The sequence below is a fragment of the Budorcas taxicolor genome, chromosome 23 (genome assembly GCF_023091745.1).
Source record: "Budorcas taxicolor isolate Tak-1 chromosome 23, Takin1.1, whole genome shotgun sequence".
NCBI lineage: Eukaryota > Metazoa > Chordata > Mammalia > Artiodactyla > Bovidae > Budorcas > Budorcas taxicolor.
In genome coordinates this window covers 13,883,414-14,025,585 of record NC_068932.1, presented here as the reverse complement: position 1 = coordinate 14,025,585, position 142,172 = coordinate 13,883,414, and the positions used below count along the sequence as shown (strand labels likewise).

The window sequence follows — 142,172 nt, the reverse complement described above, 5'->3', positions numbered from 1 at the left end:
CAATTTGAAAAAGGAGCCGACTGGCCGGGCCAATGGCAGCGCTGGCGCGCAAAGCACCATGGGACGCGGTGTCGTCACCAGACCCCCGCCCCCGGGCCGTGGCCCGCGGGAAGTAAATAGCTGGTCTCGTGGTGGCACGCTGGAACGCGTTCTCTTGTGGGAGACTCCCCGTGAGTCGTGTCACACTTCGACGTGGTCTTGCTCAAATTACAGAACGTCTCTAGGCCAGAGTTTCCTCACCTGCAGAATGGGACTGATAGCAACTGTCTCACTGGTGAGGGTAAATAGACTAGAACGACTATGTACGCGCTCGGGAAACCTAGCCGTTATGGTAAATGATATTAGAGAATTGTAACATAGTGCTGTGGAAGCACAGAAAAGAGAGTTCCGAAGCAAGCCTCTTTCTCGGAGGAAGCGTCCAAAATCGTCTTGAAGAATAGTTAGGAAATAATTAGCCCAAAAAGAGCTTCCCTGGTAGCTCAGATGGTAAAGCGTCTGCCTACAATGCAGGAGACCCGCGTTGGAAAAAAGACACTGAATGCTACTTTAGGACTATTAATTTATTCTCTGATTGATGAGAACTCGTCCTCGCCGAATGATTCCAAGCAAGAAAGCAAGGTCAGATTTGCGTTTTCCAACCACGGTCCTGCAGTAGCTGTTGCCGATTCAATCTACGTGGCGCAGAATCCCGCAGGCATCTCAAGGAGGTTGCGCAAACGCCCGCGGCCGTCAGCCTACAACTCCCGGCAGGCAACGCTACCCAGCTCGTCTGGCGCTCAGTGACCGCCGGCTTCCGCAGAAGTACTTTGGGCGTTTTGGCAGTGTTTCCGGTTACTCGACCAGATTAGATGTGGGTCGCAGATCCAGGAAATAAAGAATCATGGGGCTGTGCTATACTCGGCTCTGGGAACTTCGCTTTGGGACCATCCTTAGCCCACAGGAACCTAAATATTTTTGTAGTTTATGATGTGATGATGGCCAGATGGGGTGGAAATTTTGCAGGCCTCCTAAAGTGTTCCTCTGCTTATTAACCTGCCTTCTTCCCCCAAGGAGTCAACACATCTGCAGCTTAGATGAATGGTCATCTTATCCTGCATAGCCAGTTGTCTGATATCTCCTCTTAGATGGCTCACCAGCATCTAAATGAACCTATCCAAAATGAAACTCTTCACCCTAACCCTCCTTACGTCCACCCTGATCTTTCTGGTTTAGACACCAGATTTTTGATTCCTTTGTTCTCCTGGTCCAATGCAGACCTGTTGGTTTTATCACTTCTGCCTGCCACTCTAATCCAAGTCTCTTTTATCTCCACCCTGAATAACTGTCCTTAATAAACCTCCTTAAGGAGGTTAATTAATAAGCAGGTTTCCCTACTTAATGTTCTTTTCCATTCCCATCTCTTGCTTAGCAAAAGGAAGGCACTTTTAAAGAACAGAACAGATCATGCTCTTCGTGTACTTTTTAACCTTATATTAGCTTTTCACTGTACTTGGGATAAAACCCAAACTTCTTACCATGTCCTGTACGGCCCTTGTCAAGAAGGGGGAAATTTTTAGGTAAACTATTTTGAGTTCTTATTGTTGGACTAATGATGAAATTGACACAATACAGGTTAACAGGAGAAAAAAGACAACCTAAATTTTAATTGAAAGAAAGGGAGGTCTCATAGAAATGAGACCTAGGAAGTGGCAAAGCAGGCAGCTTATAATTTTGGACAAAGAAGCAATACATTTGTGAAAAATTGACAAGACAAAGAAACTTAGTTTTGAGTGCTCAATTAGTGAAGAATCTAAACAGTTTAGGTTTGGGGTAGCAAATTAAAGTAACAAGATTTGTTTAACTAGGCTTCTTGCCTGAATTCCCTCTCTCTGGCCAGAGGGTATCCTTTTACCTCCAGATACACGGAGTGCACCTTTCCTGTGAGGGATTATTTCCTGCTTCTAGGGATACAGAGAGTCAAAGAGTCCCTCTAGCATTGGCCATTTCTTCAGTTCAGTTCAGTTCAGTCACTCAGTCATGTCCAACTCTTTGCGACCTGCTTTGCGAATCGCAGCGCGCCAAGCCTCCCTGTCCATCACCAACTCCCGGAGTGTACCCAAACTCATGTCCATCGAGTCGGTGATGCCATCCAGCCATCTCATCCTCTGTCATCCCCTTCTCCTCCTGCCCCCAATCCCTCCCAGCATCAGGGTCTTTTCCAATGAGTCAACTCTTCTCATGAGGTGGCCAAAGTATTGGAGTTTCAGCTTCAATATCAGTCCTTCTAATGAACACCCAGGACTGATCTTTAGGATGGACTGGTTGGATCTCCTTGCAGTCCAAGGGACTCTCAAGGGTCTTTTCCAACACCACAGTTCAAAAGGTAGACATCTAAACAATATTTAGGGAATTCTTTGGTGGTCCAATAGTTGAGACTGGGCATTTCTACTGCTGAGGCCTGGTTAGATACCTGGTCCCGGAACTAAGTTCCCACAAGCTGCCCTGCATGGCCAAAAACAAAACCAGTGTTTACATTAGCAGTCGTTTGAGTTGACACAAGAAGTTAAAGAGTCTCCATTTGCTAATAGTTATAGCTGACATTTATGTAGGGTTCTCATGCGTCAGACCATGAAATACTTTGTGTGCACCATCTTATTTAATCTTCAGGACAACTTTTTGAAGCAGAAACTAGTATTTCTCGCTATTTTATGAAAAAGAAGCCAAGTTAGCATATTTTCTATAGTCTACATCTAATAAGTAACAGAGGACTTCAGAATTCATTCTGAGCCCTCCCAGATTGTTAACTGCTATCTGCCTCACCTAATTCACCTCGGTTATTCATGTGGTCCGTGTGGTTAGTGTTCCTGCACCCCATTTTCACCATACGCTTATTGAGTTGCTTGTTATGAGCCAGGCATTGTAGAAACAGGTTGAATTGTAGTTCCTGCCCTCAAGACTAAACCTAATGGAGATGGCTGGGGTCTTACAGACATTTGTGAGAGTTTTGTTACACTAGGCAGGTTATTTTACACTGTAGAGCTCAACCTACTCAAATCAACGCCTCTCTCTTGAAAATTTGCCCATGTTTAGAAATTATTTTTAATACTGTTAAGAATAATTAACGTAAATTCTACCAATGTAATATCATTGGCCTTGTGCTTGTTCTGATATTTTCTCTTTCAAGAGCCTGTATATATCCTGTAAAAATTATTTTTAATTGAATTTTATATTTCTGAAAGTAAAACATGGACATTATTTTAAAAGTTAAATACTTTCTAAAAGGCTTATAACAACAACAACAAAAAAGCTATTTTCCTGCCTTATCTCAGCCCAGTCTCTCCAGACCTCCATGTCAGAAATAACTACTTTCAACTTAACTACTTTTGTATCATTTACACATGTTTCATTTCTGTAAAGAATTTGTATATACTATTACCTTTTGATTAATCAATTTTCAACATTATTTATTGACTACCTCTTAACAAAAGATAGAATCTTACCATCCCCTTTGCTTTCCCTTTGCCATACATTCAATATTACAGTTTTTCTTAAATCAAAGACCTGTATTTAGCTCGTATGCCTATTCATAGCTGAGCATTTCAATCTAGTGAGATTGTTTCTTTTGCTTTTTGCCTATCCTAAAGTTAATCATTGCCCAATTTTGTTTGATTAGCTTTCCTTGCTTTCTTAATTCTTCCTATATCCTCTCAGTAAAACTTTCCACGAGTTCAGTCACATTAGAAATCTATCAGTTTCACAGTGTGGAGATTCCTTAAAAAATTGCAAATAGAACTGCCGTATGACCCAGCAATCCCAGTGCTGGGCATACACACCAAGGAAACCAGAATTGAAAGAGACACATGTACCCCAATGTTCATCACAGCACTGTTTATAATAGCCAGGATATGGAAACAACCTAGATGTCCATCAGCAGATGAATGGATAAGAAAGCTGTGGTACATATACACAATGGAGTATTACTCAGCCGTTAAAAAGAATTCATTTGAATCAGTTCTGATGAGATGGATGAAACTGGAGCCGATTATACAGAGTGAAGTAAGCCAGAAAGAAAAACACCAATACAGTATACTAACACATATATATGGAATTTAGAAAGATGGCAATGATGACCCTGTATGCAAGACAGCAAAAAAGACACAGATGTGTATAGCAGACTTTTGGACTCAGAGGGAGAGGGAGAGGGTGGGATGATTTGGGAGAATGGCATTGAAACATGTATACTATCATGTAAGAATCGAATCACCAGTCTATGTCCGATGCAGGATACAGCATGCTTGGGGCTGGTGCACGGGGATGACCCGGAGGGTTGTTGTGGGGAGGGAGGAGGGAGGGGGGGTTCATGTTTGGGATCGCATGTACACCCGTGGTGGATTCATGTCAATGTATGGCAAAACCAATACAGTATTATAAAGTAAAATAAAGTAAAAATAAAAAGTTAAAAAAAGAAAAATCTATCAGTTTCAAACTGAACTGATTACTCTCTCTGCCTGTACTGGCTGCCATCCAAGGGTTTCCCTTGGTTGTTTTTGTTGTTGCTGTTGTTTTGGCCATGCTGAGCAGCATATTGGAGATCATGTTTCTGGATCTGATCTGTGTACACTTTCTTGGTTTACTCTCTTATTTACTCCCGTAACTTCCCGAGAAACAGTACAGAGGAGATAAATTTTTTGAGAACTTGCTTGTCTGAAATGTTTTTATTCTACTCTGACTTGTGATTTCTAGGTAAATTATACATAGAATTCCAGATTCTAAGTACTTTTATGTCAAGTTTTTTTGTTTTTTGAGGGAGTGTATTAGCTTCCTACAGCTGCTGTAACAATTCACAGCAAACTTGTTAGTTTTAGAACAGAAACATTCTTTCACAGTTCTAGAGGCCAGAAGTCTGAACAGAGTTTCACTGGGTCAAAATCAAGCTGTCAGTAGGGCCAGACTCTTGCTGGAGGCTTTCCAGGGAGAATCTGTTTCTTGTGCCTTCCAGCCTTCTGGCGGCTGCCAGCTTTCTGTTGCTTGTGGTACCTCACTCCAGTACTTCCATGCTTTCTCCTCTATGTCAAATCTCCTTCTGTCTCTCTGTTATAAGGATACATGTGATTACGTTTAGGGACTACTTGGGTAATAGTCCAAGATCCCCTCTCAAGTTCCTGAATTTAATCACATCTGCAAAGTCCTTTTTTGTTTCACAAGGTGACATTCAAAAGAATTAAGATGTGAATATCTTTGGGGGTATAGTCATTCAACCTACCACAGGAAGGATATCATAAAAGTCCCTCATTTATTCTGATGTTGTTCTGTTAAATGTCTTAGTGCCGATGAGGAATCTGAATTTATATTCTAATGGATTTTTTAAAGAGCTTTGGTTAGCCAATACAAAGATCCCAGATAAGATTAAATGTAGCTATAGTCTGTTTTCTATCAAAAGTAGATTTCTCTTTCTGTGAGCTGCCATATGGGACTCTCTAGCTGTCAGTGGTTTTATTGTATAACCCATTTATATTCATCACAAACATAATCATCTAATATTTGTGTAATTGTCTGGGTTGTATAACTTGAGTTAGATACTTGTGAGAAGTAATAAAACATGGCTAGAGTAGGAGATAATGATTATTCATTAATTACATTCTCACTAATCACTTCAGAAATAACAATGTTGGGCTTTGAAAAGCTCTTTCACTGATTAAAATAATCAATATTTGTTCTACAATCAGTATATTGTCCACAATTAGTAATTGTTCCATAAATACATTTAAAATCTCAGTGTGGAGCTATTACCTCACATATACTAGGATGGCTATATTTTTTTAGAAATGAATAATAACAAGTGTAAGAATGCAGAGAAATTGGAATCCTCATACATTGCTGGCAGAAATGAAAAATGGTCTGGCCACTTTGCAAAACAGTCTTGCAGTTCCTCAAAAGTTTACACATAGAGTTACTGCATGACCCAGGAATTCCACTTCCAGGTATACACTCAGTAGATTTGAAAACAAATGTCCATATAAAACTGTACACAAATGTTCAATTGTAGTGTTATTCAAAATAGTAAAAAAAAAAAAGGGGAAACAACCCACATGTCCATCCATTGATGAGTGGATTTTTTTAAAATGTGGTACATCTAAACAATGGAATATTTACTATTCTACAATAAACGGGAATAAAGTACTGATAGATGTTTCAATACAGATAAACCTTGAAAAGATTATGATAAGTGAAAGAAGCTGGACACAAAAGACCACATTTTGTATGATTCCATTTATACAAAATGTTCAGAATAAGAAAATCCATAAAGACAGAAGGTATATTAGTGGTTACCAGGGTCTCAGGGAGGAGGATATAGTGTACTGATGATTGCTGATTGGGTTTCTTTTGAGGGTGATTAAAATATTATGGAGTTAGACAGTGGTGATGTTTGCACAACCTTGTTAATATACTTGAAACCACTAAGTTATACACTTTTAAATGGCAAATGGTATGATATGTAAATTATATCTCAGTAAAAACATTCTTCAGCATGATTTTTGGTATTTGAAACAGAAGTACTTCTACATCTTCTCTGCAGTGATTAATTTTTGAACACAAAATGTGCTTCTGGCAAAAATATGACTCTAGACATAGACTTTCATCCTTCACAAAAAAAGAATTTGTTGTGGATCACAGATGTAGATCAATTTTTGTTTGGTGTTTTTTTTTTTTTTTTTTTTTTTGTCTTTTTGGCTGCACTACACAGCTTGTGGGATTCTAGTTCCCCAACCAGGATTGAACCTGACCCCCTGACAGTGAAAGGGTGGAGTCCTAACCACTGGACCACCAGGGAATTCCTTATAGATTGATTTTTGATCCGTGGTTTGTTGAATCCAAGGATGTGAAACCCATTGATATGGAGGACCACCTATATCATACCACTTTGTATAAGGAATGTGAACATCTACAGATTTTTCTATCCATGAGAGTCCTGGGACCAACACCTATGAGAACTGATGGATGACTGTATATACCCGAAAACATTGAAAACTTACATCTGCACAGAAACCTGCAAGTGGATGTTTATACCAGCTTTATTCAAAATTGTCAGAACTTAAAAGCTGGCAAGATGTCCTTTTCATAACTGCTATATCCAAAGAAGTTAATACTGTTCAGTGGTAAAAAGAAATGAGCTATCAAGCCATGAGAAGACATGGAGGAAATTTTAAAATGTGTTTCTAAAAGGAACAAACCAATTTGAAAAAGCTTCACACTAAATAATTCCAACTATATGACATTCTGGAAAGGCAAAACTATAGAGCCAGTGAAAAGTTCAGTGTTGCCCAGGTTTGGGGGAGGAAATGCAAAAAAGCAAAATGGCTGTCTGGGGAGGCCTTACAAATAGCTGCGAAAAGAAGAGAAGTGAAAAGCAAAGGAGAAAAGGAAAGATACAAGCATCTGAATGCAGAGTTCCAAAGAATAGCAAGGAGAGAGAAGAAAGCCTTCCTCAGCGATCCATGCAAAGAAATAGAGGAAAAGAACAGAATGGGAAAGACTAGAGATCTCTTCTAGAAAATCAGAGATACCAAGGGAACATTTCATGCAAAGATGGGCTCAATAAAGGACAGAAATGGTATGGACCTAACAAGCAGAAGATATTAAGAAGAGGTGGCAAGAATACACAGAAGAACTGTACAAAAAAGATCTTCAAGACCACGATAATCACAATGGTGTGATCACTCACCTAGAGCCAGACATCCTGGAATGTGAAGTGAGGTGGGCCTTAGAAAGCATCACTACAAACAAAGCTAGTGGAGGTGATGGAATTCCAGTGGAGCTATTTCAAATCCTGAAAGATGATACTGTGAAAGTGCTGCACTCAATATGCCAGCAAATTTGGAAAACTCAGCAGTGGTCACAGGACTGGAAAAGGTCAGTTTTCATTCCAATCCCAAAGAAAGGCAATGCCAAAGAATGCTCAAACTACCACACAATTGCACTCATCTCACACACTAATAAAGTAATGCTCCAAATTCTCCAAGCCAGGCTTCAGCAATAGGTGAACCGTGAACTTCCAGATGTTCAAGCTGGTTTTAGAAAAGGCAGAGGAACCAGAGATCAAATTGGCAACATGCACTGGATCATGGAAAAAGCAAGAGAGTTCCAGAAAAACATCTATTTCTGCTTTATTGACTATGCCAAAGCCTTTGACTGTGTGGATCACAAGAAACTGTGGACAATTCTGAAAGAGATGGGACTACCAAACCACCTGACCTGCCTCTTGAGAAACCTATATGCAGGTCAGGAAGCAACAGTTAGAACTGGACATGGAACAACAGACTGGTTCCAGACAGGAAAAGGAGTACATCAAGACCGTATATTGTCACCCTGCTTATTTAACTTCTATGCAGAGTACATCATGAGAAACGCTGGGCTGGAAGAAGCACAAGCTGGAATCAAGATTGCCGGGAGAAATATCAATAACCTCAAATATGCAGATGACACCACTCTTACGGCATAAAGTGAAGAGGAACTAAAAAGTTCACTTGATGAAAGTGAAAGAGGAGAGTGAAAAAGTTGGCTTAAAGCTCAACATTCAGAAAACAAAGATCATGGCATCTGGTCCCATCACTTCATGGGAAATAGATGGGGAAACAGGAGAAATAGTGTCAAGACTTTATTTTGGGGCGCTCCAAAATCACTGCAGATGGTGACTGCAACCATGAAATTAAAAGACACTGACTCCTTGGAAGGAAAGTTATGACCAACCTCGATAGTATATTCAAAAGCAGAGACGTTACTTTGCTGACTAAGATCTGTCTAGTCAAGGCTATGGTTTTTCCAGTAATCATGTATGGATGTGAGAATTGGACTGTGAAGAAAGTTGAGTGCCGAAGAATTGGTGCTTTTGAACTGTGCTGTTGGAGAAGATTCTTGAGAGTCCCTTGGACTGCAAGGAGATCCAACCAGTCCATTCTAAAGGAGATCAGTCCTGGGTGTTCTTTGGAAGGAATGATGCTAAAGCTGAAACTCCAGTACTTTGGCCACCTCATGTGACGAGTTGACTCATTGGAAAAGACCCTGATGCTGGGAGGGATTAGGGGCAGGAGGAGAAGGGGACGACTGAGGACGAGATGGCTGGATGGCATCACTGACTCGATGGACGTGAGTTTGAGTGAACTCCAGGAGTTGGTGATGGACAGGGAGGCCTGGCATGCTGCAATTCATGGGGTTGCAAAGAGTTGGACACGACTGAGCGACTGAACTGAACTGAACTGAGGGATGAATAGGCAGAGCACAGAGGGTTTTTAGGGCCATGAAACTACTTTGTATTATTCTATAATGATGGATACACGTTATTATATTTGTCCAAATCCATAGGATGTCTAACACCAAAAGTGAATTCTAATGTAAACTATGGACTTTGGGTAGTAGGGATGTTTCAATGTGGGTTTATCAATTGTAATAAATGTACTTCTCTTGTGGGGGATGTTGATAATAGGGCAGACCAGGTACATGTACGGGTGGGGTGTGTTTGGGATATCTTGGAACCTTTCTCTCAATTTTCTTGTGAACCTAAAACTGCTCTCAAAGAATAGTTTTCCAAACCTTTTTAAAAAAGTATCTTTGGTCATTTCACAGAACTTTACTTTTATCGTCAAAATAAAGAAAAGCATATTAAATAGGCATCCTATTGTCCTAGTGTAGAATTATATTTTATTGAAATGTAAATCTGTGTTTTGTTCTCACTGTATTTTCTTCCAAGCAGGGAGCTAGGCCTTTTTGAAGAACAATTTAAGGATGGTAAGTGTTGGCTACTATCTTGGACTTTCTATGTGAAACCTGTCGGAAGTTATTAGTAATCTGGAGAACTTATAGAGTTTTATATAAACCACCAGCTCATGAACATCTGATTTTCCATAGTAATTAGTTTATACCTATGATTATTACTATAATTTTTATGTCCTTAAATTTTACTCTAATAACTGTGATAGCAGATATGATTTTACAACCATGATTTGGAGTGGTATAAGAAATATCACATTATTTTATTTAAATGACATTAAATGTGAGTTCTGCTTCCACCTGGAAACTTCAGCGTTGATTACTCTTGCAAGCTCCCCCACACAACTCACACTCTGGGATGTGCAAAGGCCCAGGGGTTCACACAGAGAAAAACACATGGGGAGAGCCCTCCAAGTTTTGATTTGATTTATGAGTTACTTCTGATATGTCTATTGTGCAACTTGCCTCTTAAGACTGAGAACTTTGCTGCTTTGGGGCCACCATGAGGACAAGGGCACTGTTGCTCCAGAACTTTGAAGACAGTGTTTTCTAGGTTCTGCTACTGCTGAGAAGTCCAAAGTCATTCCAACTCCCGAACATTTGTGGGTGGCTTCTTTTTTCTCTCTTTCTCTGGAACCTTAATAATCAGCTCTCTCCCTTCAACGTGCTGAAATTCTGCAATAATCTGACTTGGTATGTGTCTGTTTTCACCCACCGAACTGAGAATTTGGTGGATCCTTTCAGTCTGGCAACTCATTTCCTTCAGTTCTGGAAAATAATTTTGACGTATTCATTGAACATTTCTACTATTTTATTTTCCTGTTCTTTCTTAAATTCCTATATGCGTATAATAGATTCTCATTACCTAGTGATAACTATTAGTATTTTTTAATGACGATTTTCTTTCCTTTTTAATACTTATTTATTTACTTCTGGCTGTGCTGTGCTGGGTATTCGTTGCCGCCAGGGCTTTCCTCTAGTTGCAGTGAGAGGGTGCGCCTCTCTAGCTGTGGGGCTCGGGCTTCTCAGTGCGGTGGCTTCTCTTGCTGCGGAGCACAGGCTCTAGAGTGCGAGCCCTGCAGTAGTTGTGGAGCATGCCCTTAGTTGCCCCGAGGCATGTGGGATCTTCCTGGACCAGGGATCAGACCTCTGTCTCTTCCACTGGTAGGCAGATTCCTTACCACTGAGCCACCAGGTAAGTCTTACTAATATTTTTTCCAATATCTATACTTATATTTTTAATAATCAAAATCATAGTTAAGTATGTAATTTCACTTCCTGAATTTTTATTTAACTTATTGTTCCAAGCTCTAAAAATGTCTTCATAAATATTTTTATTTGTATGACCTTTTAAGGCTCTTGAGCAACATCTGTGCTCTTCTTTAGTGAATAATTTTGGGAGTAATTGACTTCAGCTATCATTTTCAGTGGCTGCCAGAATCATGTTAGGTGTTTATTTTTTTTGGTAGCAGACTAGATCTTACTTGCAGCGCCTGGAGTGGAAGTATGGAGTCTTAACCACTGGACCACCAGAAAAGTCCCCATGTTAGGTTTAATTATTGTATGTCTATGGGGTATGAATGCCAAAGAGAACAACAGAAAAGTCCTGAAATGCTTAAGTACTGAGTGTCTCCAAACCCAAATTTTGGTTACTATTTATAGTGCATTCTGATAGTAGCATCTCAATAGCAAAGATTAGTTGGAAGAGAAAGGGAAAGAAATTTCCAGTACTCTTTCTGTCAAATTCCAGAACATTTCAGACTCCCTCTTGTCCTGAACCTTTGTGACTGATGTTTACACTGTCTAGAGTCTTTCCCCTCATCTGTTCCTATAACTGGCTCCCTCTTACCTTTCAAGTCTTAACTTGAATACCACTTCCTCAGAGAGTCTTTCCCCAAACTGTTCTGTCTAAAGGAGACCCTTAAGCTCTCTAACGAAACCCCATTTCTTTCTTTCTCCACATAGCAAAAGGAGATGTTGAAATTTTACGCTTCATGTTTCCCTTTATCAGCTGTTACCTCAGGACTTTTTTCCTGGAGATAGAGGGTGTCCCAGAGAATTAGGGAATGCAAAGAGAAAGAACAGTATTCAGTGTGTGTAATTTTCAAGCTAGGCTCTTAAGGGGAGGCCCTGAGAAGAACGGGAAGCAAGGCAGGAACAGAGGGAGAAACAGGTGACTGCCCCTCCACAACTTTCAGCTCCTGAGTGGTACATTGGATGGACAGAAAGGGATGTAGAAAGAAGCAGCTAATGGAGGTCAGGAACTGTTAAAACTCACGCATGTGCACACACACAAATCCCAGGAGAAAATCTGGTGGTGAGTTAGCCCAAGAAAAGGGCCACAGAAGCTGGCTCTCCAATGGCACCTGCCTATGTAGTCCAAACCCTGAACCCCATGCTCTGAGCTTTTGTGGAGCATCCACCTAAACTGTCCCATGTGCACACTCAACAGCCCAGGACATGCATAAACCCCCTTAATATGAACGGTGAGATCTTTGTTACCTTCCTCCACCCAGAGAGGCAGTAGTGATGATGGAGGGAAAGTCCCAGAACTGTTATTTGGGTGGTACTGACACCATGAAGATCCATCATAGTTACTCTAATATTATTTTAATCACATTATATAGTTATATAAAATATTCATTGACTTGTTTATCTCTCTTAGTATACTATCAACCCCGAAAGAATAGAAACCTGGCTGATCTTTTCTCTGAGGTATCCTCAACATCTAGAGCAAAGCCTGGGTCTATATTTGTTAAATGGATAAATCAAGAGCACTCTTAACTATAGAAAATATGACTTATAGATTTTTACATTACTATTTTGAGTACTGCACATAAAGTAACTCAAACTTACCATTAAGGACTAGCAAGTAGGAGTCATTTAGGAAAACTTTTAACAAATTTTTAATTAATAAATCACTGATCTATAAACATTTTTTAAAATTCATACTGCACTTAGGTATTTTATTACCATACTACTGCACTTAAGACTAATATACATTACGGAACTCTTTATGATGGAAAATTTTAAACATACAAAAATAGAGAATAGCATTAGTATATCCTCCATACATCTATTGAGAGAGTCATTTCCTAGGCAGGTTGATAAGAAGTCTAGGGGTCCCCAAGGAGAGAGGGGTCTAGAATTCTCAAGGAGGAAGAAAGGACAAATCTTTGTTTCACTCTACATGCCTTCAGTCAGTTCAGTCACTCAGTCGCGTCTGACTCTTTGTGATCCCATGAATCGCAGCACGCCAGGCCTCCCTGTCCATCACCAACTTCCGGAGATCACTCAAACTCATGTCCATCGAGTTCGTGATGCCATCCAGCCATCTCATCCTATGTCATCCCCGTCTCCTCCTGCCCCCAATCCCTCCCAGCATCAGAGTCTTTTCCAATGAGTCAACTCTTTGCATGAGGTGGCCAAAATACTGGAGTTTCAGCTTTAGCATCAGTCCTTCCAATGAACACCCAGGACTGATCTCCTTTAGGATGTACTGGTTGGATCTCCTTGCAGTCCAAGGGACTCTCAAGAGTCTTCTCCAACACCACAGTTCAAAAGCATCAATTATTCGGCACTCAGCCTTCTTCACAGTCCAACTCTCACATCCATACATGACCACAGGAAAAACCATAGCCTTGACTAGACGGACCTTAGTCGGCAAAGTAATGTCTCTGCTTTTGAATATGCTATCTAGGTTGGTCATAACTTCTCTTCCAAGGAGTAAGCGTCTTTTAATTTCATGGCTGCAATCACCATCTGCGGTGATTTTGGAGCCCAAATTAATAAAGTCTGACACTGTATCCACTGTTTCTCTATCTATTGCCCATGAAATGATGGGACCAGATGCCATGATCTTCGTTTTCTGAATGTTGAGCTTTAGGACAACTTTTTCACTCTCCACTTTCACTTTCATCAAGAGGCTTTTGAGTCCCTCTTCACTTTCTGTCATAAGGGTGGTGTCATCTGCATATCTGAAGTTATTGATATCCCGGCAATCTTGATTCCAGCTTGTGCTTCTTCCAGCCCAGCATTTCTCATGATGTACTCTGCATTTAAGTTAAATAAGCAGGGTGACAATATACAGCCTTGATGCACTCCTTTTCCTATTTGGAACCAGTCTGTTGTTCCATGTCCAGTTCTAACTGCTGCTTCCTGACCTGCATACAGATTTCTCAAGAGGCAGGTCAGGTGGTCTGGTAGTCCCATCCCTTTCAGAATTGTCCACAGTTTCTTGTGATCCACACAGTCAAAGGCTTTGGCATAGTCAACAAAGCAGAAATAGATGTTTTTCTGGAACTCTCTTGCTTTTTCCATGATCCAGTGCATGTTGCCAATTTGATCTCTGGTTCCTCTGCCATTTCTAAAGCCAGCTTGAACATCTGGAAGTTCACGGTTCACCTATTGCTGAAGCCTGGCTTGGAGAATTTGGAGCATTACTTTACTAGCGTGTGAGATGAGTGCAATTGTGCGGTAGTTTGAGCATTCTTTGGCATTGCCTTTCTTTGGGATTGGAATGAAAACTGACCTTTTCCAGTCCTGTGGCCACTGCTGAGTTTTCCAAATTTGCTGGCATATTGAGTGCAGCACTTTGGCAGCATCATCTTTCAGGATTTGAAACAGCTCAACTGGAATTCCATCATCTCCTCTAGCTTTGTTTGTAGTGATGCTTTCTAAGGCCCACCTCACTTCACATTCCAGGATGTCTGGCTCTAGATTAGTGATCACACCATCATGATTATCTTGGTCGTGAAGATCTTTTTTGTACAGTTCTTCTGTGTATTCTTGCCACCTCTTCTTAATATCTTCTGCTTCTGTTAGGTCCACACCATTTCCATCCTTTATCAAGCCCACCCTTGCATGAAATATTCCCTTGGTATCTCTAATTTTCTAGAAGAGATCTCTAGTCTTTCCCATTCTGTTCTTTTCCTCTATTTCTTTGCATTGATCGCTGAAGAAGGCTTTCTCATCTCTTCTTGTTATTCTCTGGAATTCTGCATTCAGATGCTGATATCTTTCCTTTTCTCCTTTGCTTTTCACTTCTCTTCTTTTCGCAGCTATCTGTAAGGCCTCCGGAGACAGCCATTTTGCTTTTTTGCATTTCTTTTCCATGGGGATGGTCTTGATCACTGTCTCCTGTATAATGTCATGAACGTCATTCCATAGTTCATCAGGCACTCTATCTATCAGATCTAGGCCCTCAAATCTATTTCTCACTTCCACTGTATAATCATAAGGGATTTGATTAAAGTCATACCTGAATGATCTAGCGGTTTTCCCTACTTTCTTCAATTTGAGTCTGAATTTGGTAATAAGGAGTTCATGATCTGAGCCACAGTCAGCTCCTGGTCTTGTTTTTGCTGACTGTATAGAGCTTCTCCATCTTTGGCTGCAAAGAATATAATCAATCTGACTTTGGTGTTGACCATCTGGTGATGTCCATGTGTAGAGTCTTCTCTTGTGTTGTTGGAAGAGGGTGTTTGCTATGACCAGTGCATTTTCTTGGCAAAACTCTATTAGCATTTGCCCTGCTTCATTCTGCATTCCAAGGCCAAATTTGCCTGTTACTCCAGGTGTTTCTTGACTTCTTACTTTTGCATTCCAGTCCCCTATAAATGAAAAGGACATCTTTTTTGGGGTGTTAGTTCTAGAAGGTCTTGTAGGGTTCATAGAACCGTTCAACTTCAGCTTCTTCAGCGTTACTGGTTGGGGCATAGACTTGGATTACTGTGATATTGAATGGTTTGCCTTGGAAACGAACAGAGATCATTCTGTCATTTTTGAGATCGCATCCAAGTACTGCATTTTGGACTCTTTTGTTGACCATGATGGCTACTCCATTTCTTCTGAGGGATTCCTGCCTGCAGTAGTAGATATAATGGTCATCTGAGTTATATTCACCCATTCCAGTCCATTTTAGTTCGCTGATTCCTAGAATGTCAATGTTCACCCTTGCCATCTCCTGTTTGACCACTTCCAATTTGCCTTGATTCATGGACCTGACATTCCAGGTTCCTATGCAATATTGCTTTTTACAGCATCGGACCTTTCTTCTATCACCAGTCACATCCACAGCTGGGTATTGTTTTTGCTTTGGCTCCATCCCTTCATTCTTTCTGGAGTTATTTCTCCACTGATCTCCAGTAGCATATTGGGCACCTACTGACCTGGGGAGTTCCTCTTTCAGTATCCTATCATTTTGCCTTTTCATACTGTTCATGGAGTTCTCAAGGCAAGAATACTGAAGTGGTTTGCCATTCCCTTCTCCAGTGGACCACATTCTGTCAGACCTCTCCACCATGACCCGCCCATCTTGGGTTGCCCTGCCAGCATGGCTTGGTTTCATTGAGTTAGACAAAGCTGTGGTCCTAGTGTGATTAGATTGACTAGTTTTCTGTGAGTATGGTTTCAGTGTGTCTGCCCTCTGATGCCCTCTTGCAACACCTACCATCTTACTTGGGTTTCTCTTACCTTGGGCATGGGGTATCTCTAGCAAAGCACAGCCGCTGCTCCTTACCTTGGAGGAGGGGTATCTCCTTACCGCTGCCCTTCCTGACCTTCAACGTGGGATAGCCCCTCTAGGCCCTCCTATGCCCGTGCAGCAACTGCTCCTCGGGTTGCTCCTCCAGGCCACCGCCCCTGGCCTCGGGCACCACCCCTGGCCTCCAGCTGGGAGTGGCTCCTCCCAGCCATCACCCCTGGCCTCGGGCGAGGGGTGGCTCCTCAGGGCCACTGCCCCTGGCCTCGGGCAGATTATATAACAATAATGTATCCTGCCTGAGGACAGTCTCTGGATTAAACCTTCTGGCTAATCGTTATCTTAAAATGTAAATTATGGGAATAGGTCTGGTGAGGTCTTTACAACCTCCAGATACTCTTTGGATTCATTGGAGAGTATATAACTCCATTGCTAACACTAGCAAGGGGGTATTCTTTCTGCCCCCTTCTAATGCCTATGTCAGAAGCTTTCTCCATCTCCTTTATACTTTAACAGAACTTTATTACACAAATGCTCTGAGCGATCAAGCCTTGTCTCTGGCCCTGGATTGAATTCCTCTCCTCTGGAGGCCAAGAATCCCGGTGTCTTTGCGTGGTTCAGCAACAACCTTTCATCTTGGGGGCTTGTCTGGGATTCTTCAGGACAAGGTAAGGATTCTTGGAGCTCTAGTTCTTCGTTCTCCTAGTGAACACGTTTTCTGCTGTACTTTACCAACTCTACAGTGTGCTTGCATGACTGAATGAAACGCCATACTTGAAGCAAGTGAGGAGCTCTGCTCTGCGGTTCTGTGGTGACCTCATACAGCTTATGGCAGAAACCTGTCAGGGGTTTATACCAACCTGCCAATGCCAAGAGGCATCCAATGTCTCCTTTGGGGACTGACCAGAAATGGGCAAAGCATGTGGACCGAACTCTCCTTGGTCAAACTTTTCGGTCTCGTTAAGCATTTCATAAATCTTTGGAAATTAGAAGTATGAACCTAATCTGTTGCATCATAGACTTTCAAGGGACTTGTGATCTGTGCTGTTACTGTGTACTGTGATTTAGGTCCCAAACTTGGATTGGTAATCAGGAGGCACCTAGCCTCACTAAAAATCAAAAGTTCAGAAGTTAGATGGAGCTTTAGCTACAAGAGCATCTTTGAGGTTAAAGGTTACTCAGATTGGAACTACAATGGGTTTTTTTCCTTTGGTAACACTGGCTCTTAGTGGACCAGAAGAGGTTCTTATACTGGTGTGGTGATGCTTGGAAGGAACATCTGTTTTATGTTAGTATCGGTCTTATTGTTGTCAGGGATATACTCAGGGTCGTGCACAGGCACTCAGGTGACAAATGTTTTCCCCAGAGGTCTTAGCGTGGGAGGCATTCCGGAAGATTACTCTGATCGCACCCTGGGTGGCATCAGAGGCAAGCAAAGTTTTAATGGTGAGGGGCTGGACGGCAGAAAGGGATGCCATCAGGTCTACCCCTGGTGCATCTCCACCCTGTCTTGGTGGTAGAACCGGGAGGAACGAGTAGATTGCCTGCGTCAGTAAGGGACAGACCAAGTCCAACCAGGGAAGGAAAGCTTTGGTGTAAAGTCTGTCTACACCCCCATCTAGAGCAGGGAGGGACACCTCCAGGAGAAAGATGGTGCTGGTAGCTTTTTTTTCTCTCTTACAGATGGGAGCTAACAATTTGAGCCTCACTCCTTTGAATTGTATCCTGAAAAATTGGGATAGATTTGATCCCCAGGGCTTAAAGAAGACACACCTGGTTTTCCTATGTGATATTGCATGGCCACGGTATCCATTGGAGGATGGCGTCGGTGGCTGGTTGGAGGGTCTCTTAAGTATAATACTGTTTTACAATTAGACCGGTTCTGTAGAAATGGGAAGAAGAAAGTAGGGAAAACGACTAGACCATTCAGGTATGATCTAAATCAAATCCCTTATGATTATACAGTAGAAGTGAGAAATAGATTTAAGGGACTCTATAGATCTGATAGAGTGCCTGATGAACTATGGAATGAGGTTTGTGACATTGTACAGGAGACAGGGATCAAGACCATCCCCATGGAAAAGAAATGCAAAAAGCAAAATGGCTGTCTCCGGAGGCCTTACAAATAGCTGTGAAAAGAAGAGAAGTGAAAAGCAAAGGAGAAAAGGAAAGATATCAGCATCTGAATGCAGAGTTCCAAAGAATAGCAAGGAGAGAGAAGAAAGCCTTCCTCAGCGATCAATGCAAAGAAATAGAGGAAAAGAACAGAATGGGAAAGACTAGAGATCTCTTCTAGAAAATTAGAGATACCAAGGGAACATTTCATGCAAAGATGGGCTCAATAAAGGACAGAAATGGTGTGAACCTAACAGAAGCAGAAGATATTAAGAAGAGGTGGCAAGAATACACAGAAGAACTGTACAAAAAAGATCACGACCAAGATAATCATGATAGTGTGATCACCAATCTAGAGCCAGACATCCTGGAATGTGAAGTGAGGTGGGCCTTAGAAAGCATCACTACAAACAAAGCTAGTGGAGGTGATGGAATTCCAGTGGAGCTATTTCAAATCCTGAAAGATGATGCTGCCAAAGTGCTGCACTCAATATGCCAGCAAATTTGGAAAACTCAGCAGTGGCCACAGGACCGGGAAAGGTCAGTTTTCATTCCAATCCCAAAGAAAGGCAATGCCAAAGAATGCTCAAACTACCGCACAATTGCACTCATCTCACATGCTAGTAAAGTAATGCTCCAAATTCTCCAAGCCAGGCTTCAGCAATAGGTGAACCGTGAACTTCCAGATGTTCAAGCTGGTTTTAGAAATGGCAGAGGAACCAGAGATCAAATTGGCAACATGCACTGGATCATGGAAAAAGCAAGAGAGTTCCAGAAAAACATCTATTTCTGCTTTATTGACTATGCCAAAGCCTTTGACTGTGTGGATCACAAGAAACTGTGGACAATTCTGAAAGGGATGGGACTACCAGACCACCTGACCTGCCTCTTGAGAAACCTATATGCAGGTCAGGAAGCAGCAGTTAGAACTGGACATGGAACAACAGACTGGTTCCAAATAGGAAAAGGAGTACGTCAAAGCTGTATATTGTCACCCTGCTTATTTAACTTCTATGCAGAGTACATCATGAGAAATGCTGGGCTGGAAGAAGCTCAAGCTGGAATCAAGATTGCTGGGAGAAATATCAATAACCTCAGATATGCAGATGACACCACCCTTATGGCAGAATGTGAAGAGGAACTCAAAAGCCTCTTGATGAAAGTGAAAGTGGAGAGTGAAAAAGTTGGCTTAAAGCTCAACATTCAGAAAATGAAGATCATGGCATCTGGTCTCATCACTTCATGGGAAATAGATGGGGAAACAGTGGCTCACTTTATTTTTTGGGGCTCCAAAATCACTGCAGATGGTGACTGCAACCATGAAATTAAAAGATGCTTACTCCTTGGAAGAAAAGTTATGACCAACCTAGATAGCATATTAAAAAGCAGAGACATTACTTTGCCAAGAAAGGTCTGTCTAGTCAAGGCTATAGTTTTTCCAGTGGTCATGTATGGATGGGATTGCTTTGGAGGGAATGATGCTGAAGCTGAAACTCCAGTACTTTGGCCACCTCATGCGAAGAGTTGACTCATTCGAAAAGACTCTGATGCTGGGAGGGATTGGGGGCAGGACGAGAAGGGGACGACCGAGGATGAGATGGCTGGATGGCATCACCGACTCAATGGACATGAGTTTGGATGGACTCCGGGAGTTGGTGATGGACAGGGAGGCCTGGCGTGCTGCGATTCATAGGGTCACAAAGAGTCAGACACGACTGAGCAACTGACCTGAACTTAGCATATGTGTTGCCCTTTTTCTCTCTGCGAAGTATGCCAGACTTGTGTCCTAAGGGTATAGATCTGGGTGTGAGTCCTTCAGCTTCCTCCTGTCCTCCTACTTTGCTATTGAGATGAGATGGAGGACAGGAGACAAAGAGATAAAGAAAAGCAGGTTTCTCCAATCTATCCCTGGGATCATATGTGCAGAGCAGCCAGAGAGACAGAGGAACAGCCACACAAGCTGTTGCCTCTTCATGAAGCACCCACTGGGTGCTACGAGAGTCTATGAGAGTTAATAAGCCTTTTTCTTATCAAGAAATACAAAAAACCAAGGAGGATCTGGGAGACTATTTAAAGGACCCAGAAAAATATATTAGAGCTTTTAAAGGAGTTACTCTGCTTTATGACCTTACTTGGAAGGATGTGATGTATATATTGGGACAAATGCTGACTCCTGACTCAAAAACTCGAGATTTGGGAAAAGTGGTTGCTTATGGAGATGAATGGTTTGGTAATGAATCAGTAGGGAAGAGGGAGGATGAGAAAACTGCCCTCCCCACTAGGAATCAGGCGGTGCCAACTATAGAACCAGATTGGGACTACAACACAGCTAAAGGAAGATGGGATCAGAGTCATTTCGTCCTTTATGGCAAATTTGCAAACACAGAACAGGAGGAGAAGGAAGCTCCTGGTAATTTCCTAGATACACTGAGAGAAGCCCTTCGCAGATTCACTGAGATTGCTCCCGAAAGTGAAGAGGGAAAAGTGATCTTAAAGGATAGATTTCTCACTCAGTCGGCTCCAGATATCCACCATAAGCTATTAAAATGGGTGTATGGATCAAATCAGTCTTTAGATTATCTGTTACCTAGCTCAGACAGTCTATTATGGTAGGGAATATGAGGAAAAGAAAGAAAGGCAGAAAAAGACAGGCAGAAGCCCTCTCATTGGCTATGAGAACCATTCTTAGACAGCCTGAGAAAAATGCCCAGAGGGACCCAGGTGAAAAGGGATGGGCTTGCTATTACTGTGGAAAGGAGGGGCACCTCAAGCGGGATTGCCCTCAGGCATCTAAGCCGCCCGGGCTCCATGTCTGCAAAGGACCACACTGGAAGAGAGACTGCCCCCAGAGGCGAAGGTTTCAGGGATTAGACTCTCAAGACAAACAGGACTGGAGGTTCCCGGGGTCCCCACACAAGCTCCAGTCCTAATTACACCTGAGGAACCCCAGGTATTAATAACTGTGGGGGGCCAATCCGTCGATTTCCTTTTAGATCCTGGGGCAACTTACTCTGTGCTTACTGAAGCCCCTGGCCCACTTTCTTCCTGATCCGCTTCCATAATGGTACTATCTGGACGAGCCAAAAGATGGGCCTGATGATCTTTGTGAGCCTACTTCTGCTGACTCCAAAAATCCGAAGTCTGCCCTTTGACCCTCAAGACAATGTCCTCCTGTCCTGGGCTCACTCCTACGCTGAATTCCACAATCAGTCTAACTGCTGGGTCTGCAGAGCACTCCCCTCTTCATCAGTGGGCTTCCCATGGTGGACATCTCCACTTCAAGGAAAAGACTTTCTCCAAGTCTGCGAATGTCTTCAACAATCATGTGATGCCTCTTCTTAAACTGATGACATCTAACAACCTTAAGATGGATTGATGTAACTATGGACATAGTGTGACTTTTCATTTTGATTTTAACTTGGTTTAATGACTATTTCGGGCTTCCCTGGTGGCTCAGAGGTTAAAGCGTCTGCCTGCAATGTGGGAGACCTGGGTTCGATCCCTGGGTCAGGAAGATTCCCCTGGAGAAGGAAATGGCAACCCACTCCAGTATTCTTGCCTGGAGAATCCCATGGATGGAGGAAATTGGTGGGCTACAGTCCACAGGGTCTTTTTTTGCCTTATGTCTGTAACTGTATAATGGGGTTATCTAACTGTCTAAAAGCTTTTAAGTTACAAATGGTTGTCCAAGCTCCTACGCATACCATAGCCTCCTCCAACTATTACTTGGGGCCCCTGGATCAGAAACCCTCAATATGAGGGTTAGGAGAATATGTTGCCTCAACAATTTAGGGACTATGCCCCTAAACAGCAGGAAGTAGTTATGGAATGAAAACGATGCCCCTTTCCCTTGGCAACATAATTCTCCTAAAATAAAAGGGAGGGGGGGCAGGGATGAGATAGTCATTTCCTAGGCAGGTTGATAAGAAGTCTAGGCATCCCCAAGAAGAGAGGGGTCTGGAATTCTCAAGGAGGAAGAAAGGACAAACCTTTTTTTTTCCCTCTACATTCCTTAGGATTATATAACAATAATGTATCCTGCCTGAGGACAGTCTCTGGATTAAACCTTCTGGCTAACTGTTATCTTAAAATGTAAATTTTAAATAAATATCAATAACCTCAGATATTGAGATGATACCACCGTTATGGCAGAAAGTGAAGAGGAACTAAAAAGCCTCTTGATGAAAGTGAAAGAGGAGAGTGAAATAGTTGGCTTAAAGCTCAGCATTCAGACAACGAAGATCATGGCATCCGGTCCCATCACTTCATGGGAAATAGATGGGGAAACAGTGGAAACAGTGTCAGACTTTATTTTTGGGGGCTCCAAAATCACTGCAGATGGTGACTGCAGCCATGAAATTAAAAGACGCTTGCTCCTTGAAAAAAAAGTTATGACCAACTCAGATAGCATATTGAAAGGCAGAGACCTTACTTTGCCAACAAAGGTCTGTCTAGTCAAGGTTATGGTTTTTCCAGTGGTTATGTGTGGATGCGAGAGTTGGACTGTGAAGAAGGCTGAACACCGAAGAATTAATGCTTTTGAACTGTGGTGTTGGAGAAGACTCTTGAGAGTCCCTTGGACTGCAAGGAGATCCAACCAGTCCATCCTAAAGGAGATCAGTCCTGGGGTTTCTTTGGAAGGAATGATGCTAAAGCTGAAACTCCAGTACTTTGGCCACCTCATGTGAAGAGTTGACTCATTGGAAAAGACTCTGATGCTGGGAGGGATTGGGGGCAGGAGGAGACGGGGACGACCGAGGATGAGATGGCTGGATGGCATCACCGACTCAATGGACGTGAGTTTGAGTGAACTCTGGGAGATAGTGATGGACAGGGAGGCCTGGCGTGCTGCGGTTCATGGGGTCGCAATGAGTCGGACATGACTGAGTGACTGAACTGAACTGAACTGAACATGTAAATTATGGAGTAGGTCTAGTGAGGTCTTTACAACCTCCAAACATTCTTTGGATTCATTGGAAAGTATATAACTCCATTGCTAACACTAGCAAGGGGGTACTCTTTCTGCCCCCTTCTGATGCCTATGTCAAAAGCCTTCTCTATGTCCTTTATACTTTAATAGAACTTTATTATAGAAAAGCTCTGAGCGAACAAGCCTTGTCTCTGGCCCTGGATTGAATTCTTCTTCTCCAGAGGCCAAGAATCCCAAAGTCTTTGCATGGTTCAAGCAACAACCTTTCACTATTATCTTGTTTCAATAATTATCAGTTCCTGACCAATATTTCCCCACTTCCCTCATCTTTCACTGAAGACGGAATTATTCTGAACCAAATCCTTAGTTCAGTTCAGTTCAGTTCAGTCACTCAGTCGACTGAACTGAACAGTTCAGTTCAGTTCAGTCGCTCAGTCGTGTCCGACTCGTTGCGACCCCATGAACCGCAGCACACCAGGCCTCCCTGTCTATCACCATCTCCCGGAGTTTACTCAGACTCACGTCCATCGAGTCAGTTATGCCATCCAGCCATCTCATCCTCGGTCGTCCCCGTCTCCTCCTGCCCCCAATCCCTCCCAGCATCAGGGTCTTTTCCAATGAGTCAACTCTTCGCATGAGGTGGCCAAAGTACTGGAGTTCCAGCTTCAGCATCATTCCTTCTAAAGAAATCCCAGGGCTGATCTCCTTCAGGACGGACTGGTTGGATCTCCTTGCAGTCCAAGGGACTCTCAAGAGTCTTCTCCAACACCACAGTTCAAAAGCATTAATTCTTCAGTGTTCAGCCTTCTTCACAGTCCAACTCTCACATCCATATATGATTACTGGAAAAACCATAGCCTTGACTAGACGGACCTTAGTCGGCAAAGTAATGTCTCTGCTTTTGAATATGCTATCTAGGTTGGTCATAACTTTTCTTCCAAGGAGTAAGCGTCTTTTAATTTCATGGCTGCAGTCACCATCTGCAGTGATTTTGGAGCCCCAGAAAATAAAGTCTGACACTGTTTCCACTGTTTCCCCATCTATTTCCCATGAAGTGATGGGACCAGATGCCATGATCTTCGTTTTCTGAATGTTGAGCTTTAGGGCAACTTTTTCACTCTCTTCTTTCATCAAGAGGCTTTTTAGTTCCTCTTTACTTTCTGCCATAAGGGTGGTGTCATCTGCATATCTGAGGTGATTGATATTTCTCCCAGCAATCTTGATTCCAGCTTGTGTTTCTTCCAGTCCAGCGTTTCTCATGATGTACTCTGCATAGACGTTAAATAAGCAGGGTGACAATATACAGCTTTGACGTACTCCTTTTCCTATTTGGAACCAGTCTGTTTTTCCATGTCCAGTTCTAACTGTTGCTTCCTGACCTGCATACAGATTTCTCAAGAGGCAGGTCAGGTGGTCTGGTAGTCCCATCTCTTTCAGAATTGTCCACAGTTTCTTGTGATCCAGACAGTCAAAGGCTTTGGCATAGTCAATAAAGCAGAAATAGATGTTTTCCTGGAACTCTCTTCCTTTTTCCATGATCCAGCGGATGTTGGCAATTTGATCTCTGGTTCCTCTGCCTTTCCTAAAACCAGTTCCCAGTTGGGGACTGTATAATACTTATACTACTATGAATATTCTAGTACATGCATCTTCATGGATGTGAACATATGTTCACATTTCTGATGAGTATACAGCCAAAGCTGGAATTGCTGGGTCATAACATACACATATGTGTAGCTTTTGTAGATACTAGTAAATGATTTTCCATGCCTATTTGTCTGCCCTCATACCATTAACATATTGTCTCAATTACTAAAGCTTAATAGTAACTTTTAATATTTGGTAGTGGGAATTTCCTGACAGTCCAGACTTTAGGACTCTGTACTCTCACTGCAAGGGCCTGAGTTCAATCTCTGGTCAAAGAACTAAGATTCCACAAGCCTGCAGTACAGCAAAAACCAGAAAATACAAGAAGAAGAAAAGAAAAATTTGGTAGTGTAAATGTTCCAGATTCTGTTTCAAGATTGGCTTGGGTCTTCCTGGCCCTTTGCATTTTCACTTAAATTTTATAACAGCTTGTCATAGCTCACCAATTCCAACTCTCTTTTAATTCACAGGCTTTTCCTTCCTCTCTTTATTTTGCAATTTATTTGTAGAAGAAATAAATCATTTGTTGTGTGATATTACAAACATTCCAAACTTTGCCAATTGTATCTTTATAGTGTGATTTAACAGATTTGTCCCCTGTATTTCCTATAAATTGTAGTTACACCTAGAGGCTTAATGAGATTCAGCAAACATGCATTTGACAAACATTGTGTAAGCATGTGCTTGCTGCCAGGTGAGATACAAAAGTGACTAAGAAATCATTCCCAATCTATTGCTTCTTACACATACGGAAGATTAAGGTTCAAGTAAGTGCCCTTAGAGAGAGGTTATTTCCAGCAGGGTATGTGAAGAATGGAACCGAAGGAAAGCTTTGTAAAGGCAATGCCTTTTCAACAGGGGCTGAAAGAGCACTGACAAGTTCATATTGTTGTAAGCATCAGTTGGGGGTTTCCCAGGTGACTCAGTGGTAAAGAATCTGCCTGCCAATGCAGGAGATGGGAGTTCGATCCTTGGGTTGGTAAGATCCCCTGGAGAAGGAAATGGCAACAACCCACTCCAGCATTTTTGCCTGGGAAATCCCATGGACAGAGGAGCCTGCTGGGCTACAGTCCATGCGGCTGCAAAACAGTCGGACACAACTGAGCAACTAAACAACAAAGCATCAATTACCTGTGACAGTTGTGTGATTTGGAGTTGGTGAACAGGCAGGGGTAGAGGCTAGAACGATGGGGGTGAATAATGGCCCCCCCAAAAGACATGTCCTAAACCCAGTAGCCTGTAAATGTTACCATTATTTGGAAAAGTGTCTTTGCAGATGTAATTAAGTTAAGGATGAGATAAGATCATCCTGGATTACCTTGCTGTGCCCTAAGTCCAATGGCAAATGTCCTATTAAGAGACAAAGAAAAGACACAGAGAAGGCGATGTAAAGATGCTTATTGGAGTAACAGGGCCTGAAGCCAAGGAGGTTGAAAGAGGCAAAGAACAGATTCTCCCCTAAGACTGTCTGTAGGGAGTGCCACCCTGCCAACATCTTAATTTTGGCCTTCTGGCCTCCAGACTGTGAGAAAATAAATTTCTGTTGTTTTAAGCCACTAAATTGGTGGTAATTTGTTAGGCCAGCCACCAGAAACTAAAACAGATGGGCTGGAACGAGAGTGTAACATTGTGAAACTGTACCTTACAGCGCTAGGAGGGCTGCCTCCTTTCTGCTACCTCAGTTTTCATCCCTCCCGGGTTTACCTTTAGCTCAAAGTACATGGGAAAAAAAAAAGATCCCCAAGAACCTCACTGATGAATTATCCACTTAAGGGATCCTTCTCCTGATTCCCCTTAGAAGCAATAATAGGATTCAGAACACTGGTTTTGGCTGCAGTCTCGGATCTGCCACATCAGGAACCTAAAAGCACTTAAGTTAGCGAAGAGTCTGTGTTTGTGTTTTCAGCCTCTCAGTTGCTTCCAACTCTGTGATCCCAAGGACTATAAGCCACTAGGCTCCTCTGTCCATGGAATTTTTCCAGGCAAGAATTCTGAAGCATAATTCTGAAGATAATTCTATCCTTACCTCCTCCAGGGATCTTCCCCACCCAGGGGAAGATCTTCCCCACCCAGGGGAAGATCTTCCCCACCTCTCCTACATCTCCTGCAATGACAGGATTCTTTTTTCTGGAGGCGGGGGCGGGCGGCAGGGCTTTGTGCTGGGTCTTCACAGCTGAGCCAGCTTTTCTTTGGGTGGGGTGGGGGGTGCTGCTACTCTCTAGCTGCAGTCTGCAGGGATCGAACCTATTTCTCCTGCATTCGCAGGCGATTCTTTGCCACTGGGTCACCTGGGAAGCCCCAAGTTAGGGAATTGCTAACCCTAATTGCGCTTTTCTTAAAAAAAAAAAAAAAAAAACCCTGTAAAATAACATAAAGGAAAGTTAAATTCATAACAATTACCTTGTTCTTGGATGCAAAACATCATAAAGCCATCGAGAAAAAAGTCTTACAAATAGTGCCTGAAGTACACTGAATACTAGTAGTACTACCCATACTTTTTTTTTTTTTTTTTTTTTAATGTAGTAGTAGCAGCAGCAGCAGCAGTACAGAGTGGTAGTTTTTATTTTGGATTTGTAAATCCAGGAAGGCCTTGTTTTGCGATGGCCGGTCCCACGTCCACCTAAGTCTTTGAAGGGCTGCTAGTTTCCCAGGGTGGAAACTGCCCCCAGGTCCCGGCCTCTGTCTGGGGGACTCTCGCGTTTAACTCCTCCCCAGTCCCCTACCCCACCGTCCACGTCCCCCTCGCGCTCTAGAGGGAGCCCGCGGGCCGCACGCCAGTCGCCGATTCATTTTGTGGGAGGTCGCCTCGCCGGCGGACCTTGTTTCAGCACCTGCACCGCCGGGACCGACAGCCAATGGGGGCGCCTCCGCAAACATGGCCCCTTGTGCCCTCACAGTATTCGTGAGTCCCCTGCGCCCGGCTAACACAGACCAGAGACACACAGCCGCCCTCACGCGTGCATCCGGCGTGACCCAGCAGGGTCCCTCTTCGCCCGGGGAAGCCTGGTGGCCCGGCTCCTGCAGCTCCCGGGCTACGTTCCGTCCCTCCCGCCAGCCGGTGTCTCGGCCGCCCGCCGTCCACGCCTTGTCGGGCTCCAGGGAAAACCCGGAGCGGCGGCCGCTCGGAGGCTCCCGGGAGGCGGCGCGGCGCGGCAGACTGAGCATGCGCAGTGAGCGAGGCCGGCTCGGCGCAAGAAGGAAGCGGTCGCGGTGATCCCGGCGGCTTCGCTGGGGTATGCGGTACCGGCTAGCGTGGCTGCTGCACCCCGCGCTGCCCAGCACCTTCCGCTCGGTCCTCGGCGCCCGCCTGCCGCCCTCGGAGCGCCTCTGTGGGTAAGCCGAGCGGAGCGTCCGGGCCCTCGGGGCCCGCAGGTCACGGTGGTTTGGAGCTCGGGTTGCAAAGTGGTGATTCAGCACTTAAAGCTGCCGCCGCCGCCTCCCCTCACGCCGCCGGTCCCGGCGGCCTGGGGCTCGGGCGGCCGCACCGAGGCCGCCGGGGCCCGGAAGGGCGGCTCGCCGGGCGGCAGCGAGGAGCCTTGCGCGGGAGAGAAGGGCGTCCCTCAGGCGGTGAGGACGGACGGAGGCTGTGACCCGGGTCACCCGGCGTGTGTCACAAGTGCTGGGGGCGCGGGGCACGGGCGCGGACAGTCACCTCTGCCCGCTCCCGGGAGCCGCAGCGGGCCGGGCCACTCTCGGGGGAAGTCTGCCTGTGAGCGGCCAGGAACCCGAGGCGGACTGTTCCTGGCCACGGGGTAAAGGATCCGAGTCCGGGGACACTGCTGCTCACCTTCCTCTCAGCCCCGCTTGTTCCTGTGCGGACTGAGTTTCCACTCCCGTTTGGAAATGCCAGCCCTGGGAAGTGTAAAAGTTTGCCTGCTTCCGCCTTAGCGAGCAGCCGAGTGTTGGCTTTCCTATGAGGGGACTGTGGGAGCCGAGAGACACCCTGGAAGCCCTTACTGTGGCTCTCCCGCTTTACACCTGAGACCACCGAGGCCCAGAGAGATGGTGCGATTTCCCCACAGATGCAGAGCTTGTGGCCAAACGCAGGATTGGGACGCAGGTTTCTGCCATCCGGTGGCGTGCTCTCTCCACATGACTGTTCTGTGTATACTAGAAATTTTCAACGCTGTAGCGAACGCTGAATAATACCCTTTACTGTGAATAAAGGGGAATCGGCAAAGATGGGCAGTATTGTCTTGCCCTACTTAGATACAGTGTTTGAACTCCTCCCCTGGTTTAAAAAATACCCTGAATCTACTAAGTGCAGGGCACAGTGATGATCCTCTGTGTAATGAACGTGGCCTGCCTTCAAAGTGGTTGGAATGGATTGAGATGCCACGAGAGTATAGCCAGTAAAAAGAGGTGTACTTGAGAGGGTCAGAAGACTGGGCAGTGTGTTTGAGGAGCACGGTTGCGGGGCAAAGATGGGGCTGTCTGGGCTGGCCTTTGAAGGAAAGGTGCGTGGGGATGGGTGTAATCTTTCCTGGGCGTGCAGGTTTGTCTGTGTTGGGAGCACAACGAGCAGATTAGTCACAGCCTTAAAGAATTTCCTTCGGGGAATTAGGAGCAAACAACTGTGCTATAAAAGTAGAATGATGTTAGCCTGGCTTTCGGATTTGAGTTGGTCTCTTTCTAGTGAATAAAAGGTAGGGAGCCCTTAAGAGTTTTTGAGGTGGGAAGGGATGTTCATGAAGACTGCTAGTTTAGCATTTAATTTGGTGGCTGTGTGCAGGATCGTAAGGGAGTTGAAACTGGTTGGGACTTAGTCTTTCCTGCCTGAACTAGGAGAGCAGTAATGGTTCCAAAGGAGGCCAAATGCAAATGAAGAATCTGTGGAACTTTTCCCTCTCTGTTTCCCACTACACCACAGATTCCACTACAACATACAGAAAGATCCCTGAGTTGAGAGAGGGAAGTGGGGGTGCTGAGCATAGGCAGGGTACCTCCCTGGGCCTCCTACGTGTAAGAACACTTTTTAAAATTATTGCTAATAGGTTCTACAGAATTTGTGATTTTTAAAGAAAGCATCAATTTTAAATTTACACAACTACAACGTTTGTAAGTTCTACTTATAATTCGATTTTCTTTGTTTTTTCTCCTGTTCTTCACTTTCACTGATGAAGCCCAGAGCATGGGTTGAAGAACCAGAACTTCAAAGTAAAGTGGTTCTCAGAGAGGGAAATTGGAGATTCAAAGCACAATAATTGAGATCATCCATCTAGAAAGCTCTTCACTAAAAATTACTGGCTGAGGCTAGTAAGGAAATGCAGGTCCAATCAAAGGGGTCATGGTGTAGTTTTCGGAAGGAACATACTAACATCTGAAGTTACATATATTTAAATCTTGAGGAAGGTGATCAGTCTTACTTTCCATAGTAGGAATGGGTTAAAAGATATCGTTATGTAGCTGTTTACTGGAAGAACTGAGATTTAACCCAGGTCTGTATGGTGCCAGAGCAGGAGCTCTGAACTGTTATTCTTCCTCTGAACTGTAGTATTGGAGGAGACTCTTGAGAGTCCCTTGGACAGCAGGCAGATCAAACCAGTCAATCCTAAAGGAAATCAACCCTGAATATTCCTTGGAAGGATTGATGCTGAAGCTGAAGCTCCAATACTTTGGCCGCCTGATGCAAAGAACTGACTCATTGGAAAAGACCCTGATGCTGGGAAAGATTGAAGGCAGGTGGAGAAGGGGGTGACAGGATGAGATGGTTGGATGGCAGCACTGACTCAATGGAGTTTGACCAAACTCCAGGAGATAGTGAATGACAGGGAAGCCTGGTGTGCTGCAGTCCTTGGAGTCTCAAAGAGTCGGGCACTACTTAGCCACTGAACAACAATTGCCAGTGTTTGGCCATTTCTTTCCTGTTCTAATCTGTTGAGAAAGAGCTGGTCTTAAGGCATTTGTATAAGATCAATTCATTTAGAAAGCAGCCTCATTGTTCCCTTTGTAGTCATATTGGATAAGTTGGGACTCTGCCAAATTATCTTAACCTGGGGGAACCTGCAGGTTGCCCAGTCACTGGCAACCGCTTGAAACACCTGAGCGTCAATCATCTCACTTTACCAGTAGCTCTATTTGCATTTCTTTGTTCTGCTGGCTTAAGCAATAGTGGTATGAGATTCAGACTTTTAAACCACTTTCAACCAAAACAATGACTTTTTAACAGTTTAAAAGGACAGGATGCCCTTGAATATCTTTAGCCACACACTTAAAAAGTTACATTCTACTGTCTGCCTTAAAGGTTAGAGTTGGGGACGGTCTCATTAGGTAGTAATGTAGGGAGCAGAAACTCAGTATATGTTTCCTTGAGAATTGGCATCCTTTCCTTTTTTTGTTTGGTATTTTAGCTCTTAAACTAGTACCACAGGCTCAGCCTACCTTTCAGCCAGGATGATAAGGCTAAAGCACTCTCCTTCCATAGCGTTAGCTCCTTTAAGGTATGCTGGGCTCTGGAGGCTTGGGTGGGGTGTTCCTAATTGGCTTGTTTTTGCCCTCACTCTTTTCTGTCTGTTCCTTCAGCCTCACTTAAGTATCAATATTCTGTAGTGATCATTCACTGTGCTCAGTGGTGTGGGGATCCAGGGCCAGTTGATAAATTCTGTCCTCAAGGAGCATTCGGTCAAATTGGATTGAGTAGTTTCACTCCTTCATCTCTGACATTTTACGGAACATCTCTACTTTGGTGTCCTGTTCCTTCTTTCAGTTTATTTTGAAAAGCAGCTCAGTATTATTACAACAGGATTCTTTTAAAATGGTACTTGTAAAATTCTTGTAGGGTTAAAAGCTATAACAGCTTTTATTCCTCCCAAAGAACTATGTATTAGATATTTTCTCTTTGCCTATTAAGAATATGTTACTTAAAAAGAAGTGTGATTCATGAGCTGTTCCCTGAGGGGAAGCTATCACACTGCCTGACTTTTATCCCATGAATGAATCAGTGGTCTTCCTTCAAAACTGGTTTTCTCTGTTGATTTTCCTAGTTTTGCATATGTTGGTGTTATCATTTCCTTAGTTTAGCTTGAAAATTGGAGTAATCTTTGAATCTCTTTCCCCTTCACTGCCTATTCCCAAGATCAGACTGTTGAATCTTTCATCCTAAAGTTTCTTGGAGTAAACTTTTTCATCAGAATCGTAGTTCAGGCCATACTAAATCTTCTGTGACATCTCACAGCTACAAGTTTTATATTTTTTTCCCAGCCTCCTGTCTCTCTATTAGTTGATCCTTATCTTCATATTAGTCCTACTAATATACCACTTTTCCCATGCTATTGACTTGTTTAGACACCACCAGTGGTTCTGCCCGATTTCAAGATGAAGTCCAAACTTCTTTTTTTTGTTTTAAATCCAAACTTCCTGACCCAGCATTTAGGCATCTCATAAGCTGGCTTTGGCCCAACTTTTCCACCTAACTTCACTCGTCTCTAGTCAGACTCACTAATTTACTGATTCTTGCATGTGACCTGTTCATTCCTATTCTAGAATGCCCTTCCCTCTTTTCTTTATATGACTAAATCTCTCCTCCTTTTTAGACACTATAGAGGTCACACAGTTATCTTTCCTTTTTCTGAACTTAATGATTTTAAGATGTTTTGAAATATTTATTTGACATTTAACCATATACTGCCTCACTTATATACTCTCTTAATTATTTAATATTATACATGTCAGAGTATATAGGATGAAAAAGAATAACAAAATGAATACCTGTGTAGTCACCATGCAGTTAAGGAAATTTCAGTAACTTTGAAGCCCTCTGTGCTCACTTCCCATGAAGAGATGATGTTATCCTATATTTGGATAATCATTCCTTGATTTTTCTTTATTGTTTTAGTAATTGTAATATATTCCTAAGCAGTGTATCGTTTAGTTTTGTCTGCTTTTGACCTTTATGGAAAATTTTCTTCTCTGAGTTACTTTTTTTCATTTAACATTGTTTCTGAGATTCATTCACATAGATTTATGTGTTCAATGTTGAAAGATAATCTTATGTGACTATGTCACTAATTATTTTTCTCTTCTGTTGTTGATGGAGATTTGAGTTGTTTCTTTTTTTTAAATTTCCTATCACAATATGTGGTAGGCTTAACCCAGTACCCAGTCCCCTCTACCTACATTCACTAGGATGCTCATCCAGTCACATGTACATGCTGTGTCCCATTTGTGCTTATTTAAATGTAAGTTAACTAAAATTAACAATTCTGTGCCTTAATCACCCTATCCACATTTCAAGTCATAAGTGTCTTGTGGCTGCCATATGGAGCAGTGCAGATACGGAACATACCCATTATCACAGAAGTTTTATAAAACTGGCCGGATGTGTATTTGGACGATTGTCAAATATATATCTCTAGCCAGAACCTCTCCCCTGAATTTCAGATTGAGGTAATAAATTTCCTGCTCCACATTTTCCTTTGGATGTCTGATATACATCCTAAACTGATCATACCCCAAACCTGTCTCCAAATCTTCTACCTCAAAACCTGCTCCTGCCACAGTCTTCTCCCTTATCTCAGTTAAAGACATCTCTGCTCTTCCACTTGTTTAGGGCCAGCAACTTGGAATCATCCTTAACTACTTCTTTGTTCCCATGTCCCTCATCCAGTCAGCCTGTATATCCATATTCAGACCCTTGTCACCGCCTGCACCCTTGTACCCGGATTACTGTAATAGCCTCTTTACTAGCTTCCTTGCTTCTGCACTTGCCATTCTACATGTAGCCTGCTCCTGTCACCACTGGCAGCATGATCTTTCTGCCAAGTCATATATCTTTGCTAGGGAATATAGGAAAGTGTTGATCCCCATTTTGTTCAGATTTAAAGTCCTTTTAATGGTCAAGAAGGTCCTGTGGGGTCTGGCCTTTCGATACCTCTCTGATGTGATTTCCAAAATGCTCTCACCTCATCCAGTCACACCAGCCTCCTTGCTTCACTCCATCTTGCTCAGATTATTTGCACTCTTGTCCTGCCCAGAATGCTCGTGTACCAGTGAGATGACAGTGGGCTTCACAGAGAAAATGGTGTTTGAGCAAATGTCTTTGAAGGAAATATAAAATTTGGATGAACAGAGAAGGGAAAGAGAATATTTTAGATAGAAGGAGTGGTATTAGCAGAGGCTCAGAAGTATATTGTCTGGTTCACGATATAGTCAAGGGACGATGAGATTTTATCCTAAAGGAAATAGAGAGCTTCAGATCCTTTTAAGTAGTAGAGTGACATATGTAAGCTGTGTTTTTGGATGATTAATCTGGCTGTTGTGGGAAGCACAGTTGAAATGCAGGCAGAGCTCGACAAAGGATAAAGAAGTAGTGCAAATAACAAGGAAGGAGAGTGTCTGCAGAAGATATGTGTGAAAGAAGATGGAGCAACTTTGATTGGGTATGGGAGGAGGTGGAGGAGTCAAAGAGGCCTAAGAACTTGGGCCTGAGTAACTTTGAAATTAGCTAGGAGGGAGCACCATGCATGCTAAATCCCTTCAGTTATGTCCAACTCTTTGCAACTCCAGCTGTAGCCCTCCAGGCTCCTCTGTCCGTGGAATTCTCCAGGCAAGAATACTGGAGTGGATTGCTACACCCTCCTCCAAGGGATCTTCCTGTCCCAGGGATCGAACCCGCGTCTGTTATGTCTCCTGCACTGGCAACAGATTCTTTACCACTAGCGCCACCTGAGTAGGGCTTCCCAGGTGGCTCAGCGGTTAAGAATCTGCCTGCCAACTAGAAGATGCAGGCTCGATTGTTGTGTCAGGAAGATCCCCTGGAAAAGGAAACGGCAACCCACTCCAGTATTCTTGCCTAGAGAATCCCATGGACAGAGGAACCTGGTGGGCTACAGTCCATGGGGTCGCAAAGAGTCGGACATGACTTAGCAACTAAACAACAACCACCACCAGTGTAGGAAAGGCTCTTCTGGAATGATTTAGCTGTAGGCAGTGGGAAAAGTCCAGCCAGGTGAGGTGTCAGTGCTGCCGGCTGGGTGACTGGTGTTCTAAAGGCATACCAAGAGGACGGGTTTGTCAGGTGCAGCAGTGGAGCAAAATCAAATAAAGATAAAAAAAAAATCATAATGATTCTTTGCCCAGCATTACAAGCTACTTTATTTTAGGATGTATAGAGTTATATCTGGGGCCGGGAGCTCTGAAGGAGCAAGAGCCCCTGTAATGGTGTTCCTGGCACATAGTACTGTGTCTCGCTCATAGTAGGAATTCATTATTTGTTGGATGAATTTGACAGGGACCTGGGCTCCTGGAAATAGGAAGCCCTGGTGATAAATGTGGCAACCCACTCCAGTGTTCTTGCCTGGAGAATCCCAGGGACAGGGAAGCCTGGTGGGCTGCCGTCTATGGGGTCGCACAGAGTCGGACACGACTGAAGTGACTTAGCAGCAGCAGCAGCAGTAGTGATAAATGTCAGAGAAGGTGATGGCACCCCACTCCAGTACTCTTGCCTGGAAAATCCCATGAACAGAGAAGCCTGGTAGGCTGCAGTCCATGGGGTCGCTAAGAGTCAGACATGACTGAGCGACTTCACTTTCACTTTTCACTTTCATGCGTTGGAGAAGGAAATGGCAACCCACTCCAGTGTTCTTGCCTGGAGAATCCCAGGGACGGGCGAGCCTGGTGGGCTGCCGTCTATGGGGTCGCACAGAGTCAGACACGACTGAAGCGACTTAGCAGCAGCAGCAGCAGTGATAAATGTAATTCAACTTTTGCTTACAGTTCGCCATTTCTGTACTCTAAATGTCAGTGTAGCCAGTAACTAGTATTCGTGTGTGTGTGTGTTTCTTATTATAAAGAAATTAGAGGCTGTAGTGTTTTTCCAAGATTTCTTCCTGGTCTGAGTTATTCACAGGGACAAAGTTGGCTTCAAAAAGAACAGGACAGGAGATAGCACAGTGTGGTGGAAAAGAGCTCTACCTACAAAGGCTCAATTCAACTGGACTCTAGTCTTGGTTTGCCGTGAGCTTGGCTGTGTGATTGTGGGTTGTTGGACCTGATCATCTTTAAAGTTCCTGCTAACTCCATGAATCTGAGACCTCATGTTGATAAAAGCTCTAATCTCCATTGGAATCTCAGAAGGAATTTTGCCTTGCTCTTTAGCTGTGCCTTGGAGAAGGCAATGGCACCCCACTCCAGTACTCTTGCCCGGAAAATCCCATGGGCGGAGGAGCCTGGTAGGCTGCAGTCCATGGGGTTGCTAAGAGTCGGACACGACTGAGTGACTTCACTTTCACTTTTCACTTTCATGCATTGGAGAAGGAAATGGCAACCCACTCCAATGTTCTTGCCTAGAGAATCCCAGGGATGGGGGAGCCTGGTGAGCTGCCGTCTGTGGGGTCACATAGAGTCAGACACGACTGAAGTGACTTAGCAGCAGCAGCAGCTAGCTGTGCCTTGGACCTGAGAATAAGCAGGTTCTCATAATCATTTGAAATCATGATGCTGGTATAATTGAATTGCTGGCAGTAGAGATTGTGTTGTTTCATGAAGTGATATATAATAAATAATATTCCTTTGACAACTCATCTGATATGTATCAACATTTGTAGTCAATTGGGGCTCTTAATTGTTTTAATTGTTTAAGTATCTCTAGTTTCCTTTGTAGTGTAACAATAAAGTCTCAGTCAAGATCAGTTTATGAGGAAGGTAATAATGCCATTTTTTGTATGTAATTTATTTTATTTTTTAAAATTTTTATTGAAGTATAGTTGCTTTACAGATAATACTTCTTATTATCTGAGGTTTCTGTTACAGAAATCTAAGTTCACTTGCAATAGTAACTGGATAAAAAATACCCAACAATTCGGTGGCCAGCATAATGGGCCCTGCAACTCATTTTTTAAAAATATAAATTTATTTTAATTGGAGGATAATTACTTTACAATATTGTATTGGTTTTGCCGTACATCAACATGAATCCGCCACAGGTATACACGTGTTCCCCATCCTGAACCTCCCTCCCTCCTCCGTCCCCATACCATCCCTCTGGGTCATCCTAGTGGACCAGCCCCAAGCATCTATTATCCAGCATTGAACCTGGACTGGCGATTCGTTTCACATATGATATTATGCATGTTTCAATGCCATTCTCCCAAATCATTCCACCCTCTCCCACAGAGTCCAAAAGACTGTTCTGTCCATCTGTGTCTCTTTCACTGCCTTGCATACAGGGTCATCATTACCATCTTTCTAAATTCCATATATATGCGTTAGTATACTATATTGGTGTTTTTCTTTCTGGCTTACTTCATTCTGTATAATAGGCTCCAGTTTCATCCACTTCATTAGAACTGATTCAAATGTACTCTTTTTAATGGCTGAGTAATATTCCATTGTGTATATGTACCACAGCTTTCTTATCCATTCATCTGCTGATGGACATCTAGGTTGCTTCCATGTCCTGGTTAACTCGTTTGTTTTTGTTTTTTTCTGTCTACAAAAGAAAGTGGCTTGTGGGGCAAGCCTAGTGTATAATTGATTTTCTTAAGGAATGAGATTCTGGATTCAGTACTTGAACTGGTGATTTTTTTTTTCTTTTTGAAGAACACATGGCATTCTACATGCATGTTAAACATCAAACATCCTGCCTTTTAAGGAAAAACATAACGAATCTGTTTAATACATAGCTAGTTTAAAAAATTTTATATTTATCAAAGTGATACAGGCAGTTTTTAAGAGTTCAATAGTACTAAACGGTTTACAGCAAAAATCAGCAGTTCCCTTCTCTTACCCCGTCCCTTACTTTATGCTCCCCATAGGCAACCACATTCAACTCTTTAAGCTTTTTATTTGAAATTTATTTTTATGTTTTGAAATAATATGCTAAGACTGTTATTCTTTGATTTCTTAATTTTAGAATTTATCTGTTGATTTGTTTTTACAATAGCTGGAGATTTAATATTTTTTTTGGCCACACCTTGAAGCTTGTGGGATCTTAGTTCCCCAGCCAGAGCTTGAACTTGGGCCCTTGGCAGTGAAAGCGCAGAGTCCTAACCACTGGACCACCAGGGAATTCCCTAGATCAAGATTTAACTCTCTCCCCTTATCCATCCTTTTGACAAGTTATATCACAAATTTTGGATATAGTCGTCTTCTGTATTTACATTATTATGACTTTGCAGATACTATTCACTACCAGGCTAAATAGTGTAATCTGATTACATTCTTTTTCTTGTTCATATTTTTTCTCTTGGCCTTTTGTCATTTTTTGTTTACTTATAATATTCCTGCTTTCCAATTGCTCCCACAGCCACTTGGTACAATTTCTCACATGACCAAACTTATTAAATGATCTACTGATTCCATGTTTTTCCCTTGGAGGCTTTCCTTCCAGACACTTTCCCTTCAGCTGCAGTCTGGACTAGTTTTGCTCCAGGCCTTTAGCAAAGTGGTTGCCTGGAATTTCCCTTTGTTTCTCTCCTGTACTGAATCTGTTTCCTGAATCTCATATTTTGTTCTATCTTGGTTTGCTCCTTCATTCAAAAGATACCTGGAGTATTTGAAACATGTATTCTAGTAACTACTTGAGAAAGAGAGCATGTACAAGATAACTTTTTAAAAGATCTAATGATTTCCTAAACTGAAAAGCATAGATCTGAGTTTTAGTATGAATCTACATATCTGTAGAATAAATCTACAGAGAAGAGAGAGAGGATCTGAATGGCTTTTACTTTTCCATCTGGCACTAGAGTTGTAGAATTCTGAATACTTGAGAATTAAATGATTTTACAGATTAATTAGCAAATGATTAAAGGAACAAATTTTTGAAGAGACCCTTTGTGGAACTTTGACAAGAAAAGACGTAAAACTTCATTTTTTCTCCATTCTTTCAGTTGTTCTTTGCAGACTTCCACTATGTTTTTTTGGTTTCAGCTTTTTGAGATATAACTGACATACAGAATGGTGTAAGTCTTTAGGTATACAGCATAATGATTTGACTTACATATATCCTGAAATGATTACTGCAGTAAGTTTACTGAACATCCATTATTTCATATAAATACAAAATTAAAGAAATAGAAAAGAATATTTATCCTGTGATGTGAATGCTTAGGGTTTACTCTTAAAACTTTCACATATCGTATTCAGTTCAGTTCAGTCGCTCAGTCGTGTCTGACTCTTTGCGACCCCATGAACCGCAGCTTGCCAGGCCTCCCTGTCCATCACCAACTCCCGGAGTTTACTCAAACACGTGTCCATTGTGTCGGTGATGCCATCCAGCCATCTCATCCTCTGTCATCCCTATCTCCTGCCCTCAATCTTTCCCAGCATCAGGGTCTTTTCCAGTGAGTCAGCTCTTCGCATGAGGTGGCCAAAGTATTGGAGTTTCAGCTTCAACATCAGTCCCTCCAATGAACACCCAGGCCTGATCTCCTTTAGGATGGACTGGTTGGATTTCCTTGCCGTCCAAGGGACTCTCGAGTCTTCTCCAACATCACAGTTCAAAAGCATCAATTCTTTGGCGTTCAGCTTTCTTTATAGTCCAACTCTCACATCCATACATGACTATTGGAAAAACCATAGCCTTGACTAAACGGACCTTTGCTGGCAAAGTAATGTGTCTGCCTTTTAATATGCTCCCTTTTAATATGTCTAGGTTGGTCATAACTTTCCTTCCAGGGAGCAAGCATCTTTTAATTTCATGGCTGCAATCACCATCCACAGTGATTTTGGAGCCCAGAAAAATAAAGTGAGCCACTGTTTCCACTGTTTCCCCATCTATTTGCCATAAAGTGATGAAACTGGATGCCATGATCTTAGTTTTCTGAATGTTGAGCTTTAAGCCAACTTTTTCAGTCTCCTCTTTCACTTTCATCAAGAGGCTCTTTCGTTCTTCTTCACTTTCTGCCATAAGAGTAGTGTCATCTGCATATCTGAGGTTATTGATATTTCTCCCAGCAATCTTGATTCTAGCTTGTGCTTCCTCCAGCCCAGCATTCCTCATGATGTACTCTGCACAGAAGTTAAATAAGCAGGGTGACAATATACAGCCTTGACGTACTCCTTTTCCTATTTGGAACCAGTCTGTTTTTCCATGTCCAGTTCTAACTGTTGCTTCCTGACCTGCATACAGGTTTCTCAAGAGGCAGGTCAGGTGGTCTGGTATTCCTATCACTTTGATAATTTTCCACAGTTTCTTGTGATCCACACAGTCAAAGGCTTTGGCATAGTCAATAAAGCAGAAATAGATGTTTTTCTGGAACTCTCTTGCTTTTTCAATGATCCAGTGCATGTTGGCAATTTGATCTCTGGTTCCTCTGCCTTTTCTAAAACCAGCTTGAACATCTGGAAGTTCACGGTTCACATATTGCTGAAGCCTGGCTTGCAGAATTTTGAGCATTACCTTACTAGCATGTGAGATGAGTACAGTTGTGTGGTAGTTTGAGCATTCTTTGGCATTGCCATTCTTTGACATTGCCTTTCTTTGGGATTGGAATGAAAACTGACCTTTTCCAGTCCTGTGGCCACTGCTGAGTTTTCCAAATTTGCTGGCATATTGAGTGGAGCACTTTCACAGTGTCATCTTTCAGGATTTGAAATAGCTCAACTGGAATTCCATTACCTCCACTAGCTTTGTTCGTAGTGATGCTTTCTAAGGCCCACCTGCCTTCACATTCCAGGATGTCCGGCTCTAGGTGAGTGTGAGTGATCACACCATCGTTATTATCTGGGTTGTGAAGATCTTTTTTGTACAGTTCTTTGTATTCTTGCCACCTCTTAATATCTTCTGCTTCTGTTAAGTCCATACCATTTCTGTCCTTTATCGAGCCCATCTTTGCATGAAATGTTCCCTGGGTATCTCTAATTGAAGAAGTGTCTAGTCTTTCCCATTCTGTTCTTTTCCTCTATTTCTTTGCATTGATCACTGAGGAAGGCTTTCTCATCTCCTTGCTATTCTTTGGAACTCTGCATTCAAATGGGTGTATCTTTCCTTTTCTCCTTTGCTTTTCACTTCCCTTCTTTTCACAGCTATTTGTAAGGCCTCCTTAGACAGCCATTTTGCTTTTTTGCATTTCTTTTCCATGGGGATGGTCTTGCTCCTTGTCTCCTGTACACTGTCACGAACCTCCATCCGTAGTTCATCAGGCACTCTATCTATCAGATCTAGCCCCTTAAATCTATTTCTCACTCCCACTGTATAGTCATAAGGGATTTGATTTAGGTCATACCTGAATGGACTAGTGGTTTTCCCTACTTTCTTCAATTTAAGTCTGAATTTGGCAATTAGGAGTTTATGCTCTGAGCCACAGTTCACTTCTGGTCTTATTTTTGCTGACTGTATAGAGCTTCTCCATCTTTGGCTGCAAAGGATGTAATCAGTCTGATTTCAGTGCTGACCATCTGGTGATGTTCATGTGTAGCATAGAACAGTGTTAATTATATTTATCATGCTGTAAATTATATTCCTAGTACCTGTTTATCTCATAACTGGAAATGTGTACCTTTTGACTATCTTCATACAATTCCCCCTTCCCCCATCCCTCTGCCTCTAGTTACCGCAAATCTGGTCTCTTTATCCAGAAGTTTGTTTTTGAAATGTAATTAATCTCCACCATTGTTAGTTGCTGTTACACGACATTATAAATTGATATTTCTATACATTTTAAATGATCATCACAGTAAGTGTAGTTACCATCTCTCATCATACAAAGATAATATATAATTGTTGAATATATTCCCCACAGTGTACATTACATACCCATGACTCATTTATTTTGCAACTGGGAATTTGTGCCTCTTAATCTCCCACACTTATCTCTCTTTTCCCCACCGACCCACTCCCCTCTGGCAACCACCTGTTTGTTCTCTATATCTGTGATTCTGTTTCTGGTTGTTCATTTGTTTTGTTTTTAAGATTCTACATACAAATGAAATCATATAGTATTTGTCTTTCTTTCTGACTTATTTGGCTTAGCATAATACTGTCTAGGTCCACCCATGTTGTTGCAAAAGACAAGATTTTCTTCTTTTTTATATAGTTGAGTGATAATTCCATTGTGTGTGATATATACACACATATACATTTATCTCTCATATCTTTATTCATCTATTGATGTGCACTTAGATTACTCATAACTTGGCTATTGTAAGTCATTTTATAATGAAATGATATATTCAATAAGGGATTACTATCCAAAATGTACAAAGAACTCATACAAGTCAACATCAAAATATACAACCTGATCAAAAAATGGGCAGAGTGTCTAATAGATACTTACCCAAAGGAGACATGGAGATGGCCAACAGGCACATGAAAAGATGCTCATTGTCACTAATCATCAGGAATGCAAATCAGGACCACGATGAGGTATCACCTCAGATCTGTCAAGATGACTATTATCAAAAAGACAACAAATAAAAAATGTTAGGATGTGGAGAAAAGAACCCTCGTTCACTGCTGGTGGGAATCAAATCGGTGCAGCCGCTTTTAGCCTCCACCAGTGGATCTTTGCAACACTGTTTACTATGCTTAATGGTAATTATTTCCCTCTTTATTTATTAATTAAAATTCTGTGAGAAATAACTTTCTCCCTCCTTGTTCACTTATTTATTCGTTTTTATCGGTATAGATTCACAGATATTTATTCTATTGGTTAAAATTCACTGCTGCTATTATTTGTTACACAAATTATTCTAGCTTTGGCCATTAGGAGCATCTTTGCGTTGGCTACTGTGTACTTTCAATAAGCTCCCATCTCTTTTAGAGAACTTCTTTACTTTTGGCTCCACAAGATGTTTCAGGCTCACCTTGTATTTTCTTTGCCCTTGCCCTGAGGTCAACCGCTTGTTTCCTTTTGGTGGAAAATGATGTTTAAGGATCACGATCTGGGCATCAGATGTAGTTACAGTCACTGAGGTGTTACTGCTCTTAGTTGATAGTCTAGCTACCCTCATACATACACGTATTTATATTTCTAAATCTCTGTGTGTCCCAAGTCATGAGTTTGTGTTGATATCTCTGATTCTAATTTAGTATTAAAAAGCTTATTTTAGTCTTTGCTTTTTCCTTATTTAGAATTTCTTCTTCTGACATTGAGTATACTGAATTTCATTATCTACCATTTGTTTACTTATTTGATCAGTTCTGGTATACATATAAGGTACTTTCATAATTGCTAACCTATACCTCTGTAGGAAACACTTTTGATAAGTATATCATAACATTTACATACAGCTCCTTCTATATTGTATCCAATCAAAATACTATTTCCCAATTAGTTGTTAGTTTATTTCTTTCCCACTCTTTTCAGTATAATTATGTTAATTTTTTATACAGCTAGTTTCTCTTATTAGTATTTTTATTTTATTTAGTATTATTATTTTGCACATTCACATTGACTGATTTAATGGCTTATTTTTATTGTTTTTATTGCAAAAAGTACATATATTGTGACTTACCATTTTAACCATTTTTAAGTGTGCAGTTCAGTGGCACTAAGTGTATCACATCAGTGTAATTACTTTGTTTGCAACCATCACAGCCCTCCATCTCCAGAACTTTTTCATTTTCCCAAACTGAAACTCTGTCCGACAAACTCCCAGTTCCCCCTTCCCTTCAGCCCCCAGTGACCACGATTCTGCCTTCTGTCCCTGTCTCTGTCTACCTTAGATATCACATATAAGTGGAATCAGACAGTCTTTGTCCTTTTGTGACTAGTGTGCTTCACTTAACATAATGTCTTCAAGATTCATTCATGTTGAGATTCTGTAAACTGTACTTGTCAGAGTCTTGGGAATTCTTGATATTATCACTGCCTCTAAGGGGCCCTGAGACGGGGACTCTTGACTTCTCTGCTCCTCTTGAACCAGAATAGTTTTATGAATTCTATATCTATAAGGTTTCAGTAGAGGAAAGCATATTTTAAAAAAATAGTTTAAGAATCACGTTATGAATAGTATTCAAGCCTCTACTTTAATACTTGGTGATCAGGTACTTCTAACAGGACCTGGTCAGTGAAGACTATGCTCTAACTGTTCATTAGTTACATAAGCGTCAATAACTGTCCTTATGTCTTCCACCATTAGACTTAGTTTTGCCTGCTGAGGCAACACAAAGTGGGTTCACTCGTTTTCCTAATAGCCTTGAATATTTGAACATTGCTTTTATGGACTGGTGATGGTATTGTGAAAGAGTCCATTCTGATATGGATCCTTTGGGGACTGGGCGAGAATGTAGATAATTATTCTTTGGCTTGCATTGCTTTTGGGATTCTGGAATCACAAGACCTGGAACCTGCCATTTACCTCTGTGTGACCTGGTAATCATTATTGCCCTATTCAAGCACTTTTCTTCAGCAGCAGAATGAAGAGAATAATAATATTTATCACACAAGTTTGTGGTGAGAATGAAATGAGGAAATGCATGTAGTGTGTATGTCTTCATCATATAGTTAAGTGTTCAGTGAATGCAAACTAATGACAATAACAATGCAGCCAGTGCTATGAAGAGCAGAAGTGTTACGTATTTATTTTATTTTTGAATGCAACAGCAGGGCTATAAGTTCAAAGTTGTAGGCAGCCACCTAGATGGGGCTTGAGGGAGAAGTTTTTGTTTTTAAGTCTGTATCTAAATAGAATCAGTGTATTAAAAAACAGACACATCACTTTGCAGACAAAGGTCCATATTGTCAAAGCTATGGTTTTTCCAGTAGTCATGTGTGGATGTGAGGGCTGGGCCATATAAAAGGCTGAGAACTGAAGAATTGATGCTTTCGAACTGTGGTGCCAGAGAAGACTCTTGAGAGTCCCTTGGGCTGCAGGATCAAACCAGTCAGCCCTACAGGATGTCAACCCTGAATATTCATTGGAAAGACTGATGCTGAAGCTCCAATACTTTGGTTACCTGATGTGAAGAGTCGACTCACTGGAAAAGGCCTTGATGCTGGAAAAGACTGAAGGCAAAATGAGAAGGAGCGGCAGAGGATAAGATTAGATAGCATCACTGATTCAATGGACATGAATTTGATCAGACTCCAAGAGATAGTGAAGGATAGGGGAGCCTGCCGGGCTATAGTCCATGGGGTCACAAAGGGTCAGACATGACTTAGCGACTGAGCATCAACAACAAACCCATTCAAGTCCACTGAGTTTTATCTCTTCAGAGATTCTTTCTTTACTGAGCTGAAAAGTATTCAATACAAAGAATAAAGACGACTTAATAGTCTACTATCCAGAGATAGGACTTGCCTGGTAGCTCAGATGGTAAAGAATCCACCTGCAATGCAGGAGATGGTGCAATCCCTGGTTTGGGAAGATGCTCTGGAGGAGGGCATGACATCCCAATCCAATATTCTTGCCTGGAGAATCCCCATGGATAGAGGAGCCTGGCAGGTTACAGTCCATGGGGTCGCAGAGTTGGACACCACTGGGACTAAGCACATCCATAGATAACCTTACTGAATGTTTCTGTGGGTATCATTCTAGGGATCTAGTCACTGTACATAAGTTAAGCTTTTTAGCTTAATGGAGTGGTTGAGAAGAGCATGGTGTTTTGATGTCTAAAGACTTGGGTTTGTATCTTGGTCTTTTTATTTAATGACTGCGTGTCCCTAGCCTAATAATGTGAATAACGGAATCTACCTAAGGGGTTTGTTAAAGGTGTAATTCCCATAAAGAATTTGTACTGTGTAAAATATTGACTGAGCATCAGGAAGAGACTGTCCCAGTGCCCTGCCTGTACTCCTTTTAAGGCAGATCCTATTACTTGTCCCTTTTCATACTGTTCACTGGGTTCAAATCGGGAAAGGAGTATGTCAAGGCTGTATATTGTCACCCTGCTTATTTAACTTCTCTGCAGAGTACATCATGCGAAATGCTGGGCTGGATGAAGCACAAGCTGGAACCAAGATTGCCGGGAGAAATATCAATAATGTCGGACATGCAGATGGCACCACCCTTATGGCAGAAAGTGAAGAGGAACTAAAGAGCCTCTTGATGAAAGTGAAAGAAGAGAGTGAAAAACTTGGCTTAAAGGTCATATTGTTTGCAGCCAAAGATGGAGGAGCTCTATACAGTCAACAAAAGCAAGGCCAGGAGCTGACTGTGGCTCAGATCATGAACTCCTTATTACCAAATTCAGACTTAAATTGAAGAAAGTACGGAAAACCGCTAGACCATTCAGGTATGACCTAAATCAAATCCCTTATGATTATACAGTGGAAGTGAGAACTAGATTTAAGGGCCTAGATGTAATAGATAAAGTGCCTGATGAACTATGGAATGAGGTTCCTGACACTGTACAGGAGACAGGGATCAAGACCATCCCCATGGAAAAGAAATGCAAAAAAGCAAAATGGCTGTCTGGGGAGGCTTTACAAATAGCTGTGAAAAGAAGAGAAGCGAAAAGCCAAGAAGAAAAGGAAAGATATAAACATCTGAATGCAGAGTTTCAAAGAATAGCAAGAAGAGATAAGAAAGCCTTCTTTAGCGATCAGTGCAAAGAAATAGAGGAAAAGAACAGAATTGGAAAGACTAGAGATCTCTTCAAGAAAATTAGAGATACCAAGAACATTTCATGCAAAGATGGGCTTGATAAAGGACAGAAGTGGTATGGACCTAACAGAAGCAGAAGATATTAAGAAGAGGTGGCAGGAATACACAGAAGAACTATACAAAAAAGATCTTCACGATCCAGATAATCATGATGGTGTGATCACTCACCTAGAGCCAGACATCCTGGAATGTGAAGTCAAGTGGACATCACTTGAAGAACAAGCATCACTATGAACAAAGCTAGTGGAGGTGATGGAATTCCAGTGGAGCTGTTTCAAATCCTGAAAGATGATGCTGCCAAAGTGCTGCACTCAGTATGCCAGCAAATTTGGAAAACTCAGCAGTGGCCACAGGACTGGAAAAGGTCAGTTTTCATTCCAATCCCAAAGAAAGGCAATGCCAAAGAATGCTCAAACTACCACACAATTGCACTCATCTCACATGCTAGTAAAGTAATGCTCAAGATTCTCCAAGCCAGGCTTCAGCAATAGGTGAACCGTGAACTTCCAGATGTTCAAGCTGGGTTTAGAAAAGGCAGAGGAACCAGAGATCAAATTGCCAACATGTGCTGGATCATGGAAAAAGCAAGAGAGTTCCAGAAAAACATCTATTTCTGCTTTATTGACTATGCCAAAGCCTTTGACTGTGTGGATCACAAGAAACTGTGGACAATTCTGAAAGAGATGGGACTACCAGACCACCTGACCTGCCTCTTGAGAAACCTATATGCAGGTCAGGAAGCAACAGTTAGAACTGGACATGGAACAACAGACTGGTTCCAAATAGGAAAAGGAGTACATCAAGGCTGTATATTGTCACCCTGCTTATTTAACGTCTATGCAGAGTACATCATGAGAAACGTTGGACTGGAAGAAACACAAGCTGGAATCAAGAATGCCGGGAGAAATATCAATAACCTCAGATATGCAGATGACACCACCCTTATGGCATAAAGTGAAGAGGAACTAAAGAGCCTCTTGATGAAAGTGAAAGAGGAGAGTGAAAAAGTTGGCTTAAAGCTCAACATTCAGAAAACGAAGATCATGGCATCTGGTCCCATCGCTTCAATGGAAATAGATGGGGAAACAGTGGAAACAGTGTCAGACCTTATTTTTGGGGGCTCCAAAATCACTGCAGATGGTGACTGCAGCCATGAAATTAAAAGATGCTTACTCCTTGGAAGAAAGGTCATGACCAACCTATATAGCATATTAAAAAGCAGAGACATTACTTTGCTGACTAAGGTCCGTCTAGTCAAGGTTATGGTTTTTCCTGTGGTCATGTATGGATGTGAGAGTTGGACTGTGAAGAAGGCTGAGCGCCGAAGAATTGATGCTTTTGAACTGTGGTGTTGGAGAAGACTCTTGAGAGTCCCTTGGAGTGCAAGGAGATCCAACCAGTCCATTCTGAAGGAGATCGGCCCTGGGATTTCTTTGGAAGGAATGATGCTAAAGCTGAAACTCCAGTACTTTGGCCACCTCACGCGAAGACTTGACTCATTGGAAAACACTTTGATGGTGGGAAGGATTGGGGGCAGGAGGAGAAGGGGATGACAGAGGATGAGATGGCTGGATGGCATCATGGACTCAATGGACGTGAGTCTGAGTGAACTCTGGGAGTTGGTGATGGACAGGGAGGCGTGCTGCGATTCATGGGGTCGCAACGAGTCAGACACGACTGAGCAACTGAACTGAAAGCTCAACATTCAGAAAACTAGATCATGGCATCTGGTCCCATCACTTCATAGCAAATAGATGGGGAAACAATGGGGATAGTGAGAGACTTTATTTTTGGGGGCTCCAAAATCACTGCAGATGATGACTGCAGCCATGAAATTAAAAGATGCTTACTCCTTGGAAGAAAAGCTATGACCAACCTAAACAGCATATGAAAATGCAGAGACATTACTTTACCAACCAAGGTCCGTCTAGTCAAGGCTGTGGTTTTTCCAGTAGTCATGTATGTGAGAGTTGGACTATAAAGAAATTTGAGCGCTGAAGAATTGATGCTTTTGAACTGTGGTGCTGGAGAGGACTCTTGAGAGTCCCTTGGACTGCAAGGAGATCCAACCCGTCCATCCTATAGGACATTAGTCCTGAATATTCATTGGAAGGACTGATGTTGAAGCTGAAACTCTAGTACTTTGGTCACCTGATGTGAAGAACTGACTCATTGGAAAAGACCCTGATGCTGAGAAAGATTGAAGGTGAGAGGAGAAAGGGATGATAGAGGATGAGATGGTTGGATGGCATCACCGACTCGATGGACATGAGTTTAAGCAAGCTCCGGGAGTTGGTGATGGACAGGGAAGCCTGGCGTGCTGCAGTCCATGGGGTCGCAAAGAGTTAGAAACAACTGAGTGACTGAACTGAACTGAATTACTTGTACACTGGATTGCTCACTCAAGGACAGGGCTTCTACAGACTTCTCTCTTTCTCCTTCATAATCAGTTTTTACCCCCTCTCTTCATTTAAGCCCTTTCTGATTTAGACCTTGAAAAATAAACATGTGAGAGTTTAATGCATAGAGTTTTTTGTGTTTTGATGAGGTTGTCTCCTGGTTTTAAGTGGATTAAATTGGTTGCAGTTACACATTGTTTCTGGATGATCAAGTCAGAACTGTAAACTTGGGTCTTTCATCCTTAGCACTATTGACATTTGGGGCGGGATAATCTGGGCATGAGCATTATCCTGTACATTGTAGAATACTTAGCAGCATCCCTGGCCTCTGTTCACTAGTTGCCAGTTGCACCCTTCCATTGTGACAGTTCAGTTATGACACATTGCTGAATGTCTCCTTGGTGAGCAAGTGGTTCTGTTGAGAACCACTGATTATAAACAGTGGCTCGCCTATAGTGATTATAAAGGGATAATTATTTACCTGTTTTTCTGGTGGTCTTATAAAGTGACATCCTCTTACCGGGCTGTCAGGGAGATGACAATATACAACTGGAATTTGCATGAACATCTGTTAAGAATGTTAATAATAACATGGTGGTCTGTTTGCTTCTTACCACCCTAGGAACACAATAATGGTGATTATAAGGTTATCATTTTGGGTGTCTACTATGTACCAGACACTGCCTGAGAGTAGTTTGTTTTTATCTGTTGTACAGGAGAAAAGCTCTAAGGGGTGTCCAAGGCTGATGCAGCTTTAGGGACCTCTGTCAAGTTAGTGCACCCACATGAACATTTCACATGACTCTTGACTGGCAGTACCAGATGAGGCCCCGAAGCCCTGTTTGACCAAGAGTTCAGTCGGATCCAGGATCTGAGCAGCAAAGAGGTCATTTGGTAAAGGTGAGGGTATTACTGAACACTGTCTGGAAGTGGTCACTAAGTCAGTATTAAGCATAGAGAATCATACAGAGGCAGAGGCCAGGAGAAGCTTTCTGAACCAGCATTATCTGAAGAAGGCAGGGCTGTCTTTCTGTCAGATTCAGGGTGTACATCTTGGAGCTGAGTCCCCATGAGATACACCACTCTGTGTAGCATGTGAGTGTTTGTAGTTTGCTTTCCTCGGAGGGCTGTCTTGAGAGAATTAGTTAGTTACAGATTATAACTCTTCCTAGACTGATCTGAATTAATCTTTAGAGAACATGTAGGGATCTCTGAGCTGTCCTTGCTTTTCTGAGATCATGGAGGAGGAGAATCCATATGTAAAATTAATTCTGAGTTTGAAGAAATATTTGCTTTATACAGTATCCTTTTCTGTTTGTTTTAAATTAAAGAACCCGTCTACTTGAAATCCAGCATTCGAAGTTGTTGTTCAGTATAAATGTTGAAAATTATTGATAAGAGAATTTATTTATTCAAAGTGTAATCATTTTGCTTTTATTTGGATTGCACTTATTGCTTGTCACTATTCATTATTGGGAGTGTCAAATTTTTATTTTTAAATCTTCTCTGGGGTCTAAAGTAATTACCAAAAGCTAGCTTTCAAAGCAGACATAGTGAGTAAGAATTTGTGAAAAAATTTAGTGTATTTTATTGTTGACTCTGTTAACTGATGTTGTGCTTTACCTGGATCTCCTAGTTGTGGCCTAGATGACATCAGCAGAAATAATTGTCTCAGGACACACCTGAGAAGGTTTAGGTAATTATTATATTAATTGAACTATTATTTCTTATGAGCCTTCTCAGTTTAGCAAGCACCTGTTCGATATGGATAGCTACTTCTCAGTCTCAAGTGGTAGTATTTCCAAGATGACTTTTGGTGATCTTTCCAGCCTCAATGATTCATGTATCTCCCTTCTCTTTTATTTTACTGTTTTATGATATTTTAAAAAAAACTCTATTTTAGCTTTCAATTGAAATATATCATACATGTTCAGCTTGGTGAATTTTAACAAACTGAATATACCTGTATAACCAACATGAACAGCATCTCTGAAGCCCCGCTCATTTTTCCTTCTATTCACTATCCCTTACCCTCAAGGGCAGCCACCATCCTGACATAAAGGCATAGCTTGATTTTACTTCTTGCACTTTAAGTGGGAGAAAAAAGTATTTACTCTGTAGCATCTAACTTAATTCACTCAGCCTTGCATTGTGTGCTAGTTGCTCAGGCGTCTCTGACTCTTTACAACCCCGTGGACTGTATGCAACCTGCCAGGCTCCTCTGTCCGTGGGATTTTCCAGGCAAGAATACTGGAGTAGGTTACCATTTGCTTCTCCAGAGGGTATTCCCAACCCAGGAATAGAATCCATGTCTCCTGTGTCTCCTGCCTTGGCAGGTGGATTCTTTACCACTCTGCCATCAGGGAAGCCCAACCTTACATTAGTGAGATTCACTCTTATTTTTTTGTTCTTCATTCTAGATTGTTCGTTTTCGTTGTTGTATGCTGTTGTGTGAACATACCACAGTTTATCTGTTCATCGCTGATGGACATTTGATCTTTTCTAGTTTTGACTCTTATAGATAGCATTGCCAGGAACATATAAATGCATTTCTTTGGGGGCATATATCGAATATATGAATTGTTAGGCCATATTGTCAGTATATACTACACCATTCTTTGAAAATGGTTGTGCCATTTGCATCCCCACTGGTAGTGTATGAGAGTTTGGGTTACCCTCTGACTTCTCTGTCAGTGGTATTTTTTAACTCATTTTAGCCAGTCTAGTTGGTATGTAGTGTTATCTTAGAAAATTTCCTCTGGCAAAAATCAGCTGTGAATTTGAGGCATCTTCAGGCTTTAACCTGTCAAACCAAGCTCACGCACGTCCCAGAGCGTCGTTTGTTTCTCTTCCCCAAGTAGAGTCCTTCTTGAGTCAAGCATGATCTTTAGACTGTTCTCAGAATTAGCAGATACCTCCAGAGAAGAAAGCAAGCGAGGATGCTATGCTTACCTCAGAGGGCCATCCCCTCTGGAACTGCAGTTTAGCCAATCCTCACTGCTTCCGCAACTCTCCAGCATCTTTGGAAACATGATTTTGTAGTTTTTGTGGCCTTTTCTAGTTACTGAAGCTGAATCAGTTCGCCGTGACCTATATTATCCTACCCAGAAATGGAAATTGTCAGTAGGTTCTTGGGATTTTCTGTGTGGTCAACCAGGTCGCCTGTAATGTTAGCTTTTTTGCCCCTTCCTTTCTCATCCTTTTTTCCCCCCCTTGCATTATCAGACTGGTCATAATTACCGGTACCGTGTTTAATAGATGAGGTGATAGTGGCATCTTATTGTAGGGATGGAAAATGAATACATTATTTCACCATTGAGTATGATAATTGCTGTAGTTTTCATTGATTTTTTTTTTTTTTTTAGATGAAGGGATTATCTTCTGTTTCTAGTTTGCTGACGTTTTAAAAAAATACATGAATGGCTTGGTAGAGGCTTGGCTGCCTCTACCAAGATGGTTACATGGTTTTCTCCTTTTTTCCCCCTATTCCCATGGCTGAATGTATGCTTCTGAAAAATAAGTTACCCATAACCTTACCACATCTACTGTAATATTATTTTCATATTCCCTTTCATCCACGAGACAGTTCTGTACAGAGAGACAGCTCTCTTTAAACCTGCTGTACATTTAAGCCTACCATACATCTTCCATTTTATTTTTAATTAGCAAAGTAGATAACATGGTTCTCAGCCCAGAGACCACTTTGACAGATTAGAAACATTCTTTCTGGCTCCCACCACTACCTATCTCTGTTTTATACAGGGAGTAATGAGTGAAAAACTGAAAATTTTCCTTAAAGCATTATTTTGATCTGTTTTAATTTTTATTTCCTTGTTTTATTATTTGGATTTTAAGGGAGGAGAATGGGGTCAGGGAGGGGCTGAGTGGGTGGTAACTGGGAGCTGGGGAAGAAAACTCCTTAGGATTTCCTTAAGCATCACCTTCTGCTCCTCCCCTTCCCATGCTTCCAGCTTTGCCACAAATCAATTGTGTGAATCCCCTTGGGCAAGTCACTTAATCACTGAGCTTTTGTTTCCTCATCTGGGATCGAAGCGATGGACAGCTGCTGTGACCTGCCACTTAGGGAGAATGGAAAGATTCAGTGAGCAGTTTATAAAGCATATAACTTTCAAAATGCAAGTAGTTGTTAGGGTTAGTTTTGTACAGTGGCATCTATCTCACATTTTCTAACAACGTGAAAGCTACCTGTTGAAAGAAGGATACTTGTAACACCGTTGGTCTGCAAACTACAACTGTAAGAAACCTGTAGTTCACTGTGGCAAGAGGCATAAAATGGAGGTTTTGTTCATTTGCTTAAACCTTCATAAACTCTCTATTAATTGTTCATAGCCAAGCTTGTCACTACTGGAATGAACAACCATTGATATGTATGTACCAAAACTTGCTCCTTGTAAGGAAAGGTATGACAAACCTAAACACCATGTATTAAAAAGCAGAGACATCACTTTGCTGACAAAGGTCCATATAGTCGTTTTCTAGTAGTCATGTACAGATGTAAGAGTTGAACCATACAGAAGGCTGAGCGCTGAAGAATTGATGCTTTCAAATTGTGGTGCTGGAGAAGACTCTTGAGAGTCCCTTGGACTGCAAGGAGATCAAACCAGTCAATCCTAAAGGAAATCAACCCTGAATGTTCACTGGAAGGACTGATGCTCATGCTGAATGAAGCTCCAGTACTTTGGCCACCTGATGCGAAGAGCTGACTCACTGGAAAAGACCGTGATGCTGGGAAAGATTGAAGGCGGGAGGAGAAGGGGATGACAGAGGATGAGATGGTTGGATGGCACCACCAACTCAATGGACATGAGTTTGAGTAAGCACTGGGAGCTGGTGATGGACAAGGAAGCCTGGAGTGCTACAGTTCATGGGGTCGCAAAGAGTCAGACCCTACTGAGCAACTGAACTGAACAAAACTGAAGATTCATTGACAGGATTTTAGTTTATACCCAGGTTTATGATCTCTCTGATGCATGAAGTGAAATACACTGGTCCTGTAACTGAAGAGCCATGGACGTTTTTTAGATCAAGTAACATGAATAGTGTTTGGGGGGTATGTGGTCTTATAGTGAGACATCAAAGACTCATACCACTACTGGCTTGAAATTCTGTCTTACTAACCTCTGCCTTGAATGAGCAAGAAAGGGTGTTTGTGGGATGGTTCTGATTCCAGACATTTTCTCTCTGGGCACCTCCTCCACATTCAGGAGAGCCAAAGGTAAGCTTCATTTCCGCCTATGGTTTTGGGAGTGGGTGGATGGATTCCACAGAAGGGAGGTTTTGATTTATAATCTATTAGCCCAATCATTTACCTGTTCAGGTTTATAGGTCATCCATTTAGAAGTTAGAAATGGATCAGGTCTAATTTTAAATATGTCTGGGTCTATGGGACTGGGTAGGGAGCAAACAGCAAAGTGAAATTTCTCAATCTTCTATTAAATTGGCTGTGAAACACATAGAGATAGGAGAGAAAAGACTTTAAAGGGTCATCTGAATAAAAGATTATTTGCATAAAAGTTTTTCTTTTGGTATAGGGATTTTAATTGATCTATTATATTTGGGAATTTATTTTTTGCAATTTATTCATGCAATTTAGGACCAAGTAATAGTCCGTGATCTTGCAATGGAAGTCCTGGTTATAGTTCTGTTAACATCAACAGTTGTTGAACGCCTCACATTTTTTCTTCAGCACCATTCTTTTGCTCAAGTATTCTGTTCCTCGTCTTTGGCGTGCTTCTACTCACCTGCTCTCTTTCCTGTCTTCCATCCTAGAAAGGGTTAGATGCCCCTTTTATTATTCCCATAAGTGCCCGGGGGTAACTTAGTCCACACTAAAAAAATAATGACTTGTTTTCATCTTTATCATAAGTCGGGTTCCTTTAGAGCAAGGGCTCTGGTATCATCTTTATAGCCAGCATACATGGTGTGATGTCTGGACCTTAACTGTTTGGACGTCAGGACACTGAGGTGGGAGAGGACTGGGAGCTAAGAGCCAAGTCCTAATTGTAACTTTTTGCCCTATGATCTTGGACAAGTGATCTTCAATTTCCTTACAAGTAGCTCACCTTGTTATCTTGTTAAAATGCAGATTCTGGCTCAGTAGGTCTCTGGTGGTTTCCAAAATTTTGCATTTTAACAAGCGCTCAAGAAGAGCTCGTGCTGCCAGTTCAAGAACTACAGAAAACTAGACAACACCTAATGGCTTTTCCAGCTTTTACCATCTGTAGTTTTAGTCATTGTTTTAAATTCTGAACAGAATTGCTGGATATGCTTAATTATTAAACATCTGTCCATCTCCAGTTTATCAGAATGTAAAACACTGACAATTCTGTGCCTTATTATGAAGTTGTAAGACAATGTCTCTAAAATTGAAGGTAATTTTACTACTCCCAAGATTTTGACTTTGACAGGTTAAAAATATCAAATAGATGTCTGGACAAGCATTTGAGTTAGCACTAGCTTGTCATCTAAATGTCGATACTTGCTTGTTTGCTCTTTGTTTGATGCATATTGGAGAACATTTGCAATAAACAGATGCTAATGAGGGAGCTGAAATGGGTAGACATGTGATCTCCTGAGTATAAATACAGAGACAGGCAAGCTGTTGAGGAATTCATCATCAGAGGAGGAGTTCCTGATCATTTCCTTTAGTTCTCCAGAAGGTGAGAATCAAATTATTGTAAGACATATTGATAGAAATGCTATAGGTAAAAGGCAGATTGTGTCGATTGAATATGGATTGCTGGGGATGGGGCGTTTGAAAACATTCCTTACTGTTTCTTTTGAGTGTAACTTCCTCAATAAGCCAGATATTTGACTTGGGAGCATTGCCAGCTTAGAAATTTATAGCTCTGTTGATCTCATGTATGGATGTTGAAAAGTAGTTGGATTAATTTTATTTTTGATTTACAGAAAAAATCCACCTCTTCCACACCAGGAGTATTAAACAGGCATAGTTTCAGTGTCCAAATGAGTTATATATGTGCCTGTGATGGACTCTGATCACTTTTTTCCACCTCTAACAAAATGAAAATCTGGACAAGAGAAATTAAACCCTGAGAAAAGTACAGAATGTAGCATATAGTTGAGTGTGGGCATCTTAATTATGATGAAATTTTTACCTCCCACAGGATAAGACAATTTTTCCTACCACAGTGATCTGTATTTCATTTCCTAACCGTGGTTGCAGATTGAACAGAAGTTTTAGAGCTTATTTATCATCCTCATCATTGCATTTTGATCATTTGTGACCCTTCGTTCCCCTAAACCTAACTAGCTGGGACAAGCGCAGGAGAGGGATTTGGGTATAAGCCGTGGCAGTGAAACTGAAATGAAGAGCCTTTGGTTTTTGCTCCTGGAATTCCAGCCGTGGAGCTTTATAGGAAGGAGCATGTGGAGCATTTTTTACTGTTGCCTTTTAATGCTGTCCTTTTGGCTGGGGGTCTTAATGGAGGTTGCCTCATGGCTTATTTAATCTTAATGTTGCTGCTAGGTTGGAACTCATTTTTGAAGTTGTAATGTATGTTGAACCCAAATTGAAGTTTTTGAAGCCAGCTGTGAACCAGAGGTATTTGCTGCAGTCCAAATAGATTGTCTTTTGGGAAACACCTTAACCAGGGTTATTATTGTTGTGACCCTCTTTGGAGGCTTTAGATAGAACATTTTTTTTTACCCTGAGAATTTTTTTTAACAACACAACACCATTTTTAAAGACTTTACATTTAGACATTTTAATTTGTCTTTGATATTGAACTTAAGTAGCTTATGACTAATGAAATAGAAAGGAGCTTTTTAATATTATATAACATATGTAATATATAATATGTTAATATTATATAATATATGTGATATATAATATACAATATATATCATATAATATATATAATAGTAACATATTATATAATATATTACATATATAATATGCCTTTTCACTTCCAAATTGCTTTTGAATTTTTCATGGTGGCCTTATGACTCCAAAATGTTCATATTATATTTTCTGTTTTGTTTTTAAAGAAACTACTTTGTACTGTAAAATACTGCAAGATTATTAATACGATAAAGTACTTTAAAAAAAATCAGTATTATATATTTTTTTAATTAATTAATTTTACTTTACAATATTGTATTGGTTTTGCCATACATTGACTTGAATCTGCTATGAGTGTACATGTGTTCCCCATCCTGAACCCCCTTCCCACTTCCCTTCCCATCCCATCCCTCTAGGTCATCCCAGTGCACCAGCCCTGAGCACCCTGTATCATGCATCAAACCTGGACTGGTGATTCGTTTCACATATGATAATATACATGTTTCAATGCCATTCTCCCATATCATCCTGCCCTCACCCTCTCACACAGAGTCCAGAAGGCTGTTCAATACATCTGTGTCTCTTTTGCTGTCTTGCATACAGGGTTATCTTTCCCTTCTTTCTAAATTCCATATATATGCATTAGTATACTGTATTGGTGTTTTTCTTTCTGGCTTACTTCATTCTGTATAATAGGCACCAGTTTCATCCACCTCATTAGAATTGATTCACATGTATTGTTTTTAATGGCTGAGTATTAATAAGTATTATATTTTAATATATAAAGTGAAAGAGGAGAGTGAAAAAGTTGGCTTAAAACTCCACATTCAGAAAACTAAAATCATGGCATCCAGTCCCATCACTTCATGGCAAGTAGATGGGGAAACAATGAAAACAGTGACAGACTTTATTTTGGGGGCCCTCCAAAATCACTGCAGATGCTGACTGCAGCTATGAAATTAAAACAGGCTTTCTCCTTGGAACAAAAGCTATGACCAACCTAGACAACATGTGCAAAAGCAGAGACATTACTTTGCCAACAAAGGTTCATCTAGTCAAAGCTATGGTTTTTCCGGTAGTCATGTATGGATGTGAGAGTTGGAATGTGAAGAAAGCTGAGCGCCAAAGAATTGACGCTTTTGAACTGTGGTGTTGGAGAAGACTCTTGAGAGTCCTTTGGACTGCAAGGAGGTCCAACCTGTCGATCCTAAAGGAAATCAGTCCTAAATATTCATTGGAAAGACTGATGCTGAAGCTGAAACTCCAATACTTTGGCCACCTCATGCGAAGAACTGACTCATTGGAAAAGACCCTGATGCTGGGAAAGATTTAAGGTGGGAGGAGAAGGGGACGACAGAGAATGAGATGGTGGATGGCATCACCACACGATGGACATGAGTTTGAGTAGGCTCTGGGAATTGGTGGTGGACAGGAAAGCCTGGCGTGCTGGAATCCATGGGGTTGCAAAGACATGACTGAGTGACTGAACTGAACTGAGCTGGTGATGTATAGTATTGAGCTCCAGAATTCCAAACAGAAGATCTAGGGGACTTTTAAATTTTTTTATGTTGGAGTATAGTTGATTTGCAGTGTTGTGTTAGTTTCAGGTATACAGCAGTGATTCAGTTATACATATTTCTATTCTTTTCCAGATCCTTTTCCCATATAGGTTGTTACGAAGCACTAAGTATATTTCCCTGCACTATACCATAGGTTAGGGGACATTGTTAATAAGAGTGAACCTCTTTGGTTTATCAGTTGTTACCCAGAAGACTAGTTACTGATGATTTCATAGAGAAAGATTTTCTGATAAAAGCAAACTGGATTTTCCCTTCCTTAATCTCCAGAGATTTCTAACGCAAAAAAAAAAAAAAAAAATTTATCCAAAATTAGTTGCATGCCTGCTTATGTCCTCTTTGCTTTACCTTTATTATTTTTTTTAGAAATTTTATTTTTTTAATTTAGTTTTGGCTGTGCTGGGTCATGTTGTGGCTCACAGGTTCTTTGGTGCCATGAGCAGGATTTCCCTAGTTGCAGAGAGTGGGGGCGACCCTCTAGCCGGGGTTCCCTTGTCGTGGAGCACAGTCTATAGAGCATGGGCTCAGTAGTTGTGGCACACAGGCTTAGCTGCCCCAAGGCATGTGGGATCTTCTCGGACCAGGGATCGAACCCAAGTCCCTTACATTAGCAGGTGAATTCTTAACCACTGGACAAACAGGGAAGTCCTGATTTACCTTTAAATCTGGATGTCTTGTCAGTTGTTAAGGGGCAGTTAGATCTATTTCTTTTGTGTTCCAGGTGAAAAGCAAATGTGTTAGCACAGGATCATTTTTTTCCTCTGTAGTTTTGGAAAGTTTTTTTGCTTCACCTGATTTGTATTTTGACCTGCTCAATTTTAGTCTCTTACGCAGTCCCCAGCATAGACAAAAATAGTGTTTATTCTTAGTCTCAAAAACATACATATTGCACATTTGGAAAACCCCTTCACTGCACTCATACGAACTTATGGGTGCGATGAAGGGATGGGTCCCTTCCCATCACTAACTCCAGCCTTCCTCTGGAAGAAAGGAGAGGACTAGCAGTGAAAGGGAAGTTCTTTGTAAGAGAAGTGACCTAACATGTCTGTTACGATCGTTGAACTGTTCCCACTGTGGCATGCAACTCTTCACCAGATTACAGAAGTTTCTTGGGGTCCTTCCAGCTTTTCGTTTGTTTGTTTTTGTGTGTTTATTTTTGCTGCCTTCATAAGACAGCCCAGGTCTCTTCTTTTTATTAGGCCTTCAGAGGATTTTTCCCTCAGTGATGTTGCTCCCTAGGTTCTGAGCAAGTGAATATCAGACCCGTGAGTTCCAGATCTACCCTGTCTCTGAATATCATAATTTTGAGCAGTGTTTTGGTTGACCCAATAATAATACTTTCTCAGTTTATCACCTCACTTACTCTCGTAGATACCCCTGAAGCATGTTGGAAAGCAGTTATTGGTATTTTAAAACTCTTCTAGGTCAGCACAGTTATCAACTTATGGCCCAGTCCGGTCACAAATCCCTATTGATGTGTTCTAGATACAAATATGGCTCCACAAAAGCAATACTTTTATCATTTGTCTGAAAGAATGATGGTTAAGACAGAGGAGAGGAATGATTATACTCTATAGATAGGCTATAAAAAGTCTCCTCTAGAGTCTGGATCAGGTGGCAGAGTAGGAAGATCTTGAGCACACCTCCTCCCATGGACACACCAAAGCTGCAGCTGTATGTGGAACAGCTGTCTTTGAGAATGACCTGAGGACTAGCAAGGCAGATTTTCAGATTTGTTATATGCTACAACTGAACCAAACTGAACCCCATGGTAGCCACAAACAAAAACGTATAGTATAATAGATACACAAAAAATAAAGGAATACAAACATAACCCTAAAGAAAGTCATCAAATCACAAGGGAAAGGAATATGAGGGTAAGAAAGGCACAGAGAAGAATTGCAAAAACAACCAGAAAACAGTTAACAAAATGTCAATAAGTATGTTGCTAAAAATAATTACTTTAAATGTAAATGAACTAAATGCTCTAATCAAAAGACATAGGATGGCTAAGTGGATATAAAAAAAGACCCCATTTATATGCTTCCTGCAAGAGACTTCAGATTTACACACACAGACTGGAAGTGAAGGGATGGAAAGAGATTTTATGCAAAGAGAAATGTAAGAAAGCTGGATTAGCAAAACTTACAGTAGACAAAATAGGTTTTGAAACAAAGACTGTTACAAAAGACAAAAAAAGACATTACAATAAGTCCCCTACATGCGAACCTTTAGTTAAGTTTCCAACTTTCTAAGATGTGAACGTGCGTTCGCATATACAGTCACGTAAGTTCACAGGTCTGGTTCACACTGTCACGTGCTTGTATCCTCTACAAGTGGTTTTGCTTTTGTGTAATTTACAGTGTGCGTGCTGAGTTGCTTCAGTCGTGTCTAACTCTTTGCAACCCTGTAGACTAGCCCACTGGGCTCCTCTCTATGGGATTCTCCAGGCAAGAATACTGGAGTGGGTTGCCATTCCCTTCTCCAGGGGATCTTCCCGACCCAGGGATTGAACCCAAGTCTCTTAGTCTCCTGCAGTGGCAGGCAAGTACGTTACCACTAGCACCACCTGGGAAGCCCATTGTCCAGTACTGTATAGAGAAAATAAGAACCACTGTTACTCTAAGTTAAAAAAGCAATTCCAACTTTTTTTTTCTGCATTGAAAGCTAGAATTATTCATTTTATATTTGGATCTTAGTGTAACTTTTGGAATGTGAATTTATAACTGAATCTTGAGATGTGAAACCATGAAATAAGAAATACTAATGAATCAATGTAAGTAAGAAGTGCCAGTCATCACAAGACAGGTACAAAGAAATGTAAGCAAAAAACAACAAACAAATGTTGGTGAAGATGTGGAGAAAAGGGCATCCTTGGGTGGGCTATAAATTGGAGCAAGCACTACGGAGAGCAGCATGGAAGTTTCTCCAACAATTAAAAGTAGAACTACCATGCAGTCTAGCAAATTCTGGGTATTTATCTAAAGAGTGTGAGAACACTGATTCGGAAAGTATTGGCAGTCCTGTGTTCGTTGTGGCATTATTTGTAGTAACTAAGATATGGAAGTAACCTAAGTGTTTGGCGGATGAATGGCACATGGCAAGGTTTCATTATTTTTCATGGCTGAGTGATATTCCTGTGTGTATATGTGTGTGTGAGGTGTGTACAGCATGGATGGACCTACAGGGGTGTTATGCTAAGTGAAATAAGCCAGAGAAAGACAGATACCATATGATTTCATTTATATGTGGAATCTAAAATCAAGTGAACAAACAAAACAGACTCATGGATGCAGAGGGAAAATCCTTGGTTTCTAGCGGGAAGAATGAAGAGGGAGTTGGGCAAAATTGGTGAAGGTGATTAAGAGGTATAAATTTCCACTCATAAATAAGTCAATGGGAATGTATGGAATATAGTTAGTAATATTTGAAGAACTTGGTCTTGTGGCAGATGGTAACTAGACTTATTGTGTGATCAGTTTGTAATGGATCACTGTTGTGCACCTGAAACTAGTATTGTATGTCAGTTGCACTTCGTTGTACACATTTTTTACTCTGATAATATATGGGTTTGCTTGTTACTCCTTGATCATTAAAACAAAAAGAAACCACAGTCCAACAATTAATCAGTTTTTTTCTTTTCAGTTTCCAAAAAAAGACTTACAGCAAAATGAATAATCCAGCAATCAAGAGAATAGGAAATCATATCATCAAATCTCCTGAAGACAAGCGAGAATACCGCGGACTTGAGCTGGCCAATGGGATCAAAGTACTTCTTGTCAGTGATCCAACAACAGATAAATCATCAGCAGCACTTGATGTACACATAGGTACAATCTAAAATTGTGAACTAAGCTTTGTTCAGCTTCATTGACCTAATGTTTAGTTATTTGGACTCTCCATATTTATGCGATGGAGACCTGGCAGTTACCAGTTTGATGTATGTTACTGGGTACAGTAGCCCTGTACAGCTGTTGGTAATCTACAGTTGTCTGTGTTAAATCACCCTACCTTTACCAGGCTTCCTTGGTGGCTCACATGGTAAAGAATCCACCTACAACGCGGAAGACCTGGGTTTGATCGCTAGGTTGGGAAGATCCCCTTGGAGGAGGCTTGGCAACCCAGTTCAGTATTCTTGCCTGGAGAATCCCCATGGACAGAAGAGCCTGATGGGCTACAGTCCATGGGGTCCCAAAGAGTCGGACTCAACTGAGCGACTAAGCACGCACACACACCTTTACCGGGAGTGTCGTATTAGGTTTCCAGCAGAAGTGACTTAGCAGCACGGAGATTCGTTCCCATCCTTTACAGGAACAGTTCTACTGCCTTTACTTTCGTGTACACCTGATACCCTAGGAATAGCATATTTCCTAAATTCTTGTGTGCACTTTTCTCCCACATTTAATGCTGCTTTAATCAAGTTACTTCTTATCTATGGGTACATTCAGTTTTTTCCCTCTCTGAAAAACTTTTTTTTAATTCAATGGCATTTTAGAATTGGGGAAATAAAACAATAACCATCCTAAGTTGGACAAATGATGATTGCCACGCACAATTCAGTGTGCCTTGCAAATTGTTATCTGATTTGAAGTTGCTCAACTCTCTTAAGTGAAGTATATATTAAAAAAGTGACTGAAACAAAACATTTTGCTCAACATTTCCCAGCTAGTAGACCTGCTAACTTGTGCTCTTAGCACCACCCTATATTGTCTCCTTCAATAAAATAGAAAAGCTAGAATTTTCTAGCTCTTTTAAAACAGTGAATTCAGCTCTTTCTCTCAGTGTAATTTGTGAGGACACTACTGTCCAGAAAGGTTAAGTATCTGCTGAAAGTCACCAGGTAACTGATGTCAATCTGATGGTGACAGATTTTAATTTCTTGGGCTCCAGAATCACTGTGGATGATGACTGCAGCCATGAAATTTAGAGACACTTGCTTCTTGATAGGAAAGCAGTGACAAACTTAGATAGCATATTAAAAAGCAGAGATATCACTTTGCTGACAAAGGTCCATATAGTCCAGATAGTCAAAGCTTTGGTTTTTTCTAGTAGTCGTGTATGGATATTAGAGTTGGACCATAAAGAAGCCTGAGTCCTGAAGAATTGATGCTTTTGAATTGTGGTGCTGGAGAAGACTCTTGAGAGTCCTTTGGACAGCAAGGAGATCAATCCTAAAGGAAATCAACCCTGAATATTCGTTGGAAGGACTGTTGCTGAAGCTCCAATACTTTGGTTACGTGATGCAAAGAGCCAACTCTTTAGAAAAGACCCTGATGCTGGAGAAAATTGAAGGCAAAAGGAGGAGGGGGCAGCAGAGGAGAAGATGGTTAGATAGCATCACCGACGCAATGGACGTGAATTTGAGCAAACTCCAGGAGATAGTGAAGGGGGTAGGGGAGCCTGGCATGCTGCAGTCCATAGGGTCGCAAAGAGTCAGACACAACGGAGCAGCTGAACAACGACAACAAACTGATGTCAAGCGCTAGGGCTAGAATGTAACTTGTACCATTTAGAGTAGCCGGTACTTAACTTCCTGTGATTATGGTTGGAGTTACCGTTGCTAACAGAAGTTCCAAATCACCTGTGATTCATTTGCCCTTGATATCTTTCAACATATAAACAAATGATTTATTATATATATATTTTCCGTTCTCTTTCAGGTTCGTTGTCAGATCCTCCAAATATTGCTGGCTTAAGTCATTTTTGTGAACATATGTTATTTTTGGGAACAAAGAAATACCCTAAAGAAAATGAATACAGCCAGTTTCTCAGTGAGCATGCAGGAAGTTCAAATGCCTTCACTAGTGGAGAGCATACCAATTACTATTTTGATGTTTCTCATGAACACCTAGAAGGTGCGCTAGACAGGTAATGCTGAAAATACCCTGTGAATTGTCTATCTCACTTTGTTAAATTGTCATGTTAATAACAATACGTATTATTTTTACAAAAACGTCTTCACAGCTTTATAGCTTAACAATGTATTTTAACCAGTATTTTGTTGTTGTTGTTTTTTAACCAGTACTTTTTGACCCCTGGGTTTTATGAACAGAAAATAATGAGTGATGTTATATGTTTACTTTATAGTAGAGGAGAAATAATGGCATGACTTTAAACCAGCTTTCAGGACTACATTTGACTTATAAAATTTTCACCAGCCTTTCCCATTCCAACTGGCATTGCATATGAAGCATATGATGAGGAATAAACTGCTCGTGTCATGGATCTCTTTTCAAACATAGTTCTGTTCCAGAATACAAGAACTTAAATATTCTGTTCTCCTTTAGTTCCTCACTCCTCAAGGATATTTAGTAGATACAGAATGTTTTGACCTGCTGTTTCAACCCTGGGGATATTTCGTGAAAGTATTTTCTGGAGCAGCCTCCATTAGGCTAATTAAATTTCTTGGTCAATTTTCTAAGCGGCTAACAGTATCTAATTTTTCATTATATCAGTGATTTGATTCATTGTTTGTTCAAAGTGTAATTTTTCCCTTGGTGAATTTTTATAGTTCTCTGTATTACCAAGAAGGTGTAATTCTGCAGCGTTTTTGATGGACCTATAATGAAGTTTGATTTCACAGTTTTTAATTCTCAGCTTTAATTGCTTATTCAAATTAATAGTCATTTTTCCCCCCCAAGCCTAATAGTTTGAATTTGTTCTATAGCACAAAGAACATTAACAGTAGAACAAAGGCATGGGTTCAGGATATAGGACTGGGCCAGAGTAGTCTGTTTCTTACTTACTCTAGCGTATGTTTCAGTCTTTAGGCAGCAGCTTTGAGATGTAATCATCTTTTGTATGTATTCCCAGAAGACTTCCATTAATGAGTTCCTTGGGATCATACACCGAATTTAATTTCCTGCTTTACAAATGCCTCAGCAGATGTTCATATAATAGATCTCTGTATGATGGAGGATGTCTGTTACTTGGATCAGAGTGAAAAAAAAAAGCTACTTGTGTAGGGCATCTTTTAAAAGTACTGATTAAACTGTGTCAGAATCGTGACCCTTTATGTAGCTTTGTCCAGCTATGGTATGTAGCTATTAGGTACTTTTCCCAGCCTGAGTGTATTGAGGTAGGTAAAAGTGATTATATGTCCAGAATTATCTGTTTCCATATATCATTAATTATAGGCTCCAGATAGTTTCCCTTTGGGTTGGTATGTGTAAAGTACTTAGCACAGGACTGTATTCACTATGTGCTTAAAATAATACCAAATAACGGTAACAGCTTCTTTGATGGCTGCAGTGTGAGGTGCAATTGCTGAGATGTTTATAAACCCAGGAGTCTCTAGGCCCACTGAATAGTAGTCCCATTCAGACAGTCTCTGCTCTCGGCTTTATCTGAATTCTGGATGCTGTTTTTATAAGATGGGGTCTAAATTTAAGAATTACTATATGAAATCATGATTTAAATTGCAACCTGGTGTAGGAGAGTTAATTTATTAACTAAAGGAATCTCAGTTCAGCTTTGGTACTACTATTAAGGAACAACCTCAAGAAAAATATAATAGGTTACTTACGTTAAAGTTACATGCCATTTTATTTGTCAAACCAGTGCTTTTAAATTTTAAAAATTCTCTTCATATTTCATAAAAGTCCATAATTATATCTTAGTCAAACTACTGTCATATGTTTTTCATACTGTTTTTTTTTTTCACTAATTATAAAGTTCTTAAGGAAAAATAATCAAATAGAGCCTTTTAAATAGGTCACTTAGTTTGTCCTAAAATGCCTGAGTCTTAGTGAAATTTCACTTAAAACTAAATTTAATATTTATTGCCTGAGAACTGTCAGCTGCGTTTTCCTTTCTTGGAGAATTAGCCATGTACAACAGAGATTTTTATAGACATCTCAAATTGCAAATCTTAAATAGATAGATTAGATTGCTGTTATCTTATAAATCTGCCCCACTGTTTTGCAAGTCTGCCCTGACTTTTTATTGTTGTATTTTGATTTATATTAGAAAATATATATTTGGTCTTTGTCCCTTATCCTAGACCATAGCTCCTGAAACTCTTGGAATTTCCTTAGTGTTGAGAGCCATAAAGTTGCATTTTATTTTAATGAAGTGACTTTGGGAAAGTCCCTTGATAATTTGAGGCTAGAGGTTGGGTGCCAGGGGAACCAGCCCTGTATTTAGAAGGTTGGAACTTTCAGTCCACAAGGTGGAGGTTGATTTCAGACACCAGTGCCCAGTGATTTACTCAATTCTGTTGAAGTTTGGAGAGCCTACAGATTGGTGGACACGTGGAGATGTGGGGAGGGTGGCCTACCTAGAGGGCATGAAAGCACCATACCCTTCCCACATACTTTGCCTTACGCGTCTCTTTCATCTAGCTGTTCCTGAATCATATCCTTTTATAACAAATCCAGTAATCTAGTAGGTAAAATCTTTCTCTGAGTCCTGTAGCTGATCTAGAATATTAATTACACCCAAGGAGGTGGTTGTGGGAGCCTCTGATCTATGATCTATAGTGCTTGGTCAGAAGCCCAAGTGACAACCTGGACCTGTGGTTGGTGTTTGAAGTTAGGGACAGAGGGGAAGGGGTGAGAGGGAGGGATGAGCCTTGTAGGACCTGTGAGAGCTCATGGTATCAATTGAGTTGAATTTTAGGATACCCAGCTGGTGAATTGCTTGGTGATATGGTAACAACAGGTGGGAATTGTCAAAATCAGAGGTTAATCTTTTTATATTTTCACTAATTAGATGACATATCTAGGGTAGAGTTCTCTGAATTTACATATGTATAATATTTTTTTCTTATATTACTTAGAACTTATATTCCTTTTTTCTTCGTAGCAATTTTAGTTTCTCTGATTCTGTAGAATTCCTATTTCCTAAGTTTCAAACATTTTTAAAAACATTTTTCTGAGGCCACTCTTAAAATAACAACTTTCAAATTGTTAATTATGTTTCACACCCTTAGATTTGCACAGTTTTTCCTGTGCCCCTTGTTTGATGAGAGCTGCAAAGACAGAGAGGTGAATGCAGTTGATTCAGAACATGAGAAGAATGTGATGAACGATGCCTGGAGACTCTTTCAGCTGGAAAAAGCTACAGGGAATCCCAAACATCCCTTCAGTAAATTTGGAACAGGTTTGTCAGCAGCAGCTTTAATGCATTAGTTCTCCTTAACCTCATTTAAACCATGGCCTTTTTGCCCAGTATTGTATTTTACGGTTTAGGATAGAAGATTGCAGAATTCCTTAGAGTTTGGAGCTGATAAGTGGTTGTTATATCATTGTTCCTCCCTGGTCTTTCTTTTTTTCTTTCTTTTTTAAAAAATAATTGTTTATTTGCTAGCGTCGGGTCTTAGTTGCATCATGCATGAGGATCTTTTGTTGCAGCAAACAGACTCTCTAGTTGTGGTGAGTCAACTCTGAAACACAGAGACTTTGTTGCTCTGTGGCACATGGGGTCTTGGTTCCCTGACCAGGGGTCGAACCTGTGTCCCCTGCATTGCAAGGCAGATTGTTAGCCCCTGGGCCCCTAGGGAAGTCCTGCCCTGGTATTTTTTAAACCATACCCCTACGTATATGTTGTTTGGCAGGTCTTTGGGAAAACACCTTTATTTGACCTAAAAAAAGGGTTAAAGCGGGGGTTCATGTTTGGGAACGCATGTAAGAATTTAAGATTTTAAAATTTAAAAAAAAAAAAGGGTTAAAGCTTAGGTATTTGAGCTTTGTGCAGAAGTGATAGGTTAAGGAGAAGGAAGAGTAACAAAATATGAAACAAGTTTATTGGATAACAAGGTAAAAAATTAAATTTAGATTTTAGAAATAGTAATCATTCTTTTAACAGATGAGTAACATTTTGGCTAGTAGTTCAAATAAAAGGATGTCAATAAGAGTTGGGCTCTTGGCATTGGATTTTTTTTTTTTAATTGAGGTGTAGTCAATGTACAATATTATGTAATTTTCAGGTGTACAACAGAGGGATTCTGGCATTGGACTTTGAATGTAATATATGAAATGATATTCTCGAAATTGTAATAACAATGGCCTAACCAGTTATTTAGTCCTCTAGAGGGTACCTCTGGCCATCCCATACAAATAGGGGTCTAGCTATTTCACGAGCAGAGCAGTTAAGAGTTGTGAGGAGATATTAACCAGCATGTCAAGGAGTGGAGATACTAGAGCTCTTTATTCTGAATAAATAGAACGTCCACTTCAAGGCTTATTGAATCCCCTACTCCCATTGCCTCCGCCTCTACTATCTACAGATAGATAAATGCATGGCGTCTGCTCCAGGCCTGACTGTAGAAGACACACAAGGTCCCTGCTGTCAAAGTGCTGCAGCATCCTAGTAGATTTGAGATGGGATGACAGGGAGTCACATAAAATAAATTTGGAGATACCTGATTTTTTATAATTGTACCCTTTTTTCTTTATTCAGTTTTTCATTAAAAAGTACAGCTAAAATATTTAAATAATACAAAAGTATGTTTTAAAGAAGCAAAAATAAAAAGTTGCCCTTTATCAGCTGTTGCCATTCCCACTTTACCAGATGTAATCATTATGAAAGGTTGCTATGATTTTTAAAACATTGCTTTGGGGATTATAAAATAGCATAAAAAATAGATTGTTTAGTGTACTTAAATTTATGCCTATAAGTTTATTTTGGGGACTTTTGAAAAAGACAGCTTTCTTTCAGTTTGAATACCGTTCTTATATATCCAGCAGCAACCAGGGAATTAACATAGCAAAATAGGAGTCTATAAAAATTCCAGTTAGAAGCAGCGATACTGTATTCTTTAGACTTGTAACAGTTGGCACCTTGTATCATTGCTAAGGTGAATATTGTGGTCCTTAAAATGTCTATGTAATGATTAATTTTCTGAAAAGTGGCTTTTATAGAGGACATGAGCATACATGGTATATCAAGGGAATATGAATTTAAAAACCAAATTTCAAAATCACTACATCCAATGATTGTTGTCCTTTAAATAGTCCCTTTGGCAGGTTAGGTGCTTCCACCAACAATGCTGCTATTGTCAGAACGTGTTAGAACTCTTTTTTGGGAGTTGCCTCCTTTAAAATGGTCTCACTGGTGATATATCACAGTCAGCATAATCAGGAAGCAGCCACAGATCTTCCAGAAATAAATCCAGTGAATAAGGTGAGCAGTATTGCCTCTGGTCACAAACACAAAACAGTCTTAAGATATCCTAAGGTATCAGGAGTGATAAGTGAAGAAAAACATTGAATGGTCAATTAAGTAGAGGTGGAATTTGGGAGCATATTTGTTCTCCTAACCTGTGACAAGGCTAGGCAGTTAGTCAACAAAGCATGAAGTAATATAGACAGCTGAGAGGTGAGCTAGCCAGACTTGGGACAAAAGTACAGAAAATGTGATGTAAGTAATGCAAACATGAAGTTGCCTGTTGATTTTAGAAATATAAATTAATGTTGAGCTTTTTTGGAGTAGAGGTTCTGTCCATTGTTAGGTCACAGACAAGTTTGAAAATGTGATAAAAGCTCTAATAAATGCCCTTACTTAAAGTTATTCTTGCAGAACAAACCTGGTCAGAAATCATACTTAATTTACTTTTATTATTTTTTAGTAACTTCAGATGATTCTATGAATGTGGCCCATTTTGTCCATCTGGGGAATGTGGTTTATTATTTTTATATTAATAATACTTTAAAGCTAGGTGTTTTTAAATGAGCAAAGATCGAGCATTGTGTGCTTTTAAGAAAACCTTACAATAAAATGCTTGTCCTTAACAGTACTTTTTCATGTACTGAAAACGTGGTCAGTAGCTTTCAAACTTTTCTTTATACAACCCATAGTACATTTTACTCATGGCACATGTAAGCCACTGGAACAAAAGTTTTACCAAATATCTTATATTTTCAGATGTAGTCTGGTACCCTCTGTTTTATATATATATATATTTTTTTTTAATTTAGATCTTTCAGTACATTAAATTTATTTCCTCACAATCGAGTGGGTTCCACAGTTTAATTCAAAGTGATAGGCAGTCATTTCAGTAGACTCAAGAAAAGCATTTGTTAAAACACCTTCATGAACAAAGCAACAAAAAAGCACTCATTCATGAACAAAACAACAAAAAACTCTTTGAGTTGATAAAAGCCTATGTCAAACATCATGATTAATTCTGAAGTTTCAAAGAGATTTCTGTGGAAAGACAAAAACAAAGAAGAATACCTTCTAATCACTTTTTTTGTTCAGCTCTGCTATAGGTACTAGTCATTACAGGAAGTCAAGGGAAAAAACAAGTGATAAGTAAGAGGTTGAAAGGAAGAAAGAAAACTTATTGTTTCCATATGATATGATTACATAAAAAATTCAAGATCTTCAGATCAATCATCAAAAATAAGATCATTCACCACTGTTGTCAAGAGAAGAGAAGCGCTAAAATTGCATTCTTGTATTGTGGGTGCATGCTCAGTTGCTTCAGTCGTGTCCGACTCTTTTGTGACCCCGTGGACTGTATAGCCTGCCAGGCTCCTCTGTCCATGGGATTCTCCAGGCAGGAATACTGGAGTGGGTTACCATGGCCTCCTCCAGATTGAACCTGGGTCTCTTGAGTCTCCTGTATTATTAGCAGGCGAATTCTTTACCACTAGCGCCACCTGGGAAACCCCTTTTCTTGTATCGATAGTAATCAATTAGAAAAATACTACAGGAAATATTTCCTGTAGAAATATAAAAATCGCTATAAGGTATTTAGAAATAACACTAACAGAGGAGCAAGAAATATATAATGGATATAAAAGAGTGCCTGAGTAAATGGGAAGATAAACCATGTTCATGGATGGGTAAACTCAATATTACAAGATACATTTCACCCTGAATTTAGCTAAAATCAGTGTAGTGCCATTTGAAAGCCTGAGGTTGTTTTTTTTTTCTTTTTAATAATCTTATAATCTGATTATAAATTAAAAGAAAGAGTAAAGGGCCAAGAATAACTAAGATAATTTTGAAGAACAACAAAGAAGACACTACTTCTACCAGGTACCAAGACTTCAGTTGTTAGAGTAGTGAAATTGATGCAAAAATACATGAAGATAACAGTAGAACAGGTTATGAACCCTAGAAACATATCCACAAATGTTTGGAAACTTAGACATGAGACAGAGGCGCGTGACAAATGAGTAAGGAAAGGGTGGACCTTTCAATGACTGGTGCAAGGGCAACTACTTATTCATGTAGAGATGAATAAAATTAGATCTCATCTCACACCATGCATAAAAATAAATTCTAGGTTGATTGGACCTAATTATAGAAAAAAACTTTCTATAACTTTTAGAAGAAAATATTTTTTAAAAAATATTAGGCTAGGAAAAGTGTACTCGAGTGTACATATCACAAACCATATTTTTAATGGTAAAGCATATATTTAAATATAAATTTGATTACATTAAAACTTTAAATTTCTGTTCAGTACAGACACAAAAAAGACAAGCACATACACAGTGAAAAGTTTTGCAAAGCAATGTAGCAGATAAGAACGTCTGTAAGTAAGCAAACAGATAAAAACTTCTATAAGTAAGTAAGTGAAAGATAAAAGCAGTTCACTAGAGAAAGAGAAATAGGCAAAGGCTATTTAGAGTCAGTTCCTTTGTTTGGAAGTCATTTTTGTAGTTATGTGCTAAATCTGTCCCCACACACATGTCTTCATTAACTCCCTATGTGATCTCTCTAGCCTCAGACTTCAGCCAGGAATCCCACCTTCCAATAGCAGACCCCTCAGTGATGTAAAGCTTATACTGTGATGGCGGGCCATGCTGAGGTTGAATCATTGTTCTACCACTGACCAGCCAAGAGTGGGCCAGTTTCTTAACTTCTGTAAGCCTCAGTTTCCTCCCATGTCTGGTTGGTGTAAAGTGGTTAGTCAAAAGTCTGGTCCTAATGGTACTCAGTAAATGAGAGATTCTATAATTACAGTATGATAGAGGATCAGTGACATAGTGGTAAAGAATCCTCCTGCCAATGTAGGAGACGCAGGTTCAATCGCTGGGTCAGGAAGATCCCCTTGGAGGAGGAAATGGCAACCCACTCCAGTCATCTTGCCAAAAAGAATCCCATGGACAGAGGAGCTTGGTGGGCTACAAGTCGATGGGGTCATAAAGAGTCAAACATGACTGAGCGACAGAGCACACATACACAGCTATGAAAAATAGCAAAATTTTGAAAAAGTCTTTGCCATGAAGTTGTGAGGGGCAGCCACAACTTGATGCAGTGGGTTTGATGCGGTGATTGTAGGACAGTGTTATTAGAGAAATGTTCTCCTGTTCCTTTTTTAAGCTGAACCACTGGTTGGTGATGACATTCCTTTTGTTCCTTCATTTGTCACTCACATATACCTTTAGTTATAGTTCCACAGTTGCTGATAAATTTTATGCCTTTTCTCTGCCCTGTTGCCTTAAAAAAAGTTTTTTTTTTCCTCTGCCTCTCCATGGAATAAAAGCAGAAGCAGTTAAATTTTTTAAAGTTGTTTGGAACAGGAAAGGAAAATTTTAGTTCTGATTATTCTTAGTGATCTGTTTCTCTAAACCTAACCCAACAGACCCTGTGGGAGCAAGTGGGTTTAGTCAGAGAAGGAAATAGAAAAAAAATCAGGATGTGGGTGAGGGAAACAAAACAGGCACTCCTTAATGGAATGAAAGACAAAGTGGGAGGGCACCTGGAAATACAGGGTGGGGCTGTATTTAGATACAGGTGATGTTTCTCTTTCTTAATTGTTAGGTGACAATTATGCTTTGTAGCACATACCACAAAGGATTATACGAATCTGAGTACGGTATTATACATATGCTCAGATTCTCTCTTTCTCTGTTGACAAGTAATTTTTTAAAGGTCTTCCAAATGTAAAGTGCATTAGAAAATGCAAACTGCAAATCAACGTCTTTGCACTAAAGATACTTTTAGTTTAGTTGGAGAGGCAAGTCAAACTCAGAATTTCACTGGAGTATAATCTCAGACTTGATTTTCTCTTTTTTCCTCCTTGCCAATTTTTACTGAGTGCTGCACGAAACACTTTGCCTGGATTATTTAACTTAATTCTCACAATCTCCCCAGTAGGTACATGCCCTTATTGTTTCTGTCTTATAGATGAGTGAACTAAGACTTCAGAGAAGTGATTACATTGCTTAGGGCCGCTCAGCTCTTGATCGCTAGAGACCGGGCTGGTGCCCTTAGAAATTTAAATTCTCCAGGATCACAGAGGAGGTGCAAGTTGAACTTTCCTGAAGGGTGGGTAGGATTGTCTTAGGCAGAGGAAGAGTCGCTCTTAGAAGAAAAGGAAAAAGAGCTATTATTTATTGTCTGAGCACTAAGTGCCACCCACTGGGCAGGCGTTTTTACCTAATATGATTTCACTTAACCTTCACCACAGTACTGAAATTTTCATCATCCCGTTTGACAGATGCCAAGATTAACACTGACAGAATAAGTAGACCAACGTTTCATAGCCTTGTGGGGGACACAGGGAGGAGGGATAAGAGGGAGGCTGGCAGTAGAAGCGTCTGTAGGTTATGGGATTCAGTATCAGGTCAGCCCGAACTTCAAGTCTGTGTTTCTTGTGATAATGTTAGTGAAAGTGAAAGTCACTCAGTCGTGTCCGATTCTTTGCGACCCCATGGACTGTACAGTCCATGAAATTCTCCAGGCCAGAATACTGGAGTGGGTAGCCTTTCTCTTCTCCAGGGGATCTTTGCAACGCAGGGATCAAACCCAGGTCTCCCACATTGCAGGTGGATTCTTTACCAGCTGAGCCACAAGGGAAGCCCAAGAATACTGGAGTGGGTAGCCTATCCCTTCTGCAGCGGATCTTCCCAACCCAGGAATTGAGATAATGTTAGGTTAACCCCCAGAATCATGATGAGAGGCAAAGACCAAGGAGTGAGCCCAGTGTCATTTGGAGAACCTGAGTTAGAGAAGTTTGGCCATAATAAAGGATGCTTTTGTAGGAAGGAGTAGAGAAATGGATTAGAACCAAAAATATTATGAAACATCAACCAGAAGGGAGTGTGAACACCTCATGGTATACTGGGATGATGATAATGACACACAATTTAGACCCCAGTAAAAGTTACTTGCTTTTTTCTGTTTCGTCTCTCCATTCCTTTCTAAGTGAACAATTTGGAATATATAAAAGTAGACAAAATATTGTTAAGAACCCTGCGTGTGCATCACTTTGCCCCTGGCCAGTCCTGTCTGACCCACATTCCCAGTCACCGTCTTACATCATTTTGAACAGATCCCAGACATCATATCATTTTACTCACAGATATTTCAATATATGTCTGTGAAGATAATGACTCTCTTTAAAAAACATGGTAAAAGTAGCATTATCATTAATATCACCAACTATGCAGGTAGTGTTCAAATTTCTAGTTGTCTGATGAAAGTTTTAATTTTTAAAATTGATTTGAATTAGGATCCACTTAAGTTTCAAATAGTCTATGGGTTTCAAATAGTCATCTCTCTCCTCCACTCCCTCCCTTTGACTCCCTGGAATTTATTTATTGAAAATCAGGATGTTTGTTATGTAGGACTTTTCATAGCCTAGCTTTTGACGATTGCATTTCCAGCAACGTAGTTCAATATATTCCTCTTTCTTCTGTATTCCCACAAGTTGGCAGTTGGATATAGAGGCCTGATTAGATTCATGTTTATCCGTTTTTGAAGAAGGCTGCATAGATGGTGATGTGTTCTTTCGTCGGGGGGTATATAATGTCTAGTTTGCTCTCTGTTTATGTTGATACAACCATCCTCAAATGCATCACCCCTGTAATTTTAATTCTGTTACTTTTTCTCATATTGATTTGCTTGAGTATACTATAAAAAGAAAATCTCCTTTTCTGCTATTTGGCTCCCCAGTGGTACAGTTATAGAAAAAGCAAGATAAATGTTTGATTCATTCCCTTTATTTACCAGTTTTCAAAATATTGAGTTGGTTCCCTGGCATCTTTGAATGATGACTAATTTATTTTTTTTTTAGTATCATGATAATTCATAGATATAAAAATATTTGATATGGTTTAGACCGCTTAGTCATTTATTATTCTCCAGGTTTTTCCATGACTTTTGTTAGTACTTTTTTTTTCCCTTGCTAGGAAATGTGTCTATGGAAAACTAGAAATTTAAGTGTACAGTTGCTTTATTGTGGCATTTAAGAGGCTTTCACTTCAAGTCCCCTTTCTTTAGTAACTCATGTCTCACACTTGCATGTCCTTACCCAGATGCAGAAGAATTGTCCTTTTTAATTTTTTAGGAAGATTTATAGATCTCCAAAGACTTCGGTTTCTTCCAGGATTTTTAGAAGATTTCTATAGCAAGAAGAAAGAGCTTAAAAAAAAAAAGATTATAATAATTCCAAGTAACTAACTGTAGATATATTAAACTAACCTTCAGGATCTTGGGTTTTCAGAGAACAGTTCAGTTTCATGGTTAGAACTAACAAATAGACTTTTCGTGAGAACCTATGAGACATATAGTTGGAGACAACTTTGATTTCTCAAACATATTTCTAAAACTTCAAACTCAATCTTTCCCACAGAGTGTAAGAATTATTTGGCTGGCTTTAGAATTTTCCAGGAAAATACATTCTGTTTACTTGAAAATTGGCACTCATATACATTAGTACTGAGTTTTTTAAAAAAGAAGAACTGGAGAAGGAAACGGCAACTCACTCCATTATTTTTGCCTGGGAAACCCCATGGTGGGTTATAGCAGGGAGTTGCAGTCAGGCAAACACAACTGAGTGGATGAGCACACATAGTTCTTGTAATGAAAACACAGAATAAAATTTACTGATCTTACAATATACAAAACTCTCTTAAATATCCGTTAATCACTTTTCATAAACTTCATAGCAACCCAGGTTCCTGTTAAGTAATTATTGTCTGATAGATGCTATGCTGAGCCTTAGCACAGATTATTCATTTAATCCTCATAGCAATCCTATGAGATTGGTTCTCATGATTCTTATTTATGAATAAGAAAAGTGGAGCTTAGAGAGGTAAAGAAACTTGCCTGTGCCTCACAGCTAGGGTCAGGGTTTGACCCTTTTTCTTAACAACTGGGCATGTATCCATGTTGAGATATTTGTAGACTTTTCCAGGGTTGCTTAATTAGAAGATGATGGAGTCAGGATGAGAAACCCTGAATCTCCCAACCTCCAAGCCAGTGCTCTCTCCTAGCAGGCCCAGAGTGGAAGGTCCCAGTGAGTCAGCAACCCTGACAGCCTCAGTCTTCCGCTGGAGCTTACTCTTATGGTGACAGAGCCAGAAAGGTAGGATTCAAGATTTGTGTAGCAGCGTTTTAATTGGATAGAAGTGCCCTTGCTGACTTAGTGCTAAATGAGGACAATATATGTGTAGAGACTGAACTGGTATTTGTTATCCCAGCCATATTCACATTGCTGTCCACATGTAGATTCTTAGGCAGAGGAAGGTCATCTGGACCATTTACTGAGCTTTCTTCCCTACTTTAATGACACGGATCCTATGCTATATTCAGGAGCCAGGAGTCCCTCCTACAATTCAAATCATAACAGAAGTAGCTTCTACTGGTTGTCTATTTTCTGCTATACATAAAGTATTATATTCAATTCTTTAATGTTTTTCCAGATTTATTATTTCTCATAAAAGAGATCAGTACAAAAGCTTTGCCCAGGTCATTCTTTACACACTACTTGAAGAAACAGAACGTTTCAAGTATAGTTTGAGCGTCTGTTGCACAATTCCCCAATTGCATTTTCCTCCCTGCTCCCAAGAGATAACATGGCCAAGTAATGCATTTATTTCTAAGCAATGTGTTGTACAGTTTTTTAGTTTTATAAAAACGGTATTTTGTAAGTAATCTCTACCACTTGTATTTTTTCATTTAATGTGTATTTGTAGGAGTTATCCATATTGGTGAGTGTGTTTCTGATAAATTTTTTTTGCTGCTTTCTGAAAAATTTATTGAATATATTACTATTCTTTATCCTTTTTCCTGTTGATTCAATAGTGCTGCTATAAGCATTCTTACACATGTTTTCTTGTACACAGAGTTCTCTAGGGTTCTAGGAGTGAAATTCTGGGAGTAGAATTACTGTGTATTAGGATATGTACATCTTTAGATTGCACAGATTTTGCCAAATTGTTTCTTATAGTAGTTGATCCAGTTTGCACTCCCTTATGCAGCATCTGAGTTCTCGTTTCACCACAATGCTTGGTATGTCATCAGACTTTTATTCTATTAATTGGTTGTTAAATATTAGTCTTAGACTATTTTATACTTTTTTTTTTTTTTTAATCTGGTGTAAGCCTACCAATGTCAGGACAGCAGATTGAGCCTAAGGAAGTCTTGTTCGAGGTCATGTAACCAGAAGACAATTGACCCTGGGTTAGTTGATAGCTCTGCTCACACCAAAGCCAGTGCTTGTTCCCCTGCACCTCCCTACCTGGGGATGATGGCTCTGATAGTAGCAGAGTCTGCTCAGTAATTTAAGTATTCTCTGTGTTACGTCCTGCTTTTCTGTTCCTTTCCTCAGCTGTTTCTTGAGAACTTCCACTAGCTAGCCTTCTTGTTTTTAAAAAACTTTTTTAAAGGATTTAATAAAAGGGTTAATCAACTTAATAACTAGCCTGACTCTTTGGCCCATTTACTCCTAGTATTCATGTTTTTCTGTCAATGTATTAAGAGCTGACTGTCTGACCCCGAGAGAGTCATAGTGGAGACCATTTCCTCTTTCTAATTCAGGAGCGTCTTGGGATACAGGACTGGCATTCTGGGCTGTGTTCCCAAATGGACCAGAGTTCCCTTCTATCATTACATATTAGAAAGCCTGGAAACATCTAGGTAGCAAATAAATGAATATGTGGATTTCACAGAATGGAATCTTTGTGGCTAAAAGCCACTTTTCAGAGCAAATGTGATTGAGTCTCTATTTAGCCGTTTGGCCAGAGATACGGAATCACTAGATTTTTGTGCTTTTAGGTGAGCCAGGTTGCTGTTTACAAAATATCCCCTTTGGCTCATTTTTCTCTTAATTTGTTGTTGAAGTATTGATATAATAAATATACTGAAAAGTGTGTGTGGCTCTGATAAATTATTGGGGTTATTTTACTTTTGCTGCTATTTGAAAAATCTATTGAATGAATATACTGCTCTTATTTATATACAGCTCATTGAATTTTCAAAAACCTCAGCAGACCACACCAGTCAAGAGACAGATTACCAACACCTTTTTGTACCCATCGGTAGTCATTCATTATCCACCTACCTAAGGATCACGTCTATTCTGACTTTTTATGACTAAGATTAGTTCAGCCTGTTTTTATGTTTTATATAAATAATACAGTGTTTCTGTGTCTTGTGTCCGGCTTCTCGCATTAAACCTGGAGGTTGTGAAATTCCTCCGCACTGTTGCATATGAACTGTGGGTTATTCATTCTTTTTGCAGTGTAGTATTCTGTTGTGGTCCTCTGGCTCCTTTTACTCTGGCATTGTCAGTATTTTTCCAGTGATACATATCTTAGTGTATTCAGGGTATATTCATGCTTTATCTTTGTGTTGGTTTTTGTGTTGTTTTTTTTTTAATCTCTGTTTTTATTTTTAAAATGTTTGTTTATTTGTTTGGCTGTGCTGCGTTTCAGTTGTGGCACGCAGGATCTTAGATCTTCATAAGTTCTGTACAGAGGCCATACCCTTTGTCTTTATATATTTTGATTTGAGGTTTTGTTTTAAAAACCAATATATTGACCAGATTGTGAATAGGCACATCAGATCACACTTGACACTGAAAATGTGATTTCTGTCTAATGCTATCACACTTATATCCTTGAAATAAAACGTGATTTCTCCAAGCTTGGGTGTCCCAGTGTGTTGATTTTAATGCACATATTCTAAGAATCTGTGCTTTGCAGTGTAAACGAGTAATGAAGCTCTAGGGCCTAGTCTCCCTGGAACTGAGGCTTCTAGAACCTTCATTTAGTAAAAAAGGGAGGTATATACTCAAATTTCACCTTAATATGAGGGAACGTCTAACCATTACCCAGAAAAGGAGCTTGTTGTTGTTGTCCTTTTCTTTCTGTCTTTCTCTGAGGAGTTAGGGCTCTGGAAACTTTTTAGATCATCTGGATCCCTCAGGTAGAGTGAGGGGATGTTTTAGGACCTCAAGTAGAGCAGATCTGGAGTGGAACTGGATCTTTCTTGAAACTGAGAGGACTGGTGAAGAACCTGAAAACTTGATTAGCAGGCTGCTTCCAGTGAATATGAGTACATTTGATTGCTTTCTAACTAGAAAAAGGTTACTGAGTACTTGGCTGGACTGTTTCTTGCACACTCCACTAGATCTGTTGATTGAAGCATTCAGGGCCTGAATCTTGGCTAAGAGTACAATGCAGCTCTTCAAGGATAAAGACTGGATCTGAGAACGCCATCTGGTGGCTCTCTCTGGATCCCTGTTTAGTGAAAGAGAGATTCTCTAAATGCCAATTCATCAGCCATTATAATAACCCAAGGGGGGAAAAACACGTCGAGAATATGTTCTGCCAGGAGCCCATTTAGTAGTTTAAGTGGGAACAATAAAAGTTACTATACTAGATTTTAAGATATTTCTAGTCAAGATGCCATTTTTAGAGAGATACCAATTACTGAAATTCCACCTCCCAGCCTTTAAATGGCAAGATCTTTATTAGAAATGTAGTACTTAGAGAGTTTGACTATTTGCTCTTGACATGCACATTTTATCCTAATTGAATTAGTTATTAAAGTTCCTAATAGATCTCATGGTGGTACTCTGTATACATCGCTTGAGACTTACAAGAATGGCATTGCATCCTATTTTTACCAGTCTAGATCAAATTCATGAGAATTCATATCACAAATTTAATGCTTCAGCCAAGAATAGTACATTTCTTTCCACAAGTAACTTGGCAAGTTTCAAAAAGATCCCTCCGTGACTATGTTCAATTAATTTTGGAGCTACCTAGGGGATTGGAAATTAAAGTAAGTGTGAATGGAGGCCATGTGGACCTCATTTTTGTCTTGTAAGTGCTCATAATACCTACCACCTCTTAGGAATTTTAAGAACTATAATTTTTATGAAGTACTTCAAGTTCCAGAGGGAAAGCTCTATAGGTAAAATTTTATTAGTTTGTTCTATACTGTCCTGTTTATCCAGGTTATGGTCAAACATACTTGACTAATCATTATGAATGTGTTTGTTTGGACTCCTTTTTTTAAGTTTACCTTAAAGCAATGTTAGTAATAATTATGAAGCTTTAAAATTCACATATTTTGCTTTTTCTTAGAAATGTTTTTCATTCCTTTTAGGTAACAAATATACTCTAGAGACTAGACCAAACCAAGAAGGCATTGATGTAAGACAAGAGCTCCTGAAATTCCATTCTACTTATTATTCATCGAACTTAATGGCTATTTGTGTTTTAGGTCGAGGTAAGAAATCTTAAAATTTTTTCGTAGAATTGGATTATCTGATTTCCCATTTTGACTTTTTCAAAGTATTGGAAGGAAAGATATAAGATATTTCCTATTATCTGTTCAGAGGCTTTGCAGATGATCTTCTTGGAGAAAATGTGGAGGGGAATTTGTTTTTAACTCACTGTGTTCTAAAAAGAAGCTTGTTGTTCAGTTGCTCAGTTGTGTCTGACTCTTTGCGATCCCATGGATTGCAGCATGCCAGGCTTCCCTGTCCTTCATCTCCCAGAGCTTGCTCAAACTCAGTCCATTGTGTCGGTGATGCCATCCAACCATCTCGTCCTCTGCCATCCCCATCTTCTCCTGCCTTCAATCTTTCCCAACAACAGGGTCTTTTCTCATGAATTGGCTCTTCTCATCAGGTGGTCAGAGTGTTAGAGCTTCAGCTTCAGTTCAGTTCAGTTCAGTTGCTCAGTTGCTCAGTCGCTCAGTCGTGTCCGACTCTTTGCCACCCCATGAATCGCAGCACGCCAGGCCTCCCTGTCCATCACCATCTCCCGGAGTTCACTCAGACTCGCGTCCATCGAGTCTGTGATGTCATCCAGCCATTTCATCCTCGGTCGTCCCCTTCTCCTCCTGCCCCCAATCCCTCCCAGCATCAAAGTTTTTTCCAATGAGTCAGCTCTTCGCATGCGGTGGCCAGAGTACTGGAGTTTCAGCTTTAGCATCATTCCTTCCAAAGAAATCCCAGGGCTAATCTCCTTCAGAATGGACTGGTTGGATCTCCTTGCAGTCCAAGATACTCTCAAGAGTCTTCTCCAACACCACAGTTCAAAAGCATCAATTCTTCGGCACTCAACCTTCTTCACAGTCCCTCTCTCACATCCATACATGACTACTGGAAAAACCATAGCCTTGACTAGACGGACCTTAGTCGGCAAAGTAATGTCTCTGCTTTTGAATATGCTATCTAGGTTGGTCATAACTTTTCTTCCAAGGAGTAAGCGTCTTTTAATTTCATGGCTGCAGTCACCATCTGCAGTGATTTTGGAGCCCCCAAAAATAAAGTCTGACACTGTTTCCACTGTTCCCCATCTATTTCCCATTAAGTGATGGGGCTGGATGCCATGATCTTTGTTTTCTGAATGTTGAGCTTTAAGCCAACTTTTTCACTCTCTTCTTTCACTTTCATCAAGAGGCTTTTTAGCTCCTCTTCACTTTCTGCCATAAGGGTGGTGTCATCTGCATATCTGAGGTTATTGATATTTCTCCTGGCAATCTTGATTCCAGCTTGTGTTTCTTCCAGTCCAGCTTCAGCTTAGAAGATTTTAAATGGAGACCTGAAGAAAATACAGATTAATATCAGTCGTTGGAAGTTGAAGCTTCCCTGGTGACTCAGACGGTAAAGCGTCTGCCTGCAATGCAGGAGACCCAGGTTTGATACCTGGGTTGGAAAGATCCCCTGGAGAAGGAAGTGGCAACCCACTCCAGTACTCTTGCCGGGAAAATCCCATGGACAGAGGAGCCTGGTAGGCTACAGTCCATGGGGTTGCAAAGATTCGGACACGACTGAGCGACTTCACTTTCACTTTTGGTGCTCTACGCATATAAAAGCAAGAAAAGGAAGTATAAAGGACAAGAGTGAGAGATTTGACCTTATAAGATTCAGAAAAGTAAAAAATCAAAAGGCAGATGATTATAAACTAGGAAAACTATGAGAAAGCAACAAAGGTTTGATTCTAAAAGTGCAAATTAATGATAATATGTTGTTTCCCCTATTAAATTACCATAATCTTGGTTTGGATTTTGTTTTAACTAATACCCATTATGAAGAGAGGTATTCTTTTGTGTTTGTTGTGTATACAATTTATGCAGTTCCTCCACACTTTACAGAGGAGAATTTAAGATGCATCACCCTTAAAAAATACATTTTTACTTCTAGAAGTGCAGTCTAAGAAAATCATCAGAGTTGTTCAAACAGGTGATGTACAAGGATGTTTCAGTATAGTATTTATTAGTAAAAAGTTAGATGCAAGCTAAATGTTCATTAATAGGAGATTAATAGTGATCTTATAGCTATATCATAGAACATCTTACAGAAAATAGCATCCCTTCTCTCACTTTCTTACCTCCCAGCTGCTTTATTGTTCTTTAAAACATTTATCAAACATTTATCTTTAAAAATTATCACACATTTAATATTTAAAGAAATATTAAGTATTCTCTGTTGTCTGCTGTACCAGAATGTGAGCCACTTGAGAAGAGAAACTGTTTTGTTCAGTGATTTGTCTGGGTTAGTGCTTGGTACATCACAGGTGCTCAGTAAATAAATATTGAATGAATAAACAGTTTTATGACAGTGTATTAATAGCATGGGAAATATTCATAATGTATTAAATAGAAAACAAAAGCGCTCTATAAAAATGCTATGTGCTATATGATCCGATTTGGGGATTTCTTAAAAACTCTAATAGACGTAAATGGGAGACATAAGACAACGCAGAAAAACATACCAGAAATGTAATAATGTGCTATAGTAGTTAAGAGTTCATGCTCTAGAGTCTGAGAGCTTGGGTTTGAATTCTTAACACACCACCTACCCAGTGTGTAGCTGTGAGCTAACAAAGTTACTTCTGTTCCCTGCTCTTCAGTTTTTGCATTATTAAAATGGAAGTGGTAAGAATAGTGGTGTGTCTCTTCAGGACTAGATTTCAAGATCCCAATCCTTCGGCACCCTAGCCGAGAGGGTATCAAGTCGACATCTGCAGCGATGGCGGATGAAAAGGCTGAGAAGCCAGATACTAAGGAGAAAAAACCTGAAGCCAAGAAGGCTGATGCTGGCAACAAGGCTAAAAAGGTGGAAAAGGTGAAGAAGGTTAAGAAGGGCAAGCCCCACTGCAGCCGAAATCCTGTCCTGGTCAGAGGAATTGGCAGATATTCCCGATCAGCCATGTACTCCAGAAAGGCCTTGTACAAGAGAAAATATTCAGCACCTAAATCCAACGTCGAAAAGAAAAAGAAGGTTTGTGTTCTTGCTACTGTCACAAAACCAGTTGGTGGCGACAAGAATGGTGGTACCCGAGTGGTCAAACTTTGCAAAATGCCTAGGTATTACCCTACTGAAGATGTGCCTCGGAAACTGTTGAGTCATGGCAAAAAACCCTTCAGTAAGCACATGAGGAAGCTGCATGCCAGCATCACTCGTGGGACCATTCTGATCATCCTCACTGGGCGCCACAGAGGCAAGAGGGTCGTTTTCCTGAAGCAGCTGGGCAGTGGTTTGCTACTTGTGACTGGGCCTCTATCCCTCAATCGAGTTCCTCTGCGTAGAATACACCAGAAATTTGTCATTGCCACCTCCACCAAAATCAATATCAGTGGTGTGAAAATTCCAGAATATCTCACTGACACTTACTTCGAGAAGAAGCTGCATAAACCCAGACACCAGGAGGGTGAGATCTTCGACACAGAGAGAGAGAAATACGAGATCACAGAGCAGCGCAAGCTTGATCAGAAAGCTGTGGACTCCCAAATTCTGCGAAGAATCAAAGCTGTCCCTCAGCTCCAGGGCTACCTCCGCTCTGTGTTTGCTCTCACAAATGGAATTTATCCTCACAAATTAGTATTCTTAACTTCTTGCAAAGAACCTAATTAAATAACTTGTCATTTCAAAAAATAAAATAAAATGGAAGTGGTACCTCATATCTGTTGTGAGGTTTAATTGATATCATGCAGAAAAAGTGCATAGTACCTGGTGACACCCCAGTTCAGTTCAGTTGCTCAGTCGTGTCCGACTCTTTGCCACCCCATGAATCGCAGCACGCCAGGCCTCCCTGTCCATCACCATCTCCCGGAGTTCACTCAGACTCACGTCCATCGAGTCCGTGATGCCATCCAGCCATCTCATCCTCCATCGTCCCCTTCTCCTCCTGCCCCCAATCCCTCCCAGCATCAGAGTCTTTTCCAATGAGTCAAGTCTTCGCATGAGGTGGCCAAAGTACTAGAGCTTCAGCTTTAGCATCATTCCTTCCAAAGAAATCCCAGGGCTGATCTCCTTCAGAATGGACTGGTTGGATCTCCTTGCAGTTCAAGGGACTCTCAAGAGTCTTCTCCAACACCTCAGTTCAAAAGCATCAATTCTTCTGCGCTCAGCTTTCTTCACAGTCCAACTCTCACATCCATACATGACCACAGGAAAAACCATAGCCTTGACTAGACGGACCTTAGTCAGCAAAGCAATGTCTCTGCTTTTGAATATGCTATCTAGGTTGGTCATAACTTTTCTTCCAAGGAGTAAGCGTCTTTTAATTTCATGGCTGCAGTCTGCAGTGATTTTGGAGCCCCAAAAAATAAAGTCTGACACTGTTTCCACTGCTCCCATCTATTTGCCATGAAGTGATGGGACCAGATGCCATGATCTTTGTTTTCTGAATGTTGAGCTTTAAGCCAACTTTTTCACTCTCTTCTTTCACTTTCATCAAGAGGCTTTTTAGCTCCTCTTCACTTTCTGCCATAAGGGTGGTGTCATCTGCATATCTGAGGTTATTGATATTTCTCCCGACAATCTTGATTCCAGCTTGTGTTTCTTCCAGTCCAGCGTTTCTCATGATGTACTCTGCATAGAAGTTAAATAAGCAGGATGACAATATACAGCCTTGACGTACTCCTTTTCCTATTTGGAACCAGTTTGTTGTTCCATGTCCAGTTCTAACTGTTGCTTCCTGACCTGCATATGGGTTTCTCAAGAGGCAGGTCAGGTGGTCTGGTATTCCCATCTCTCTCAGAATCATCCACAGTTTCTTGTGATCCGCACAGTCAAAGGCTGTGGCATGTACTCCATAAATGGTAGCTGTTTTGTAGCATTCCATAATCATGAGATTGTAGGAGACTTTTGTTTTCTTTTTTTCTTCTTTTGTTTTTCTAAGTTTTCTAAATTGGCAACAGTTACTTTTGTAGCTAGAAAATAAGCTCCTATGTTTATTTTAACTTGATAATAGAATGAGGATATAAAATGGGTCCAAGGAGAAGGCTAAAAAAAAAAAGTATGTGTTATATTCTATGTTCTTTCTAAAGGTAGGTAAGTCTGTGGAGTGTAAAAAACAAAAAAAATTCACTTGGTATTTAGAGCCTAGTCCTGGGAATAGGTTTCTAAGCGTATTTTTGTTCATGTCCTCCTGAGATAAAACACGTGATTTCAGTAAGCACTTACTGGGCAAGTAATGACAACAGATGACTCAGACATGAACCCTGCCCTCAGTGTTCTTGGTTTAGTGGAAGTGACAGATGAGCATCTGAAAGAAACAAAGAGTTTCTTTGTTCCAGTTTGGTCTCCTGGTGTGACTTGAGTTCTGTGCTCAGCTGAGTGGATTTGATGACAGGTCTGGGAGAGGTGTCCTAACAGTACAGTGGTGTGTGGAAGAAACAGGATCTCTTAGAGGATTAATAGTCTGCTCCTTCTTCTAGGAGGAGGGAAGAGGAAGAGTAACCAGGTGGCAGAATCTCTGTCACAAAGGGACAAAAAAGTTTTTCTCTGTTTTCCCGTGAGGCCCTCTCTCTAGTTGTGGCAGCACCAATTACCTGGACACTTGACAAATAGGTAGCTGTCAGGTGGAGACCCTAGGAGGCCCAAGTCCTGGTAATGTAAAGATGAATGGGACTCAGTTCCCTGATCTCTGGTAGCTCACAGCCTAATGGTGAAGACAGACATTGCTTTATGGTACAATTGCCTTACCTTTAAAAAGCTACACGGTGAATTTGTGCTTTGAAAAGGAAAGGCATACCCTAGTGGAATCTTGCTGTAAAGGGCCCCTCTGTCATCAGCATTTCAGGTTGACAAATCATTGTTGGCCATCCCCCTTTGTTTCCAGTTACATGTCCCATCTGTCTGTCTCTTTATGTCAGATGTCTCTGACATCTTTTACTCAAGATACACCCACTTCACTCCTGAGTTCACTTGTCGTGTAACAGGCAGCCACAGGCTGGGCCTTTTATTTGGTTCTGGACATGTTAAGGTTCTTCATACAAGTCAAAAAAATTGAAGTAAAAATGCATATGTTTTATAAATAAAGTGCACATATTCATAGACCCACGTTCATAGACCTAAAAGAGAGCTTCACACTATGTATCTAGACAGTTGTCAAATAGTGATTAAGTGTTTATTACAGAGTTCATGGAGAAGTTCAAAATGGGTCATAGAATATCAAGGGAAATTTCTTATTTGATTCAAATGCTTTCTGACAGTAATAAGTGATGAATGTTTATACCATTTATAAATAACCTATTTTTGAGGAGACAGAATCAAGGTGAGTGGTTATCTTGTTTATAAAAAGATAACCTTTTCCACTTTTTTAGAATAATAGTAATACGTATGCATACAAAAAAAATTTGTCCCACACAGAAATATATAAAAATGGAAATCAATTCTTCTTCCTATTCCCACCTTATGAGCACTGTGCCCTCTTCAAAGATAGTTACCTTAAATCATTTTTTGTTATAATTCCAAAAGTAGAATTTCATCAATAGATTTAGATTGATGTATAGCTGTTAAAAAATTAAATGAGATTATACTACATGACACTGAAATCTGTAGTTTTCACTTAACAGAAATTTGAGATATTTTCATGTTAGCCCATACAGATTTCCTTCTCATTGATGACTACCTAAAATTCCAATGTAGAGATGTCTTGTAACATGTACACATTGATAGATGCTTCAGTCACTTGCAGTTTTTATTGTTTTTATAAAAACAATACTGCAGTGAACATCTCATCTATATAACTTTATAAACTTTGCAAATACTGTTCTCTATAAAAAATATAGATAGATGATAGCATAGAAGAATTTCACACACATGGCTATATAATCTTACCAACAATTACAAATCTTTGCTTGAGTTGGACAGAGTGTGATACAGAATCATATAATGTTAGACCTTGGAAGAGACTTGTGATCACCCTCCCCAGCTTTCATGTTTCATAGAACCTGGATTGCTTAACCAGTTTGTCCAAATGCTCTTTTGACATAATTTGTTGGTGTTAGAATTGGCTTAGAATCAAAGTCCTCTGATCCTCTGACCCAGGATTCTTCTCACCATTTTATACTATTCTCCCACAAAATCAGTAACTTACAGATGCTAACATTTGACTTTTAATAATAGGTTTTAGACTGTTAAAAAGTTAATGTTATTGTCTATCAGCCAGTGGTTTAGTATGTTTCTGTTGGAAATTGTAGATAAAATAGTTTCCAAATGCCACTAATCATTCTGTTATTGTTTCTAATGTTTATTTTTAAATTATTTCAAGATAATATTTGTAAACTAGTTTTTTAAACTATAAAGAGGCAGACATTTGTGAGGTATAATCATTATCAATATTGCATAGCTACAGAAGTTATACAGGCTCTGGTAGGGTTTAACTAAATGCTTCAACTTATCAGATGGCATTTTTCAAGAATTCCTAGGCTTTCCTTTTAGTAATCATGAGATTTTTCAGGAGATCCTAAGGTCCTCCCCACCAGCGTTATTGAGATATAATTAAAATATAACATTGTATAAATTTAAGGTATACAACATAGTGATTTTATATAGGTACATATATAATCCTAAGGTTTTAAATACTACCCACTAGGTGTTATGATTAGTTTAAGTTCTGTTTCTGTTGTCTGTTTTCTTGTAGAATCTTTAGATGACTTGACTAATCTGGTGGTAAAGTTATTTTCTGAAGTAGAGAACAAAAATGTCCCATTGCCAGAATTTCCTGAACATCCTTTCCAAGAAGAACATCTTAAAGTAAGTGCATGTATTGCTAGTATTTTTTTTTTTTCTGTTTTAAATTTATGGACATAATGTATATCTAGTTTGCCAAAGAGTACATAGAATATTTTAGAGGTTTCATTATTTATATGGTTTTTAATATTTGTCTGGGTAGTCAAATGAAATCAGTTTCACATATACTAGGGACATGTATCACCAAAAAGGTAACAATACGTTCTGATCTTTTCATGCTAAAAGTAGTTTTGGTAGCTATAACCTTGGCAGACTGTAGAAGCTGTTAAGCAGTGCCAGAAGGCAAGCATCCAAAAGTATTGAGCCACACGGTCCAGGGGACCAAACATGGACCGCATACCAACTGTAATGAAATCCCACTAAGAAAGAGCCCAGGTCATTTATTTCTGTTTGGTCAGTATGATTTTCTCTGGCAATTGATTCTCTCCTCAATTTGGGATTCCTCTGTGAAAATCAGGGTTGTTGTTTGTTTTAAATCAGTATTCTTCATAGTTTGTAAATTTTTTTTTTTCGGTAGGATTTACACATAGCTAATCTTTTGTGGTTTGTTTTTTTCCCCCAGCAACTTTACAAAATAGTACCCATTAAGGATATTAGGAATCTTTATGTGACATTTCCCATACCTGACCTTCAGAAATACTACAAATCAAATCCCGGTCATTATCTTGGTCATCTCATTGGGCATGAAGGTCCTGGAAGTCTGTTATCAGAACTTAAATCAAAGGGTGAGTCTCTTGGGTCCCAGCTTATGAGGGTAGTACCCCATCTCCATCATTTTTTTTTTTTTTTTTTTTACTCTGGCTCTCATTTCTCCTAAATATTTCCCTGTGAAGGGATATTTTCAGATGAGACTATTTAGAGTTTATGGGAGAGTGAGGTGATGGTTGTTAATATGCTTTTGTTTTTTCTTTGGGGTTTTTGTTTTTGTCTTTTTTCATAATTTGTTTTACCTTTTTGGTACTGAGCAGTGAAGTTTAAATATTTCGAAAGATATTGTGGCCCATATTTTAAATAAGATAGAGGTTAAAAAAAGTAAATTTCATATTGTATATTGTTTACCATCTCTATGAAATGAGCTGAAACATTTATCTACTCTTATCCATCAAATCCATCAAAGGGTGTATTAATACTAGGATCAGTCAGTAGATTTCCAAGGTTCCTTTCCACTCAGACTTTGTATATAGCACTTAAGCACAGTAGTCTACTCTTGATTTGGGAAATGATTTGAGGAGTCCCAAGAAAAACTCCCAACCCCAAAAATTCCTTGAATCTTTTGCAGTGCCTGAAATTGCTTTTCTGAACTGATTTTTGCCCAGTCTTTTCTGCAGAATGCCCTTCTAGTCTCTTGGGAATGTATAGAATTAATTTTTAGAAAAAAATTCCTTGTCTTAAAAGAAGACACAAGCAATCATGTTGATTTCCTTTGAATGTTACAGGCTGGGTAAATACTCTTGTTGGTGGGCAAAAGGAAGGAGCCCGAGGTTTTATGTTTTTTATCATTAATGTGGACTTGACTGAGGAAGGATTATGTAAGTATTGGCTATTTTTGAATGAAAATTGATTTTTTTATGATTAACTTTTAGTAACTTATTTATGCTCTGGATCTGTTTTTTTGTTGTAAAGCTGTAAAGACTTTAATTCATACCGTTTTATCTGTTGTAACTTGGCCTCCATTTCATGGCTGATTTTCCCTCCTTAACAACTGATCATTATATTGCACTTGTAAAATGTGTACTTGACTTTTTAGTTACTCATTTATTGCCCCTTCTGTCACAAATCCCAGATCTTGGAAGGCCATGTATGTGGGACCCTAAACCTAGTCACAGGGAGGTGAGAAGTCCATTTCTAAGGGGGATCATCTTCTACTTACCTGACTTACCTTAGGAGTAAGCTCCTTGCTTTGAAGGATTTGAAGACTGAATGGTTTTTAAGTGTACACTTTTTTTCCAGTACATGTTGAAGATATAATTCTGCACATGTTTCAGTACATTCAGAAGTTACGAGCAGAAGGACCTCAAGAATGGGTTTTCCAAGAGTGCAAGGTACTTTTGTTTCACCAAAATTTTTCTTATGGAAAGTTTTCAATAAACAAGTATATGTGAGTTAATTTAAATATAAGGCCCAGTGAAATTTTTAAAGTTTTTATCGTTCCTAATTTAAACTCTAAACTTTTGAAATGCATAGTAGCTTTAGTTAAGGCCTAGTCTTAACTAGTCTGATTGGTTACCTGATATACAATTAAGGGTTAAGGCATCAAGTAGCCTCTTTTTAGGAGGAGAAGGAAAGAAACAAATAGATTGCGTTTCTGTCCCTGAAAAGAAAGCCAGGAGTTTCTTGAGCTTTTATGTATCAGTGTTTATTCCAGTCCCCTGTCTGAAGCTGTCTCTAAAATTTGTATTGAACTCTCAAAGGAACAGTGAATTGTTATATACATTATTGTGTTCTTAAAAGTGACTTTATTGTTGTATGTAGGGAAAAGCCTGTCCTTTTCTTTCTTTCTTTTTTTGCATAAAACAAAAGGTATTTGTCTTTTAAATTTTTAAAAGCTTCTTTTAAGAGTATTTTTTTTTAACATCTACTCTAAGATCTATTCAAGACTAAAATGTATTTTGTTTAAAGGTATAATCTCTGTTTGTGAAACTTAGGACAGTAACTTCTAATCAGGCTACAGTTCTCTGAGAGGGTCAGTAAAATCATCATCTGTGCAACTGGTGAATCTCACAGGGTTCCTTCACAGTTTTCCTAATTCTTTGACTAATAGTTTCAACAATTTAGCCTATAGAATCATGTTCTATATTTGTTATTTTCAATCGTGTTCTGTACATTTCTAAATCAAGCATAGCCATTTTTTCAGAAAGTGTGACAGTTATATATGGAGGAAAATGGGAGGCAAACCAACCCCCACCGCCAAGGAAAAAAGTATTTTTAAATAACAGGTAACTTATGTCTAATTGGATTAACTTTTCATTTTAGGACTTGAATGCTGTTGCTTTTAGGTTTAAAGATAAAGAGAGACCACGAGGTTATACCTCTAAGATAGCAGGAATATTACATGTAAGTTTATTGTTATTTTATTCTATACTTTGGCACATAGAGTGTTTCAGTGATCCTGTATATGTTACTTTCAGTACTATACAAATCATAAAAATTGAAGCTACAGTGTAAAACTTTAGACTTTGTAGCAACTAGTAAACTCTGATGTGAAGACATGTTTAAAATCGTAATTTTCATCATCCTGAAAATCATCCTCTGCAATATTTTCATTACATAGACATCATGCTTACTGGCTTTAAATATTTTTCAGTTCTACTGTGTGTCCTGTGCTACTTATGTGAAAGCTATAAATCACCCACTTTTCTCTTTTTCTCATTGCTGTCACCTAACATGAGCTGCCTTTATTTCTTACCTGGATTACCATCATAGACTCTTACCTGAGTTCTGTGCTTGCCGTCTCCCTAGCTTTAGTGTTTTCTCGCTGCCCTCAATGATCTTTTGAAAACCCAAACCAGATTATTTCACTCCTCTGTGTCAAGCCTTTCAGTGGTTTCCCATCAGAGTTGAAATAGATCTAAATTTTTACCTGACCCATTACGTCATCTGACTCCAGCCTCTCTCTGACCGAATTCCGCATCACTCCCCGTCCTACCCCTCTCATTCTCATTCCACTCTAGCTCTCCTGGCTGTTTGTCTAATCTTTAAGCATTTAGTTTTTCCTTCCCTCTCAGGGCCCTGTCATTTGCTTTTTTTTCCTGCCTGGAACACTTACAGTCTTTGCATGGCTAGGTTCTTCTCGTTTGGGTCTCCACTCGGATGTCTCTCCTTTAGAGACACCTTCCCTGACCTCTCAATCATGACCCTGCCCCTTTTAAATTTTCTTTGTAGCATCTTATCAGTATAATGACAGTATTTGTTTGTTTATTGTCTGCCTCCCTCCCAGTTAGAGGACTTCCCTGGTAGCTCAGACAGTAAAGCTTCTGCCTACAATGCGGGAAACCTGGGTTCAATCCCTGGGTTGGGAAGATCTCCTGGAGAAGGAAATGGCAACCCGCTCCAGTATTCTTGCCTGGAAAATCCCATAGACAGAGGAGTCTGGTAGGCTGCAGTCCATGGGGTCGCAAAGAGTCGGATAAGACTGAGCGACGTCACTTTCAGTTCACTTTCCTCCCAGTTAGAACATGAGCTCTTTAGAGAACAGAGACGGCATCTGTCTTACCTACCATTGTACCCACAGCAGCACCTAGAACAGTCCCTGGCACAGAGTAGGGTGTTCATTACATACTTGTTGAATGAATGAATCAGTCTGTCTCAGTAAGTTGCCCTTACTAAAAAGCCTCTTCCACATTATTTTTCTTTAGTAACTGAAAATATGAGCCATTTTTCCTCCATAACAACTTTCTAAATGCTTGTCTGATTTCATTCATAGAAGTTAAAGAAGAAATTCTATTAAAATATATATACTTTATATTAAGAATCCTATAGATGTCAGCATTTAATCACCAAATTTTTTAAAATTGACGCTCAGTTTTTAGCTAGAGGTATTACTTGGTCCCTGAAAAAATGTACTTTTGTTCTCTGTAATGTAAATGTATTTGGGGATTAACTGTAAAATTATCACACAATATGAAATTGCTTAAAGAGTGGTAAGAAAGAGAAAAGATTCAGAAATCTTTACAATGAAATAAAATTTAATTGGAGGGAAGAGGGGGGTGTAAAATAGAGGATTTTATGTGTTAAAGATCTGTTTGCTTTAATAAGTTAAACTGTATCATAGTCTTGCACATTTTACTTTTGTATTTATTTTCCTTTTAAAAAGTATTATCCCCTAGAAGAAGTGCTCACAGCTGAATATTTACTGGAAGAATTTAGACCAGATTTAATAGAGATGGTTCTCGATAAACTCAGACCAGAAAATGTCCGGTGAGTCACTCTACAGATTTTACTGTTACATACTAGATTTTCAGTGATAGTTGGAATCTGAAAATTTGAAATTGTGAATAAAATGCTTTTTAACTTTTTATCAAGCATGATTACAAAAGTAGAGAGAATCCGTATAATGAACCAATTTCAGCAATCAACCAAACTTCAGCAATCAGTACATGGCTAGCCTTTTTGATCTTTACCCACACTTCTTCACTCACCCTCCTCCAATCTTGATTATTTTAAGTCAGTATCTTGAAAACAAAAAGATGCTTTTAAAAAAAAAAAACACCATAATAATAATTTCATTATGAATAAGATATAATAATAGATTGTCTTAATCTGGCTTCATCCTAACTCTAACTCCCAAGTGTCAGCTCATTTATCTTGTTTTATAAGCAAGTGAGGATACCCTCTGTTTATTTAAGTGGAAGTAAGGATTACAGTCTCAGTGCTTCTGACTGGCCAGTGGTTAATCAGGAAATCAAAAATTGGAGGAGCTGTTAGGCTAAGAAATATTTCTGTTAGGGGAGGATCAGCCCTAAAGAGCTTATGAGCTACCACATGATATTTCTGCCTTAAAATTGAATTTCATCTATATTTTCTAAAAGTCAAGAATAAAAGGTATACGTTTGATTGGCACATATTTTGCATTTTTTATTTCTCTCCCCTTTTGACAACATATTTCCAGAATTCTGGGAACTTGGTGATTGAGTAAATATGTTTTTTGGAGCAGTCATTTTATGAATAAAATCAACAATCTGATAGAACTTTTTGAAAAAATCTTCTGACAGAACTCTTCTATCAGTCATTTTCCTAGTTATCATTGTTTGAACTTTTTCAGACATAGCAACCAACAGTAGAGAGATTAAATTAAAAGAAATATTATTGGTGGTTATACAAAATTGGTACATGTGGTAAAATTACATAAAACTATACACACACATTGGACCAACAACAATTTCCTGGTTTAGATGTTATAATAGGTAAAATGTAACCATTGAGGGAAACTGGGTAAAAAGGATACAGGACCTCCCTGTACTATTTTTTGCCCCTTCCTAACTATAGAAATACGTAACTATATAAAAATAAAACATTAGAAAATTTTTTAAAGTATTTACAATAGCAACAAAAGCATAAAACATTCAGAAATGAATTTAATCAAAGGTGAACAAGATCTCTACACAAAAAACGATAAAACAGTGCCAAGAGATATTAAAGACCTTGTTCATAGATTAGGAGACTTGATTTTATTAAAATATCCATCCTCTCCAGTTTGATTCACAGACTCAATGTAATCACAATCGAAGTCCTAGCAGGCTTTTTTCCTTAAGCTATTGGTAAGCTGATTCCAGAATTCATGTGGATCTACAAAGGACCTAGAGTACTTGGAACACTTCTACACAGGAAAAGAACAGTTGGAGGGCTAAAACTGCCAGATCTGAAAGCTTACTCTAACACCATAGTACTTAAGATGATTATAGTACTGTCATAAAGACAGACAAATAAATCACTGATTTTTGTGCCTTTTTTCTTCCTCTGTTGTGTATCTTTAGAAACTATGATTTAATATCGTGATTATTGTAGATTTCTACTAGTAAGAGGATAGAACTTAGCTATTTGAATCCCTTTTAAAAAGTGATGAAATTGAAGCCTGGAGACTTGCCTGATTTAGATCCTAACTGTGATTTTGGCAAGATCTGAAAGAGAGTCATGGTATCAACCAGGATTTGTTTCTGATGGTCAGGTCTGTGCAGTTCCTACCAATTCTTTTTTAAATTCGTCACAGTTACCTGTGAAGCCTCTTCTCATTATCCACCGTCTTCCCTCTTGTCTGTCTCAGGGATTATTTGCAAAGGTGTCATGAGAATTTGTCCTTTGGGAATGATATTGCCTTTTAATGTCTATAGACTAATAATGTCAAGATTATTTCTGAATGGGTCTCATCAGCAGTGGCAGCTATTCTTTCCTCTGAACGCTTCTAAGTGGCTGACTTGAACTCAGCAGTCAACATTCATTCTCACCCACTGCTTCTTTTTCTTAGTATTGTAAGTTTCAGTATGAAACTAAAGGATCATTTTCTCTCATATTTCCAAGGATCCTATCAGTACCGTGTGCTGTGCTATGCTTAGTTGCTCAGCTGTGTCCAACTCTTTGTGCCTCCATGGTCTGTAGCCCACCAGGTTCCTCTGTCCATGGGGATTCTCCAGGCAAGAATACTGGAGTGGACTGCCATGCCCTCCTCTGTTAGTACTGTGAAAGTGAAAATGAAGTCGCTCAGTTGTGTCCGACTCTTTGCGACCTGTGGACTGTAGCCCACCAAGCTCCTCCATCCATGGGATTCTCCAGGCAAGAATACTGGAGTGGACTGCCATGCCCTCCTCTGTTAGTACTGTGAAAGTGAAAATGAAGTCGCTCAGTTGTGTCCGACTCTTTGCGACCCGTGGACTGTAGCCCACTAAGCTCCTCCGTCCGTGGGATTCTCCAGGCAAGAATACTGGAGTGGATTGCCGTGCCCTCCTCTGTTAGTACTATATCAGTAGCCAGTTCTTTGTAGATGGAATTAAAGAATAGCATTGCCACCTCCCCCACATTTAGGAAAAAACTCATCGAGACTAGGGTTTTTTTTTAATGAGCATAATTAGGTTTCCAGCAGATAGTCTAAGGTGCTGCAGGGTCCATGCCAGTTTTTCTCAGTTGTCTGCAGTTAAACATGCTGTAGCTCTCTGTGGGGTACCTCAGTTATTGTGCCTTTTTTCTCCTAATTGAGGTCCTCTTGTGCTTCCACACTCTGATTTGTAGATGTCTGTATGTTTAACATGTGTCTAATCTGTCTCTTCTGTTATTTCCCCTTCATAATCTGTTTGAAAATACATACATACTCTGTCATTTTATTTCAATTTTTAATTCCTCGATGATATGCTAACTCTTGGTCTCCCTTTTTGTTAGGCCACTCTTTGGTATTTACGTAGTTTGAGGAGCTTCATGGTAACATTTCACCTGTTACCCATACACTTTACTTTGGTATCTAACGATGCAGATCCCTCAGGATTGTACCTAGTAAATTGCCCTTCTCCCCCTTTTCTAACTTCCTCATCAACCTACATTGTCTGCTTCTTTCTGTGTCGTATAGTCATCCTCTAGAACATTGGGCAGCTTTCCCTGAGTTTTTTCACTTTCTCACTCAGAACTGAGTTTCAAGTTTCCTTGTTCCAGAAGGCAAGTCCACTGCTGAATGAATGCTCCAGTCTTCATAAGTTGTAATCAATCCCTTGTGCATTATTCTGATACATGGGGCTGTCATTCAGGAAAATCAGAGCCATCTGTGTAATAAACTTTTTCAAAATCAAGCATCTCATGGAAGAGAAGATGGGAATACCACCTCTCTAGCATGTAATTCTGCTTCCTAACACATTTGTTTAGGTGTCTCCCTAAGAATTAATCCATTCATTCTTTGAGAAATCAACAGGAGTGGAAGCAGTTTCTATGACTGAGTCTTAGCTGGCTCTGTCGTGTATTGAGTGAATGTCCTTAAGAAACATCACGTACTCTTCACGTGGCCACGTGAGCTGTATATACTGTATGTACCCCTCATAAGGGATTCTCAAATTGCCAACTCTTTCCTCTGTTAGACCCTTGGATTCTTCTCTGTGTTTCTGTGGAACGTATTCTTATTTAGCATGTTTTCTAGAATAGATAGTGGTCAGTGGCAGCTAGACCAGATCAGGAATACCGTAAACTAGAAGATTAAGTCAGTCGTTCTCATAGATAGGTGAGTCAGATTGCTTGTAATATTTACCCTGAGGCAAGTGAGAAGGCCAAGTCCAACTAGCCAGGTGGACTATTCTATCTAGAATGAAGAAGAAATAGACGGTGGTTCTGACGGTCAGGCACTGGAGTGGAGGCAATCCAGTGATGGGCAGGTGTTTGGAACACAGAGATTAGGATTCTAAAAATGAACGGGTGTTCAGAAGAGGGGAGTTTTGATTGAAAGGAGTGGACTTTGAGCTGTGAGACTGACATTCAGAGACTGGAACGTAACCTCCGGGAGGATAAGTGAGAATAAGCGAGAATAGATGTGAACCTAGTTGTCTGAACTGAACTGGGACATAAAGAAGTGAAACCAGCAGCAGGGCTGACTACATGGCGAGCCTTCTGAGCTACTGGCCTAGCACTCTATTGACACGATTCAAAAGGATCGCTCCCAGTCTGGCGTTAAGCTAGCTAGTCAGTGAAATGATTCTAACTTTGATAATTAACAGGCAGCAACCTTCCCTAGGACAGGTGCCCCACTGGTACAGAGCTTCTTCGGCTCCTTTGCTTATGATCTTCTGACATTTTACCTCTGCCTTCCCTCACTAAACTGTTTTTTTCCCTTTCTCATTTCTCTTCTGTGAAGTTCCTACTAGCCCATCAGAGAAAGAAATATTTTTCTTGGTCCTGTCCCGTCTCCCTTGGCAGCAGAAAGGCCAGTGTGAATATAATACATACGGTTAATTGATGGTAGTGTCTGGCATAAAATAAAAAAAAAACAACAACAGAGTACAAATTAGCAAGTTACAATGAAAGAATGTTTTTAGTTTTTTTGGTTCTCTGAATGAGCCAACAAGTTTTCTTAGCCATTTTTGTAACCTTGGACCTGAGCTGTTCCTAGGAAGGAGTACTTTGTTGTACTTTTTCAAAGACTATTTTTCAACTGACCTTTGTTCCGTGTTTTTTTTATTTTTTCCCTAGCTACTCTTCTTTTAAGATTCTAGTCAATAGCATTCATAACAAGAATCCTCTTTGCAAGCAGTTTTTCACACCCAAAATGATGGGCTGTAATCAAAGGGTAACAGAGACTGTGATCAGAGACTGCTGTACATACATAGCTATTTCACCTAAGCCTCATAGAACTTACTTGGTCTTAGAAGCCCAACACATTCTTGGACATTTATTCATATTTTCATGAGTCAGATTCTATAAATTTATATATACAACATGAATTTATAGATTTTTTTTTTCTATCTCTTTCTAGGGTTGCAATAGTTTCCAAATCTTTTGAAGGAAAAACTGATCGCACAGAAGAGTGGTACGGAACCCAGTACAAACAAGAAGCTATACCAGACGAAGTCATTAAGGTAGGGTTAACCCGTCTGTGAAGAAATCCAATGTGTGAGGGACACACAAGAACGTGAGCTCCCTGGATCAACCAATTCCCGGCCCAGAGTGTGGAGAGTCGTGGCCCAGCACTGTCTGTACCCTCCCAAGAGGAGTAAACGGGGAGGTAGAGAGCTGGAGCATAGGGTTGCGTGAAGGAATGACACTATAGCCACCTTCTCACATATCTGTCAGACCAGCAGGGCTGTCAGACAGACCTCAGCCTCATGCAGTTAAAGATCACTGGAGCTCAGAGTCCACAGGGAGGCACAGGCACCAAGACAGGCAGGAAGAGATGGAAGCAGGGAACCTGAAGGACAGGTGCACGGGTTTCTGAGAGCTCATGACCTTGCTCTGAACACACGTGGGGAGCAGTTTCTGGGATTCATGCTGTCTTCACCTTAGGAGGGGCTGTATTTTATGCCTCATATTGTATTATTGCTCTTTTCATCAACATAGGATCATCACAGTTTGTTTCAGAACAGGTATGTGTAGTAAATAGTATGTTGCTGGTGTTACGCATCAGGAGTCAGGGTTTTGTTTGTGAGTCTTATCTGCTTGTCTGGTACTTTTTCTTTTTTGGTTTTCATTGGGTATGTAGCTTTGAGGTTGTGTCCTTTATTCATGGGAAGACATCAGAAAGCCTTGCTCTAACTAAATACTGGTTAAACTTTAACAATAGCCATTTCTTAAAGGTAGCGGGGTAATGACGAAATAGAAAAAAGAATAAGAAAGTAAGTTACTGATACTTCTCTGACATAGTCACAACACAGGAAGAAATGAGTGCAAATGTGCATCTTACTAAGCTGTGAGGGAAGCTGATCTCCCATGGGTTAGTGCTGGGTGTGAACTAACCCCAAAACAAGAGAAAACCCCTGTTCAAATTCTGACCATGACAAACGTGCCCCAAATGGAAATTAGAACAAATTGATCTGGAAGCTCAGCGGTGAAATTACTTGCTGAGTGCTTACCATTCCCTATGATTCAGCCATTCTGGAGACCTAAGTTGCTACTAATAAATAATGTGGTCAACTTCCCCACCATCCCAGTGCCAAAAGATACAGATGCAGGGACCAAAATAGAACTGCAAGAGCTGCACAGCTATGCGACATCAGCTGGAGACCAGATTACTGAGCCCAGAAGCACTGGCAGTTGGTTGCTTTTTTTTTTAGTAATAAAAAGTCTTACAAGTCAGAGTTCATAAGTTGTGGCCTGATCAGTCTCACTTAGCTTTTGGAAGTAGCCCATGGAACAGACCCAGCCTGCAGGTTGGGTCAGTCCTATTCTACAGTTAAGCTGACTTAAATCTCAACTTTGTCATTAACCCTAGGCTTGAAATACTGGTCCACGTGGAAATTCACATGGTCATCTGGGAGAGGAGTTGGCCAGGCTTCAGAAGTGAAGTGAAAGAAACCCTCTTTAACCTAGTTTTCAAGCCATACGTGCAAGTAACTTAGTATAGCTGAAAGTTTAACTCTTAGACTAATCACCTGTTGTCTGGCAGTTGTGGGCGTATGTCTCTGTGCAGGTTATCCTCCAATTCTCTGAGAGCAGATGTGATCTTCATACGTTAGGCTCCGCGTTCCGTAGGCTCCGATTGTTCCTTCGTGTCGGCCGATCATTTTAGAGAGGTATAAAGAAGAAAGATAGAGATAGATAGATAAGTGTAAAACCTCGATTAGTTCCAGAGATTCCAACTCAAGTTTCATGAAAAGTCATTGCTAGATTTTGGAAGTAGCCTCTATACAGGGTGGCAGAGAATGTTGACATTTATCCCCTCATTGTTTGCCTGGATATTAAGCAAAGTGAGTGTTTTAAACCCTTAAATCAGATTCTGACCACTTTTGTTTTTTTTCACTCTTCATCCAGAAATGGCAAAATGCTGATCTGAATGGGAAATTTAAACTTCCAACGAAGAATGAATTTATTCCTACAAATTTTGAAATTTTATCATTAGAAAAAGAAGCAACGCCATACCCTTCTCTTATTAAGGTAATATGTTAGAATCAGTGATATTAAAGTTAGGGGACAGACCTATTACTTGGAGGGGACTAGAGAGATGGTTTCTTGCATTTGGTACTATATTGATTTAGGGGGCTCCCACCCCAGAGATAACAGAAGAGTTGCAGAGATAATAACTAAAAAAAAAAATTAAAAGGCTAGAAATGTCAAAACAAACAAAACTGCTGTATAGGATAGACTCTAGGGAATTGTTTGCTTTGCAGAAAATAAAGTAGTAAGTCTGGACTAATTCGTCTGTTGAAAGATATAACTCAGTGATGAGAGCCTTTTTTCCGTGTTCACTGAAGACCCAATAAGGAAGTAGACTTATGCTGCATCATGAAAGTTAAAGATAAGAAAGAATCTCTAAAGCCTGGAAGAGAGCATATCCAGGGGAAGCTGTTGGATTTCCTGCCCTTACAGACAGTTCTTTCTCATTTTGAAAGAGCGGCTGTATGAAGTTAGTGGAGTTCTAAGTCCGTGGAATGAATGATTGAGAAGGGACTTTTCTTTCTCCAGATGTTCTTGTCATGTCATTACCTCACACCTTGGGTAGATTGTGTGGGAAAATGGATCAAATTATTACGGTACATCCTCTTTTCTAAACTTTAAAACTAACTCTTTATAAACTTACTTCCATAGACAAACATCTTTCTATCCCTTCAAAAGACCTAACGTTAAGTCATTGAGACAAGAGTTAGTGTTTAGGACTATGAAATTTATCTCAAGTAACTAGATTATTAGTGAGATAGTCACTTTTCTTTTAACAATTATTTAATGAGTTAAAGGTTGGGTTATTCAAAGAGAAAGCTTATTTACTCTTGCTAATTTTTTGTGTGTTTTAAATAGGCCATCCTAGCATAAAGTAAGGAGAACACTAAACCATTTATGTCTCTTCTCTGAGTTTCAAGATAGTTTCACGTGAACTCTAAGACTTTGTATAATTTGGTATGAATGAGTGAGTGGAGAGTCGAGGGAGTGGCTTATTTATTCATCCTTGCCTGTATTAGTTATCCATTGCTGTGTAAAAAATTACTCTAACATTCAGCAGCTTAAAACCACAAACATTTATTTTTTCTCATGCAGCTTCCAAGGGACAGGAATCTGGAAGTAGCTCTGTTGGGTAGTTCTGGCTCAGGGTCTCCCATGAGAGAGACAGTCAAGCTGTTGGATGGAGCTTTGGTCGACTGAAGGCCCAACTAGGGCTGGAGAAGTCTCTTCCAAGTTCAGTTGTGTGGTTTGGGGAAGATCTTAGTTCTTCACTGCATGGGCTTCTCCATAGAGTTGCTTGACACAGCAGTTGGCTTCCCCTAAAATGTGAGATCCAAGAGGGAAAATGAGTGATTGAGATGGAAGCGGCAGAGTCTTTTATAATCTAATCTCAGAAGTGTCATACCATCACATCTGCCATATTCTCTTGGTCAGACAGAGACCAACCCTGGTCTAGTGCAGGAGAGAGGGCCACGAAAGGGTGTGAATTCCTGCAGGCTGGGATCCACGTGGCCCACCTTGGAGGCTGGCTGCCTCATACCTACCTCCCAAGGACTCCTGCATCTGCCTCCTAGCGTCGAGAAAGATAGGGACAGGATAGTTGGTGTTGGTTTCTCCTGTCTGTCTTTTCCTCCGCTGGGTCCCCATCTCTTTGACCCAGGGTGAGAGAAGAGGGTAATTTCTCTCGGCTGCTAGAGTTACCAGTCATCTCTCCAGCTTCCCGTCTGCTGTCTCTTGGAGAGTGCTTCAGAGCCATGGGACAGTAGCCTCTCCAGAACAAAACTCAGCTGTTGCCTCTGTCCTCCTCTTGAAGAGAGATTTGATTGAAGATCTTTGTCAAATGTGCCTATATTTCCCTAAATATATTGTGTTCCCATCACAGGATACAGCTATGAGCAAACTCTGGTTCAAGCAAGATGATAAGTTTTTCTTGCCCAAGGCCTGTCTGAACTTTGAATTTTTCAGGTATGTAAAATGAATCTAGCTACAAAGCTTCCTAACATTTCTAAAAGTTTTCTTTGCTTCCTTAAGTACCTATATCTGGAAATAAAAGGACTTAGAATTATTCAGCGTAGACCAGGAAAGGTGCGTCTGCTGTTAGATGGTATTTTAGGAGCCAAGGGTGTTGATTCTTCCTTTCCTTTGAGGAGTACACTCTTCAGCTGAAATGATTTTTGTTAGCTATTAGGAGGATCTTCCTAACCTGGAGGATTTTGAATCTGGGAAGGCTGTAGATTCACCAGAAGTTCACTGAAAAAAGATGAAATAATCCAGGGTGGTCTTTTGTTATGGTTTTGGTTTTGTATTCCTAGATCTTGCCCAGAAAAAGAGTAGTTATTAAATGGTCTTGAGTCCCTTCCAGTCCTTTAATTCTCTGGAGTCCTTAGATATTGCGTTCTTTATTTCTGACTTGGTAGGAGATGTTTAGTAAAATTTATGAATAATGCTACGGTTGCAGTGATTCCTCAGTCTAAATCTTTAGTTCATCTCTGTCTTCTTTATTTGTGTGATAATGTTATCATTCAATTCAGATTTTACTCTGAGTCTGTACTCTGTAATTTTATATTTCTAAAATTCAGTGGTCTGTTTATTTATTTATTTATTTATTTATTTAAAAACCCTATCATCATCTAATAATGTTCACTATGATGATCAACTTTTTCATTAATTTTTGTTTGATTTGCTTGGCATGAAATTAAAGCTGAGATGTGTTTTAAATGTTTCAGAAGAGGGAAAAAGAATCTCTAAGTAGAATGTTAATAGTTCACCAACAAGTATGTTGAGATTGTAGAGATAGCAGCATTGTTTATCTATAGCATGAGATTCATAGATTATCTAGAGCTGCACAGAGATTGTTGCTTTTTTTTTAATGTCAAACCTGGACTTTCTGATTATGGCTTACTATTGGCAGAAAATATTACAACGCTGGTTTTAGTTTTTAATAGTTAAAAGTGATATTTTTTAACACTCTAAGCAGCTTGCCACACTTGGCCATTTGGCTTCTGTGGTTTGGCTTCAGAATATCTTTTGAGAGACCATTTGACATTTTCGCATTCTCTAAACTTCCAGCATAGCTCTCAGAATTAAAAATATCTGCTTCCCACCAATCCGTCTTGGTCCCTCTAGAGATAAACACTGTTAAGTTTCTTGTACATTCTTATAGAAATTTTCTGTTTGTATATATCCTTTTAATCTTTTCAGAAATAGGATAGTATCATGCGTACATATAGTTTTTAAAACTCTGTGATCCATATTTAAGCACATAACATCTGGTTACAAAATAATATGTTTTAAATTAACAAGTGAATCAGGATTTAAGCATTCCACTTGAATCATGTTCTCTTTTAAAAGTTCGTTTAGTACTCTCTCCAATTCACCAGCAAGACTGGTGTTTCAGAACACTTCTTGGAATTGTGTTCTGAGCTTTAGCCCTATGGCTTTGAACTCCCAGATCTGGCTTTGTCTGGCTTTTCACTTCCACCTAAGGGTGGCTACGGGGACAAGCCCTCTTGAGGATCCTCTCTTGTTTTGGTGCTTTTGCTTTTGTGAGCTGTGCCAGTAAGGTTTCTGAACTGCTATTTACCTAAAGAAGGAGATCTGTCATTGTGTATAATAAACACTTAAAAAATGAAATGACAGGGTACTATTTAGATTCGCCAGGTGGAGAATGTTTGTATACCTTTATGATTGTCTCTTTGATATTAATTTCTCTGGGCTAAGCATTTTACCCCTGTTTTTACTTCGTTATCAGCTTTTGATAAAATTGTTGCTTTGCTCTCAGTGCATTGGTTATTTTTACGGTGCTATGGATAAAATGAAACTTACAATTTGCTGCCAGACAAACTAAGCCAAGAGGCTGCCTCAGGTCCTTTGCATTGGCTGTTTCCTCAGACTAGAAAGTTCTCCATTGAGATATCCCCAGAGCTTGCTCCTTTGCTTCTCAGGCACAGATGTCACCTTATCAAAGAGGCCTTGATTAGCAATTTTATAGAAATTAGTAGCCTTCCTGTCCTACCTATCACTCCTTTTCCTCTTACCCTGCCTAATTTTTCTCCATAACACCACCACCACCTGATGTATCATATTCAAAGGTGTTATTTGCCTCCTCTGCTTGACTTGTTCCTTCTTTATTCCCAGTACCTAGAGGAGTGTGTAATATTGTAGTAAGAATGTAGTACATGTTTGTTGAATGAAGGAATATTTTACTTGCTGGTCATAAATGTGAGCAGTGTCACAGAGTCAAATGAATAGGTCATTTGACTTAAATCCGAATCCTAACTCTCCTGCTACCAGCCCAGGTGACATGAGGAAAATGATCTTTCTTATTTGAGAAATGAAGGCTTAAAATTAGGTGATCTCTGCAGTCTTGCACTCTGTAATTGTTTCCTCTCTCTTGTTGATGTTTCTCACTTAAAAATTTCCCTGTTTTATATGAAAAAAATTTCCTATGTTAATATTTTTTTCCTGGTTCTGGCTGCAATTATATGATGGATATTATCTATGCCTTTACTGACAGTGTTCTAGTCTGCTGGTTTAGGTGGAAACTCAGATACGCTAACATTTTCACACGTGTCAATTTTTCTCTTTCAAGTCTCAGTTTGTCTCTTTGAAGTCTATGTAATCATAGCGCAAAGTTCTCAGTCCCATCCTTCTGTCCGCAATGGGTATGTATGGCTTGCTTAGAGGAAGAAAGAGGATGTGCAGATGCTGTGTCAGTCAGCTCTGTCGGCCATGCCTTTTCCTACCAGCCTAGACGTGGACATGCATTTTGTCCCATTCCTACTCCCCACCTACCCAGTGTTTCTAACTTGTCGGTGCTACCACGCCATCTGGGGTAATAGTTCCTTTTCCCTCTTCACTACTACCAGTACACATGGCATATTTCAAGCTTCTTTGTTAGACATCTTGTTGTTGTTGTTGTTTTTACTCATGAGAAGAGACAGATTCAAGAATTCAAAGCGTATCTTCAGGAAGTTATTTTAACCAGTGTTCAGTTCCTTGATCCATCTCGAAAGGCCGTATCACATTGGGAAGTAATAAATCAGCTATTTTACTGTCAACATTTTCTTCCAGCCCATTTGCTTATGTGGACCCCTTGCACTGTAACATGGCCTATTTGTACCTTGAGCTCCTCAAAGACTCACTCAACGAGTATGCATATGCAGCAGAGCTAGCAGGCTTGAGCTATGACCTCCAAAATACCATCTATGGGATGTATGTAAGTACCCACGTCTTAGAGCCTTCCACTCATCAACATTTTTTATATTGATTTGATGGAAGCATTTTTGATTGAGGGTATGAGTTTAATTTCTTTTAAAAAAAATCTTTGTGGCTAATCATATTTTCTTATCATTTAATTTTTAAGTTAGCTCTTAAGTATTCAGCAATATACCATTCATATTATGCAAATTTTCCTTGATTTTTTTTTTTTTAAACATCTTTTCATCAGATCATCATATTTTTCTCCTCAAAACAAAATCGGACCCTGACTTAGGTTTAGATCTCACCCATCCTGTATCTGAAGTCTTGGTCTTTGACGGTAGGGAATGAAGTCTTCCTGCCATTGTAAGACAGAAGGTTGGCTTATGCTATTTCCCTAGAGATTCCGATCACGAGGCTGCATATTCATACTCTTCGGTCATGTTTCTTCATTACCATGCCACTGCTTGAGGTATCAAAGCATTTCTTTTGTTTTTCTTTTCGTTAGTCGCTACATTTATGCTGATCCTCTCCATTGCAACATGACATACCTGTTTATCAGGTTATTGAAGGATGATTTAAAAGAGTATACATATGCAGCACGCCTCTCAGGTTTGAGCTATGGCATTGCATCAGGAATGAATGCTATACTTGTAAGTAAAAGGAAAACCAAAGAAAAGGCGTCACCCCGTTTAAGCATTATGTTGAGCTTGGGAAAACTATTAACTTCTGCGTTTTAAACCAAGAAGATTGATGGTTTTTTTCCTTGCACCTTTTTAATGGTTGGAGAACTCAAGTTAGTATTAGTTCCACTAACAAACGATTTAGTCGAGTTTAGTGCATTTTGTGAACATGTATGTGTGCTACATGTATTTGCATGTTCTTCTGCTTGAAACATTTAACATGTTAATCCTGAAAGCATGTTGGTCTTCCCATGTATTTGAATATATTAGCTTCTGTAAGTGAAAGATACCTGTAGTTGCTATTGTGGTGCCCAGTTTTACTTATAAGCTTCTTTGTTGTTGGTTTTTTTCTGTTGACAGTAGTAGTAAGTTCCTGTGTTCAAACACATCTGACGTTTTTATTTAATTTATTTTGTAGCATTAACTGCTTTTAAATGTGTTTTAAAATATAGATTATTAAATGCATCACAAGAAATAACTAGATCCTTTCTGTTGAAATCATTTCTCTTAGGTTTCCAAACTTACACCTCATTTCCAAATTAACACTCTTCCTCTGGCACACATTCATCTTCACTTTTCTTGAAAATGTATGTTTCCATAAAAACTAAAATGAGTGCATGTGCTGTGTGCTCTAATTCTATACAAAAGGTCTTAGATTTTTAAAATTTTATTTGAAGTGACTTTTTTTTCTTCACACAAGTAATTTTTCTGGTAGTTTCTGTTTAATGTATAAGAATGTATGTAACTTAACCATTCTCAGAGACCCGGAAAATTTGGAGCCCAGAGAACAAAGTAAAATTCAAATAGGAAAGTAATAATCTATGGCTTATTTTTTACTGTTGACTTTTAGTAGCATATTACCATTCAGTTAATCATTTTAATTTGTGACAAAACGGGCTTCCTGCTGGTTGTCAGTCTGGTGCCCACAGTGCATGATGTGCTCTCCATGGTCAGTGACCGTCACTCTTGCTGAGGTTCTTGCCTATCAGTTTTCATCAGGTAGAGACTTCCAGAGGTATTCTAGTTGCAGCGTGTTCTCTACTGCTGTGGGTGCCACCATGTGGCAACATAACAGTAGAAAATGGGCTTTCCCTACTTTTCAAAATGTTATGGTTTCAGGGACTATTAAATTGTCCTCAGGCAAGATCCAGGTGGTACATACAGAGTATCCTTACTTCACATCTGTTTTGCCACTGGCTTTTGGTACATCAGCAGAACTCATTAAACCAGCAAGTGGTATGACATATGGATCCTTATTGGGCAGCTCAGAACAGGAAAAGTGGCCAAATGCCACATAGTACAAAATTGGGACTGCCTGATTTCTTAAAAGATGATTTTTAAAAATATTTAAATATAAACACTTTGGGGGCATATCCAATAGTTTGCCAGATAACATTCCCCTGTGATGTTTACCTTCTTAACACACCTATAAAAACCTTAAGCCTGCCATTCCTTAGAAATTCTTTTAGAACATTAAACTTAAAATACTTTCTATAATTAATGTGATTTAATGAGAACTTGAATTTTGATGATATAGTGTGTGCTGCCATAGTTTGGCACCAGGTAAGTTTTCTTGTTATTGTTTAGGAAAAGCAAAAATATGCTTTTGGGTCTTAGTAAATAAAGATGGTTAATGTTATCTTCCTAAATGTTAAACTATATTTATGAGAAAGGAAATTCATTAAATTTGTTTTATTTTAATTTTGATACACCTGGTTTGGGGATTTCCTAAATGTTTAAAAGTCAAATTTAAGTTGTTTCATGGTATTTTTAGACTTTTAATATCCTGAACTCTTTCTGTAGCTCTCGGTGAAAGGTTACAATGACAAGCAGCCAATTTTGCTAAAGAAGATCATTGAGAAAATGGCTACCTTTGAGATTGATGAAAAAAGATTTGAAATTATCAAAGAGGCAGTAAGTTTTCTGAACTTACTTTTACTTTTTTTAATTCATCAGTAATATTGCCATGTTATGAACATTTTTGAGAAAGAGGTGAGGAGGAAAAGAAGCGTTCATAACTCTGTATCAGTCATTTCATCCTGTCTTTGCTAGACCCTATATTTTTCCCAGAAAGCAAGCCTGGGAGAGTCTAGGGAACACCTGGCCCCCTTCTCTGTAGGGCCTAAGAGCTAGGACAGCGCTTTCTTTCAGAAGGGAAATTGAGGTAGATCTGGTGGCTTTCAGGGACTCCTTGAAGATTTTAAGATTTCAGCCTCCACTGAAGAAGAAACTTGGTTCTACAGGCTGGGACTTCAGCCTGACATGATAGCTTTGTCCCATTAGGGCAGACTAGTTAGGCTTGATGTATCTTCCACTTAAATTCAACTCATGGCTGGCCCAGTAGTGGATATATGGGATGTATAGCTGCTTTAAAAGCCAAACTGTGACCTTCATTGTACACCCAGAGAAATTATCATCAGTTTTCAAATGAAGATTCAGTAGTATATGTATAGACACACACATAGCCATGTTTCTTGATTAGGCTTTGGGGATGACCTTGTAGGGAAGAATTAAAGGATGCCAAGAGATGGAGGCCCTGAAAACTGGGGATAGCTTCTGAGGGATGAATGAGGTCCCACAGTGAAGGCTGTACATGTGAAGGAAGTACATGTCAGATGCTAGGGGTAAGGGAGCAGGCTAGACAAAGGAAAAGCATGCTCCTTAAGGATCAGAGGGGAATTTGTCTGATCACGTAACTTCAAAAGGGAGGAAGAAGACAATATCCCACATCTCAGTAGCACACAATTTATGCAAATTGAAGTTTGATTATAGCTGCTCTTTGGAAATGATTTTAAAAGGATGGGATAAAATTAACAGACCCCTGTCTTCCTTCACTAGTATATGCGATCTCTTAACAATTTCCGAGCTGAACAGCCTCATCAACACGCCATGTACTACCTCCGCTTGCTGATGACGGAAGTGGCCTGGACTAAAGATGAATTAAAAGAAGCCTTGGATGGTGAGACTCTTCCTGCTTATAGCTTGACGCTTTCTTCATTGTTTTCTAAAATCATTTTGGTTTATGCTATTACCTACTGTTTATGCTTTCTAATAACATAGTTCCGTTAAAGAAGCCAACTGTGTATACTTTCTTTTCTTTCTCTTTTTCTTTTTTTTTAACAAAAACAGTGGTAGCCTTTGAAGTTGTTTTTGTATTCTGGCAGTTTAACCACATTTGCTCTTTTCAACGTGGACCCACAACATTTAGCTGCTACTGTTCATAGGTTTCTGCAAATGACAGTGTTTTGACCCAAGAATTTACCTTGTTAATATTGAAGTTTTCCGAAAAGGAGAAAGGGGCTGAGTTTAAAAGCCTTATCCCATAGAAAGAGTACTTCAGCATCTGTAGACCTATTCAGTTTGGTTAAAAAATGGAAACTGTGTAAATTAACCTGAGGAGTCATCTTTTGTTGCTTTTTTCCTAAAATCTTAAATCTAATTTTCAGAGGTTTTGCCTGAAAGTCCTAGATTCCTCAAGGGCAGTGAATTATGCCTTCCGTTTGTTCTTTTTATTTAGTATTTATATTATGCCCTCAGTGTGTGTCTAATGAATGTCTGTTCAGTGGAATGAAATTACTTTCAGGGTTTTACTGGAAAGAATGTAGACTGATCTCATCCTTTATTGTTGTTTTATCTTTTCCACTTCTCAGCATTGCGCTACCAATTAATCTTCCTTCCTACATGCTCAGTAGTAAGAAAAAAGAATACTGTTGAATTTTTAATAATCTTTTATGACAAATCCTTACTTATTATGTATCACTGTGCCTTTGATGTCTTCAGTGACAGGTCAAGAGCAAAGTATTGAAGATCATTATTTTATTGGTTGCCTCAGGCACAGGGTAGGCATATAGATTATAAAGTTCATTAACTAAAACAGCATTTACTGACTGCCTGCTCGGCACCAGGTACCAGACTGCAGGTGCTAGAGATTTAAAAATGATCAGTTTGGTGGGGTTTCTTGGATCAAGGCGCTCCAGTCTAGTGACAAAGCATAAATGCAAGCATGTTATTTTTGTAGAGGCAAAGAGACTGAGTGCCGAGGGGGTCCAGCGAAAGGGCCTTCTAGGGCAGTGCAGTGGAGGGGAGCACGTATGGACTTTGGAATTAGGCCAAGATTCAAATGCAGCTTTGCAGCTTACTAGCTTAATGACTTTGGACAAGAAATTTAAATTCTCTTAAGTTTAGTATCTTCACCTTTTTCCCCCACTTGGCCACTGTGCAGCTTGTGGCCTGACCAGGGATTGAACCTGGGCCCTTGGCAATGAGAGTATGCAATCCTAACTACTGAACTGCCAAGGAATTCCAGTTTTCTCACCTTTAAAATGGGAATAATTGCATATAATTTACAGTTTATAACGTCTATAAAATGCATACATACATAGTAAACACTTGTTAATTCCCTTCCTATGTCTGTCTTTAAAGTTTAATCACTAGCGTTAGCATCCATTTAAGCATTAATTAGCATAGTGTCCTAACGGAAAAGGGACAACTCTTCTTTACTGAAGTTCAGTTCAGTTCAGTCCAGTCCAGTCGCTCAGTCGTGTCCGACTCTTTGCGACCCCATGAACTGCAGCACACCAGGCCTCCCTGTCCATCGCCAACTCCTGGAGTTTACCCAAACTCATGTCCATTGAGTCGGTGATGCCATCCAACCATCTCATCCTCTGTCGTCCCCTTCTCCTCCTGCCCTCAATCTTTCCCAGCATCAGGGTCTTTTCCATTGAGTCAACTCTTCGCATCAGGTGGCCAGAGTACTGGAGTTTCAGCTTCAGCATCAGTCCTTCCAATGAACACCCAGGACTGATCTCCTGTAGGTTGGACTGGTTGGATCTCCTTGCAGTCCAAGGGACTCTCAAGAGTCTTCTCCAACACCACTGGTTCAAAAGGGTTACTAGTGGAAAAACTGAAATCCAGATAAAGTAGTTTTTTAGTTGATAGTATTGTCCCAGTGCTAACTTCTTAGATTTGATCAGCATCCTATGGTAGTGAAAAGTGTTAACGTTAGAGAAAACTGGGTGAGGGGATGTAGGAACTCCCTACGCTATTTTTGCAGCTCTTCTGTAAGTCTCAAGTCATCTCAGAGTTTTGTTGTTTTTTTTTAAAAAAGACCTCGTAGATAGAGCTTACAATTTCTCACCCCTGTTTGCAGATGTCACCCTTCCTCGCCTTAAGGCCTTCATACCTCAGCTCCTGTCACGGCTGCATATTGAAGCCCTTCTCCATGGAAATATAACAAAGCAGGTGGGTGATTGAGGTGTTAGCAGTCTTTTATAGACCACTGCAACAGAAGTTTTACCCTATTTGTTTTAAGACTACTGACTAACCACCACAGTGTGGCTGTATACACATTAGTGTTGACTCGGCCTTCTCTGCCCTCTGCAGGAAGGTAGGAGAGGGTATACGAAGAGTTGAATGGGCCTGGTTGACTGGACCACTTTCACGGCTGCCTTCTCTGTTGTTGTCTGCCCTGTGCGGTCCCTGGAGGAAATGGGAATAATGGTCCCTTCTCTAGAACAGCAGGACTGTATAGTGGATAAGAGCACGTAGTGTGGAATCAGCCCGGATTCAAATCCTGACTCAGCCAGTTACAAGTTATGTAATCTTCTGAAAGCGTCTTAATCTCTCTATGCTCAGTTTCTTTATCAGTATATTGTGTACAAGGATTAAAGTAAATAGTACATTCCAGGTGTTTCGCACATGGAAAGCTAAACGGAATTTAGAATTCCCGTGGTAGTCTGTCTCAAGAGCCCATACTCTCTGCCACCCCACTCTCTCCAGAACAATATGCCAAGGTCAGGTGCTGTTATGTGGCTGAGAAAGGATTCTTCCCTGTGTCAGTTTTATTCAGAATAAAGCCTCATGCTTACCTCTTTTTTACTCTGCTGTAGCCCCAAATATTTGTGGTGAGGGCCATTCCCTTGACACCAACTTCCCATCAGCGATACGGCTCCAGCATCGAAATTGGTGCCGATGATTGTCTGGGTCTCTCTTTCTCCTAACTACCACCTTACTGACTCTATTGCATATCAGCAAGTTCAGTTTTTATCTATTTGAGCAGGATCAAATGTACTTAAGGTTTTAAAAATCCACTTTGATAAAGCTGGTTAGTTTATTTCACACATATGTTGTTTTCATATTGCATGGGCTGCTGTCTAATCAAGATACATTTGTGGTTTTGTAATGTGCCATGACCTGCCTTTCTAGGCTGCGTTAGGAATCATGCAGATGGTTGAAGACACCCTTATTGAACACGCTCATACGAAACCACTTCTTCCAAGTCAGCTTGTTCGGTACAGAGAAGTTCAGCTTCCGGACAGTAAGTGGAAATGTTCTGTCTTTGGGAATGGACTGCTTTGACATAATTTTGTGTGTGATTACAGGTGGACTGAAGTCACTTGGATGATAAAATATAATTTTATGGTAAAGATCTGCTGGGATTCTGTACTAATTTATAACTAAAGATAGATAATTCTGCAAGAAAATTATCTATCGGAGGGCCAAAGAGGTGAAATTGAATGATACTGGAAGTGTCTGGTAATTGAGCGTAGAGGAGTGAAGAAGTGAAAAAAAATCACAAAACTAGAGAAGTATTGACTGGGAAGCATGTAATAAAATTTATTTATAAAAAATGGAAATTAGAATTAGGAGCCCATAGGAATTGACATAAAGAATTGATAATAATATATGGGAGTTTTCAGTGTTGGGTTACTTTTGCATTAACAGTGATTTCTTTTGGTATAGAACTCATTAAGCATTATTTTCAATGTTGTTCAGAATTGTATAGTGGAAAGTATATTAGACCAGTGATGAGAAGCATTGGTTTTTTTCCTTAAACTTTTTTCTAAAAGTAATTGCTTCCTCTTCTGACCTCCCGGCACAAGTTTTCTGAACCTCCCTTCTTCAAGCTACTCAGCACTTCTCTCACACTGGCACTGAAGTGCATCTCCGTCTCCCTTGGTAGGCTGTGCATTTCCTAAGGGCTGGGGTCTGTGTCTGGCGCGCTTGAGTAGCTACTAAAGCATTACCTCAGGATCTCTTTGTTGAATGCTCCAAGACACCTTGAGCACAGTGCTACTATTCTGCATAGCCAGTCCTCACAGACCAGGTTATGGCTCATTTTGAACTTAAGCTTCTTCCTCAGTCACTACAGCATGGCACAGAGGAAGAATCAGGAACTGCCATTCAGAAACCATTGAACGTGGTAATCAGGCAATTACTAAACACTGTATTTGCTTAGTCACATTTACTGCTCATGAGATAGTTATCAGATCATAAAGCATGGCCGTCTGTTTATAACTTTGATGAAGGACTTGATCAGCATATCTCAGCTCTCCATCATCCAACTGTATGTCCTTGGATAAGTTTCTCACTTCTCAGGGTCTCAGTTTCTTTATCCCTAAAGTGAGATGTCAGACTGGGGCATCTCTACACGTTGTACACATATGTATAAATTTGTGAGTTGACCTTCAGTGTGGGTGTTGGTAAACAATATTGAATGCTAAGTAGATAATAGCACAACTAGTGGTTTAAAAAATTGTTTTGCATGGTTATTAAACCATAGGTTGTATTTCTATTGAGTTTCTTATAGATACTAGCTAGTTCTAATTTAGTGTGTTCTCTGCATTGTAGATTTCATTAACTATGATCTCAATTAGCATTAAAATTTACTTAGTCATAAAGTGGGTCTTTTACAAGTGTTTTGCCCTTTAAAGTCATTGAATGTTTATGAGGGCCTCCCAAGTACAGATCACTGTATTAGGATTCCCTTGGGTAAGTTGAGTTTCACATTCTTAATGAATTAATTGCAGTTTGGAACTGCCAAAAGACACCAACCAAACTGAACAATTTCATACAGACAAACAAAACAGTAAGTTTGTTTAAACCCTAAAGAAGTTTTTGAACATGTCACTCTCTTATTGAAACTTCCTAGGAGGATGGTTTGTGTATCAGCAGAGGAATGAAGTCCACAATAACTGTGGCATTGAGATATACTACCAAACCGACATGCAGAGCACCTCAGAGAACATGTTTCTGGAGCTCTTCTGTCAGATCATCTCCGAGCCTTGCTTCAACACCCTGCGCACCAAGGAGCAACTGGGTGAGTGGGCAGCGGGGCACAGCAGGACACCTCACTCCTTGAGGAACAGCTGTTATGCTCAAGAACATCCGCCACATGTACAGCTCCCCGTCATGATGCCTGTGGGGACTCCACTTCTAGAAGATAAGCAGTTACTATCTCCTGGACAGTAGAGCAGTTCTTAAGGAGATGACATGTGTTTACCTCACATACGTGTCTGTATAAAGATCATTTTGGGTGGGGGAAAAGGATGCTAAGGGCAGGCTGTTGCGGGTGACAAGGTGGGAAGCAAGCCATCCAGAGAAGCTTAGATTTACTGAATTTTGGGTTCCTTACGAGGTCAGGTATTTTTTATTCATCTTTGTATCCCAAGCCTGGGGCACATAGAAGGTACACATAGAAGTCACAGTAAGTGTCTTTTGAGGACATGTTTCGGGCAGTTTTAGGCACTGTTAAAAGCCTTGGAGATCCTGGAAAATTTGATCAATTTGATCAAAAAGAGCAAGCCCCAGTAATGTGCTTTGAATAACCAATGAAAAAGGATTTGGATGAGTCTCTTAAAGTAACAATCTTTTTTTAAACTACCACCATGATATATGCTGGACTGCAAAAATGGGTAAATTTTAGATGGTCTTTCCCTTCATGAAACTCAGTCTCATCAGGAAGGCAGACCTGTAAGGAATAATCGTAGTACAGTGTGGCAAACGCTACTAAGAGTGTTCACACTCTAAAGGCGATGCTGAAGGTAGTGAGGTGTGGTTCAGGGCAGAGCGGAGGAGGCAAGCCCCAGGTGCGTTTAGGAAAGATACAGATGGGAGGTAGCAGAGGAGCTCACAATGGGAAATGACCTTCAGTTACTTGGTCTCTAAAGATTTGCAGCCTGAGTGAAGTCAATCCAGGGGTAGGTTATCTAACAAGAAATGCAATAGTGAAGGCAAGTTCACATAAGGAACTTGGATGTGAAAGGACACCAAGCTAGGTCAATGGTTAGGGGATGAAATGAGTCCAGCATTTCATAGGGATGAGAATAACTTTATCATGGATTGAAGGGGATTAACTGACAGACAGTGAGGCACTTGGGAATAGTGAATAATGAATAGGGGTTTGTGACCTCCAGCTCTCCAACTGTTCTTCAGAGAGCTTGTCTGCCCTGTCCTTAGGCACTGAAGATATTTTCATTGCTGATTTCTTCAGAGGTGATTGATATAAAGCCCTAAAGTAGATTGTATTTGCTCTGACGGGATAATTTTTGAAAGATTAAAAGTGACCGATGTCTGAGATGCCGTGGTCCCGACTGGCTGGTGTTTGTGTTTCAGGCTACATCGTCTTCAGCGGGCCACGCAGAGCCAACGGCATACAGGGCTTGCGGTTTATCATCCAGTCAGAAAAGCCACCTCACTACCTAGAAAGCAGAGTGGAAGCTTTCTTAATTACCATGGAAAAGTCCATAGAGGACATGACAGAAGAGGCCTTCCAAAAACACATCCAAGCATTAGCAATCCGTCGACTAGACAAACCAAAGAAGCTATCTGCAGAGTGTGCTAAATACTGGGGGGAGATCATCTCCCAGCAGTACAATTTTGACAGAGGTAAGGCATGATCAGGGCCCCCACATTCATGCCATGGAAGTGAAACATTTGAGGGCGTTGATGCCATTCTGCAAAATGGTGTTCATTTCATAGGTGATGTTTCAGGACAGTTTGGGACGAGGTGGTAGTACTTCTAAAGGACTTATATTTAATGTAACAACAATTTCCTATTAGGAAATTTTTTTTCTCTCTCTCTTTCCAAAACTAGAGCTGAATCTATCTATATCTCATCACAGTGCACTAATAGTAAATCTGATTTCACTTTACTCAGTATGCCTCTGAGACTGAGCAGATATGTAGGCATCTATTTCTCATAGCTCTAAACAGAAAATGTGCAGGTTGAACTCTCTTGAGACAAGTGCTGTCCTAGAGGCACCAGGGTTCAAACATCTGCCTTTAAGGATCTCCCCAGATTTGTCAGAGCTGTACTCCCCAAAGTCTCCTGCTTCTCAGGGTCCTTTACCTTAGAGCAGAGATTAACTTCAGCTACACTCGAAGTCAGAAGGGTTGGGTCGTGTTCTCATTCTGACAGAGACAAGCCAAAGTTCGGCCAGGTTGCCTTTTTGGGGCCTCCGTTTCCTTACCTGTAATTTTTCTAGCAGTTGGATTCATTGTTAATGATAATAGTAACTACCAATTACTGAGCATTTGCCCTGTACCCTGGTATTATGTGATTGTCAATTAGGTGGTTTTTATACCCAGTTTCCAGATGAAGAAACTGAGGCTCAGAAAACCTGAAGTGGCTAGACCAGGAACCAACAGCTCACCCGTAGACAGCCAGTGTATCCTCTTACTTTTTACTTGAAATTTTTTCCCTTACTACTTGCAGGAGCAATTGATCACTCAAAAAGATGGATATTTAAGAGTGTTGGAGTGAAGAATATTGTCATTTAGTGTAGTATTCTGGGCTGCTTAAAATGGAAATATTAATAAATTCTTGTTTGATTTCTTTTTCAGATAATATAGAAGTTGCCTATTTGAAGACACTTACCAAGGAAGATATTATCAAATTCTATAAGGTAAATTCACTTTACATATTTAGACTTTGACCAGTAAGAAAATGTTACATGCTTTGTGTTGCGTGTTGCCACTTTGAACCCATTCAGGCAGGACTTATGAAGGCATTTTTATGGATTTAAGTATTTTCGAGACTTACTACTGTTAGGAAAAAGAGACAGTCCTATTGAACTCAGTACTGTTGTCCTCTCCATCTGAACCGAGGACTGTGGTGGCCCTTCCCAGCTTCCAGACCCACCTACTTAGGTTACTCTCTTGTTTTTTCTCTCTGTTCCCCACGCCAACCCACAGAGAGCATTGAGGAGCTTATCACGGGCAGAAAGAACAAGGAAAGCAAATAGAACTTGAGAATCAGAGTCTTTTCCAGTCTCTGCCAACTATAAATACAGAATTTATAGAAGAGTAGCATAAATTTTAAATGGGCATAGAATGTGTGTAATAACCATGCTAAGTGCAGAGATTAAAAATTTTTGTAGCAATTGAGCTGTACCTAAAGGGTTGCATATATTGTTTGTAATATACTGAGGCATCTAATTTGTGTAAAATACTTTTATGTCTATTTTTTAGGGCAAGGAACAAAATTCTACTCTGTAATTACCATAGTGCCTTAGAATTATACCTTAGCTGGTGTCCTGAGCCACATCTCCTGGTTCATACCTGATTTGTTAGACACCACGGTTTTCATCAGGAGTTCAGTCCTGCCTTGTGCTGTCATCTCTGGAAGGGATAGTATCTGCTTTTCAAGGTCATTTTTCAGGGGTATCTCTTAGCTGTCAATACAGGAGTCGTATTTGTAGTTCTTATTAGAGTGACTTTGAAATTAATTGTGCAGTGAAGGCTAATCATTTCTAATCCCCTGCTGTTGGTGCTGTGTGGGAGAGTGAGGAAAAGCAAACGACTCCTGAGTTGGAAGTGCTGATAGTTCCATAGAGGAAAGGGTGACTGCACCATCTACCAGTTATTATACCTATTCTTCCCCCGCCAGAGCCTGTGCAGAAGGCAAGGCTCCTGGTCTCTGTATGTGCAAACAGATATTGATACAGCTAGTAACACCTTAGCAAGAAGAAAGAAAGTTGCAATTTTAGGTTCAAAATTTGACAGTAAATGACTGTTTACTGTTTTCCTAACAGTATTTTGAATGTACCTTTCTCATCAATGGGATCTGAGCCATTTTTGACTGTGGAGATGGCTGACTGATCAAGTTACCATCATCTTTAGCTCCCTTGCATTGTGTAGAGCAAAACGACTCTCATCTAAACAACTGTTGCTCTTTTGCAGTGATAGTCTTTTAAAAAACATGTATTTTGACAAGAGGGAGGCTAGGCCTATGAACGAATATTGCATATCTGGAAAACCTGTGTACCTTCCACTCGGTTTTGCTGTGAACCCAAACTGCTTTGAAAAATAAAATCCATTAAAATATCTGTATATGTGTATGTATGTAGTAAAAACACACATATTTTAAAAATAAAAACTATATAAAATAAGATTCTGTTCTGATATATTGGGTTGGCCAAAAAATTTGTATGGCTTTTCCCATAATATCTTGTGCTTTTCATCCAACTCAGTATAACCGCAAGTAGTCTTTGTGTCTGTGAAGAGAGAAGTGCGGTAGGACTGTGAGGGACAGAGTTGGGTGTGGGAGCAGGGCTCCGGGACACGTGTCGGCTGCCAGGCAGAAAGCCATCCCGAGCCCTGCTCAGAACGGCCGGCCTCACTCCATGGTCGGAGTGGGGCAGGAATGGAAGCATATGGCCCGTGAGCACAGACTCGGGGCTTAGCTCCATCACCAGCTAGCTAGTTTTGTGACCCTGGCCAAATTCTATAAGCTTCCTTATTTATGAAATAGAGATTAATTGGAGTATTCATTGAAATGAGGTATGTAAAGCGATTGGCACTTAGCAGCATTTATTAAATAGTCTCTATTGTTGTTATCACTTTATTAGTAATACTCAACTTTAGGGTTTTTAAATAGTTTAATCAAAATGCTTCAAATAAGAGTATATTTTCCTCCTTGATGTTATAAAGTAGCTATTGTGATTGATTTACTATTTAAGACAGTTACACTTTGTGAGGTTGGTTACTTGTTCTCATTTTGCCTGTAAAAGAGGGTGCTCATGTTCAGCACTTTTTGGTTTCTAAGACTTTTATTTTAAGATGTTTATTAGTTACGTGTGTTCAAAAAGCATGATAAGCTAATATACGGTGATGTTTCCAGAAGAAATGAAGATTTGTCTTTGCTTCCACAAATTCTATTATTTGAAATTACAAGTGGTACCTGATTGTTGAATTCGTGAAAATAACGGTTATAAGATGACTTTCTTGTCTTAAAAAGTGAGAGTATTTATTACCAAGCTTACACTAAGTCCCGAACAAGGTTTCCCTAACACACTTGTGTTCTGTAAGATACTAATGGGGTACCTAGAAAAAGGAGTTTTGTGACCATGGAAGCTTGAGAATGACTCTTCTTTATTCTCATTCTTGGGGAATCACAGAGCATGTTAGGTTTTAAAAAATTCCAAGAGGGACTTCCCTGGTGGTCCAGTGGCTAAGATTCTGCACTTCCACTGCAGGGGCATGGGTTCAGTCCCTAGTTGGGGAACTTAAGATCCTGCATACCGTGCAATGCAGAAAAAAAAAAAAAAAGTTCTAGGAACCCCATAGTAAAGATTTATTTAGCCCAATATTTGTTTAGTTTTGATTAACAAAATATTTCCTTAACTGATTTCACTATGGACACTTTTTGTTGTTCAGAATACCTGTAAATATCTCTTGGGGCTCTAGTGTTCCTTAGAATAGAGTTTGCAAGAAAATGCAATTGGTTGGTTTTTAGAAAAATGCGGATTGTCCAAAGTTGGTCAGGAAATTGAACAGTCTGAAACTGAGGAGGATGTTCTATAACCTACATAGGTTAAGAGGGCAATGAGGGTTTGGGTGAAAAGAGATCAAGACCACATCTTTGGGGTGGGGTGGGGTAGGAGTTGGGGGGAGGCTTGGGAGGGAGGGGACATATGTATATACCTGTGGCTGATTCATGTTGATGTTTGGCAGAAACCAACATGGTATTTTAAAGCAATTGTCCTCCAATTAAATAAATTTAAATTAAAACAAAGAAAGAATACATCTTTGGAAGCAAACTTGACTCCAAGATGCTCTCAGATGAGACAAACCTGGGCTGAGCTCCTAAAAGAGGCTGTTCTGCCAGCTTTGCTATGCAGCTTCAGCAAGGCTTCCATTTCAGCTGCACAGGACCAGGCTTACAGTAACTGTTCCGTAAATAACTGTGAGTCAGTCTGACTTTGCTGCTAGTCTCTTCCTCTAACGATACAAAACATTACTTCGGGCTGAGGCATCAGGGGAAGCTTCATCACAACTGAAGTCTTCCTTTTGGAAAAGACATAAATATGGCCCTATCATTAAGGGAAGAGTGAGGAGACACTTCCCCACAGGATCCTTCTGCCAGTGTACCGCTCCTGGCATTTTTGGTAATGACTAAGGGGAGTCCCTCCAGGCCATGTGGTGGAATTGAGAGAACAAGCATACATGCCTCACTTCTGGCCCCGTCCCCTTAGGAGTTGTGTGGCTCAGCAAGTTGTTACGTGTCTCTGTGTCTTAGAGTCTGAGTCTCCAGAACTGGAATCATGGTGGTGCTTAGCTTAAGAAAACCAAGTGGTCTAACACAGGGAAGAGGCTGATACAAGGCGACAGTCAAGAGATGTGAGTTCTCTTCTCTTCTGGTAGGGGAGGAGCCGCAGCAGTGCCCTGGTGCAGAACCTGGGGAGGTTCCTGCGGAGCGGGCATTGTGGTCGTCCCTTAACTGAGCTCAGGCCATTGTCTCTGCACCCACCTCAGATCACTGGGTGCAGCCCTGGCCACACCCTGATGAGTACTAGGCTGGGTTTTTAATCCCAGTCCAGGTGCTTATTGGCCATAGGAGCAGGAGCAGTCCAGTTTTCTCAATGTACGATGGGGTTAAGAATAATTCCTGCCTGCCCTCCTGATGTTTGTAGAGTTTACAGGAAATGCCGTAAGGGAGGGGAAAGAAAGGGACGCAGCTTTTCTGTTTCTGACTGTGTGCAAGATGACTCTTTATGGTTGTAAGACAGCACCTCATTTTACGTTCCCTGGTGGGGCTAAAGGGTGACCTTGCTCTTCTTTCCACCCAGGAAATGTTGGCGGTGGATGCCCCGAGGAGACATAAGGTATCCGTTCATGTTCTTGCCAGAGAAATGGATTCTTGTAAGTACTGAGAATTGACTTTTTAAAAGGGTGTCTTTAGGCACATGATAGCTATCCCATGCCGTAGCCACATCCCTTAGAGAGCACCAGGAAGTAAAGGGGTGCAGAAGGGGAGCTACCTGGAGACAGGGTCTGCTCTGTCAAGGCAAGAATTAGGGGAAAAGGGAAACGAAGCCATGCAGGGACGAGCCGGCACCAGATGGCACAGTGCCGAGCTGGCCGCAGCTCTGTCAGAGAGCACGCCAGCGCTGGCAGGACGTCTCCGAGGGGGCGATATGGGGCCACGGCACGTGGGGAGGGAGGTGAGCAGTCTGTCTGCTCAGTTCTTCCCATCTCCTGTCTCTGACTGGCTTGGCTGATGACTCCCCTGACTTTCTTTGTGGTTTTACTGGGTCCTTCTGGGTGGCCAGAGCCTCAGGGACCAGTGAGGTCAGAGCCGGGCAGTAAAGCAGCTCCAGCCAAGGCTGTTCAAGCACAGTGCGGTCCTGAACCATCACTGGGGACCTTCTGGACAAGAGGCAGGACAAGCTGTCAGGCCTTGGGAGCACACAGCCTGAAAGGATCTGAGAGGCACATAAACTGGGCCTGAGGCATTTTTTTAGGGGTTTGGTTTTGTTTGTTTGCTCTTGTGTACAAATAGCAGTGAGTGCAAAGCATTAAACCTTTCTTTTTTTTTTTTATACAGGTCCTGTGGTTGGAGAGTTCCCATGTCAAAATGACATAAATTTGTCACAAGCACCAGCTTTGCCACAAGTAAGAAACATAAGTGTCGTGTTAGCTTGCACTGTTAGAGGACTTCCTACCTAAGAGGAGCTTGTTCGCCAGGACACATAAGACCAGAGGTTTCGGGGCACCAGGTATCGGGGCACGTGCTTCAGGCCCCCTCAAAGTCCAGGCTGCCGTTCCTTCACTCTCCATCGGGGAGGACCGGTGGCTTTGCCCTTGTCGGCCTCCTCTGCTAGCTTGAACAGTTGTGTTACTCTGCAGTGAGTTGTCTCCAGCCACATTTGTCCCCGCATTTTCCTTGGTGCTTGCGCATTTTAATCATTTTGACCAGTTGGCATTTACTTGGAGGAGGAGGAAGCTGGTAGTATAAGCAGGCCCTCGCCAGGTGGGCACACTGGCCTCTGCCACTCCACCCAGGCCACAGTCCTGAGCCCTTGATGTGCCCGACCTTGAGCACCTAGGGGAAGCCAGAAGTCTTCCCTCTGACCCAGAGACTCACTGGGAACTCTCACCATAGGTCTGTATAGGCCCTCTGACCCTACTGATCCAGGAAGAGTCAGCAGGTATAATGTGTAATACATGGTGCAGAAACTAGTGTGTATATGCAACAATAAAGTTTATATCCTGTTCAGTCTGCTTAAATACACTAAGAGAAAACTGTTGTGTTTTTTTTTGCAGCCTGAAGTGATTCAGAACATGACTGAGTTCAAGCGTGGTTTGCCACTGTTCCCCCTTGTGAAACCGCATATTAACTTCATGGCTGCAAAACTCTGAAGATTCCCCATGGGCGGGAAAGTGCAAGTGGATGCATTCCTGAGTCTTCCAAGGGCTAGGAAAACCATCTTGGCCACTTTAATAGTTTCTTGTTCACTATTAGAGAGACACAGAGGAAAAAAAGAAAAAAAAAACTTGTCAAATGTCATTATGTAGAAATATTAAAAATCCAGAGTAATTAAATTACAAAATCTTACAGATGTAGAATATTTTTAAAATACATGCCTCTTAAATATTTTAAAAGTTTTCATTACTAAGAGAAATGTCCCTTATATAACAATACTTAAAATGATGAATGATATTCCTATAGAATCTTCCTTCCTTATTCTGTAAAATAGTCACTTGTCAGAGAAAAATATGTTAGCTTTTTTCTAAAAGCCTCCTAGGTTGACAGAAAAGACTTCAAAACATATAGAAAGATAATACATTTTTAAAAATTGTTTCTCAATTTGCTTTCTACTTAATAGTTTCATGTAAATAATGGAGAACATTACATTTGGCAGATAATGAACAAAGCAATGTAATTTTCTTTTATTAGTGAAATTGCTGATTAAGGCATGGTTTTAATCTTTTTATAAAATTTGAACATGTTTTTTATTCAAACTAGTAAAATGCTGGAAAACTCTAGAACACCCTACTTATTTAGAGTGCTAGAAATACAGACTTACCTGACATCAATTTTGTCCCAAACTGAATTTCTCAGGATTACTGTGATTTGTTTCTTTCTGATTGAATTATATTGACATTCTTATTCATAGTTGGTTTGCAGTGTTCCATCAGTGTCACTTTTTTCCCATCAACACGTTGCTGTATTTATTTAACAAAGACAGATAGGGTCAACTTCAGATCCCACTGAGTGTGTGACATGCTTTTCCAACATCAGCTATTCTAAATGTCTGTAACTTTTTACTATGGCAAAATCACAGTCAGTATTCCAACCAAAATATTTGTCCCATTGTGAATATAAAAGGCAACATGTACAAAGACACCTTTTGGGGGGTACAAAAAGGAAAGCTTTGGATTCTTAAATAGTGTGATCTCCATAGAGACACTAATCCCCGTTTGGCTCCCAGTCTAATATTGCCTTAAGTGTTAAGTTGTTTTTTGAATATATAAATACAAACACACAGATGATGACTGGCGTGAGCTTTTAAAAAATATTTTTGCTTCATGAGATACAGTTATAGATGAAATTGTTACTGTATATTTAACAGCCATTTTGAAATATTTACTGTTATTAAAACTTAAAGAGAAATTGCAAACACATAGGCACTAGTAACAGTAAGTGGTCCTGTTGACTAACTCAGGCGAAGTAAAGAATAGTATTTTCCAGGGACATTTTACCTCCATGTGAGTCGATTTGCCAGGACTTCTTTCTGTGGAGTCACGTCTCTTTCACATCTTAAGTTTCACATTTGCCATTTTTCCTAATAATCTGAATTTGGGGCAAGAATGATAATCACAACCGTGGAGGCTGCTTTTGAAAGCGGGGCTCCATTTCTACTGTCAGATAAATGTGGTGCTGTAACTGTCTTTTTATCCCTACCTTCAAGAGCTTCCTTGTACGAAGCTTGTCTTTGTCCATCAGAAGGTGTGTGAGTCACCGTCACTCCCTTCTGGTTTTATGCATTTGTAGACTATGCAGCTTTTCATCAAACTGCAAATATATATGAGGGATCAAAAATGAGTCCTGAGTGTATAAATCTACCACTGGAAGAGTAAATGACCCACCTAAACCTTTTCTGTGGAAAATTATGTGCTATTGGGTAACTTGGCTCTTTACAAAAGTGGGGGGTGAAATTTGAGTGTCATTTTTATGGGAAAGTCACGTGAAGAGCTCTGGAAGGCATCCCAGGTAGTCTCCAGGAAAGTGTGGCTGCTGGTGAGTGCGCTCCAGTCTTGTCTGCTGTCCACGTAGGACCTCCAGCCACTGTTGGCTCACTCAGGCTGACTTACACCTTCAGCTAAATAGGTCCAAATTGTAGTCCATGAGCAATAACAGACTGCCTGGACACTGCTCTTTCCTCAGTGTAAAGGAGGTTTGTGAAACACATTCAGGTGTCATTACCCGTGACTTTTTAAAACGTCTTTTTCACGAGTTGATGTGCAGGGAGAGCATGTGACGCAGCCAGTAGGGGCGGAGGGCTAGGGTGACCCTGTTTACAATAAATTGCCTGGTTTTCACCTCTGGAGTTCGCATTTGTATTATTTTTACAGTTTTCGGTGACCGATCCTCAGCCTGCCTCTCAACATCCCGATTTGACAATGTTTCTTGTTTTTTCGTTGTTCCTAATGCAAAAAGCAGTGGGTTGGTTGGTTGGTTGTTTGTTTTTAAGTGAATCTAGGTAACAGTGATTTACTGATACCTCTTGAGTCAATTTCACAATCTTAAGAGCAGATCACTCTGGTAAAATAGAAATATTGATGTTAGAGGCTGAACTCGTTGCTGTGAGTATTGTCATTGACCCCAGATCCAGAAAGATTTGTCCTGGGCATTACAGGGAGGAAAATTTTAAAGGTAGAAAAAATACTTCTCTCCTCTACAGCTAGGTTTCTGCATCTTCCTGCCACATCTCTAGCAAATGCCTTGTCCGATCCCTGGCTTCTTACTCCCTGGGCAAAATAATCTTTCTACTCAGGTGGTTACCAGCTGGCTCAACAGGGCTTTTCAAGAGGAACTCTGCTCGTTAGTCAGTTTCCAACCTAGGACAGTAGAAAACGGCACACAGTCAGCTTTGTGCCCGGAAGACATGGCTGCACTCTCTGAGGGCCACGAGCCACCCCAGGCTTTGTGAGTTGGTGCAGTTTCCCCTCTCACGATGCAGTGTGTGTGGGGAATCGCCTGGTCTGCTTCCCATGTTTGCAGGGTGTTTATAGCAGAAACCAGGGATTCTCACAGACTCATCTTCCCTTGTAAGATATCTTGCCCTCTTAACCCCATAGGCTCCTGGATCCCTAGTATTCTGTGCTGCCCATCTGATGTTCGTTCATTGACCTTGTCAGCCTGAACATGGGACAGTCCATGGTGTCTTGTGGCAAAGCTTATTGGTAGTATGAATTGCTGCTTTTCTCTTTTCAGAGATAATAACAGCATTTTGAATAGTTCAAACCCTAAATTAACATTAACTGACATTGTAAAGCACTTTGTAGACTACAGACACCATCATCATCCTCATCCCAGGTTTTCAGAGGTGAAAATAGGCTCAGAAGGTTTGAACAGTTTGCCCAGGACCGTGTGGGAAGCGCAGATTGAAACCTCCACTCAGATCTTTAAATGCTAGTTCTCATTGTTCCGTGTGGATTTCTTGTAATAACAGGTTCAGTTGCTGAGTCACTTCTGACTCAAACCCCACGAACTGCAGCACGCCAGGCTTCCCTGTCCTCCACTCTCTCCCAGCGTTTGTTAAAGCTCAGATTTTTAATCACTAGTTCTCACTGTTCTATGGAGATTTCCTGTAATAATAGGTACCAAGTCTATTAAGGTACCTGTGGAACAAAGTAGAAAAGTGGTTACCTTTACACTTGTATGAAGCTTTATTTTTTTCACAGATAACCTCCTTAGTCTCCCGTCCTTTGCCTGTTTTGAAGGGAGTAAAACCAGGTCTCAGAGTCTGTGTGGCTGTCCTCCGGTCCGGCCTGTGTCATTTCCCCTCTCCTGGGCTCCCCTGTGGCCAGTTAACCTCCGCAGCATGCAGGATCTCCATCCCTCTCGGAGTTAATCCAGACCCACACCTCCTGACCTGCCCTTAATTTAAGTTCTCCTTCCTTTCGCCCCTGGAGTGATGAGAAGACCTGGAATCCTTCAGGAAGTTCTGAACGAGGATTATGAAGAAGAGTCAAGTTCACCTGTAACCCCACCAGTCCAAGACAGCCATGGGTTTTGGGGTTTGTTTTTTTTTTTTTGCATTGTTACTTTGCAGCCTTTTCCTCGTCCATGTAGACTGGGGTCATATATTCCGTGTTATGACTTTTTCCTTCCGTTGTCTATCTATATTGGGTAATCTTGGGAAAATTGTGATATTTGTTGTTGTTGTTGAGTTTTCATGTCTTATACTGTAGTTTGTTTATCTGATCCTCTTTGTGGGATGTTTAGGGTGTTTTCAAACTTTGATCCATGATAAAACTCCTTGTGCAGAGTTTGTGTGTGGTTTTCTGGTTATTTCTTTAAATCACTGGGTTGTAGAATATGAATATATCGTTTAACTTCTTTTTGGAAAAATTTTTAAATCTAGAGAAAAGTTGGAAAATAGTGCAGTGCCCTCCCCACTGTATTCACCAGTTTAATCACAGTTTCTGCACACATTGCTCCCTCCTCCCCTCCCTCTCTTTCATCAGGTTGCAGATGTCATGCCTCCTCACCCCTAAATACCTGGTCAAGTTTCTCCTAGTAACACAGTCATTGTGTAGTCAGGAACTGGGCCTCACCCAGAGGGAGGTCTGGGTTGTGTCCTCTTTGTTTAGATGTTACATGCAAGCAAATATGACAGCTTAGATGAAAGAAGCACATATCTTGAGAGAGACGAAGGACCAAAACAGACATGAAAAGAAATAGAAAATGTGAATATTCCCTTAATCTGTCTTAAAATGAATTAATCCCTTTTCCACAAAATTCCAAACCCAGATGGCTTCAGTGGTAAATTCTATCAGACATTTAATGGTGAAATTTTAGCAGTCTTACATTTTAGAAAACAAGAGGGAACACTTTTATGAGGTCAGCATTGCCCTTCTACCAACCTCAAAAAAAGAAAAAATCAAAAAAAGATATTTCAAGTATAGAAAGCTCCAAACCAATTACCCTTTTAAGAGTCCTGAAAGGCTGAAACAAAATGTTAGCAATTTGAATCCAGTGATGTATAAAAGAATATACAGTTGATTTGCAAGTACTGTATCAACATTACATGGTAATGGGGTTCTCCCAGGAATGCAAGGTTGGTACAACATTTGAAAATCACTTATGAGTAGTAGTAGTTACCATAGTGACAAAATTAAGGAGTAAAACCCACATAATCATTTCAATAGGTAGAGTAAAAGCATTTTACTAACAGCTAGTAAAGGGAATTTAAAGATACCTACTGGGGACATAATATGTAAGGATAATATATTGATGAGTACTTTGACCCTAATAGATGCACCAAGATGAGGATGTGTGTTCTCACTACTTTTTTCAAACTTGTAAATGAGGTCCTGGTCAGAACAATAGAGATTGGGAAGAATGAAGCAAAACCATTCACAGATGGCATGAGCACACACCAAAATAACTGTCAGGACCACAAAGTGCTACTACTAATAACTGGATTAACAAGGTTGCAGGAAATAAATCAACAAGTCAATTTACACCATCTACAAATTATAAGAGCCCCAAAAAAGAAGGGGCAAAATTTTTTTAAATGTGAAGAACCTGTATGCTGAAAACCTCAAAACATTGCTAAAGGAAAGACCCTAATAAAAGTATAAATGCTTCATATTCATGGATTGTAGGACAGTATTTATAAGATACTCATTCTCCACTGAGCTATAGATTCTAGAGAAGTGCTTGTCAGAATTCCCACAGGCTTTGGAGGGCAGACATGTACAGGCTGATTTTAAATTTTGCATGGACACACAAAGATCCCTGAATAGCTAAAGTACATCTGAAGAACAAATTTATCCTTCCTAATAGCAAAGTTTATATGCAACTATAATCCAGCTAGTGAGTCCTGGCCTAAGATTGACATATAGATCAAAGGAAGAGAAAAGAGTCCAGAGAAAGAGCCCTATGTTGATTTCAATTGATTTTTGACAAAAGCATCATGGTATTTGATGGGGAAGAGTAGGCCTTTCTACAAATGGATCAAAAACACTAGCTATCCTTATTGGGCAGGGAGGGGAAGTGAACCTTAACCCTTATCTCACAGTATGTACAGAATTGACTCAAAAAGGACTACAGATTTAAAGATTGAAAACTTAAACTGTAAAAGTTCTGCAGGGAAACACAAAATCTTTGCAATGTTTGGTAGGCAAACATTTCTTAAGATACAAAAGTCACTACCCATTCAAGGGAAAAAAATGGACATATTGAAGTTTTTCAAGTTTGAAACTGTCTTTAGAAGACACCATTAAGAAAAGAAAATGAAAAAAAAAAGAAAATGGCAAGCTGCTGACTGGGAGGAAATACACAGATGAGACAGGAGTTCTATGTAAGAATATACGAAAAACTCATAAGACAAAAATGTTGGGAAAGAGCTCAGTAGATGCTTCATTCAAAGATACGGTCAACAAACACGTGATATACTCAACATTATGAGGCATCAGGGAAATGCAAACTAAAGCCAGCAGGAGAGCAAAACTGCAGTGAGAAGGAAGGTCAGAGATCACCCGGAGGCGGAGGCCAGGCGACATACAGAAACTCAAAGGACATACGGAAACGTTTCTAGAAAAGGCGCAGCCACCTCCTCAGTGACTGGATCTGTCCTGTCTTGGTTGACGACTCTTGAGTTTTACTCAGTGGTTGGTAAACTCCTTGCTATATAAGGAGTAGGTTTTCCTTGAACTGAAGATGGTTCGTGAAAGTGACTCAGTCGTGTCCAACTCTTTGAGACCCCGTGGACCATACAGTCCGTGGAATTTTCCAAGCCAGAACACTGGAGTGGATAGCCTTTCCCTTCTCCAGGGGATCTTCCCAGCCCAGGGATAGAACTCAGGTCTCCTGCGTTGCAGGTGGATTCTTTACCAGCTGAGCCACAGGGGAAGCCCGTTCAAGAAGAGGTACCTGAATTCCCAGTTGGAAGACACTGGAAAGGCTGCTCAGGTGAATTGCACTAAGACTGCCCAGTTGAAAGACCTGGAAAGGTTTGGACTGGCTACCTAGGTAAGTTAAGCTGGTGTCTTTCCTTGGATTGGGTGCTTTGAGTTTACTGGAATAAAAGTGAAGATAACGTGAGAGCTTTTAGCTCTGAAAATAGAGTCAAAATGCTCCTCCCAGCTGGTTACAGCTTTCTCAGGTTTCCCCACTCCTTAATGAGTGAAGACACGTTCATCCGGGCTCCACACGTAAGAATAGGCCCCCCAGTGCTCTGAGCACGCATGGTGGTTTTAGTCTGCTGGAGTGAGAAACCCAGACACCTTTCCAAGAGGAACTTGCATTATCTCCCTGAGCCTTTAAAACATAAATGTTCTGATCTTCTTAGGCATCTTGCTCTACGTTTCGAGAGCTTGGTTTGTTGATCAGTGAGAAAACTCTTCTTGATCTCTGTAGTCTGGAAGGTACTCCTGTGGTGTACATGTGGAAGCCAGCTGAGTAGACGAGGATTCTGAACAGTCTCTGACTGGCCCTTCTAACTCTCAGGGGAGTTTATCATAAGGGATCCCAATCCATAAAGGGCCTTTATCATGTCAACTTTCGTTGCATCCACCAGTATAATAAGGGCCTTTGCTTTGATTATTTTTGCAAATAAACTTTCTAGATTCTGTGAGGGCTGCATCCTTTGCGCAATCTTATGGGGACATCTTTCATGTCTTATTTAAGACCCTGCTCCTCAATGGCTATGATGGATCCTTTAAACTGGAAAAAACTTTTAAACGGATAAAATTTTAGAGAACTGTGTTTGTAAACAGCCATTTTATTGGTAGCTATGGAAAGACCATAGATTACTTTTGCCTGCTTTGAGCTTTATATAAATGAAAATTTAAAAATATACTTTGCTTGTGCCTGACTTTGTGCAAAATTTCATGTTAGATTACCCATTTATCATGTATGTAGCTATAGTTTTTTCCACTTTCATTGTTATACAGAATTCCATTGTATGACTATATCACCATTTATTCATTCTACTATTGAAGGACATTAAGGCTTCCAGTTTTTGGTTATTTATAAATAATGCCATAAATGTTCTTAAACATGTCTTTGGGTACACACTTATATGCCCTTCTGTGGGTCAACCTGGGAATGAAATTGCTGTGTCATAGATATCCATGTATCTTCAACTTTAGGAGACGCCATCTCTCATACCCCTCCCCACCCCGCCTCACCAGTGGTGGGTTGGGGAGGGGTATGAGAGTTATAATTTTTCCCCAACACTTAGCATTTTCAGTCTTTTCAATTTTTACCATTCTGATGGGTGTGGCAGAATACTTTGTAGTTTTAATTTGAATACTTTGTAGTTTTAATTTGTATTTCTTTGTATACTTAATGAAGATGAGCTATGTTTTGTATAGTTACTATTTCAATACTCCCTTTTAAGAAATCTCCTGTGTTTTTTTAATTGTACTGCCAGTCTTTTGCTTAGTGAGTCCAAAGAGTTGATCTGAGTTCTTTCATCAGTTACATTCATTGCAAATATTATGTATCACTCCCTAGCTTGCCTTTTCACTCTTTCATTAGTATGCACTTTTCTAGTTGTTTTTGGTGAGGGTGCAGAACCATCTGGTCAACCATTGTGAGAGGCAGAACTTGCTCTTATTTTAGTAACTAAAACCAATCTATTGTCAGTGGGAATCGGAGAAAGTTTTTTGGAAAAGATTGCAAGTTGAGAAGGAAACCAGTTCTGGCAATGTAAGATTTAATGAGCAAAAAGATGCAGGGAAAGTCAGGGTCTGTGTGCCCCTAAGCTACGCTACAGCTCTGTGTTCTCAGGCAAATGTTTGTACTCATGGGAAGAGGGAATACTCATTTTAATAAGTTCTTGAATTAAATGAGAAAATATGTGAGTAAGTTTTTGGTAAACACATAAGAGTATCAAAATCAGGCTGAGATTACTTGACAGTTTTGCCCTGGGACCAGCCTGAGTGAATGAGTGAGTGAGTGAGAGGGAGAGAGAGTGTGTGTGTGGCACGCCCACATCCAGCATATGTTGGGATTATTGCACCACTGGACATCCTGAATTAAAACCGGGCCTGAGAATTATCGCTGATGTTGCAAAGATACATTTATCCACCAGAGGGAGACAAAGCAGTTGTCCGTGAAAAAGTCCATGCATAAAACCTGTTGTCTGACTTCACAGCTGCATCAGTTCCTATTTTTATGCAATGTGCCAAGCAGGCACAAATATGGAAAGACAGGCAAAACTGTCCTCGGTACTGTTGCTTGCCAACCAAAGAAATTCTTGCCAGCACTGGCAAAAATTCTTGGAACTAAGTTAAGAAATAACATGTGGAGAAAAATGTATCTTATTCACCCAGAACTAGCATCTATTTAGAAATATTTTCAATTCCTTTTCTAGCTCACTTTTGACATCAAAACTGAAAATAAAAAAGGATGGGTAATATTTTTCATATATTACAGAGTGGAAATTTTTGAAATAAGATTACTCTAAGAATTATGCAAATAGAAATCAACATCAGCATGAGTAACTTAGCTTAAGATATGTTCACAGGATTTTAGGAAATATACAGACATAATAATGAACGCTCATTTTAAATGTGAAAGACTTGATTGGCAATTCTCAGCTTTCATTTCACCCATCTCCTTCCAAGCTTTATCATAGAAGCTATAAAACCTACAGTCTTGATCTCTGCCCCCTTTTAGCTGCAGGTGGTCAATGAAATGCAGGCAGAAACCACTAGGGAGGACTTCCATTCTGAGACGAAATGATAAGACAGTACAGGAAATTTCTTTTCTCCTTTGTTCCCCCTCCTCCTGCCCCATCTTCCTGGGGACACAAAACTTGGTGGTGGGATAACCATCCCTGTCCATGAGATGACAAGTGCGAGGATAAAGCCAGTATAACTAATTATGTCAGAGAGGACAGGTGGGAGGAACTTGGATCCTTCTTTGATGAGCATTATCTGAAGCAAAACCTGAAGTTTGACATGTCATTTGGTTATAGAGTGAATATTTTCAACAGACTGATACTAGGAAAGTCAGGAAGTCCCGTCACCCTACCTGACATAGCCTGTGATTCCTTCAAGGTCAGCATCAGGTTAAAGTACACAGACCCTGCTGTGACTGAACACACAGTCAACAAAACAAATAATAAACCAAGTAGTAATAGAAAACAGGTATTTGTGTCAACACAGGCCTAATTTGGCCTTAAGGGTGGACAGACAACAAACAAAGGTATCTAACTGGAAAAGGAAATGGAAAAGAGTAAGATTTCTACATTTTGATTAAGCAGAGTAGCAATTTCCTATTTCATGTCCAGGGTATTGAGAATAATTGCTGTTCCATGGTCCGGTGCAGGGAGATTTTATGGAACAGAATTATCTGAAAATCAAGGGTTGTTTAAAGAACTGGGGAGAACAGAGTGGGGCGAGATATTATATGATGTCACATGATGTCTCCCTGGAAAGGTCGTGAAGGTGTGAGTGGCTTCTCCCTGGAACTGTCATATGCCTGCTCCACGAGCTGCCAGGGGACAGTGAAGGTGCCCTTCCAGAAGGCAAGAAGTAGAAGGAAGTAAATCCTTTCAAATGTTGAACTTTATCAGGGCCTGCTCCTAATGCTCTTCTCATTTTCAGGCTTTCCTTAAATGCTGGTAACTCTCAAATCCTCATCTCCAAAGCAAATCTTCTGAGTTTTCAGACTCATTTCCAACTGCCACCTGGATGTTTGCACAGTCTGTCAAACTCACCATGTCCAAAAAGGAACCCCTTAAAATATCTCTTCTTCCTGTGTATTCCCTTTCCCATTCTGTATATTTTTTGGACAGTTTTTATTCAGTGCCGACTACGTGTCTCTCACTTTGCGAGTGCTAGTGGTATAAGGAAGAACAAAACCAGACATGGTTCTATTCCGCTGCCTTTTCAGTGGAATAATAAGCACACAGATAATTACATGTTTCAGTCCATCTTGTGATGACAAAGGAATGGACACCAGAGGAAAGTCAGCAGGGGAACTTCTAATTAGGCAGGATATTACCCACCTGGTCACCCAGGGTGTCGCCCTCTCCTTCCCCTCTCTTACTATTTACATGCAACCAACCAAAGCACTTTGCCTATTTGATGTCCTAAATATTTCTCAAGCCCATCTCCTCTTTCCCTTCCTCATCATCCTAGCTGAGACTCTTATCTTTTATGTGGTGTCATACAGAGTACCTTTTTTAATTTCAATGGAATAAAACTAGAAATAGAAGAAAAATAGAAACCTCACAAATATATGGAAATTAAACAACATACACTTAAATAATCGACGGGTCGAGGAAGCAATCACAAGGGAAATGAGAATAGCATGAGAAAAATGGAAATAAAAATACAGCATATCAAAAAGCATGAGACACAGCCAAAGCAGTGCTAGGCGGGAAGCTTATAGCTGTAAAGGCATACAGTAATAATTCAGAAAGCTTTGAAATCAATCATTTAAATAGCTAGGAAAAGAGGAGAAAACTGAACCCAAAGGTATTAGGAGAAAAGAAATAAAAACGATTAGAGAAACAATAAAGAACAGAGAAAATGAGCAATATCTAAATTTGGTTCTTTAAAAAGATCAACAAAAACAAAACAAAAAAAAAAAGATCAACAGAATTTTTGTGCAAGTGTTAATAATATTCCTCTATTGTTGTTTTAATGTCTGTGGGACCAGTAGTGATGGCCCTTCTTTCATGTCTGATATTAACAATTTGTGTCTTCTCTTTCTTGGTTAGCCTGGCTAGAGGTTTATCAGTTTTAATGATCTTTCAAAAAACCATTTTTGGTTTCCTTGATATTCTCTATTGATTTGCTATATCCAGTTTCATTGCTCTTTGCCCTCATTTTTATTCTTTCTTCTATTTCGTTTGGATTTAGTCTTCTCGTTTGCTAAGGTGGAAATTTAGGTGTTAGATCTTTTCTTTTCTTTATTTAGATCTTTCTTTTCTCATAATGCCTTCAATGCTGTATATTTTCCATATTGTTAGTATCGCTTTTACTGGTCCTACCAGTTTTTATAAGTTGTATTCTCATTTAGTTCATAAAACTTTTTAAAATTTCTCTTGAGACTTGTTTTTTTTTTTAACTTATGTATCAACTATATTATTTAATTTTCTGCTATTTGGAGGTTTACCAGCTATCTTTCTGTTTTGATTTCTAGTTGAATTCCACTGTGGTGCAGAGTATACTCTATATTTCTGTTGTTTTGAATTTGTTAAAGTCCGTGTTCTGCCCCAGAATGTAGTCTGTCTTAGTGAATGTTCCATGCGAGCTTGATAAAGATCTACACCCTACATTTGTTGGGATGCAGCAATCTATAAATGTCAACAGATACAATCGATGATGGTGCTCTTCATGTCAGCTACATCTTGACTGATTTTGTGCGTGCTGGACCTGTCCATTTCTTATAGAGGGGTGCTGGAATCACAGTGGATTGATTTATTTCTCCTTGTAATTCTATCCATCTTGGCCTCACAAATTTTGACTCCGTTGTTAGGTCCATCCCTATTAAACACTGTTACGGCTTCTTGGGGAATCGACCCTTCTGTCATTATGTATGTCCCTTCTTTATCCCAGCGGGAAGGCCCTCGCTCGCCCCCGGGGGGCTCGCCTCTGCTGTCTCCGCCGCTCGTGCAGGGGACCTGCAGCGCCGCTGTGTGAGGTTGTTTTAGGCCACCTGCTGTTCCCCGCAGGGGAACAACCAGAACCTGCCCCGAAATGTCCCGAGTTGCTGTCAGCACCCTGGGCCTTCTCCGCGCCCGCGTCCTCGCCCTCAACGGCGCTCGCCTTGGTGCACCGTCTCCGGGGTGAACCCCTTCGCTCTTGCTCCGAGCTCCTCGCGTTCTGCAGTTTGGCCACAGAGTCGAAGCTCGTCCCACCCCCAGTGGGCAACTTGTAAGTGAATTTGTCGTGGTCACAGTCTCGCCCGGCGCTTCAGCGCCTCCCGAGCTCTGCCGGGCTCCGCGGTCCGAGTCCGGGAAGCAGGGGCTCCAAGCATGGCTGCGGGACCCGGCTGAGGACCTGGGGTGAAGCTGGAGGGCTGTGGACACTCGGCCGCTCTGCAGCCCCGCCGCTCGCGCCCGTCTGGGCCATTAAGGATGTTGATGCGTTACCAAACCGCCATCCGGAAAGCCAGTCATGATTCAGACATCATCAGAGATCATCCAGGTATCGCAGGAGGAATGATTTTTACTTTGGTATCCACCTTACAGTTCATTTAATGTTTGGGAGAGGGTAATTATTTTTTTTTTCCATGTATTCTCTTACCAAAAAGTGAGACGAATTTCTAGTGCTGCTGTTGCTGCTGCTGCTAAGTCGCTTCAGTTGTGTCTGACTCTGTGTGACCCCATAGACAGCAGCCCACCAGGCTCCCCCATCCCTGGGATGCTCGAGGCAAGAACACTGGAGTGGGTTGCCATTTCCTTCTCCAGTGCAGGAAAGTGAAAAGTGAAAGTGAAGTCGCTCAGTTGTGTCTGACTCTTAGCGACCCCATGGACTGCAGCCCACCAGGCTCCTCTGTCCATGGGATTTTCCAGGCAAGAGGACTGGAGTGGGGTGCCATTGCCTTCTCCGAATTTCTAGTGATAGAGCTGCCAGTCAAGACTTGTGAGTGACAACTGGATACAGAGGTCTTATGCGTGTGTGAGACCTCTGCTTAGACTTTGGGGCCCAGCAAATGGGTTTGAATTATGGTCAGATATTTATCAGTTGTGCGACCTTAACCCCAATTGCTCTCTAAAGGATTGTTCAGTTAAGTCTGCAAAGGACAGTTGGATCTTGGTGAATAACGGTGGATTATCAACTTCATCGGAGGGTCACCCCAATGTAGCTGCTCTTCAAGATGTCATTGCTTTGTTGGAGCAAAGCAACACATTCTTTGGGTCTGATATGTCTGCTGGAAGTAATTTACCTCCTGAATTTAGTTTACATACAAAATTAATACATGTCATTGTAAAAAATTCAAAACATGTAATAATGAGTAGAAAGAAGATAAAGGTAGCCTGAAAGCTGTACCCTAAATTAACTCCCAGTACTCAGGGATCCTAGTGGGCAAGAGGCTCTGTTGGCATATCGATTCTCACTTGTTCCCCTGCTTTCAGCACAGCCTTACCACCTCCAGGGGAGGCTGGGCCCCGAGTCCAGAGCTTTGCTGAATAAGCATCTCCATGGAGTAAACCTCCAGTCTTCAGCCAGTGGCAAGGGGCTATAGATTCCAGCCACTCTGTTCAGACTTGCCTTGACTCCCCCAGTTCTCCACCCACCTGATCACGACGGTGGGCCTTACCAGGGATCGAACCCAGGCCACCTTCACTGGGAGCGCAGAGTCTCAGCCACTGGACCATCAGGTAAGTGCCTGTTCTGGTGGTTTCTGCCATACATCAACATAAATCAGCTGTAGGTATATGTATGTCCCCTCCCCCTTGAGGCTCCCTCCCACTGCAGAATCGCCAGTGGAAATTTGCCGTATGACACAGGGAACTCAAATCCAGTGCGCTGTGCTTCCAGACTCTGACTGCTGTTGTCTCCCTGCCACTTTTATTTTTCTTTATGGTTGAACTTTTAATTGAATCTGTTTACTCTTACTTCAGTGGAGTTATAATAGGGAGTTCAGTTCAGTTCAGTTCAGTCGCTCAGTCATGTCCAACTCTTTGCAACCCCATGAATCACAGCACGCCAGGCCTCCCTGTCCATCATCAACTCCCGGAGTTCACTCAAACTCATGTCCATCGAGTCGGTGATGCCATCCAGCCATCTCATCCTCTGTCGTCCCCTTCTCCTTCTGCCTCCAATCCCTCCCAGCATCTGAGTCTTTTCCAATGAGTCAACTCGTCACATGAGGTGGCCAAAGTACTGGAGTTTCAGCTTTAGCATCAGTCCTTCCAAAGAACACCCGGGACCCATCTCCTTTAGAATGGACTGGTTGGATCTCCTTGCAGTCCAAGGGACTCTCAAGAGTCTTCTCCAACACATCAAAAGCATCAATTCTCCGGCACTCAGCTTTCTTCACAGTCCAACTCTCACATCCATACATGACTACTGGAAAAACCAGAGCCTTCATTAGACAGACCTTTGTCAGCAAAGTAATGTTTCTGCTTTTGAATATGCTGTCTAGGTTGGTCATAACTTTCCTTCCAAGGAGTAAGCGTCTTTTAATATCATGGCTGCAATCACCATCTGCAGTGATTTTGGAGCCCTCAAAAATGAAGTCTGACACTGTTTCCACTGTTTCCCTATCTATTTCCCATGAAGTGATGGGACCGGATGCCATAATCTTTGTTTTCTGAATGTTGAGCTTTCAGCCAACTTTTTCACTCTCCTCTTTCACTTTCATCAAGAGGCTTTTTAGTTCCTCTTCACTTTCTGCCATAAGGGTGGTGTCATCTGCATATCTGAGGTTATTGATATTTCTCCCGGCAATCTTGATTCCAGCTTGTGCTTCTTCCAGCCCAGCGTTTTTCATGATGTACTCTGCATACAAGTTTAAATAAGCAGGGTGACAATATACAGCCTTGACGTACTCCTTTCCCTATGTGGAACCAGTCTGTTGTTCCATGTCCAGTTCTAACTGTTGCTTCCTGACCTGCATATAGGTTTCTCAAGAGACAGGTCAGGTGGTCTGGTATTCCCATCTCTTTCAGAATTTTCCACAGTTTATTGTGATCCAGACAGTCAAAGGCTTTGGCATAGTCAATAAAGCAGAAATAGATGTTTTTCTGGTACTCTCTTGCTTTTTCTATGATCCAACAGATGTTGGCAATTTGATCTCTGGTTCCTCTGCCTTTTCTAAAACCAGCTTGAACATCCAGAAGTTTATGGTTCACGTATTGCTGAGGGAGTAGAGATAAGTTTTTTGTTCATTTTTTGATGAATACTGGGAGCTATTGTAAAATTCTCATATACATTTTAGGTAGTATTTAAATTTAATCTAGTGTCCTAGAACCTGTTGAGCTGAGTAACTGCTTTGTGTGTGTGTGTATTGAGGATAAGGGGGCATCAGTGCTAGACAAATGTTTAATTGACCCTAGTTTTGTACTATTACCATAATTAATCACAAATGTAATCTTCTTTGCTCCTTTCCCCTCATATTTTATAAAGAGTTGTTTTAAAATCTATTCTTTCGCACATTGGCCTTAAATCTATGTCAAAGTTTCTTCCTTTCCAAGAATAAGTAGAACCTGCCTTGCCTGGAATGTAAGTTTTTCAAAATACAGTAGGACCTTGACATTTTTTGTTAAACATGCTTTTGTCTCATGTACACATAATAAGAAAAATTAAACATTAAAAGCTAAGAAAAATTATAAAGAAAATGAAATTTAACAAAGCTTTCGCAGATGAAGGATTATAAAAATCTATAATCACTTCTCCATTTATTTTCTATTTCTTTCTGTTATGAATTAAAAGTACTCTCACATAAGTCCATTTATGTCTATAGTCCAAAGAGAATTAACAAATGTTAAGTGCCAATTTTATTCAAATATTTGTTTATCCTAGATTCTCTTGGGTGTAAATGACAGAAACTCATCTCAAACTAACTGGCTGAAAGGTAATTTATTTATTTGAATACCTGGGAGTTTCAAGGATTTATTCAGCTCTAGTTATAACTGGATCAAATAGGGTGTCAACTGATGTTGTCCGGATTCAAGTGTTATATCTATCACAAGCATTGTTTTATAAAAATTTTATCAGGCTGTTGACAATAATATTTAAACAAATATCCAAGCAAGTGTTTCATTTGAGGTGGTTCCTTCAGGAGAGTAATTTTTCTCTTGGGTTTTCCTTCTAGTCGTGTGGATTAGAGCCACAGGGTGAAATCTGTCTGGTAGTTTTATAATCAGTTCATTCACTGTTCCCCATCTGATCTACACTTGTGTTCGCACCCTGCAATCCCTTGAATGTCTGAGCTTTCCCCAGCTTTATCAGCCATAGTGGGGTGGAGAGGTTGCTTCAGCCTGTGGGAGATGAAAATGCCAAACTCTTGCTTTCCTGATAAGATATAAGTCAGCCAATGTCAGTTCTCTGTGAAGACTCTCCCCAAAATCTCCCCATTCTTCCCAGATTAAAAGTTATTCACAGAGAACTAAAGTTTTCCCCCTCAAAACATTCTCTTATTCCTAGGAGAAACTAAGTGCAGGAGGGGATGCTGGGAGAGGAGGGGCCACTTGCTGGGATCTCCCAGTCCCCACCCTAGTTGGGAACAAAGCGAGGCTTTCTTGGACCCCTCGGAGCAAGAGAGGGAGTGGAGGGAAGGGGAGTGCTTGGTCTAGGTAAGGGGTATGAGGCCAGCACCAGCCGGCACCCACAGCCTGCACCCTACCCCAGCTGCGGGGTTAGCAGGAGGGGTCCACTCTGCCCAGTCTGTGCCCCAGTCCATGAACAGGCAATACTGTGAGGAAGGGTTGGCTGGGAGACAGAGAGCTGGGGCAGTGATGCGGGGGGGGGGGGGGGGGGGGCTCCCTGTGAGGAACTAGCTGTGACCCACATCGTGGTGGACCCAGCGACACGATGGGGAAGAGGGTGGTGGGTGGTGGTGCTTTCAGACAAAGGCTCTCCTAGATGGAGATGCTCAGTGTCTCTGTCACCAGGGAGGCCCACAGCCCAGGGTCCCCAGGGGGCCCTAAGGTCTCTGCAGCCCTCCACACTCCCAGAGGGTGGTGGGGAAGGCGATGGCACAGACCTGACCAGGGGGACAAACACTCTTGCACAGCACCCTGTGGAGAAACATCTGCTCTGGGGAAGGAGGAGGGCTCAAGGCTCGGGGGGGCAGGAGGGCAGAGCCCCTACCCCTTTCCTCTGCAGCCCGAGGCCCAGGGTCCGTGGGTGGGTAGGGGCAGGTTGCACTGGTGGTTTGCTTGAAGGAGAAGTTGAGGGGAGCAAACAGATTAGAAGTGAGCCTGGGAGGGCTGGACAGAGAACTCTCCAACCCAATCCAAGCCCCTCCCAGGAAACCCCACAGTCATTCTCCATGGTCCCAGTGGAGCAGAGGGGAGGCAGCCACTGGCCACCAGCCTCCAATCCATGCACTCCCAGCCTTCCCTTTCCACCTGGGAGCTTTCCCCCGCCCTGCTGGCCTGGGCTCCCCGCCAGACCTGAGTGATAGTGGTGACTCTGTCCACTGACCAGCTCTGAGTAAACAGCTGTGTGTTCTCGCTGGAGCTGCCTGTGTTCATTTTACAGAGCTCCGCACTCAGTGGAAGAGAAGAGGGGATCATGGCAGGAGCAGGGCTCCAAGGAAACACTGGCTGAGGTTTGGTCCAGGCGTGTGAGCGTGGTCTCAGCTCAGAGCAGCCCTTTCTCTGGTCCCCGGGGGGTGGATCTGGAGGCAGTGCTCCAGGAGGCCATGGAGACGCTTCGACTGGACCAGCAACTACTCTCAAGGAGCAGCGCCCAGCCTGCATCCTCTCCCGTCCCCGCATCCTCTCCTGTCCCCGCATCCTCTCCTGTCCCCGCATCGTCTACTGTCCCCGCATCCTCTCCTGTCCCCGCATCGTCTCCTGTCCCCGCATCCTCTCCTGTGCCCGCATCCTCTCCCGTCCCCGCATCCTCTCCCGTCCCCGCATCCTCTCCTGCCCCCGCATCCTCTCCTGTGCCCGCATCCTCTCCTGTGCCCGCATCCTCTCCTGTCCCCGCATCCTCTCCTGTCCCCGCATCCTCTCCTGTCCCCGCATCCTCTCCTGTGCCCGCATCCTCTCCTGTCCCCGCATCCTCTCCTGCCCCCGCATCATCTCCTGTCCCCGCATCCTCTCCTGTTCCCGCATCATCTACTGTCCCCGCATCCTCTCCTGTGCCCGCATCCTCTCCTGTCCCCGCATCCTCTCCCATCCCCGCATCCTCTCCTGCTCCTGCATCATCTCCTGTCCCCGCATCCTCTCCTGTCTCCACGTCGTCTTCTGTCCCCGCATCCTCTCCCGTCCCCGCATCCTCTCCTGTGCCCGCATCCTCTCCTGTCCCCGCATCCTCTCCTGTCTCCGCGTCGTCTTCTGTCCCCGCATCCTCTCCCGTCCCCGCATCCTCTCCTGCCCCTGCATCATCTCCTGTCCCCGCATCCTCTCCTGCCCCTGCATCATCTCCTGTCCCCGCATCCTCTCCTGTCTCCGCGTCGTCTTCTGTCCCCGCATCCTCTCCCATCCCCGCATCCTCTCCTGTCCCCGCATCCTCTCCCGTCCCCGCATCGTCTACTGTCCCCGCATCCTCTCCCGTCCCCGCATCCTCTCCTGTCCCCGCATCCTCTCCTGTGCCCGCATCCTCTCCTGTGCCCGCATCCTCTCCCGTCCCCGCATCCTCTCCTGTGCCCGCATCCTCTCCTGTCCCCGCATCCTCTCCTGTCCCCGCATCCTCTCCTGCCCCCGCATCCTCTCCTGTCCCCGCATCCTCTCCCATCCCCGCATCCTCTCCTGCCCCTGCATCCTCTCCTGTCCCCGCATCGTCTACTGTCCCCGCATCCTCTCCTGTCCCCGCATCCTCTCCTGTCCCCGCATCCTCTCCTGTCCCCGCATCCTCTCCTGTGCCCGCATCCTCTCCTGTCCCCGCATCCTCTCCCGTGCCCGCATCCTCTCCTGTCCCCGCATCGTCTGCTGTCCCCGCATCGTCTACTGTCCCCGCATCCTCT

The 142,172-nt window shown here is 40.8% G+C and overlaps 1 protein-coding gene across 1 annotated transcript; it reads left to right on the top strand.

The window, feature by feature from the left end:
- The first annotated feature begins 28,106 nt into the window (after positions 1–28,106).
- IDE (insulin degrading enzyme) lies at positions 28,107–122,957 on the top strand. The gene is made up of 25 exons (XM_052660662.1): positions 28,107–28,250; positions 61,850–62,034; positions 63,865–64,072; positions 67,137–67,306; positions 80,507–80,629; positions 88,285–88,397; positions 88,957–89,119; positions 89,831–89,923; positions 90,345–90,436; positions 91,368–91,448; positions 93,208–93,311; positions 98,329–98,431; positions 100,320–100,442; positions 102,325–102,407; positions 105,516–105,660; positions 108,128–108,238; positions 109,163–109,283; positions 111,474–111,565; positions 112,529–112,640; positions 114,255–114,422; positions 115,718–115,990; positions 116,948–117,009; positions 121,174–121,246; positions 121,932–121,999; positions 122,651–122,957. The coding sequence occupies exons 1-25, from the start codon at positions 28,153–28,155 to the stop codon at positions 122,744–122,746; spliced, it is 3,060 nt and encodes a 1,019-aa protein (XP_052516622.1). The 5' UTR covers positions 28,107–28,152; the 3' UTR covers positions 122,747–122,957.
- The last annotated feature ends 19,215 nt before the right edge of the window (positions 122,958–142,172 follow it).

Bases quoted from the DNA above. Each gene is read 5' to 3' on its own strand.
- IDE (XM_052660662.1), top strand. From the start codon at position 28,153: ATGCGGTACCGGCTAGCGTGGCTGCTGCACCCCGCGCTGCCCAGCACC. The intron at 67,307-80,506 runs GTTTGTCAGCAG...CATTCCTTTTAG, and splicing joins CTTCAGTAAATTTGGAACAG to GTAACAAATATACTCTAGAG. The intron at 89,924-90,344 runs GTAAGTATTGGC...CTTTTTTTCCAG, and splicing joins CTTGACTGAGGAAGGATTAT to TACATGTTGAAGATATAATT.